General features: G+C 43.2%; 1 protein-coding gene across 3 annotated transcripts; it reads right to left on the bottom strand.

The window, feature by feature from the left end:
* Positions 1-746: 746 nt before the first annotated feature.
* Positions 747-72320, bottom strand: TET2 (tet methylcytosine dioxygenase 2). Of its 3 annotated transcripts, none has more exons than XM_038134366.1 (10): positions 71716-72320; positions 21349-24730; positions 19063-19153; positions 15496-15589; positions 14287-14495; positions 13310-13460; positions 11045-11134; positions 8453-8590; positions 6739-7099; positions 747-4647 (listed from the first exon to the last, which is right to left on the bottom strand). In XM_038134366.1, exons 1-10 carry the CDS (start codon positions 71743-71745, stop codon positions 4088-4090), a joined length of 5106 nt encoding a protein of 1701 aa, XP_037990294.1. In that variant the 5' UTR covers positions 71746-72320; the 3' UTR covers positions 747-4087. The 3 variants fall into 3 exon arrangements, with proteins under 3 accessions (XP_037990294.1, XP_037990293.1, XP_037990292.1); XM_038134365.1 differs by having other exon boundaries at positions 747-5484; XM_038134364.1 differs by having other exon boundaries at positions 747-5502.
* Positions 72321-144179: the final 71859 nt, after the last annotated feature.

Consider the following 144179-nt stretch of genomic DNA (forward strand, 5'->3'; position numbering starts at 1 on the left):
CTTGGTCACAGAATAATTTAGGTTGGAAAAGTTGCTTAAGGTCTTTAAGTCCAACTGTAAACCTACACTGCCAAGTCCACCACTAAACCATGACCCCAGGTGACACATGTACAGGTCTTTTGAGTAGCTCCAGGGATGGTGAGTCAACCACTTTCCTGGACAGCCTTTTCCAATCTTACAACTCTTTTGGCGACAAAATTTTTCCTAACATCCAATCTAGCCCTCCCCTGGCGCAATACTATTTGTTGGAGCCTCCCACCATTTGGGAGTGATTTGAAATAAAGTAGAAAAATGCTTAACCAGGTACAGCTGAATACCCCAAACAAACAAATGAATGCTTAGAGTCTCCCCCTTGTCCTGCCTCTTCTAGGTGTGCATTTGTGGCTGTTACTTGAGCAGTGAGGGCACTGGCACAGTGAATATGCTATATTCATTTGTGTACACAAACACCAATGGAAAAACAGCAATGACAGCAAAGCTCTACTGTCTCTTCCTGCCCATAACAATGTCTCCCTCCTTCCCTGTAAACACAGATTTTTTTTTTTTTGAGCAGTAGCCTGGCCTTAGCAGCCTGTGTCCCATCCTATTGGAGGTAAGAGTCAAAGCAGAGCTAGGAATAACTGTGCTGTGTAGGCTTTCTGTTTTGAAGTCCCTAGTGATGCACTTTGTTTGAGCATGGTGCCTGCTTTGTTGTCAGCTGGCAAAAATGACAAGGAAAGGCAAGTTTCTGCAAGACAGACTTAGAGTGCATTAAATAAATATAAATTTTATTAAAAACACCCACATCTCAGCGTTATCAGGAATGATATAATAATAAACAGCTTTCAAATAACCTGCATTACATTACAATACTTACAGTATTTATAACCATCCTTGGATTCTTTTTATAGACATACCAAACATCTCATGAAAATGAATGAAACTAAAGTAAAAAAAAAAAAAAGTAGAACATAAGCATAGAAAATGCACACAGAAGTTCATTACCTTAGTGTCAAACTGCTAAAGTTTCCTACACAAGTTAACCACTAGCTTTAGAAGTGAACTTTATACTGCTGTGCGTCAATCAAGATGAAAAATTCATTCAAGTAAAGTTGACAACTCTCAGAAGCATCTTCAAGTATGGCTATAATCAACCTGATAATCCTATACAAGCAACTCTGTCTGCTTTGTCATTCGTTCCAACTGAGGCAGGGTTCTGTACACCAAAAATTACAGCTCAGGTATTTACAATACAAAACTGATTCTCCAACTAAGCTTCCTGCTCCTGCTGCCAGCAGTTTGGCAAATGACGGTGCACGGCGTACTAACCAAACATCTACTATGGATTGCATGAATTAGGATTAAAAAAAATCACCAAAAGATGAAGATATATAATGATTTACTTAATCTGACATATAACCATCATTTTTTTTCCAAAAAGGCGAAACTTTTGTTTCAATTAGTGGATAAAGTCAAAGACTGAGAACCCAAAATTGCCGTAATAAATATTTGACCATTAAACCCAAAGGCCTCCTTTGATCTACTTGAGTTAGGTTGTGATTCTGTTGGATAGAATTTCTTTTGACCAAACATAATCTTACAGTATATTGCACAAGATATAGCTGGGACATGGAGGTTTGCATGTTTAGGGAAGCCCTTGTACTGACTGTACCTTTTTATATTTTATTTCATTCATTACAGTATCCAAGAAGCCTTGTTTAGAGAGTGACTTGAACAACTCTAGCAAACAGTCACTTGCCAAACCCCTGCCTTACATTTTTCCCTTTAATCAGCTCAGTGCATTCTACTTTCTTTTTGTTTAATCATTTGAAACAGTCAAAACATTCTAAATCTCTTAAACACTTCTGTTACAATAAAAAGAGCTAACAAATTTACAAAATTAGTTTTAGTTACACAATACATGTACAAGAAAAATAAGAGAAGGGATTCAAAAGAAAAACATTAAATCCCTGAAAAAAGAAACAAAACAAAAAACCCAAGAATAATATATTTAACCTACAACAGCTTTACATACACATAGGTGACACGTTGGCATAGGAGAACATGAGCTGAAATATCCCTGAATTTTTAGAACCAAAAAAAAAAAAAAAAGTTGAAGTTCAAGTTATACTTGCTAAAATGTCAAGTATTGAGAGTTTTTTGTTTAGGTTTTTTTTTGTTTGTTTTTTTTCAAAGGCTGTTGGGGGAAAAAGATGGTATACAATATATAAACTTTCACACTCAGTTCAATATCCTATTGCCAAACTAGTGTTGAGGTATATGACAAGTAGGAACATCACTCAAACCTTTTAATGTATTTTTAGCTCACATTATGATATATTTGTAGCAGGCTGAGTAGCACCATGATGTGAATTCAGCTCAAAACCCAAATATATATAGATTTAATATTTTTACAGTACTAAAATACTAAAGCATTGCGTTAAAAAAAGTTTTGTTTACAATTTAATTTACTATACAACTCTCCTGCTTTTTAAATTTTTTAATAGAAATTAATGATTTAAAACCACCACAGCAAGCCAGCTGCCTATTTTTTTTTCTATTAATCAACGGAATCGCACAGAACTAACCCTGTTTCATTCATCTTGTGTAGGCATCGGTCTGCTCAGTCTTTCTGGAAAAGAGGCCACTTGCACCGAGAAATGACTTGCACCACAATGTACATAATTATCAACACAAAAGCAGTTCTGCCATTCCATAGTGGGAGCACACAGATCTCTAGAAACAGCAGAAGCCCAAGCTAACTAGGTGTAGTCTGTTGCATGCTGCTAATTATTACCTGTGGTTAATATAAAATTGTTTCCTTAAAACTGTACATATTTGAGCAATGAACTTGTCATAATAATTGTAGAAAACAGTTTACAGTATAGCTGTGTGAGATGAGCACCAGAAAAAAATGTGTTTTGTGTACTAAATTATTCCCTTATATCCAGTAAGCCCCATTTTTACCATAACTGACTGTATTAAAAATGGATACGTAGCCCACTAGCTGATGCATGGCTAAACCAAAAGTATTTAAAAGCTTTTTTAGTTTAAAAAAATTATCTTTGCATTTTAAAATCAAAGTAAACTCTTCTTTTTTTTTTTTTTTTTTTTTTTAATGTCTTAGTACCTTAGCATTGTTCAAGTTGCCAAGCTTAGGTAGACAAAGTGCTTTTGAAACACTATTTAAAAAAAATATCTCTCTTTCTCTATTTTATTGTCCTTTTCTAGGACTTGACTGGATGAGCAAAATCCAGAGGTCTTTGTAATTCCCATATGTTAAAAAGTAAGCTTATTTTAACACCAGGTAACTTCAATACATACATGAATGAAAAGGTCCTCCCTGTTGCTGAAGAACGTTTGACTATATCATTGACATTTTGTTATAAAGGCATTAACTGTTTCACTGATAAAATAAAGACACCATTCTCTTGGATAGCACCATGGTTTTAGAATATTCAAACAAATTCAGTGTTTTGCTGTCTATTTGTCTTACCTACTTTGTTAAATAAAATCAAAATACTATTAAGATTACAGTAAAAACTGCATGTTAAAAAGCCATAATTCCAGTATTTCAGTACATCATAGATTCAGCACCAGATGTTATTTTAAGATTCCTGCAGTTGTAATACTACAGTATTATTTTTTAGGGTTGTTTTTGCTCCTGTTCCATGACTATGCAAACTTGATGACATTAGCAGTGGCCACAGATGAGAAAAAACTGTAAGAAAAAAAAAAATCCATTTGCAGATTATCTCTTTCAGTAATAGAGCCAGTGTTTTCCAATGTCAATTGTGAAACACTTTTTTTGTTGTGTTCTCTCCTTTTATCTTTCCTTTTATTTTCTTCTTCTGTTTTCGAAATTTTTTTTGCATAGGATGCTTTGGTCTGTTTCCTACATGCCATCTGTGACCACTTAAAAATCAGTGGAAAACAAGTGCTCTAGTGAGATTTACCTCTTTTTGCTGGTGTGCCGAGGCTTTTTCCACCGATGAGCTCCGTAAAAACACTGTTTTCTTCTCCACCCTTGCCTTCCACGAAACCTAAAGCACTACTACCCTAGTGACAAGGTGTTTTTTCAAATGAGGTAACCAACCAAGGTGTGAAGTCAGATATATCGGTTGTAAGGCCCTGTAACCCGTGTAAAGGCATATGGAGATGTGGTGACGGTGGAGTCCGTGGTGACCGACAGTGTCCTTTGTGCCAGGGACTTGATGAAGCGCAGGTACGTTGGCTCAGAGGGCTCGTGGGGCTCCGCAGGCTCCCGCTTGGCTTTTTTGCCGTAGGATTTCTGAGGCACGTAGTCTGGGCCATACTTCTCGCATTCCTCTTCTTTCTCTCTTGCCTTCTCAGCCATCTTTGCCTCCCACAGAGCCAGACCGTGTTTTGGCTCATTCATGCTCTTGTGCTGGTAAAATACAAGGGATATTCTGGTGGGATGGTTCCTGTTGGGATTTTTTAAGGGAGTCGTTGCGTGGAGCTCGCGTTTTGCGCACTCTATGAGAATTGACCCATGAGATGGAGCAACTGCCACTCCTCCAATTTCTGGATCCAGAAAGTTCTGCTCACTATCTGACCAGACTTCATCGGGATCCTCTGCTTTTTCTGGATTCAGCACGTCAGTTTTATCTAAACCACCCTGGGGAGTAGTCCTGTCATGGTTTTGACCTGGAAGCATGTTAGACAAACCATTAACTGCATGTGAAATAATTTCATTATCCTTATTTTGGAGATGCAATGAATTAGGGGGACCACTAAACACAGTTGGAGCAGAATGGTAGTCATGTGATAAATGTGGAGGGGGTTGCATGTGATGATGTTCACCTGTTTTACTCATGGAGGTGTAATCCATGCTTGGATTACTCAGATTAGATTTTAACCTTGAGGCAGCCTCCATAAAATGGCCATTGGCCTCATGGGTTGAGTAAGAGGAAAATGACCCTACGTGGTGTAAATTTGGTCTGATGGTGCAATTACTGAAAGACTCTACCTGCATATTTTGGTTTCCATAATTCAAGTACTTGGGACCAAAACTCTGGTTATTCCCAAACCTATGCTGGTATAATGTTTGAATGGGTGGTAGACTTAGTTTAGACATATGGTCTTGGCTCTGGCAACTATACAGGTCCATGTGCTGATGCTGGGTAGAGTAGGAGCCCAAGTAAGAGGGGCAGTTGTCCATAGCTATGTTTCCATTGCATTGGTAGGGGGGATATTGGTTATTTTGACTTAAAGATCCTGAATAAGGGTTCATGGGACTGGAAGAATTCAAATAAGACCCCGCAGACTGTGATGAGGTTGGATAGAGGCTCACAGGATTGGACCCTCCATATGGATCTGAAGTGTATGAAGAGTTTGGATAAGCATTGGCTGGATTAGGCAACCTTCCATAGAGATTTGCAGAACCTGAACCCGAGTAAGAGTTAATGGGATTTGATTGAGGGTTGTTAGGGAGAGAGCGCTGTGGATGCTGCTGCTGCTGCTGCTGTTGTTGTGTGGCTGGTCCTGAAAGACGTAAAAGATCTGTAGATGTAAAAAGGAAAAAACAAACAACCACACAACAAACAGGCTTTTTAAAAAAAGGCCCCAAACCAACCAACCACCCAATAAATTACATACTTTATATGAAATTTCTAAGAAAAGTAGATTCATTAACAGATACTCCCTTTCTCATATCTCAAACACCATCCTTTAAGAAGCTGAATAAATACTAAGGCTACTCTTCCTTTTTGGCATGTGTCCAATGAGATCAGATGCTAGTGGCAGTGGGGAAAAGAGGACAGTGCAGTCTGTTCAGAGTCACATGCACAAAATCCAAAGAGTTGAATCATCTTTTAAGTAGCCCATGAAATGGAGCATCAAAGTGCGCCCAAACAGCTGTGCACAAAGTGACTTTCTTTTCCCCAAGAATAAATAATTCTTCTCATCTACATGAAAAGAACTGACTCCAAGATATGTCCCTAGCAGTATGTTAAAACCAACATTCACTGGTAGACAGAGCAGTGCAGTAATAAGTGAGATTAACTAAAGGCATAAGAGCAAAAATAACATTCATTAAAGAGCAATGGCGTCATTTAATGGTCACAACCCTTGCCTGGGTCATGGGACAGCTGACTTCTATTCATAGGTATTTCAGTGACCTTCTGGGTGGCCCTGGATGTATCGCTTTTTTCCTCTCTAGGAAAACTGCTGCAACAATAAAACAGTTCTCAGTAACTCCTTTGCTCAGGACTCTCAAATCTGCTGCTGAGAAGTGCCATAAACTCTTACTCCACTATGGAAAACCTGCTCTGCTTTTGGCAGAGAGTATAAATAGTGGTGAAGAGGTTATGCTTGTATCTCCTGAAATTAGGAGGTCCTCTGTAACAGTGGCCGACATTGAGTGATGCGTAGGTCATTCTTTGGCAGTAGCACCACAACTTCTCTTCATGTCTTCTAGCACTACTAGTCCTTTAAAGATACTTTACAATACGCTGGATGGCAAGCAGAGTTTGTTTCTAGATTTCTACAAGTGTTACCTATCCAACAGTAAAGGATTTCTCATTGCAACCTTTCTTTATTTTTTCTTCTCTGGAGTTGTACCAAATTTGGCACTCTAGTATTTATATAATATTGATATTCGCTTTCAAGAAATCTCTTGCCTTTTTACTTCAGTACATTCTTGGGCTGAAAATAATGGTTTTCTTGAGGCTGATTATAACTGGCCCTGATTTGTAGGATGCTTACCACTGCTGACCCCGCTCAGATTCCTGTGTTTACCTGCCAGCTGCTTTGTGTGACCTGCTGCTTCAGAGGTGCCTTGCTTGTTGCGTGCTGCAGCAGACTTCTCTCTCTCAGCTTTGCTAGACCCATTCTCCAAGGAGGAAAGCTTTTCTGCAGCTGCTTTCTTTGCTTCCAGCTTCCTTTGCCGACAGGTCTTAACGGGCTCTGCTAACATCCGTACTTTTCGTCGAAAGGAGGTAAGGACCTGGATGCTGCCATTCCTTTTCTTCTCCTCCTGGCCCTCAGTGCTTCCAAACTCATCCACATCAGAGACTTTGTATAATGGGAGCACGTGGAGCTGCTCATCTTCTGGTGTTTGGCCAATTTCACGATTGTCTTCTCTAGTCAGTGTGCAAACCTGTTAGAAAAGTGTATTAGAGATCTGAAACTCTACCTCTGCATTATGCCCTGACACTGTCAGCACTGGCATCTGGCAAGCTCTTTGTAAACTGTAAGTTTCCATGCAATTTTTGCATATCACAACAAGCCTGCAAATGTAATTTCTTCCATTACTTTGTTGGACAATGTTAAAAGAAACAGAAGGTGCATAGATATCTATTTCTTTTACTTGTGCTGAAATTAACAGTATTGTTTGGGATTACTCTCATGTGAAATAAGCTCTGTGATGCATTGTATCTTGGCCAGAGAGCTGAAGCAGTGGAATCTGGGACTTTGTACTCACCTAAAGATTCTTTCACTACAGTACATGAGTACTATTATGAGTACTATATGAGTACCTATTAGAGAGAGTGTGCAATATAACACACTGGTGTTGTACTTCACACCCCCTTTACAGTGCAACTGTAGTGTTAATAACAAGATTTAGGGGAGTTACTGCAGCAAGCCTGTTTCATTAGTTCTAGCTACAACAGGTACTGGGAGGATCATTGTGGAAAAAAGGTGCTGATAGGGACATATTCTGCAGCAAAATCATTGTCCCAGCTTTGGGAAGAAAGCTCAGCTGGAAATATACGTTGTGTTGGTGGTGATTAACTTGTGAATTAAGTCAGACCCTGGAAACAGGAAAAATTCAGTTTGAATTAAAATGGCAGATACTCTCCTTGGTCATAGTAAGAGCTGCACTGTGAATCTTGGGAGCTGCTTCTAACTACAGCCTTAAGAGTATTTTTTCCTATGTTTGGCCCAACTGTTTTGTCACAGAAATAATCCAATACACATCCAAAACCAGCTTGCTTTTCTAGTATCTTCTACAGAACTGCTGCTGTACCTACCAGAAATCAGAACTGAGGAGTCAAGGATACATTACAGACTTTCTGCTCATCCAAAGCAGGAATAAATTCCAAATTTTCCAAAACTCTCTCAGAAAGAAATTACTTGTTTCTACTTTTATTTTATTAGAAGATATAATCCAAAGTTTTTAGAAAAAGGAGGGATTCAGGAAGATAAATATGAACTGTTTTGTGCCAGGAACACTGAAACAGGCATTTCAGTGCTGCTGGGACCTTCTTTCCATTGTCTCCACAGTTCCTCTTTTACCAGGTCTGTGTTAAACCTTTCTTTAATACACCATAAGTCTCATTCATTTGAAAGAAAAATGTGTAGGGGGTAGTAACTTAGCTCAGTTACTGCCTAATGGGTTTTTTTTACCGATCTGTGTTATGCAGTATAAATTTAAACCGAGAGGAGATAATGAATGAAATCCAGGGGCTGAGTGCTGGAGTGAGGAGGCTGTTACACATCCCAGACTTACCAGAGTGCTCCCGTTTTGCATATTGTGCAAGTCTCTGTGAGCATGAGCGCAGAAGTCGAGGCAGGCAGTGACCCCTGAGAATGGGCGACCTTCCTTCAGACCCAGGCGGCACTCGGGGGCTCTGTGTTCGTACTCGATCTGGAGAGACAGGACAGGTTGCACTGGGTGCTCCAGCAGCGCACAAGGAGCGCTTTGCTGTGACAAAGGGCAGGTCTCCCTCATGTCTTGGAGGTGACAACAAACACATCTTGAAAGCAAATATACTACAGCTTTGTTCCCTGCTACCTTCTGGCGTGATTGTGAAATTAGTCACTAATACTTTTCTTTGTGTATTATTCCTGATTTTCTGCCAGGGGTTGGTGTTTTTACATGACAAATGCAGTGCATGGTTTTCCGTGACTGGCACTCTGAGAGTGATATGTTTGTGTAGACTGGAAGTATACCAAGCTATTAAGGGAAAATGGCTTTAGAAAACTGACTTCAGAATGAGTTAATGAAAAATAATAATTTGCTTTTTGGTTTGTAATATTTTGGCATGCTAAACATGTATTTCATTAGCTTAAGTACAAATCTAAACCCTGACTAAAAAGAGAGAGAATTCAGTCAAGACAGTACTTTGTACCAGTGCAATCATTATTAAAGAGCTTTACAAAGAGCTCAAAATGCAACAACACACCTTATACAAAAAGAAAGGATTTTGTAATGGAAGATAAATCCTTAGAAAAATGATGGTTTCATATTTTATTTCAAAAATTAAAAACAAAACCACATTTATAAAATGCTTTGCTGAAATTCCTGAGCCATTCAAGTGAATGCACAGAATGTCTACACTTAATGGAACTTAGTGGATCCCTTTTTAAGTTAAGGTCAAATTAGATGCTTTGCCAAGTCTTCTTTCAAAATCACTAAAAATATGTCTAGTTTGCTCACAGACATTTATTTTTCAAATCTGGATTATTTACTTCTGTGGAATCTGAAAACAAGAGCAGAAAAAACCTTAAACTGTGTAAACTTCTGTGGAATTAAATGTGAGCAGTCTGAAATGTTAGCCAGACTATAATTGTCTGATCAAACTATACAGGTTTAGCTGCTCTCCAAAATGTTGTTTGGTCCAGCTGGGAAACAGTCCCTTTCCAGTTCTTTTTTTGTAATCCAGAAGTGGTCCAGATATGGATTAGAATAAATCTGGGAATTTGAAATGTGTTTTTAATGCTTTTTTGCATTTAGAACCTTTTACAATATCATACAAATTAGAACTCAGTCATCTCCCTTTAAAGCCACTGGCAGCAGCTCAAGTACAGTTTCCCCACAAATACAAAGTCTACATGAAACTCCTGAAATAAGCCAAGCTATTCCCATGCCTTATTACATAAGGTAAAAATTGAAACTTGTAAAAGCATGTATTTTCAACAAATGTTGGGCAGCACCACAGCTTACTTGGAGAAAAGTTCTTAAGTGAATTTTTGTGGGAAAAGAAAAGCAGCCCAAGCAAAGAATCAATTTATTGTTCACCAGCTCATTTTTCTTTTCTTTCTCTTCCTATTTTCTCTTGCAGAATGTCTCTCAGATATTTGGACAGATAACCACAGCTAGTGGGCACACAGCCACAGTTTTCTCCATAATGAGTCTCCAAGCATTACCAGATCAGGTAAGTGAAACTGGGTAAGTCTGCCCTGAGTCTGCTTACCCTGTCTAGCTGCTACTAAATACACAGTAAAGGAGTGAATTTTGCAGCAGATAATAATGGACAGTTTTGTGTTAATTTACTGTGTTCTGTTAAAGCTGAGAATCTGTCTTGTGCTGGTTGTACAGTGCTGTCAATAGGAAAGCAGGGTGATACCACTGTTTGAAGTAGATGCTGAAAGTTTGGGAACTGTAAGTTCTGTGAATGTTCCTAACAGTAGTGAACCTGAGCAATGAAAATAAGGTAAACAGTTACATGTTTGCAAGTGGTGTGCCGTCAAATTTTGATGTAACTATCTGAAAGACATTTTGTAATGAAATATAGACCAGGCACAGCCACAGTGGGAAGCTCGTCAGAGCTCTGAACATGTCTGAGAGCAGATCCCCTCATGCAAGGAGACTGGTGCAGGCACGTGTGTGCATACACAGGGCTGAGCGTATTCAAATATAGAACTTCACTTTAAAAGCATGTTTATAAAGGCTGTTTTGGTAAAAACTAAATTCATCTGCTGCTTGAGACAGCAGAACTGAAATTGTGGCTTCACAACTTGAGTGTAAACTGTTGCCAATTTCATGCCATATACATGGCAGCTTTGTTGGTTTGGATGGTAATTCATGCTAAATCAAGAAATTTGTATTTTGGAGCTGAAGAGTGAAATAATTTTCGTGTTGTCGTGTTGATGTAACCAAAAAGATTAATTCTATTTAGTGGACCAAATCCTGCTAGTTTTACTTGTGACAGTATTTTAAGTGAAATTGTTCATTTCTATTTGTCTTCATGCTGATATCAAAGAAATGTTAGCACAAAATGTATATGATGGTTTGATGCAAGGCTGAAGCATTGGGAAGTATGTTAAAAATCAGGTTATTTCCATGACTGCTCATATTCCTTTTTTCCCCCCATCATACCTGGTTGTTATATGCATCAGGTGCAAGCTTCTTGTAGGTAGGTGCCATCAGGGTTGACAGATTCTGCAAATGGGATTCTAGTTTTTCCTCCTGTTAGAGATGAAACAGGGTTCAATGACATTTCCATACTGTACATCTGGGATCCAACAAGTTGGAGTCTTTACACAATTGTGTTTACACTGACAGTTCTGTAAAGGCATAAACCAATATCACTGGTGTTTAGACAGTGACTGTTGTGAATCTCCTTTTAATTTCTTTGCTCTAAGGCCTTTAAAGGAATGGAACAGTTATAGCAGTGTAGTGGAAAACCTGCAATACAAATCATATACTGTACCCTTAATTTGTTTTATATTAAGAAAAATCACATTCTTCAGCATAGATATGTTTTAGATCTAAGTGTGATAATCCTCATTATTTTCCTTTTTTGGAGTTGTGGGAAAATAATACTCTTCAGAAAGCTTGAGAGAAATAACATCAGAATGATCCAAGAAAATATGGCTAATTTAAGGGTTTTGCACATTGCAGTGACCACACTTTGACATACTGAAATATTTTTATATGCAGAATTTTAAAAATATTTAAATATTGCAGCCTTCAAAAAGTTTCCAATCCTTAAGCAATGAATGGATGTTTCTAGTAATTGTGATATGGAGGTGGGAATGACCACACTTCCTTTTTTCTCTAAATTGCACACTGTCAAAATAAAGCATTTAAAAAAAAAAATCTAATAACATACTCCAGAGTTGTTCCCCATCATCTAAGGATGAGAATCCCAAATTCAAAACCTCACCTGTGAGAGGTTTATTAGATCTTCAATTTTAAGTGCATACAGAATGGTGGCATACTGGAGTGGCATATTTGTTTTTAGGAGTTTTTGCATTTAAGGAAGATGTGAAGAGCTGGGAGAAAACAGGTTTCAGAGAGGAATGCATTTGGTGTGTTGAAAGTTGGCATTATAATATCCTCATTTGGTTTGACATGAAATTGTCAAAAAATATCTTGCTGTGACCTCGTGCCTGCTGCCAGAATGTGGAGCTTTTGTATGGCCTGTAGGTTAGCATTTGTTAGTCTACCTTCTAGTTTTTATTGGTGAGGATTCTGTTTGTGCTGCCTATAAACTGTGTCTGTGCTATGGAACCAAGCCCCTGGTCTGGATGCATGCTTTGGCTGCCCCTAACTTTGGGACCAGGACTGGAGGGTAAAGGCCTCTTTCCTGCATAAATCTGGCTTCCATAGGAAGTAAATCCAAGAATGCAAGTCAGAAGAGCGCCTTGGTGTGCTCTGGCCAGGTATCCATCTTAGCAATGTAGGTAGTTTAGGTTTGCAGGCTGTGATAAAGAAGGCTTTGTGCCACATGCATGTGTGTATGTGCCATGTACAGCATGTATGGAGGAGAGCTATTCTGTAGTTCTTGGTGCTGTAGAAGAGCAGTGGGCAGGAAAACCTGTGTGTTAGTTATGATGATATTCTGAACAGTGCACTCTTTTCAGCACAGGCTGTAGGATGTGCAGTTACCTGTCTCTCTGATTATGAGAGAGTAATGCTTGGATTTGTGTGAGACATCAGAACACAGTGAAACTAACATGCCAGTACACAGGCAAGGGACTAAATCTGCACATCCTTGCCAGAAAGCAGACTGGGCCACTGGAGCTTCACATGACTTGCTGGAGGTGTCCAGGAGTCACTGCAGTCATAACTTCAGGGTATCTTGTGTCCAGGCTAAGGTCAATGTTTATTACTCTGGCTCGTTTTAAACTTTTGCCAGTTTGTTGTAACACAGAGCTCAGTCTGGAAACATTCAGTGGGGCAGGACTGTATGTAGAATGAGTCTTCCTATCCTCTTCTTCCTATTGTCATCTCAGAGTTTTATCATGTTTGTCTCCAATGAACCAGTCTGCTCTGGTTCCCAGTTGCAGTGTTATGTGCCATTAGCTGGTAAACCTTCCATTGTGCCACTGGGGAATGCTCAATTGCAGGCCTAATACAGCCAGAATTATTCAGGCCATGCCTTCTCCTCTAATTGTGAAAGCCTGCAAACATGGTTTCAAGTCTCAGGGCTTTTACCAGCTGTCAGAATTTGGACAGTCAATTCAGCTGGCTCAGTGACTGGAATCAATTGGTTTTGACTGGCAGTTATTTAATTACCCTACATGTACAGCACTTAGGGAGGCCTCAGGTCCTGCTCTCTTGTACTGTATCTCTATTTACAGAGCGACAGAAAACATTTCTTTGCAAATGAAGCTCATTTCAGAAATGGACACCAACCTCTTTTGGGTCATCCCCCATCAGCTTAAACTTTCTTGGAATCTTGCTTCTGGCAAACTTACAACCATTGTAGTACATGCTCCAGGAGCAACCGAAAGAAAATGAAGCACCACAAGTTTCAGGGTCCAGCCCTTGGCATGCACAAGTCCGTCTAAAAGATAAGAGAACACAGCTGTTAGCAGCAGGCAGGTCCCCCTGTGGTGCTCTGGCAGTGGCCACCAGCGTTCTGCCAGTGCTCCAGGGAATCAGCGGTGTGGATAATCTTCCACCAGTAAATAATGTAGAAATGCAAGAGGGAGACATACACATCATAACAGAATAATTTATCAGAGTGAATAATTTCGTGGTTACAAAGCAGGATCTTTGGGGGTGTTCTACACTTGTGTGAGAAACATGGCTTTGCTTGGGTGAGGGTATGTTTCTGTGGTGCCTTGTTAGGTACTGATATTCATAGTTTCTCAGGGGCTTGTGCTGACAGCCCTGCAGGAATGTGGGAGCCCTCTGACAGGGGCTAAGCAATAATTCCTGAAATATGACTCTACCCATGAAGTCAAAGTAACATACAGTGATAGCTGTGGTAATTTTGGTCTAAATGTTCTTGTCTCTCAGAAAAGCATGGGAAAGAGATACGGTGCAATTTCTTTAGACTGAGGCTAGTTTGTGTCAGCTTACACACGTATGATTTAGTGCATCCAGCTTTTATTTCAGTGTTGAGGTATCAGGTATCCTGGCCCCTGCTGAGATCTCTTGTTTTAAATATCTTGAGATGCTTCACAACTCTGAGAAAATGTTTTTTTCCTATTTACAAGAGTGTTTACTTTGGGTTTCCTACAAAGCTTGTGGGTTTTCAAACCACATGAAACAGCTGGGAAGGTCGTAGATGTTATTTAGATGTTTCAGGGTAACAGCATGAGTAGAGGTGCTGGGTCTGAAGATGGAGCTGCAGGTTTGGTGAGCACAGCCTTTGCTCCACTTACTCTTCGTTCAGGGCGCAGCGCCGGTTGGTGAGCGTGCCGTACTTCCTCAGGGTGTCGGTGAGCTCCGAGTACAGCCTGTCGGCCAGGCTGGTTGGGATTCCCTCCCAGACCAGGATGAGAATGACGATGACGGCTGTCTCACACGTGTGTCCCGCTCGCTCGCGCACCAAGCAGAGCAGCTTCTCCTCCTGACTGCTTCTGCGGACTACCTGCATGCACAGCAACACACACCCCAGAGCCCCAACACAAACGATGCCATTCTTAATGTGAAGAGCAAGAGAGTAGGAAACCTCAGCATTACTGTGCATGTGGGGAGCTTACTTCTACTTGTATTCTCCTCTTTGCTTCTGGCAGTTCAGTCTGTTTTCCTCACTGTGATATGGCAGGGCTACCCTTTGCGTTTAATGAAGCGGACTCTAAGAGGTTGACTAATGGCCTGGAAAGCTGTGGTGGTGGAAACCAGGTTTGTAAAAGTATCTTCCATGCTCTGATTCAGTAGGATTCGTCTCCTGAATCTGTGTTAGGAGTGTGGCCCAGATTGATTGGTGAGCAAGAGGAAGTGAGCAGTGAGGTGTCTCTCCACTCAGAGCTGGGTAGTGGACACCTGTCTTAGGGCAGGAAGCATGCAGGCAAAGGCAGGCAGTAAGGAAGGGACTAAATAACTGGACACGGGAGCTCTCTCCCCTTGCCTTCCAAACTTAAGCAGCCCTACTCATAACCAGCCTCACAGTTTTGTAACCTCCTCTTATTACATACAAACATTAATCTGGCATGCATAAAAACTATAATGCATTAGTTTTTCCTCATGCTGTCTTTCCCCATCTCAGTACGACAGTGTTTGCTAAGAGGGTGTCCTACCAGCTCTCTCAAACTGGGAGGGTATTTTAAAGGCATAACAGTGGTACACTTACTGGAGTTATTTGTAGTCTAAAATTAAACAGCAATGAAAATGTCAGGTGGTGCGAAACTTAGAGCAAACACGCTCTTCTTCTTAGGTTTTCATACCTTTGAACTAAATTTTATTCTTGCTATTCTCCATGCAACAAGTCAATGGAATGAGAGAGGGATGGGAGCAGGCTACAGGCACCCCATATTACTGCTGCTGTTGAGCTATTTGAAGTTTCCTAGTGTCAGTTAACAGGACATGTCGCTGTTGTCAGCCACACGAACCATCATACCGAACTAGATTAATTTGTTTACATCACTTACCCATTTAGCAATTGGACATCCTTGAGAACTTTTGCCTTCTTTCCCAGTGTAGACAACCCTCTCAATCCTTATAGCTTTACCCTTCTGTCCAAATCTTAAACAAAACAAAAATATGTGCAGTAAGCAGATTTGTGTGGTTCTGTGTGAACACTGAAAAGATGGAGCACATTTGCCAGTCTTATCTTAGAAAAATAAATACCATGAATTACAGGGAAAGATGTGCAATGTGGTTTGTCTTCATGATTTTATTACTCTGGTGGAATGATATATTAGGAGAGGCACATGTCTTTAATACATCCCAGATGGGTTAAAATTATCAGTATCACATTAATATTACCTAATATTTTAGCCATTTCTTTAGAGCATTTGTTAAACATGACATTTTGAAAAGTGATTTTTTTTTTTAAGAAGTCTCCTTATTTTGGTGAAGCATCTTATATTTTTATTTTAATTTCTGGGTTGAAGTTGTTTCTGTGCAATGTACGTAATTAAGTTGTCATGGAACAGCTGGCATGTAACAGTCACTTTATTAATTTTCTGCACTTGTTGCTGGCTTAGTGTGAATCAGTTAAGTCAGGATTAATTTGCTTCATATCTGTTTTTTTTTAACTTTATAATCCTCTCATTAATTGTTACTTATTTACTTCTACTCGAATTCTGTACTCCAGAGAGGATCACCAGGTGCCCTCAAATAACACCATTCGTGTGCCTTTTTGCAGCCAAGGTGGGCAAGCTCAGCTCAGGTTGAAGCGTTTAAACAAGGGGATCACGCTCTCAAGGCAGGCTCTAGCTCCATATGCAAGCAGCGCTGTTGCCAGAGCAAAGAGGATCCACTTTCTAGGTGGAGATATGTGGCAAATGCCACGGGAAGGATATCTTGACTCAATAAAAAGTGCTGCATGTGTTGAGCCAGTTCCAGGCATTTCTCTGGGATTGCCCACCTGCTGAGCCCAGGAGCACACCAGGGCTCAGGGGAGGCCGGGGCAGAGCCTGCAGTGGCCACAGTGCTACAGACTGAGCTACCCTGGCCACTTGGCTGCTCCTTGGGCACTGGGCAAACTGCCCTTCCATCACCATTTCTGGAATTCTGCCACTCTCACTGCTGTTAACTTTTAATAGCCAAGTGTGGGGACTAACTAAATCAGTCTCCTTATTCTTTGCCTTTACTGACAGACTAATCAAGGTATATTCCTGTTATGCAGCCATTTAGTGATGCCTTAAGGACTTTTGACCCTTTTTCCTCTTATTTTTGCACTAAAATCTTGGTGACATATTTAAGGGCCACTATCTGTATTTAAACTTTTGTCCTGTAAAGGAAACGAAAAATGCTTATTTTTAGATGTGATCTCATTGTGAAGTTTCAGTGTCACAGGAAATTATACAAACAAAATCAAGTTGTACTACACATGTTATGCAGGCAACTGTTAGGCCACTTTTTCTTGCTTAGGCTTGGATATTAGTATTTATTTGTTTCTTTAATTAACCACATTCAAAAAACCATTTTTAAATCTTTACATGTTCTATCAGTTTTCTAATCTGGATTGCAGGACAATTGTGTGGATGCCTCTATAGAAGTATGTTGTATATTACACACTGGAAATTAAATGGACTTCGTCCCAAATTTTTTCAGCTGTCAGAAAGGAATTAGTGCCTGATGTTTGTCATGCTTGCTTTCAGGCCAAAGATGATTGGCTGTAAAACTAGAGCAAATCTCACTAAGCATGAAGTAGGACTTGGGAGAAGGAAGAGGTAAAATGTCTGTATCTGCTGTGGATTCTGCAAGAAATTAGTTCTGGTTTAGCTAAAATATGAATTGTAAGTCTAAATCCAAATCCTGGCTTCTTTAGCAGCGCTGATACCTTAACAGTCAAACCATATGCATGGGAAACCAATTTAAAAGTGGTTGAGTTGTGATTAATGTCACCAACTGAACATGTGTGCTTGAGAGTATCTTTATAGTGAAGGGTTTGGGTTTTTTTACTTGGGGATACAAAATTAACTAATGAGTTCTGGAGTTCTTCAGTCAGAGACTTTCATAGTTCACACCATACAGTTGAACACTAGTCATTGCTCAAGTGGCTGCTGCTATACTCTGCTGAACCTGGCTGATTAGTTGCACAATACCTATGATATCTCCTAATTTCCTTCTGCCAACATGAAATTAAATTAAATTAAAAAAAAAAAAGTCAGGTCAATATTAAGAATGAAAAATTACTTTCCAACGTAAAAAAAAAAACCGTAAAAAATTCATCTTTATAATTGACATTACAACATGAATGACTTTCCTCTTTTATTTATAATTTGTAAATACTAAAGAACCAGTTGATTAGAGCTCTGGAGATAACAGATGGTAAAGAATTTCTTCAGAGAATCAGTGTTCACTCTCCCTTCCCAGAAGGAAGCTGATTTATGTAGTTTACATGCACTCGAGCTGCTCCCAAAGCTGAAAATTCCTGGGGCAAGCTATGCACAAGAGTCTCAGGGAAAGAGGTGCTAAGAAAGAGAAAGCACTTTAGGATTTAATCTGGAGGGTTTAATAGGCTACAAGTGCCCCATGGTTATGCAGTGATGGACACAAGCTAACAGACCTTGCTAAGAAATGGTGCTCCTTAGCTCAGACCCAGCACTGCAATAATGCCTACTTGCTTTTGGTCCTGCAACTAGCTGGAGCTTCACTGCTGTTCTGGAGTCCAGATTTTTAAGGTACTAACAAACCAAATTCCCATCTGTCTCTGACTTAACTGAATAGTTTTGCTTCTTTGTTCAGGGGGGAACTGAATTCCCAGATACCTCTAAAAATCTGGTCATTATTGGCTACAAGTAATGCAGAAGTCACTTTTGTGACAGCTTTTAATTTGTGTATCATAGGTAGGCTGGTGGGGTCTGTGCTTTCTCATCTTTTTAAACAGTGCCTATCATAAATCTTTTCTGTGCCTTTAAAAATTCCTGGTTTGGTTAGCATTGATGTAATAAATACACCACAGGATGCAACATGATGAGAGGGGATTGTCCATAATCAAGATAAGACTGGGTTTGTGCAATACTCCAAGGCAGGGGAATGTTTTCTCACAACACATCTTATCAATTCTTGGGCTGAAATCCCATCCAGCAAATTTGTGGCACTCCTCTGGACACGAATGAATGAGATTTAGACATTTAGCAATTTTGTGAGGGGAAACTAATGCTGCAATTTGGTATTCTGCTCTTCATCCTCCTTCTCCGCTGGCATTCTCCTAGCCAGAGGGAACACCAGCTCCATGCCTGCCTTTGCAGCCACTGCCAGCCGCCTTGCTTGGCAGGCTGGTGAGAACTTGTTCCGGCTTGGGTTTGCTGGCATCTGTCTGCCAGGGCACAGCCCGTGCCAGCCAGCAGGCTATTAGCCCTGTCAAATATTGTGACTCTCTGGTGAATAGCAGGGTGCGTAATGTTGGCAACACTGGAGTAGCTAAGCCTACAAGTAATTACTTGATTTGCAGTTGTTTATTTCTTTATGTGCAAAAGCTGGAAAAATTCTGACGTCCACAAAAGGATAAAAGTTAATCTGCTCTGTGCCTTTGCACTAATTACCTTTCTTCCATGATTTCTCTAATAGCTGCCACATTAGGACCGGCTCCTAGATGTGTATAGAAGGGACCTTCATCTTTTTCAATAATTTGCTCTGTTTAAAACAAAATAAAGATTATTACTTTGAAGCTTAATTCTTTCATGTAAAATGTCACATTGCAAAGCTTACCTCTATCTTGTTAGAAGCCTGCTGTATGGGCTGGGGTCAGTTTTCAAGCACTTATGTCTAAGGTATCTGCCCACACAGTTTGTACTAAACATGCAAAGCGATGGCCAATCCTGCAAACAGCTGTGATGGGGACTAGGTGCCTTTCCCTAGTACAAACACTTATTCCACATCTCAGGCTCCACACTGACATTCAAATTGGCATTTTCCTGTTATCAGCGAACAATTGTTTCTCCTTCTCCTGCTTCCTCCTCTCCCAGTATATAGAAAGGAGGATAAATGGGATAACAGTAGTAAATATTGATGTTAGGGAGCTGTATTGTACTTGTTTTTTTACAGTGCAGGAACTTACAACTTGAAAAACTGGCCACTGAGGTTACACAGAGAATTCCTGCCACCCACGGAAAGACTGTGAAATGAAAAAAAACCCCAAGTTTCCTGAAAAAAATTAAGCTCAAGGCCTGGTAAAAACCCTTGTATGCCAAGAATGTGGCCTCAGTTTTCTATGTGTAGGTAGGACCATATCAGCAGTCACAACACACGCTGTATGTTTTGTTTGATACCAGGAAGCAGGCTCCAGCTGTGTGAAAGAAATGGCCAGGCCCTGCTTGGGCTCAGGAGAAGGTGGAGCTGTGCTGGCTGATGTCTGAATGCTGACTCGATGCTTTCTGGCAAGCTAACTCCACAGGCTGGATGGGTGATGCTGCTCTTGACAGCCAGCCTCTGGAAGCACGATGAAGGCATGGTATAAATATGAACATGTCAGTGGGGAATGGCTTAATTTAGTCTTCTCAAGGACAATATTGATAAGAAAGAGCAATAAACCTATAGATTATGCTGTGGCACTGGGTTCTTCAGAGAGAGTTTCATACTCTTGTACTTCCTAGTGTCTAGGATTGAAGAATTAAAATGTTAATGGAAGATATGTTCTTAAGTTTGCTTAGTGGTTTCAGTATGAAAAAAAAAAAAAGTGAGGATAAGGAAATAAGTACCAGAAAAACTTGTGCTAACTATATGGAAGAAACAATATAAAAAAAACCCCCAAAATGACAACTGTGTTTTCAAACAAACCTATATTTTGAAGGTTGTTTCTTATCAAACAAGGAAGAGCAAGGAACTGGCTTCTAGAGTTCTTTCTGGGAGCTCTAGAAATACACTATTTCCTGTTTTTGTTCCCACATGTCATCTCTGAGACACAGCCCCAACAGTCAAAAAGGCAAAAAGGTCCATTTTGCATTTTGCATGAGCATTAATTCAACTTTCCTTTTTCATAGTCGATACAAAAGCCTAGTAACTGAAACTGTAACAAGGATTTTTATTTTCTCCTTCTCATTTTTGGTGCTGAACCTTTTGTCTCAACCTGAATAGTTTACAGTAGAGTCTGAAAGTGCCAGTTACACTTGGCTATGTGCAGTGTCAGTACTGTATGAAAACTTGGGCTAGGGGACCATGCCTGTCACTCTGCTTCCCTCTGCTCTCTTTTTCCAGCTCTTGGAGACAGAGTTTGCCATCAAGCAACAACAAGGGTCTCCCCACTGCTTTTTTTGGTGCTGCTTGTGTAGTTTCTCTATGAAACTGTGGATTCCTTTAACCTCACAAGAGACAAATGCCTGAAAAGGGGGATAAAATCTTGCAACAAGTGAGGAATAATCTGACATCTGTTTTTTCTTAGGCTATACTAAGGGAAATTTCAACAATTGCACTGTTACAGCAAAAAATGGCCATAAGGCTCTAAAGTTTTGGACCAGGATAGTTTTTCTAAAAGCTGTATCTAACCTTGACAAATAAATTAGGTCATAAAGTTATGACCTATTTTTTATCAGTATGTTGTCACATGTCTGCTGCTCAAGGAGAATGGATCTGAAGCCACAAGCATTCTGACTGAGAAATCAAACAGGTAACTGCTTTATGAAATAATGAGAAGGGGGCCATGTGTAGGGTTGGTAAGTGGAGTAGGCATAAGTGTGTAAAATCCCCGTTTTATAAGTCTTCACTAATTACTGTTCTTTAAAAACCTCAAAAAAATCTTCCAACAAAAACATCCAACTAACCCTGTGATCTCAACTTGAAGGCTCATTTCCTTCCTGTGAACTATTATGTTTTTAGTATGTCTCAGCACTTACCAACACAGCTGCAAGATGGGAAATCATACTGGGTTTTGGCAGGTGTGTCCAATAAATTTTTTACAGGCGTATCCAATAGCTTGGAAGGTGAGTCTAAAAAATTATTGAGAACAGTTCCAGCTGTTCTTTTGGTCGGGGTTTTCTCAGCAGACAAGTTTGCTTGCTGATCTGAGATTGGGGTTTGAGTGTCAAAATCTGCAGCACTGGTATTTCGTGATAGGATGGTAATAGGGCCTGCTGTTTCAACCTTCACATGTTTGGGTGATTTGAGAGTAAAAGTCTTATGATCAAACAGTGATTTGACCTGTATCTGTTTTAGCTGCTGCTCCATTGTCTCAATGATGCTCTTTTGTTGCATGTTCTCGCAGCCAAAGTGCTGATTCTCTTGTTTAATTGTTTTTTTCCACATTTTGTTTTCCAGCTGTCCAGCTGATGGGCGCATGCAGGCATTAGACTTTGTGCCAGCTTCAATTTTTATAGGCTTGCGTGCTGCACTGGGACCAATCTCAGTTTTCGGTTGCTGGTATGCTTGTTGCTCCTGTTTTTGCAAAAGATGCCACCGCAGAGCAGCATGCTTTTGAAAATCCTTAGGAGTCTGGGACTGCAAATGACAGCCTCTCTGGTCTTGGGCATGGGGGGCAGATTGGCCGTGTGGTAAGTACTGCTGAGGGATCTGTGGAGCTTGTTTGCTCGGGAGGTCTTGGTTCAGACTAGCACCATAGCCCTGTGAGGGCTGGAGGGGTGGCAACTGCAGAACTGAGGCTTGTTGTGTCTGTTGCTCTTGTTCTTGAAAACAATGATTCACATCTTGCTTCGCGGTCAAGTTATTTGAAAAATACTGCACATGCTGCAAGTCCTGCATTTTGTTGGCTCCGAAGCGTTCCATATTTGCGGCGTTCCCTTTCTTCTCGGAAATCAGGTGTCTGTTGTTTGTGCAAGGGTGCTGGAGACTGGTATTTGCCTTCTGAGTGTAAAGGGGAGCTTTGTTGTTCATGGTCTGTACCTGCTCTAGTCCTAGCTGAGGGTTAGGCAGTGGGAATGCAGCTGATTTAGCGTACTTACTCCCAGTTTGGAAACATTCATCTGCTTTAAGTTGATTGAAGGACGTCCTGTCTAGAGGCTGCTCAGCATTGCTTTGGGGGTGGGATACAGCTTGGGGCAGGTCTTTAGTTTTCATTTGTGGAGCCTGCTGCTGGTTTGGGGTTAGCTGTGGACTGCATGGCAGTTGCACTGGATGTGCCTGTTTTCGCAGCATCTGTTGCAAGATGTGTGAATGCAGGAATTGCCCGTTTTCCGCTGGCTGGGGATTCAAGTGCTGCTGTTTCAAGGGGGCCCCTAAAGGCTGTTCAGCTTGTTCTGATCTTGGCTGGAAGTGGAGCTGCTGTGGAGGCTGTTGCTGCACTTGGGACTTGAGAAGGGAATCCACCTTTGTGAGCTGTGGCTGTGGTGAGTTTTTCTGGAACGGCAGCTGCTGGTCAGCTGGGGGATGCGGCTGCAGCTGGGAGCTCTCGCTTTTGTACAGCGAAGGAAATTGTTCCTGTTGCATTATTTTCTGGCTCTGGGCCTGTCCTGAAGGCCCGTTTAATGAATCAGGACTTCCAGCATACTGTTTTGTATAAACTGTTTGGGCTGTGCTTGCCTGGTACTGAAGAATTGACCGCAATAATGCTTCGCTGGGCTTCTGGGGAGGCTCTCCCTGGCGGAACTGGGTGGAAACCAGTTCTATCCAGGCTGGTTTTGAATAATGTTGAGCCTGTTGTACAGGCTCTTTCACTTGGTCCTTTTCTTTGTCAGGAGGAGTCTCAGGTTCTCTCTGTCCTGGGAAATGCTGATAGTGTTGTTGCAACTCACCCTCACTTCTGTGTGCGTGCAGGTTTTGGAGGGGAGATTCTGACGCCAGCGTCTCTCCTTCGGGGCGCTGAGGAATCGAGGCGGCCACAGCAGCTTGTGGGTTGCTTTCACTGACATCTTGTGACATTTGTGCCTGTTGCAGAAGGCTCTGCTGAGGTTGAAGTTGTTGTTGGCTGAGGCTGGGACTTTCTGACATTGGTCCCTCCTGTTGCCCTTCATTTTTTATCTCCTCAGGAAGAGTTTCATCACATCTCTTGTCATAGGAGTGGTGTCCTTCTCGCACCGCGGCAGACAGTGCATTATTCTTTTCTGGAGCAGGAGCAGTAGAGGAATCTTTGTGAAACATTGAGTTCTGTGTAAAGAAAGCACCATTATTTTCTGCTTGCTCAGAGTACCTTTCCAGAGCAGTGCTCTGAGCTTGCAGGTTACTGCTGGAACTTAGAGAGAGGTCTTGATTGGGAATCTGCCCTATGCTTCCATGAATATTACTGTTTCCTACAGGTAACTGGTGAGGATCATAGCCTGGAATCTGTTGTTCTAGCTGTAGATCTGGTTTCTGAAGTGAACAGCTACCTGGCAATACAGGTGGTTTACTGGATTCTTTTGTGTTGTATACCTCAGTAACCACTACAGCTGGCACTTGAGGCAGCTCAGAGTTTGAGGTCTGTGGGGAAGTGATCTGCCCTGAGGTATGGGATGAATGCGTTGTCTCATAGGACAACTCATTAGTAGCCTGACTGGTAATGGCATTGATATGAGATGTGTTCTTCTGCATTGCTATGGAAACATGTTCTGGATAATATTGAGACAGTGTTTTCTCCAGGAGTTCACCATGCATGCTTTCCATGGAAGAGGCAGAAACTGTAGCACCATTAGGCATTGGCACTGCCTTGTTCTTAAGTAGTAAGACAATGTCCCTGTTATGGCAATTAATATCTTCCCGCTCCTGCTCATCCTGAATCAGAAGGTCATGAGGGTTTTCTGAACCAACGCTGTTGTATCTTGTAGACGGTATCAAATCTGAAGCTTCGTTTTCTTGTCTTTTAAAACTCTCAGATTTCTTCTCACTGTAACAGTTGGAGACACTTGGTTTTTCACTATTGTCCTCTGGCTCAGCTTTTTCTCCATTTATCTCTTTATCTTGTTTCACTTTCTTGCTTTCATGAAGTCCATACAGAGAGGGCTCACTAAAAGTGCGTTTGATCCCACCATTTTGCATATATTTGGAATATACTTTCTTTTCTTGTAAAAGGTCTGGGCTCACACAATTGTTTGGACTTCCCTTCGGATGGGGCACTCCAAAGTTGCTTTTATTGGATAGTGGCTTGTGGTCTCCATTTACTTCCACTTCAGACCTCTCTGTTGCTGGACTCCCATTCTGTAGCTTCACTGCAGAAGGCTCTGTCTGGCAAACGTGAGAAGACTGTGGTATTAGAAATGGACTCAGTCTATTGCCGTCAACATGGTTGGTTCTGTCCTGTTCCATCTGGCCTGCTCTGAGGCCATCCACAAGGCTACCCTCTGAACGTATCTGAAAGAGAAAAGAAACAGGAGAGAATCTAAGTCAGTTTTAGTTTCCATTGAAGGACAGCCAGTTACTGACAATTCCTGCAGCGCTCAAACCCTGACCAGCTCCCACACACAGCGTGAGCCTGCAAGCGCACCCGAGGCGTGTTTCTCTATCCCAGTGCATCTTGCACCCCCAGGTGTCCCTTTTTTTAAAGGTTTGCTCTTCAAGACAAAAAGAGAGTAAAAATACAGAGTGACAACCTTACCCCCATTTAACACACAAGATTTTTTTACCAGAAGAAATCTCTCGTAGTGGTGCAAAAAGTATTCTCTGCTTTTGAATGATTTGCATAGACTCCTCTATCATCCCATTTTGCCCTTGGTAAGGCAGAAAGTCATGTTGAAGCCGTGGTTCCCAGACTTGGTGCTAATCCTGTAATTTGATCAAGTGTGCCAAAGCTCTTTTGTCTGACTTGAAGGAGTATTGCCACCAAGTTTCCAATTAGAGGGGAAAACTTTTTTTTTCTGTCCTCAGCTGTCTGACGGGGTTTTTTAAAACTGGCATTCCTGAAGACCACGCAAGTGGCACAGTACACAAGACAAAGCCATACTTGACTGCTGTCCACAGGAACTCTTACAGTTTCATCAGCAGATCAGTAAAGTTGACAGAAGTAGAGTGATTTTTGAAAGGTTTGATGGAAATGCTTTTTTTCAGGTATCAATATCCTTTCAAATTTACATATAGACATCAAGCATGGCTTAAACTGTGCTTTGGGTTTTGAATTGAGCTCTGAAGCTGTGGAGTTAGGATTCTTTTCTTTGTTGGAATGGGAAATCCCATTTTCTCATATACTCTTGACTTACAAAGTGAAGTTTTTGGCTGGATAAAAGTACTGACAATGTGCAGTGAGCAAATTCCATACAATGACAAGCTAATCCTGCTCACATGCATCTTCCCAGAATTCACAGACCCAGTTAACATAGATAAAGCCCTTGTTTGACTCTGCTTGTAATTTATTCTTTGTTGGTTTATAGTTCTCAACCAGTCACAAATGACAGAAGGCAGACTGACAGTGGGTCTTACAGATTTGAAGTTGCACAGAGAAAATTTGGATATATGTATGTCTGTTCTGAAGCTTTTATTTTTGGTTTGCATAAGGGAGAATCTGAAGGGTTCTCCATTTCCAGGTCAGCTCTGCTTGGACTGCAGAGTCAGGAGAAGCATTACATGTGGCTGGTATTGCCACTACGTAGGAAGACCTATTATACTGAAAAAATTCTCCCATCATAGTTGCTCTGCTTATGTATTTATCCTACATTAATTTTTTAATGTAATTTAAATGTAATTTTAAATGTTATTTAAATGTAATTTATATAGTTTTCAGTGCAGTATTGCCTTACTCAGTTCAGTAATATGATTCTAAAATGCTTTTATAAGTAATATTAATTCATTAAATACATTGCATCCAGCAGAATTCTCTCTGCTTGCTGCTCTGATTTCAGTAGCAGGACAATTCAAATGCACACTTTCACCAGCAAGCACCTATATGATAACTTGTATTCACTTCCTCCTCAAACTTGTTTTTAGATTTACTTTGACCTCCTGAAGTTTGGTTTTTTTCTTTCTTTACTCAATTTATGGGTTTTTTAATGACAGAAGTAGAGAAGTTCTCGCTGCAAGTAATGATACTTTAAAAAAGAATTTTTGCAGGGAAAGCCAAGAACAGGGGGATGGAAAAATTTGTTTATCAGTCTTGCCTGGGTTTTTTAACATGGTAGTGTAGGCTTATTCCCTTCCAGAGGTATTTCCCACCCTAGCTTTATAGTACCACAAGACATGAGCCTTTGCAGCTTTCCAGGGAGACGATGTTCCATGCTTAGCAGAAAGCTGTGTGAAAAGGATGCCTCTGATGTGTCATTCTAGGCCAGGCAGCAGAACGATGCTCCCAGAGTGTCTCAAAAATAAAATGCCAGACTAATTTGGAAGTCATTCTTTGCCTTCACACCTTTCATTCCTAAAAACTGCAGGTGGATCACAGGCATGAGTATAGGCTGCTGCATTTTGCAAGTATGAAATGAAATAAAGGGCACCATAGTGATTAACACCATGCTGTCAAGATGCTTCTAAAAGATTTATTTCTTTAAAAAAAAGTTTTAGTCTGTGCAACTAAGCTGTAAGAAACTTTGTCTGGCCCTCAAAATCTGCCTTGTGGCTTTTTTTCTGGTGTACCTTGTGGGTTGCAATCAAATTCCTTCTGGGAATTCCCTGGCAATCTTTCTTCTCAACTCCTTACTATCTATCAGATAAACCCACCATGTTCTTTAGAAGTGGGGGCTCCCTGATTTCTTTAAACTTAGCTTACAAACCCCTCAAAGGAGCACATCTGTGGTCAGAAAAGAGTCTTAGGTTCATGCTGTTCTCAAAACCCACAAGGTTATCTTGTGAGATGAATTATTGTTCATGGCATTCTCAAAGATCTCGTGGTATATTCCCCCAACTTCTGACCACTTCCAGTGTAAAAGGCACTGGTGTTAGACATTGCAAAAAACATGGAAATCATTTGGTTCTTCAAAACACAAAGTTAATTCATGCATTAAAAGCGCCAGATTTGCATTCTTTGAAATGCATCTAGGAGGGGGGTAACTTTGCCATTATACTTCTTTCTCTCACTGTCTACACTCAAGTTATTCACTATCCTCAAGTCACACCTAAGTAAAAATCTTCATCAAGCAACTACAAATCACAACAAATGTAAAGTAATGTAATTGGTAATGTCGAACTGGCAAAAAATAAATGGCCATGATATCTTTATTACTGGTTTTAACTGGGACACTATGAAGTAGTACTCCTACTTGCTTGCATCTTAAAAAGTCTTTGTGGTTGTCCTTACAATCATTGTGGGGAGAACTCTCTACCTCTCAAAGTAAATCTACCTTCCCCCAAGTGCAGCAGTTAGTCATTTTAGTCTTTTCCCATAGCTGTATTTTATCCAGACCATTCAGAAGCTCCACATATTTTTCTTCAGCTATAATTCATTAAAAATTCAAGTCACATCATCAGCATCTGTGAAACAATTACTGCATCTAGGACTGACTCTGCAGTCTAATCCATCATAATTATGACTGGCCTCTTTGAAGATGCCACGATGCATGACTTAAATATAGCACATTACTGTGCAAATGGATCAGCATCTCATCCCACCAATATGCATTCAAGTTAGAATTCAGACTACCACTGTTTGACTTTTTCAGATGCAATCGATGCAAGTACCTTTATTTCTCACCGCACAAATTGGAAACTAGGCACTGAATGAGAGCTGAGATTTTTTGGTTGTTTGTTTTATGGACAAATTTGGCATATTCCTGCCACCTCTTATCAGTGTACTGTGGAAGGTGTTGTTACAAGCAGAACAGACATTTCTGCAGCAACAGAAATTCTGTCACTTTCTTTCAGAGAAAATCTTTCTTTAGTTTTAGCCAGTTCTGGAGGTTCATAGCTTATTTTCTTTAGCACCTCTGTCTGGGGAGTTTGTGAATGCAAAGCAGCTCAGATGAATGAATGAATAAATACACCCACTGCAGGGGAGTACAATCTTTGGCAAAACTGGGCAAGATTCCCAGGAGAAAAAGTAGGTGGGGGAATAGCTGTGGCAGAGCACTCACGGACCTAAAAGGACCAAAAGGTGGGATGTCAGATGGGTTGTTTCCCCTTCTGGGGTTAGCTGAGATAGACCTTTATCTCCTCAGAGGCTTTTTTCCCCCAGCAGAAGTACGCATCCTCAGATCAAAGCCTCAGCTGACTTGTGCTCAACTGATTATCAGTATGAGACTCGGGAAAGCAGAAGTCAGATGCTTGTTGATGGCTCACTGGGTTGTTCCTGGGGTGTTGCCACAGCCTCCATCCTGCTGGCACCCTTCTGCCACTGCCAGATGACACAGAGGTCTAAATTGCTCCCAGACAAGAAACCCCTCTAGCACTTTCTGGACAGGAGGTGAATTTGCCCATATGCCTTGCCAAACTCCAGTTTGGTAAGTTAAACTTTCTGCTTACACTCTCCTGCTCCCGTTGTCTGTGTATGGTAGCTGGCTTCACTTGTGGCTGCATATCCTTATGTGCTGTTGTGCAGTTGCATCTCTCCTCTGAAGCTCATGCATCTGGCAAAGAGTTCTAAATACTGAACTTCCAACATGTGAAAAAGCTCCTGAAGTTAGGGGTTTGGTTTTTTTCCTATTTCACTAACTCAAATGAAAATTTGAGAAGAGACGTGAGTGGTTATTACTTAGGTAAGGGCACTCATGCATGACATTGTCAGAAAGTTCAATTTCTGTTCTAAAACCTGAAATCTTCTGGACTTGCATATGTGCAAAATTGTTTCTGATTAACCCTATGACAAAGCTATCTCTTCTTTAACGTTGGAACAAGATGTGTAAGCAGTTACAATGATGCTTAACACCAGGATTTGATATTATGGGATGTGATTCCCTGGCCTAGCTAAAGACCAGTTGCTGCAGCTGTGCCCTCGGTTAACACCTGTAGGCAACTGCCAGTGTCTCTAGAGGAGGAAAGACGTGCAGTGAACTCAGATGGCTAAGGGATGATGTAACACATCAAAGCTCCTTATTAGTGAGACATTTCCATTATTGCTGGGATAGAAAGTTGAACACATGGTATAGTTTAAGGATTTCTTATATGTTTTGCACTTAGGGTACTGTAGTTTTTACACAGAGAAACAACATGAGCTTCCACATGGAAACTTAGAGGAGAGGCAAGACCAGGACAGATTTGAGAGAGATTGCATTCATACCCAAGGTGAACTGAGGCTCAAAACCCCACAACATCCCCTAAGGATTTGCTCTGCTCCTTACCAGCAGCCCTGCTGTACTGCCCCACTGCGTATGTGATGGCTGAGGAAAACACAGTGAAACTTCAAGGCAGATGTAAAGGAGGCCCCAGAAGGGCAAGGACACTCTGTTGTTAGCTGAGCTCTATGGCTTACAACAGGATCCTTTTGCACTACATTCAACTGTCTTTTCCTTTGGATAGTCGATTTATTTAGGGCATTAGCAATGCTTTGGAAAAAAACTTGAGTAAGGATGCCCTTGAAGTTTTTTAGTTTAGGATTTTTTCCTAGAATATGCATATTGCTTTTTTTTGTAGCTTTAAAGAGCAGTTAAGGGGTTAATCTAGAAACTCCTCAATGACACTGTGACTGTATTCTGCAGAAGGTCATATTACATGAATATAATTGTCTTCTCTGACATTTGGATCTATGATAATCTGTGTCAAACAAAAGAAAATGTGGGATGGATAAAATTTGTTACCTAATTTATAGCTAATTTATCCTTAATTTACAGGGAAAATTGTGACTAGTAAATATACATACAAGCAGACATACAGGAATGAAGAGCATGGGATTTGTAACATATGAAGATTAATAATTCATTAAATCTTCTCCAAGCCAGACGCTTCAAAATTCATGCATTTTTAAAATCAACTAGTGCTAAACCCCCCTCAATTTACTGACACCAGCTCCTGCATTTCAGTGATACAATGATCTAATTTCAAAAGCACTTGAATCAGTTTGATTTTTCACCTTAATACAGAGCGCATGATAGTAAAGCTAAATGGTGATTTCCCCTTGCTACATTATATAACCATCAACAAGACTGGATACTATGTAATTTCTACCCAGATGTGAAAAATTGTACTATTCTAACAATTACATAAAATCAAGGGAAGTAAAAATTAAATGCCTCTACAATATGGGTGGAAAAAACCAATTATGCAAAGGAAATGAATTCAAGATTATAAAATATGAGTAAACAGAAATTATAATGTTGCATCACACAGCTCTCCAGTTCCCATTTTTTTGTGATTTGTGTTCCATACAAACTTTGTGCCTAATTGTACTATATAGCACTTCTAGCAAAACACCACAGCTCCTAAACTAGTTGCTTTAAATGCCACTATGGTATGATGAGATAAGAAATGTTTCCCTAAAGGTCAAACTTCAGAACCAGGTTGAATTTAAGAAACAAATATCCCGTTACAATAACCAGATCATTCAAAGTGAGGTTGGCATCTATGTCAGTTCTTGCCAGTTATGAGTTCTTTTCCATAGTTTAGGTTTGGAGTATGGTGGATCCAGGTGGTTTGTATGGACAGGCCATTCCACAGAGCTGCAATGCTCCCCAGGTTAGCTTGTTTCGTACTACCTTGGGTGCTGGGATGCCAACATACTCTAAGACCACTATTGCTCAATTTCTTGAGCACCACCCTGACTATTAGATGTCTTTAACAAATACAGGGAAGCTGAACTTAAGCACGCTTTCATCTTTGCTGGTTTTTTGAGAATCTTTGTATCCGACAGACAGTTATAGCCTTAAATCTCAGGGGTGTTCAAATAAGTGTGTATAGAGTGAGATGCTTTTGCATAATGAGAAAATTTTCTGTGAAGTCTGGGCCAGCAAAATTATTTCCAATTGTGACTCATGCAACAATTAAACACAACACAGGACATAATTCAGTAATTCTGCAGTGCCTGTGAATTAAACACTGGCAAAGATGTTTGGGTTGGAAAACAGAACAATCTCTTTTTCTTCATCTCAGTCCATTATGCTAGGCTAGATGTGTTGAGCAGTGTTAATCAGGTGCACAACCAGTGCTTTGACCCATCTTCAGTGTCTGGAGAAAGGATGTTGCCTGAGGGATGATTTTCCTCTCAGAACTTCAGCTACTCCATGTGTCAAATGGCAATGGTGATATAGGCTGCTGATTAAAATCAGCTCCCTGAGAGCAACAGCTGACTTCTCTTGCTGCTCTGGCCAAGCTCTGCAGTGCAGCCTCTTGTGAGCATGCCAGGATAAGCAAGCGTTGGTGGCTGAACCGTTCCTCAAGGCACACTTGATGTTATCAACCTGCTGTTTAGGGAGGGTTACCAAGAGGTCACTGTCATCATTATCTTCCAGTTTCTATGATCTTTGTCCATTTGGCTTCAGACCTGGATATAGCACGGATTTCTTGGGTTGATGACTTCCTAGCACCAGTCAAAGGTCAGTTATCCATGCTGATTTCATCACATCTTTTGGCAGAGTGAAAAACCACTGGATGGAAAAAAGAAACACTGGCAAGCTAAAAATTTCAAGGTTTCATCATGTTGGGTCAGTAACATTAGAAAACAGATGTATGAGTGGAAGAACTGATAGAAGACAATAAAACCTTGTGGGCTGCAGTATCCTCAGAAAACCTATTTACACAGCTCTGGCTTCCATTATCCTTTGAACTTCAAGCAGGAAATCCTATTGGTCTCACAGTTCTGTTGAAAACAGAATATTTTACAAAATGCAGTTTTCTCTAAATTTCTTTTTAGAAGTTGAAGGTCATACTGAGAGGAGAGTGGGGAGAGTACAAAGAGAATGTTGATGACTCCAAGGTGTACTCTGACTGCTATTCCTGCATGTCCAGATGGTAAAGCAGAGCTTTCAGCCCCTTCACTGGCCTCACTATGGTAGCCTTTACACCCCTCTACACGTTCTTCCTCTGTTTTTCTCATGACTCTGCCACACCTAGGCTGGGATGCTGTAGTGAACTCAACTTTTGGCTGCTGTGTTTTGAGAGATGAGAGGCAGCCAAAGAGGCAGCTCCCAGACTACACAGCGTGCCGTGTGTGTGCTGATATAGCCAAGGGGCAGGTTCTGGGGATCCCTGCCAGGGCCAGTGAGCCATGAGATGCCCTGTGTCCCTGTCAGAGATGCTGCCTGCCCCTGCATGTCCTGCTGGGGCTTCACTTCCACACAGTGGAGCTGGAGGAGTTGAGCCAAAACAAGGGTACTTACACTGTTTTAATTGTTGCATGATTTAATTTCAAAATGTGTTTTCATTCCCACCAGTGATTTAGTTTTACTCCTCCCAATTTGTGCCTTTTGCGACTTACAAACCAGACCAATTGCTCATAAACACATGGGAAAAATAGGTTTGTCAGTGCCCTGTTCCTTGGCTTCAGGGCAACACTAGCCAGACCTGTACCAGTCCACTCCAACCTGTTTTCAACCTGTCTCTGATGATGAGGGTTGCATAATAACACACAGCTACACACAGTAATTATTCTAACTTATTAGAAAGCTTCTACCATTTAAAACAAAACCTTAGATCAGCTCATCCCATCTGCCACAGACATGCAGAGCAGGTTTTTTTTCCTTCTGTGCTATGGCTTCTTTCTCCCCATGTAACTGAGGACTGTCATTAATGCTCCCCCTTTCGACAGAATTAACAACCCAGTTCATGACATCCAATCTCTTCCCTGGGTTAATCTATATCCATATCATTTGTTCCCTGACCAAGTGAATGGAGGTCACATTGCCAATCCACAGTCTGTTCTCTGGAGACATTATGCACATGCTACACTCTGCAAGATTTTCTACAAATTCAGATGCTTGATATACAAGCAGCTAAAGTATTTATCTGTATAACCTTCCAAAAACCTGTATGAATTACCTTGACTTGCCGCTCAGTAACTAAGCAGTTTTATTCCCTCACTGTATAAATCACACTCAAATCATCAGAGTAGGCTTGTTACTCCTAGCAGAGCTTTATAGAAAAAGTTGTTTCCTTAAAACCTTTCAGTGTACTCAAGTCTTCGAGCTACTCACACAAACATCTCTTCTGACTTCTGCTGTTGCTGAGGCACCACAGAAGATATGAATCTAATGCATTTTTAGAGGTCTATGAGAAGATGCTCCCTGGAGCTATGGTTGCCATTCAGCTTTTCTGCATTTGTGTGTGGTCTTCAGGAGAAGTTTTCATGTGGGTTATTGCAATCTACACAGAACAATGGCATGGATTATTGGGCTGAAATCCAGATCTGAGAAAACAGTTATAGTTACCTCTCCAGATGTACCAGAGAGGGAAGACAAGGTGGTTTTGATGACCAGAGCCAGCTGACAACCTAGGAACAGTTGAGGTCTAATCCTGATAAAAGCAAAACTCTGGGAGAGAAACAAAACGTGAGCTGGTGCTGCCGTACCACAGTTCCAAGCACACAAGAGAGCTCGGCATGAGTACTGTTACCATCCCCTTCAGCTTTAGGTTTGAGATGAAGATGTGGGACTGTGTTTTCATTTTGAATACTCATTATACAAGCTTGGGGAGAACTTGGTCATTGATCTTCTTAGATGAAAAGGCTCAGGACCCAAACAAATTGTCAGTCAAAAGACCCCAGCTACACATCATGGCAGCATTTATTGAGGAGTTGCAGCCTAGCTTCTTAAGCCTGGCTTGAAAAACATATTTTCTGTAGTTACCATCTCAGCTACAGTATTTTTCTTCCCTTTCCAATTTTAGTTTTATATCCCTTTCCAAGAGAGTTTTTAGGTTTTTCTTTAGAAGGTTGCTGTTACCTTGTTCTGAGGATAAAGTGATAGGCTCCAGTTTGTGCTTCCACACAACTGAGGCCATTTCTCAGTTACTTCTTATCTTGTTCTATCCCCACTTACAGAGGATGTGGGTTTTATGTATAGCCATTTAAAACTTCTTAGTATTTAAGCATAAATGGGCAGTATATGAGGAGTTTTACATATTTTGTGACAAGAAACATTTATGAAAACTGCTAGAGAAAAAAGATTATTACAAGGATACAGGCTTTTTCTTTTCTGTGGAATATCATTTAGGTGTTCCAGGGAAACTGGAAACCAGTCTAAATTTTGTGAATGGGATGATTGCTTAATAACACAGCTCTGGCATGAAAGGTTCTCCCTTTAACTAAATTAAAAGACTCGGAATTGCTGTGCTGAGAAACAGTTAGGGCCCGAGAACGAGCTGGCATTCCTGCTTTTCTTTAATTTCCAGTAATTCAAAGGAACATTGTTTCTCCTGTTTAAATTTTTCCCTTTGTGGCGGGATGCAACATGAAGAGGCAGAAAATTCACTGCTGCCAAGCTAAAAGGAGCCAGGGGAACTGGCAGATTGTGATTTAACTCTCACTGAGACTTTCAGACTCCCACAGCTGACACTTGGAAGAGCGGCATTTGAGCAGTCCTGAAGGGAAGTGCAACACTTCTCTCTCTGTCCTTCCTTTTCAAATATTTTCAAAGCTTTGAAAACAGTCGGTTGTTCTTCGTTCTGGCAACTCGCCACTTGCTGCCGTCTCACATCAGTTCATGGTCTTCTGAGGTATCTAGTGGCCTGCATGGATTTGAGAGAGTCTGAAACTCTAATGAAAGACCTTTGATATTTTGGGATATTTAAGAGACATACAGAAACGGGTGAGTTAAAAGAGCTGTTGTCAGCCTCTGCAAAGGCCACTTCATATTCTCAGTCACGAGATACCGTTTCACTAATTGATTATTGTCTGTCCCAACACAGCCATGCTCTTATTGCACAAAGAAGCAGTGTGGCTAAAAGGCTCACCATTGTAAAGTACACACTCAACTGGATTTAGAAGGCTGGGAATTACAGACAAATCTAAGATATGAGACTACTTTGAATGAAACTCATAAATCATAGCTGAGACTTTTTTCAGCTTAAGTAAACATCTTTCCTACAGACGATGAAAGTTAATGGAAGCCTTTTAAATGCCTCTCTTTAGTCTTCCTAAGAGAACCTAAGCGGGAGAACTCTCCTCAAAAGGGTCAGGTGACTTCTCATTCTTTAAATCCACACCTCCAGCAATGAAGACTTGATCCCACAAGCCCTGCAGAGCTGCTCCTACCTGGCAAAGTTATGCGGAGTGTTTGCCAGGCTAGTCCTTCAGCCAGCAGCCTCATAGCTGTGGTGGTCTTGAGCTCAGGAATGCAGGTGTAGGAGAGAACGCCCTGCATTGTGTGCTTGAGTTCCCGTAAGCATGTGCGTGTTCTCATGCGCCAAGTGGATTCCACAGCACGGTCCCTGCTTTTCTTGCCAACACAAACCTATGGTTTGTGTCACCCTTGTGCCCCCAAAACACAGCAGGAAGAGAACAGTTTCAGGGGCAAAGCAAGGATGATAGGCAAGGATTAAGATTGATTTATGCAAGTGGTTTTACTCAGAAGAAATACAGCGCAGACTGTGATTGGTAGTGTTACTTCTGTACAGCCTCTGGGTGCAATGAACAGCTGCTTCTTCTTAAAAAAAATGCAGGGGGAGTTGGGAGAAGAGAGGAGACATCCATCAGGATACTCAAAGTCTAATGCAGTCAGTTAAGCTAATATGAATGCCACTGTCAAATGCGTATAAGGGTACTTTATCTTTGGTTGTTAACCTTTGAGGGTCAGCCAGGTTGATTATGAGAAAATGAGCTAATAATTTTACTGTGGGAAGGGTGGGGGCCAAGGATGAATGGCAAAATTTATCTGCTTATTACACTCCCCAGCAAACAAACCTTCCTAACAGCCTCATCTAGCTCACAAAAGCTTTCTGCGGAAACAGTGTTTAATAAATGAGCCTCAGTTTCCCAAACCAAAATTGTCTTTAAAGTCTTTGATAGGTATTGGTGATTAAGCAAATGTTCTGAAAAGTTAGTTGCACCTAAAATTAGAACTGAAAACAAAACGGGGAAAAAAATATCCTGGAGTATCTGCAGTTAACCTTTAAAAAAGCATGTGGAGGACTAAAGCAAATCAGGTGAATGCCAGAGATGGAACATGTCCCCATACTGCTGTGCATCAAATGTGCAGCATGACAGAGAGAAATTATGTCATGAAGCTATTTGGACTCTATGTTCAGGGTGCTGATGGCTCCAAGCCCATCCTATTTCCTACTTTTTCCCACTAGCACTTTTAAAGTCCTGTCACTGTTAGGTCCCAACAAAACCATGCTCCTCTCTTCAAGCAGAGGGGCCAGCTGAGCATGCAGTGTATACAGGGCATGTGTCAGCATCACCCAGCAGAGCCCCAGTCCCATCCTGGAAATTACTGGGGATCCCAGCAGCTCCCAACCTCCCCCTGCCTGAGCTCCCTGCCCCAGCCCTTGGAGCTGTGGAGGCAGAGATGTCTTCAGAGTTGTTAGATGTCTTCTCATACACTGCAATATAACCAGGCAGCACAAAAGTCTGTGCTTTGGTTTTTCTGTCTTCATTGAAAAAATTCAATGTCTTGAAAACAGCTGGTACTACTTAATGATCTTTTGGTAACTAAGGCTGATTCCTTTTGTTATGCTCTCTGAAGATTAAATTTTGCTCTGGATTCTATTGCCTGAAGGAGGCTATTGTAAAACAAGATACTCGGAAATCAGCAAAAAGATGTTCGAGCTAAAACAGAACACCAAAACATTTTAACTCTAGTGGTGCTGCTGCCAATGAGTTAGAGAAAAGATCCTGAGATTATGCTAAAACCAGTCTGGTATTGTGGGCTAATGGCTGAGGAACTACTTTGTAAAAATGTGCACAGCCTTGTAAATGAATCAAACCTCCATGATATAGAAGATGCTTCTTTGAAGTTCGGTTTTAAATCCTGACTTGGTCAAACAGGCTATCATGGAAATAACTAGATGCTGGTGTACACTGCTGTTGCTTTAAATTAAAGGAGGGAAATATAAAGCTCAAGGATTTGCAGTTCCCATTACAAGAGACATATTGGGAACAGCCTGTGTCTACCGAATACTGAAAAGCTCAATCAGGATTCCAAAGGAAATTGCTATGAAAGATTAAATATGTGGTCAGCAGTAATAACTCTCCTTCTGTTTGTTGTGTCAGATTGTATTTGTGTTGGAGGAAAGATTGGTGTACTTCAGATAGCAACAAGGAAGAGAGAGAGAGAGATTTTGAGAGAGATTTTCCATTACAAGGTTAACAAGAGGAAGTGGATGGGGATGAGGGAATGTGCTCCACAGAACTGCAGGAAGCTGAAGCTGGAGGAAGGCATTGCAGCAGCTTGAGACCGTGGCTAAAAGTTTTAATGACTAAAAACACTGACAGTAGTTTTTAGAGATGAAATTACCAAGGACTGCCAACCAACAGTCTTCAAGATTCCATTGTTGAGATGCCCCTGCAGCACCTGTGGGGGTTGGCCTGCGAATCCTGGAATTGGCAGGGAGTGACTTTTGTTCGGTGTTAATTACAGAGGCTTCCCCCTGAATCTGGCTCGCTAGGAACCTACTGCAGAATTTGCACTGACTTATTTGAAGGTTTAAGCTTGTGGTTTGCAACTATGGCCCTCATTTCCAAGTAACTACAATAACTTTGATTCAAATCAGTCTTTATAGGAACTGGCCCATGAGACCTTCTGACCTCTCCCAGTGCAGAGCAGCTCCAATAGGCCTTCCCAGTTCTGCCAACTTGCACTAGAGTACTCTCCTCCCATCTAGCCTGACACCAGCACACACACTGAGATCCCACCTGTGGGATTTGTGAAGCCACTTCTTTGAGGCTGTCTCTGGAGAGCCCTCCTACTCCCCACAGAAAGTTACTGAATGACGCTGGGGCTTGCACGTGACACCACTTCCTTTACGCTCCAGCTGGAGCAGGGCAGCAGCCTTTGCCAGTTTTTTTTCTCATATAGGTCACAACCACAGATACAGACTGAGAGGCAACTGCAGTAGCCAATACATAACAATGCACAAAATGCAGGAAAAACATTTTGTAAGCCCTTTGAGCATCATTGTTGCCTCTTTCTGTTAAAGCTACAGATATAATTTTTAATACACAGAACCAGGTTAATTAAGGCAAGTACTGCTAACATTATCTTTCAGGAGTAGATTTGCACTTCACACATGAAGACATGAACAGTAACTAGTGCAGGTTATGCTGAACATAACTGAGTAACGTTCCCTGAAGGATTCAGGGTGGCTAGATACTGTAAAAGGGTGGCCACAGGCCATGAACTGTGTACTGCGTGGCATGGCAAAACGTTGAGCACATAGGACAGGATATAGGGTGTTTTTTTCCGACCAGAAGCTCAGGGATGAACTATTCATAGGCATTGTAAAACAAACAGCTAAGCTTTTAAGTTTAAATGAACTTGTTTGAGTCGAGACTCACTGGGTTTTCGATAAGCTGCCTGAAAAGAGGAGCAGCTGTAACAATCTGTTATTGACTTTTTTCCTCTATTGTGGCCTTACAATCATTTAGATTTAGCTTTAGGTACAACAACTTGCATAACTGCAAAAATATTTGTTACTTTATTAATACTTTCATTTTTGTGGACTGTACATGGAAAAGAGGACCATAAACTTTTGCATCCACTGCAATGGATGGAAAAACTGCTGTTGACTAGGCCAGATATCAGATTTTTACATAGAAACGTTACAGATTCTAGTAACTTAAAGGCGCTACCGTCGATAACAGGAAAAGTAGTGGTGGTATTTTGTATATTGGTCATGCCCCAATAACTCCCACAGTGCTCTTCTGTTGTAACACTGAGTGTTTCATGGCTTGACAATGTTTATTTGCATTCTTTGTATTTTTTGCTTGAAGGGAAGCTCTTCTGTAAGCCTTTTAAAAAAATAACAAAAAAAACCCCTTTCTTTTTCAACTCTAGTTTCTTTATTTCTCATCTTCTCATCTCATTCTAATCTTGTCTTTTCTTAAAGGGGAAAAAATAGATTTATAGTATCTGAATGAAGAAGACAGATGATATTAAGTACCTGACACCTCAAAAGAGCAAAGATCATCAGCTTTCTCTTTCAATGTTATAGTTAGTGCATTTGACAAAGTTAGGCTGTCAAATAGATCATCTGCTGGGAAGATTTACACAGTTCTCTCACTTGTTATCTCTACTCATGACAGAAAGCTTAGTTAAAGTCAAGTCACCCAGATGAAAAATGAGAAACTGTGCTTCTTCACCTAAATTTTTTGGTGATTTTAAATGCACAAAGTAGATGCATTAGTCTCCTGCCCTACATGATGTTGATCCTGAATGCATATTTAGCATCTGAGCATTTGAGGCAGAGCCCTGAAAAGTCAAAATGACAGCACAAGGTCTTAGACAAGAGGGATATTCCTGAAAGATTCCCCAACCCCAGGAAGGTATGTAAATTAATGCCTCATCTGACTTTGGTCCATGTTCAGTGTCTGTCTTACAAGCAGAACTGAAAAATGCTTTGCAGAGGAAAACTGAATCACTGTTGGATGGGCAGAAATCTTTCTTTCCTCAGTTCTACAGTCCTCACAGCTGGTTGCTTTTATTGTCTTCATTTCAACTTTAGCTGTATTTGAGAGCTGCTGAGGAAGAAAGAAAATCTAGGAAAATCTTGCACTTATACTTCTTTTCTCACAGGAAAAGTTCTATAATCCTTTTTCTTTTATTTCTTCCAATTGTAAAACAGAGCTAAAAATTTTCTTGGCTATCTTTAGGGATGAAGGAAAGGGATTCTTTCCTAGCTTTAAATGGCATTTTAGCAATTCAGAAAAACAAGCTTTTTTTTGAATAATGAAGAACAGTATCATCACCTTGTAGCAGGTGACAAGTGGTATAGCAAGATTTTTGGTGTTTCAAGGGTAAACCCTAGTTCTATAGTTCAGACATAAAATAGGAATCTTTGTAGATAGGAGAAGGAGTTTCAGAAATGCATAATCCTTGTCACAGTTGACTTTTTCTCTCCTTGAGATTATGGGTGTTTTCTCAAGAAGTAGAAATTCTTGTTCTTGTTCTTGCTGTGCATGGAGGAGATAAGGACAGTATCACAGAGGGAGGCAGTTATGTTTTTTTAAAAGGTAAATTACTACTTAAAGAGGGAGGGAAAGAACAGACAGAAACTGTTTGGGGGGGATATTTTGCCCAGGGGAAGAAGAAAATATGTAGTATCACAGCTGAGACTAATTACACTGAAAAGACTAAGAAAAAGAAACCACAACAGTGAAGAGGGGAATCCAAAGCTTGTAGAAGTAAAATGCACCCACCAAGGGTAGAATGGCAGAGATTAGCATTCAGATTTGAAACTGAATTGATTTAGTGACTTTCTAGAGAAAGAAAGGGGTGGGGATGGGTTTTTTGGATTTGTTCTTGTTCAATTATTTTAAGTCATCATCTGATTAAATGCTTAGTTAATAGCCAAGAAAAGAAAAATCCAAATACAAGAAATCTTCCTGTGCCTTGGTAAAGAAAACTCTCAGAGTCACTAACACAATGATTAAATCCTGTTTTAGGCAGGTAATGACTTGAAACTCCCTGCTGAAAACAATGATGCCTGACAGATGCAGAGGCAATGTGACTGTGAGATGGCACAGTTATTCAGGTTTCAGGGGCGACAGGAGTTTATCTAAGGATAAAAGAGGGAGGGATTCCCTGTGCAAGGTCAGTGTAGGGGAGAGATCCAGGGGGAGACCAGCTGTCTGTGCTTACTAACCTCTAATCCAGGAGGATGGCTTTGTTGTGCGCCTCCAATACAGAACAGGTTAGACTGAGTGCCGATGAGGTACCAGCCATCTAGGAAATCATGTTCTGTTTCGCTGATTTTGGTTCTCGTTGTTTTGTTTTCCCTTCCCTTTGTATGTAAAACAAGCGTTGAAGGGGTTCCTGAACAGAGGTCGCTCTGCTCCTCTCGAAGAGCGGCCTGGCGAGCAATGAGGCTCTGCTGGCCCAAGGGCTCGCTAGCACTTCACAAAGGGCCCTGATAGTACATAAATTCAGATTTTCACCAGATAGATAATTTTATGTGGTCTGCAGAAGAATAGGCCTTTGTCAGAAGGAGATGATAGCTGACTTTGTTTGGGAGGGGGAGGGGAGGGACGAGTTTTCTCATTTCTGTGTATTTCTATTCAGCTGCTGCAGAAACATCCCCATCTGCTTTGAATCTACATTTTAATTCCAAACCCTAGTGAGAAATACAGCAAGCTGGCTTGTTCTGCCTGGCAAAGTAAATACACAGCAAGTTGCTGAGCTGAAAGCTGTTCCAAAATCTAGGAATATAAGAAACTTAAAAGCCAAGTTACCTGGCCTTGTGTTCTGTTTAACCATACGATGATGATAATCAAAAATATTTTTTGATTTGTCTGTCCTTTATATGTTGATACTTACTCAAGAGTCCATGCTTTCTTTCCTATATGCTTAGTCAGAAAAATTTGGTTTAAGGATATGAAATGGGTTTGGGTTTTCATTTCTCCGGTGAAAGCATGCAATGGAGCTTTGCCTGCTTTTCCTGCATGAAGAAAGGGTAATGAAACAGGAAGTGCAAATCAAATTGTTGATTCCCGTCATTTATAACACCTATATCTGAATTCATGTAGTATGACATGACTTTTGCTAGTAGCAGTGAAATCTTGCATAGTGTATATACATATATATATGTGTGTGTGTGTGTGTGTGTGTGTGTGTGTATGTATTTATATGAAAGCTCAAGGACTCATGTTAGCTTTAGGATCTCCACAGAGTTTCTGCTTGTCTGTCCTACTGCATAAAATTTTATCCCTAACTGTCAACAGGTGTCAGAAACAGAAGCAGCTGGAGCCAGAGTTGAACAACATTTCTGTTCTGATCCGATACACTTGCAAATAAGCCATGTGTAACTCCTGTTATGGACACCCCAGCAAAAGCTAATCATGATGCAGACCCTAAGGTTATTTCTGTGCCTGTTTCACAAACTACAACAGGATAGTGAGTGATATACAGACTAACTCACAGGCTGATAAGCAGAACTGCCTCTAAATTGTTCCTGGCTGAAAGGAATCATAGAAATGCAAGTTATTTGTGTGGCACTCTAGAGAGACTACAATTTAAAGGATTTTTTTTTTTGTGGTGGAAAGAAAATGGACAAGCAAAACTGTTCAAGCAAACTTAAGCTGTTGTGAGAAAAGACAAAAAAGGAGAAGAGGGTTTACTGTGAGCTGAAAGGGAAAAAGAATTGAAAGATGCCCATTCAAATGCTTCATCTGCCTGCTAATTTTAATTAAGACTCCTCCTTTGTAACTATGCCACAGAGCCTGAGTCTTTAAACAAAAAAAAAAAAAAAATTGTCACTAGGCAGATTTCTGAGAGTCTCCTGATTGAATCATCATTTTAATCTCTTCACTGCCTCCCCCCTCTCCTGAGCAGAAGCTACCCGCTGCACTATGTGACAATTAACATGCTAAGAAATGCTACTGCACTCCTCAGGGAGTTTCAGTGATGCAAAACACCATTCTGCTGTGTGACAAAAACACCAAAACCTTTAAAATACCTCTCTGGTGAAATATCATGGCTTTTTTAAGCCTGGATGCACACCTTGTTTTCAGTAGGGAAAAATACTCTTCATTAACTTTTTCTCAACAAAAAAGTATTCCTTTCCTTCAATTCCAGCCCTCCCCAAAATCCTCTCCAAGTCTGGAGAACTTGATAAATACTTTGCAAAGAATTACCAACCAGTGACAAAATCTGCTCTCTGGGTTTGTGCGTCTTTGCTCGGTGTACTTTTACTTTCTCAAATCCTTCCTCATGCTTGCCTTTCTGCTTCATGTTTCATCTCTCTTCCCTAATAAAGCACTAGAAACAGCTTCTTGCTCTGTGCCTGGTGTGGTCCCAGCCTGCTCTTCTGCACTCTCACTCCAATCCTACAGGAGCCAAGCCAGGTTTATTGAACTGGGTCGCTGCTCCCAGTTGGACACCACCCACTGTACCAGTCTCCTCTCCTAGCAACAAAAAAGAGGGGGGTAATAAAAAAGCAAATTAATCCTTTCTGCATTTTCTCTCTGCCACCTTTGTAAGTCACAGATCAATCCAAGCAAGGTCTGCCCACAGGGACATGCTAATTGAGATGCTGTTTGGCAGCAGACTCTGTCCTTGCACAAATGTTCACAAAACGACTAATTAAAAACAAGCCTCTTGCCCTGCTTCCTTCCCTTGACAGGCTAACATAGGCATGTTTTTCCTTTCATTATTTTATGGACAACAATAATGAACACACCAAAGAAAGAACACTTCAGGAACAATTTTGTCTGAAGAAAATACCAAGGGTAGTTGTCCCTTTCTTCTCTCACACCCTGATGGCTGCCAGGATTGCTGGGAGGGTACAGTGCAGGAGGAAGTCGTCAAGAGGGGGTGTATGGGGAAAGGTGAGTCACTCCAGGCAATTCCTAATTATAGTGAAAAAGGAGGAAATATGCTTAAGCTGAAGAATTCTGTTTCTGTTATTCCAAAATATTTGGGTATTTGTGAGGAGAATAAACAGATTTTCCCTTAAGCCAGGAAGGTTAGGTCTCAGTGAGAAACCCTTCTGCTGCTCAGCTGAACGTCTGTCCTCCCATGGCCTTGCTTGGAAACCAGAAGGCACCAAGTAGGAGTGCAGAGTGCTGCATTACTCCAGAAAGCATACACCATGCCAAATGGCAGAGCTCTTAATTACATCATAGATAATCATAGAGTAATCATGGAAACATGCAAGGAATGGGAGTAACTTTAATTCAGGAAAAATAGCTAAGTAGGTTGTGTAATGGGGAAAACCAGCAAATGCAGGAGGAGAACACAGTGGTGAGGTGACTGCTGCAAAGCAGGCAACAGAATGATTCCCACAGTGATCAGAGATCATGAAGCAACAGGCTGGATTTTTATCTGGCTGCTGTGCGTGACTAACATCAGCTCTGTGTGTGCATGAAACACTGAGAACTGCTTTCACTGCTGCTCCACTGCATGTGTGTTCATTGTTGTCTAAACTTAGGAATAATTGCTGTGAAACTTTCAAGCACGTAAGAGTTTTCCTGTAGGCAGAATGGACAAACTCCTAAGGGAGAAACAAGCTGGCACTCTCTGAGGACCTTGATCTCAAGACTTGGAGAGGAACAGCTTTGCCGTGCTGGAAAAAGCTGCATGTGCATCCACGTGCTTTGGAGGCAGTCTCCTTGCTGGGTGTGAGCCAGCTGCTGAGGAAGCAGCTCTCCATGCACAGCCAGACTGCTGGGGGAGTGCCCGCAGTGCTCAGGGACACGGAGGGGAAGCCTGGTTATTCCTGCTGAGCCTACGAAGAGACAGCGGCGTGACACTCAGCAAAACTTGAGTGAGAGACTGAAGAAATGAGTGAAAGATGGACCAAAATGTGCAGTGGTGTTTAAGCACATAGACATGCAGATGGAAAAGTCCTGGGGATTTACAAACATAAACAGAAACTACGGAATTACAGAAATACCAGTCTGACTCTCCAAACATCTGAACGCTGCTGGAGAGATGGTCCTTAGGGCCTGTTTGACCGGAAGTCAGGTATGCAGGTTTGGTGACCACAGAATGCACAGGTCCAATCCTTGTGAATGCAGCTGTCCTGCAGGATACCTGAGCTCTGCTGTGGACTGCTGGTGGTTTGGTAGCCCACTCTCCATAACACCAGCCTGTGCCATTCAGTTAGCAGTCCCATATGTAGTTTGTAGAACTGCTGCTGACCTCCACAAGATGCTGACAATATGTGGACAGTTGTCAGAATCAGTCTTATGAAGCTGAGGTCAAAGTGTTATGGGAAAAAAAAAAAAGTGCAGTAGCAATTTCACCTTGATACTGGACCTCCCTAGCTAAGCAGGTATATAAACTTAGTTTCAAGGAAAAGCCAAATGCTACAGGAAGTAGGATTCATATTTCCATGTGTAAATCCACCTTCCCTTTATGTGGGCTCCAAACCCTCAACACAGAAAGATGAAGTAGCCTGATTTGCAGGCACAAACTTTGGTCTTCCTCTGAAATAGTTAACTACATTTTTGTTCAGAGTAAGGAAAGGGCAGGAACTGAAAAGAGTGATCTTTACAGATCAGGTTTTTATTTATGTAAACTATCCAGAACACCTTGACAATCTGGGGGATACACAGAGCTATATATAGAAGTATGAATAACTGTATAAGAGAGCATGACACTGTGTGCAAGCCAGAATACTCCTGAGTGTTTTCAGCCATATGTTTTCTTTCTTCTCAATAGCCTTGCACAGGTTATTCTAAATCCCTTTAGAACTATGTAAAAGAATTTTTTCTTGCCTTTTATGGTAGTTATTTCAGTATTAATACTATGTAGTCTGAGACTTCCTCAAAACCTTCTGATTTGCCTTGAAGTTTCCCCTGAATAAACACTTCTATTAGGATCCTGTAAAGCTGTACCTCTATCCCATTGAAGTAGATCGTTCTGCAGTGAGCAGGTTATACAGAAACCTCATTGCTGAAGAAGTAGAAATGTTATAACATGAGGATTAGTAGATCAATAACCCAAACAGGCTGAATCCAACTCCAGAGTCAGTACATACCTGTCATTATCCTGAGTTACTTACAGAGCTTTTTAGAACCGAATGCAAACCTATAAGGTAAGGTCTTTTCCAGGGATTTCGGTACCGTTACTGTTACTTGTATTCTGAGCATGAAAAACACATGCTGTAAACTAGTATTTAGCATTTCTGAGTTGAAATGCAAATGCTAAATTATTCTGGCTGGAGTGGGAGCTATTTGTGATTTGGGACCCATGGCATGCTTTCCAAGCAGGTAGTTTCAGGAGCACCAAGCCTCAGGAAGATTAAGATTACCCTGGGTTTGCTTTTCTTGGGTGACTGAGAGTTTCAGCAGTGAAACTCTCCTGCTTCACAGGAAGCATTTCTCAGGAAGCTTTTTACAGGAAGACACTCCCTGTTTGTGATCACAGAGAGAGATGAGAAGGTAAGAAGTAAAACTGATCAGGTCTTTTTGAAGCAACAGACTTACTGTAATTTGACTGGCTAGAGGACATACTTTGGATTTCCAGCTTTCTTGTCTCTTACGGAGAGAAGCTTGATAAGTAATGTTTTGGGGAAGGTAAGTCAGAACTAAAGCCCAGAGCAATGCTTGAGAAGGGGGTAGGGCAGACAGGTGGTAGAGTTTAGAAAAATTCTGTGCTGTTTTAATGCATGCTTAGTCATGGAACTGCAGGGTAGGAAATTTGTTCCAGTGAACAAGTTTTCCCAGAGAACATTTCACACACAGTAAAGTGACACACATGTGAAAGGCTGGAGAGCTTCAGAACTAAAAGAGACAGAAAGCTAAGAATGTGCTAGAAGAAGTCCCTTCCTAATTTTTACTTTGAGAAGGGAACTGTTTTGGAAACAGTTGAACATAGCTGCAAAGTTTGGTCACAGGAACTGAAGGGAGAAGTTTGAAGGATGTGAAGGGAAGCAGGGTAGTCACACAGGCAGAAAATGTGTAGGTGCTTTGGGAGCATGCAGCTGCCAAGAATTGAGTAAGGAAAGTGCTGTATATATCCAGATAGAGATGCAGACCTTGCTTAGATTATTCAGATGTCTGGCCTTCTTTGGAAAAACAGCAGTGAGATCAAAGGAAGTATCCTAAAGGAGGGCAAGAAGGGATAGTGAGAATGTGAAATGGAGAAGGCTAGAGATAAAAAAAAAAAAAAGGTTCTGGACCATGGAAGAAAAAGCTTACAACAGCATGTTTTGAAATAAAGCTGTAATTTTTTTCAACTTGCAGAAAGTGAACAGAGCAAGTGAGAGGTGAAAAAGAGTTTATAGAGGTGAGAAATGAGATAAGAAAGAGGATTTTCAGTTTTCTTTTAAAATTAATCTAACAAAATTGTGAACTTCAGCTCTCTGTGAATGACAGTTGTTGTTCTTTCCTTCTAAGAGCTAGTGTGGTGTGACCAAGTGGTAACAGTGATGGACATGATGAGAAAAAGGTCTTTGGTGTGGCAAAAATACAGGAGGATGAATTTACCCATCTAGTTAGTTCACAAGACGTGCTGTGAACGCCCCATTCAAAATGATCAAATGGTTTATATGATATCTTTTTCTGCGGCGCGCGGAACCAAATCTGTGTCCTGGAGTAAGGTCACTACACTGTCAGCTGGGTGACAAACCCAGTGTGAGCATTGACTCATGATTGCAGGCCACGGGCCTCAGGCCAAGAGAAGTCGAGCGTGCCCCAGAGGTGACGCGCGCACTCCCGGCGGGCGGAAGGCTTCCAGTCCATCGGCACGCCGCCATGCCATCCCCGCGCCAACTCGTGGGAAGGCAGCCGGGCTGCCTCCAAAGGGAGTGTGACTTGTCTGCCTGTCCAGATGGATGTGGCGTTGTGCTGGCAGCAGTGAAAACCTGGCAGAGAGGAGGAAGGGAGTCTGTTGGGTAGCCACTCACTGTTTGTGACAAGCTTTTTACGGAGACTTGAACGCTTGCTGAGGATGCCCTGTTAACTTTGCCCAAAAATATCTGATATTTTGCAAGAAATAGCAGAGACGAGGGCAGGTGTTGCACTGCTGTGGGTCAGGGTAGCTCTCCTGATTTCAGCAGAGTTGTACTGGTTGAGTTTTGGCTCAAGGTCTGAGCAATGGCATTACATAGTGAGGCTGTTACTGCACTCCTGTAAAATGGTACCGTTCCAGATCTTCCTGGTATAACACAGATGTCAGCCTGCCCCTCAAGTGTTCCTGTTAAGATATGTTGCTACTGAGAATTTATTTGGGGCTTCTGCATCCGTTTGAAAGGTAGCAACCTCCTTGCTGCAGCTGAATGCTTCAGACAATGCCATGACAACTGTACCACACGGTGCCTGCCAGGTTCAGGCAAGGACATGGTGGAGCACACGTCAGCAGTGAAGCTGCAAATGAGGTAATGTGTTATCAGCAGACAGGTCAAGGCTCTGTGTATCAACTCCTGGAGCACAGAGTGACTAAAAATAGCTTTCTATTGCAAGTAACCATTTCCCAAAGAAGGAAATGCCTTGATTAACACCTTCCACCCCAAACAAACCAGGAATTACTTAATGTAGTTCCTGTACCCCTTTACATCCTGATGGTCTAGTTGGATGCCTGGCTCAAGTGCTCTGCTTTCACCTCCAGAAGGTGACCATAAGTCAAGAGTCATATAAAGACCTGAGCAATCCCAGCCACAACCCCATCACCTGACTGTCACCAAGGATTGTATTACAGTTATGCACCAGCCTCTCTCTGCCAGGAATGTGAGTGTCTGGAGCAAGTGTGGAGATGAACTACTCCTCATGGCTTTTGAGGTACACATCATCAGGTCAGGATCTAGACTACTAAATTACCTCACACGTCAACTTCCTAGTCGGGTCTGAACTGTGAACAGAGAAGCCTTTGGCTTCTGTTATGAAACCAGACTTTATAGCCATACACAGGCACCAGAAAGATCCCAAGGAAATATTGCTGTTATTGAAAAAGAAAATAGTATTCACGTGTAGCTTCTTGAGTGCCCTGAGAAGTTTATTTTATCCATTAAACTGTAGTGGATATTTTGGTCCTTGCAATGTATGAAGTCTATAGCACAACACTTCAGTGTGAAGGGTGTGAGTCTGTTCTCCCTAACTGTGTGGAGCAGCATGGACTTGAGGCAAGGGTAGAAGTAAGTGAGGTCCAGTTTATTATTGGAGGACAAAAAAAAATCAAGCTTAGGTACTGTAATTGTGGTTTTGCATCTTCATAAAAAAAGTTTATTTGATTTCAATAGGTTGCTTCTAAGTAGGTTTGTTACTCACTACCTTGTCCATCAGCTCTGATGCTTTAACTCTGGCCAAGCAATATCTATTCCTTCTGCCCTCCTAATTATACTTATCCATATATTTACATTAGTAAGTCATGGAGTATGCTGATCCTGTCTAAGGAGAGTGACAGGCTTACAACTGTGCCACTACAGGCCAACGCAGTGTTCTTCTGAAGACACTACTGCTTTGAGAACATGCAATAGAGGGCAAAAATGAAAAAGCAAAAGCATTTTGAAAAGGCACTTACTAGATACACCAGAAACAAGCATGGTGAATAATTCATGGCACATCTTTTAGTGACCACAGGTGTTTTAGTAACATACATACACAAGGAGCTTAAGCAGGTCCATTGGATCAGGCAGGCCAAACTCCTCTGCATTTCCATTATCTGACTCACGACTGGGCTTTCTTTTTTTCCTTCCTGACTACACACAGTGCAGTGAGTATAAAAAGGACAATTAAGCACCACTGCTGAGCATGTCTCTTCTTCCCATGCTGCACACCCTGGCAACAAATCAATTTTGTCCTTTGCTGCAACACTTTCTCTCTGCTGCCTCAAAATTACTCTCCCAGAATCCTCTAGAGCAACTTTTTTTTCCCCCTTCACAGTTCATTCTGCCAGTTGCCGCTTCAATAGAAAGCATATAGCAAGCAATAACTTTGTGTTTTCCATTCCCTCTAAAGGTTAACTATAGGTGAATGTTTTATTCTTTATAACAAGTAATTGACATGCATGAGCCAACTTTCTGTTCAGAACATAATTTGTATTCTTGAGAGATCTGTGCGTGTTCTTGTTCATATTGCTTCTTCCCTGCAGGGATCTGGGAGGGGGAGGAGAAGGAGAAGCTTTTAAAGTTTGGCTCACAAAAGTTGCAGAGAAAGATCTAGGCTTTCAGCTCCATCAGATAAATGCTAATGTAACTGCACCGTGTACAGTACAGTGGCAGGTACTGATAGGAAAAGAACAGAGTAAATAAGGGGGAGGGAGAAGGCAAGAAGTCAGCAGGCAAAACCCCCAGAATACTGGAGTGTTCAGGCAAGCTTGCTGCTAAAATATAAATCATCAGGAACTTTGATCCCAAAGGTTGGTGAGCTCATTAGAAATACAATTCAATTTGATAGGAATTTAATGAAAGCTTTCCAATGAAAAGTTGATGTAGTTCTTCAAAGCCTTACATCGGGGCATTTGGTCAGCATTTGTTTAATTAAACTTAAAGATACGATCCCAAGATCACTGAAACTAGATTTGCTTCACTCACTTCAGTGAGTTTAGAATGAAGTTCAAAAAAGCATCATTTTAATGGGGGTGTGGCAGGGACTTTTACACAGCATACTTTTTCTTTTTTTTTTTAATAAATCAAGAGTCTTCTCATGTGGTTACATCTTCTTGTGAGAAGGTCTTTTTAGAATTTTGGTTTAAAAAGAGTGTCAGCACATATGCAACCCCTGTAATTCAGAACATAGTTTGCGGGTTGTGGTCTCCTCAGTCAGGCTGATAGGTGTGGTGGGTACAGCTGTGTAATCCTTATGATGCTGTCAGCTGCTGCTTTAATTTTACCACACAATAGTGATTTTTTATTTTGTAGTAAGGATCTTCAGCCCCTTTATATATGATTTTTTTTCAAAATTAAACAGACCTAAGATCCCCTTTAACAAACACAGAATATTTTGAAAAGCTAATGTAAAATCACATATAGAGACTTGATATTCACATTTTAACCTATGAGGGTAGCTCCTGCTGACCAGCAGTAACCCCCTCCCTTAGCTTGTAACATTCAGATTTGTGGTTTTGAAAGAATGAACAATGCAGTTTTACTGAAGAAAATATAATTTACAGGCAGAACTGGGACAGGTTTATATATTAGTTGCACATGATCGTGGCCATTTATGAGACTTAGCTAGTGGAGTCTTCACACTACTTATGTTACAGTATCCTCTTGTAGCCTGCTCCTTGCAGTTTCCTGTTGCACTCACCAACAAGAATTCTCCACACACAGATCCTAGCTGTCTACTAAAAAATACTCCAAATTCTAAGGAACTAAGGCAACTCAGGCAGACAAAGCCACCTATCTTGTACAACAAAAGCCCGAAAGAGCACCATGAGGTTATTCTTTCCACTCACACTTTATTTCAAACAGGTGTGCAAAGGGAACATATCAGAGAGATTTAAATAGGTTGAGAAGACTGTGAATTTCCATCTACGCTTGGTCTAATTAAAGCTATGAACATTCGTGAGACTGAGAATTTTGTTTAGAGTAATCCCCTTTTCAAAACTGTCATATGCCAGGAAATGTTAGAAGCAGAGTTGCTTATTCCCCGTGTTCTTGAGCTACTGTGTTTGCCATTTAAATATCAACATTTCTCAAGAGCTTTCATTTTAACCCACAGAGGTTTTCCCACAGTAACTTCTGGCTGATTTGTGAGCCCCTTACTCATACCGGTGATTAGTTAATTCCACAAATGCAATTGGATCACATTTAATTATGACTGCATCAATGTAAAAGGTTTCCAGCCTTTTAGGACTAACCCAGATAGTGCTATGAGATAATCTCCCAGAAGCTGTGATCACCAGACTTTTTTCTGCTTCTGCTTGTGTGAAAGATAAGCCACTGCCACCACAGACAAGTGACAGAATGTTTCTATTGCAAGCCATACCAAGCATGGGTTTGTTTTTTGATTTTCCCAAATTTACACCATCTCACTCAATGTACTTCCAAGCTTTGCACCTCTACCCAGTATTTGCACTTAAAAATAATTAACAAATTATACAGAAAAATATTTATGTGCTATTTATGTACCACAGGCATGTCTTCATGCATCTGCTGAGCTAGGGGGCCTCCTCTTAGCTACTGGAAGGATATAAAATGTCCTTTTGACTTCCCTCACTGTTACATGGTTCTTCCTAAAGGGCTATAGAGTGAGTTCTTCCATGGATGCATGTAAGTTTTCATATGTGATCTCACTGCAGTCAGTGACATTATTTGTGAGATTAAATAATCACCACTGTGGAAAAGCACTCATGTTCGTGTTCTTTTTAATGAAAGGGGGAAAAAGCTTTTCAGTACAGGGACTACAATCCTACATGGAGCAGCAGTCAAAGGCCAGAACTGGAAACAGGTGCTCGTGGATCACACAAGTCCTCCTGAGGCACCAAATGGGTCCAGGGCTAAATCTACATACAGAGCACAGGGCTAGCCATCCCCCTAGGGCTCCTCTTGTTGGTGTCTGAGGGACAGATTTCCCTCAGCTTTTGCCTGCAAGTTACAAAGCTTTCTTTTTTTTAAGAACTGCTATGTAATAACCTAAAGTAGCCTGCCCCATCTATCCTGAGTGCAGCCAGGCAGAGTTCCTTCATAGTATCTGTCATGCCTAAAAATATTCCTGTTATGAAAATAAAGACAGAGATCTCTGGTTTTGTGTGCTGTGCCTGGGTGCTTAATGTACCTGTAAGTGCACGTGGAGATAGTCTGAGGGTGAGCTTCTTCATCCTCAGAGAGTGAATGCTGTACTGAAGGATTATTTAAACAGTGAGCATCGTGATAAGGGCTTGATACCTGTTTCTGAGTATCTGTCCATAGCTCTACTGCTGCACTGTAAATGCATCAAAACCAAAGCAGACAGTATGTAAAATAGAGCAGGGAATACCTCTGACTTCTATACTTGCTAAACTTGCAAAGCTGTGGGCAGTGCTGCTCACAGTAATACTTTACAGGCATGAGAGAAATACGGAGCATTAAGAGCAAAATAACAGAAATAAAGAGCAATAAGGCAGGCTAAGCCTCATAAGTGAGATGAGGTGTACAACGGGGATGTTTGGAAGGAAAGAGACTAAAGAACAGAGCAAAGTAGGTAAGATGTACCTTTACTGGTGTGTAGAGGATGACAATGGCAAGGGTCACAGTGACAAGGCAGAAAAGTGAGAGGCGTTTTAGATCACATGTGGTTTTCCTTCTCTGAAAGTTTTAAGTCATAGAAAAAGCCCATAAAGGAATCAGATATGACCATACAGAAACAGGAACTGATGAAAGAATTTAAGTCTCAGGGTAGAGGAAAACCCTATTAGTTGAATGTTTCTCACAGGTTTTATTTTTTCCCTTCTTGCTTTTAAAATGATGTTCAGTTCCCTAACAGAGGCAAACCCTGCAACTGAACCTGCCCAGTTTAGGTGTTTTAAGGTACAGAGGGAAGCAGAAAACATGCAAGCACAAATACATGCTGAGTTTAGGAGAAGAAAAAGAAACAAAAGAAAGGATAAAACAAAGAAAAGGCCTTCAGTTCCCTCCGAACCTTCTCCAGGTCAGCACTGTTGCTGACTATAGTGCAAGACAGGATTTTCTTCAGGATGCCCAGATTGTATGAAAGGATGTTTATTTCTCACAAATGCTATCTTTACATCCAGTGTTGCTTTGAAACCTTCTTTGCTTCATAATCTCTACAGTTCTCCAACCAATATCTCCATGTACTCCCCCTCTGAGACTGCTGAAAACTACTTCTAAATTCCCTGGAGGGAAGGACACAGTCAGATGAGGTAGCACTTTCCTGCTCAGTTCTGAACATAGAACCCATAACCCTTCCAAAAGGACTGCCATTTACCCCCTTGAATGTCCTGATTTAGTTCAAATCATATTCATATATATATAATTAACATTTTAAAAGGGTTTCTAAAGTCTGTGTCATAGCCTGTAAAATGCTTTGGCACATGCAGAGGAATTTAGGTACTTTCAGGTTAAAACAGTGTTGGCAAAAGAAAGAAAACCAGAGGCCGTAATAAAAAGCCCAAATCCTTGAAAGCACATGATGTGTCCTTCCCTATGCATTAGGCTGCAAGAAGTGTGTTGATAGGCAACATTAGATATACAAGGATGAGGTAAACAAAAAGCCCAAGGATTATCAAGTAAATATTTGGGTGTATTAGCTAACTGTTTGGGGGTGTTTTGCATTTTAAAATTTGTTTGTGTTAATGTTTGAGTCCAACATGCCTTCTAAAAAAAGATAACTGAAACGATCTGTCTCCTGCCCACAGTCATCTCCTCCATCAATATTTTTGCTTATCTCTCCTCGCATGTTTCATGTTGTTTCAAGCAGCTCTTTAGCAAGCCACAAAAATGTTAGCTATCCAGCTAAGTTTAAGTGGACCCCAGCTGAAGTAAATACTCCAGGCATATTATCTCTGTTTTTCATTTCTTGGTTAGTATTCTTTGGGCATGCTACATGTAGATCAGGAGTCTTTAAAATGTTTAGTGAGGGAACCATGCATTACAGTAACTCTTGCTTTCACAGTGCTGTGTTTCTATAGTAACCACCTTATTAAAGCACTGCAGCCATCTGCTTTAAATACTAACTTCACAAGACCATCAGGACTAGCTTAAAACGGTATCACATGTTCATTAAATACTAAAACTAGAAACAAAAGAAAAGAACTAAAGGAAAGAGCTTTTTCCTGTTCCTTCAATCTAATCTTGGAAAAAAACCCAACACTTGTTTGCTCTTTTTAGATAATTTAACAGTTTGTGCCACTGCTTTACTAAGAACTGTGGAAGTGGCCACACTTGCTGTTGGTGACATAAACTACAACTTTCTGGGATGTTGCAAAAACGAACAAATGAAGAAAATAGCTTCTTGGGGTAGGCGGACAGTCTGTACATGTTCCTGATAAGAGATTTTCTGGACCCTGTTTTTGCAGCAGTACTCTCAGGCATACTGTGGTGAAGTCTTTAGAGGAAGGAGCATACAGGGAAACATCCAGCAGCAGCTGAGAAGTGCCACACTGAAGCAAACAACTGTCTGCTTTTATCATGGTCTGCTAAAGGGCAAATGCCTCAGAGAAGTGTATAATCACTCAGTAATACATTCAGCCAACCTCTATCTGATAGCCAAAACACTAAGACTTAAACCCCCTACAGACTGTATCCTTAAGGAGCAGAAGCCTTGACATGGCCCTAATTCACAGAAATGTCTGCTACTTACGAAGGAACCTGCTTAAGTGACAGGCTGTGATGGCAAGGTCTTTAGATTAAGCACATCCACTGTCTTTGTTTCCTTTCAGCAATTTGAAATAAGTTGGCTGCTACCTTCTTTAAATACTGTCTTTCTTCAAATTGTGCAATAAAGCCAAAGGTAGCTCCTCAGAGCCCTGCTCTGTCTTCAGTGTATGTTATCTAGCTCACACTCCAGGGTTACTTTCACTGTGCTTTACTTCCTGCTCCCTCATTCCGTGCTGCCTGTTTTGAGGCCCTGACCCAGCACAAGATATTGTATTTAGAGCCAGAATACATAGGAACACTCACAATTTGCAAATTTCATCTGAAAATCCCACTGGAACAAGAAAGAGGAGAAGTCAGTTCTTCCCATGGTCAAACCATACAGCTCTGGCACTATAGCTCAAGAGAAATATTTTCTAGTGTTTTGCATTCTCTGAAACATGTTTCTGTCTTCATTCACTACAGCTTAACAAAGCCATACATACTGCTAAGATTAAGTACTGTGTTAATCTGTTTTTCCCACTTCTCTTTACTGCCACATTGAGCAAGTGCCTACACTTAAGCTGTTCATTGTATTGTCCACATCTCCTTCTATGGCAGACAACTCTTTGCATCCTGCACAGAAAAGCAACAGCGTGCCCAGATAACACAGGCAGGTGGTCCTTGGCCAAGAAATGCACATTCTGATGGATCACCAGACCCTCACAAAAATGTGTAATTACTTGAGATCAAGATCCCCCCACTATGCAGTTCCTCCTCCCTGATGACACCAACTTCTCTGTTTCACACACTAGCTTTTTTTCTGAAGCTCTTAGGGTGTTTCTTGTTGTGGTAGCCTGAGGGCAATGTCTCAAGGCAGGAACAATCATGAGCAAAAACACTGAATGAGGAACAGGAGTTCCTGGAGTTAGAGTGAACATCAAGCTGAGCAGTTATGTCAACATTTTTGAGAAAAAAGACAATTTTTGCCCAGGCCCTTTTTTTGTGGCTTTGTCAGACAATAAGTTACTTTTCTTCTTAAGCCTTGGCAGGGCTTCAACTGGAATGCTTTATCTGTCCAAAAGGCAAAAATGTTCATCAAAATGAGAAGACCTGGAAGAGTACAGAATCTCTATTAGCAAAGGTCTTCTAGAGCAGATTATCCACCTATTTATCAAATGTGCCATTTTTATGATTTGGCTGACTTGGGAGAAGAAGATGGAACAAATGGTCCTTCCATGACTATTTCATACAACTTTTAGAAGCAGTTTGTCCATCTTTCTTACTGCTGTGCACTGGTACATGGAAAGCCTATTTAGTATATCCTGAGAATTTTCCTGGATAAAGGTACAAGCAAGTTTGAATAGGCCAAAAAGGAGCTCACAAAGGAAAGATACTGGCCACTCTTTCTCTCAAAATTAAACTAACCCAAATTGTCCACATCAAAACTTCACACTGAAGCATGACATTCTTTTGCATGGAGTTTCATGGAAATTGCCATTCTTGAGACAACCATACTTCACATTTGTGGACCTGCAGCAAGGATAAAAAAATAAGGGGAAAAAAAAAAGGCTGTCAGGATAATGGATCATGAGTAGAAGAGAAGGTCTGATTTTCCTGCTGCTGATGTATCTCTGTTGAATTAATGAATCAGGGTTTCTGCAGCTTGGCTGTTAAATATATGCAGCTGCTTTCTTTCATTGATATATAACTTGACTACTAGAAATAGGGATTTTTTCATATTTTGAAGCTTTGGAGGTTGGCCATGGCCAAAGCCAGGCTAGCGGGCAAAGCACAGTAGTGTTTCTTGTAGGACTGAAAGACATGGGAAGAAACCTCACAACCTCACTGGTTTAATCCTGTGTATATGAAGAAGAGCCATTGCTGGTATGACTCAGCCATCTTTTGTTTTTTTAAACTCACTCTGTAAGGGGGGATTTTCTTGCTTTCCTAAGAACATTTCTGGGCACTTTTCCCCAGTACTGTAAAAAATCTGAAATGCTCCTTGTTCCTTTCATTGGTTTTGTTCTCTTATTCACATATTATAATTCTTGTGAATCTTGAATTTACAGGACTTGTTATGTTTTTAAGTAGGGTGATAGGAAACATTTTCTGCCAGTGGTTTATGCTGAACATGTATTTAGGAGGCCTGTTGCATGTTCCCACCTTGCCTTTGAGTGCTTCATGCAGTTGTTAGTGTAACTTAATGTACTGTCCAGCAGGTATTCTGTATATTTTATTCTCTGTGCACAAAACCAATAAGCAGTTGGTCTGTTAAGGAACCATCTTCTGCTAAGAAAACAGTGAGTAAGAGAGACAGAGGAACAATTTGACCCATCTGTCTACCTCCTAGGTCAGGAAGTCCTCTCACTGCCTCATTCGTGCTTCAACTTTGGTAGCACAATTGAGGTGCAATTCAGATCCTATCCAAGATTCCCAACTCCAAGAGACATTAATACAGAACCCTCAGGTAAATACCAGAAGTGTTGTTTCATCTCTTCTCCATCTTCCCCTGCTTTTTTTGGTAGATTGGATTTTCAAAGTGGTGAGGAAAGAGGAGTATTGACTGAACAGTATAAACTGGCGAATAATCTCTTGCTCTTTCCCACACACCTAGGTGGCAGAGAGAGCTGTGGCTGGGAATAGTTGTTTATTATGCCAAAGGATTTTCTTCCCCAAACTGTGCACTGTCATGACTGTAGATCAATCCATCTAAGTATAAGAAAAATCAAAATCCTAAGTCTGTTCTGTGGGAGTTGAGTAAAACTCTTTAGTAAGACTTGTACCTGTGTATCTGAAGACATAATTAAACTTTAGGTGTGCCTTTTGCTGAACTTGTTAAACAAGATTTCCACTGCTTTTTTACCTAGAGGACAAACCCATGACAGAGTCTGTATTTATTTTGCGATACTCATCTAAACTGACACAATGGCAGTATTCACCCTGTAGCGTACAATGGTAATCTTACACTGTTCCCTTACCTCCTGCCCCCAGCTAAAAGCATTGAATAAAATAAATTTTATCATAAGCAGCACTTCTTCCCTTATATTCTCTTCATTGGGTGACTAAAAGAAACTCTTCATATAGTGTAAGAAAATAATATAAACAATAAGAACATTCTCTGAGTAAGATATTTACCAGACAGAATTTGTGTATCTGTATTGTCATTACACTGGTTAAGTTAAATGTACTGGTAAAGCCCACAGACATCATAAATACTAATAATCCAGTCCTTGTAAACCTCAGTACTCTCTGATTCAGAACAATTTAAAAAGTGCTTTAGGGTTTCTGAAGAAAGTCTCCAGAGGATGTACAATGATGTACCCAAGAGGAAAGCTATATACATTAAGGGATAACTTTACGCTAAGGCTCTAATTCTCCATTCTCCCACTCTGCCCATACTTGCACAGTTTCACAGTAAGGTGGATCTGCTTTCCTCAGGCAGGAGAAATGCTACAAAGAGCTCTTAAAATAGGAACACAACAGTGACCTATTTTCAGTACTTCCATTCTTATTTCTAAGTCTATTATATACAGTGCAATGAACATTGTAATGAACATTCAGCAGTGAAAAGACAACAATAACTGACCAAGTACATTTGCTCACCTTCTAAGTAAAAGATTAAAAGTAGTTAGGAGACTGGACAAAACTGGCAATAGCTGACCTGCAGAGCAGTTCCCCAGCTCAGGTTAGAGCTAACAGAGACCACATGAAGTGAGCTAGTGATCAAGCCAGAGTGAACACATATCACACTCTCTTGTTTCATTTTGCTTACGTAGCAAAGAAACTTTGCAGGAATTTTGACAACTCTAATGTAGAGCTGCCATGGGTATGGTTGGAAAAAATGACATGTATACCTAGAAAAATTTTATTCAGTAGTGGGATTGAACTGTATTGCAGAAGAGGCACGGAGAAGCTCATAGTGTGTCTTTCCTACAGGCTTTATCATTATGATATTTACAAATACTGCGATGTATTACAATAGAACTACCATCTTTTTACCATCTCATCTACTTTTGAAAAGTCAACTTTCTATTTGGGAGAAGGAAAATAATTTTTCATCATTTAGGAGGCTTTTGCAAAGCTGAGATTAAATTCTTCAATTCCAAAAGTGAAAACTGGAAGTGATTTTCAACAAGGATGGGTTATTTTCGCTCATTTCGCAGATTTTTCAAGAAAACTCTGATTATCTTAAGCAATCACTCACAGTTATAGTACCTGTCTTCCTCCACATATGTGTATTTCTGAGACAACTTCAAGAATGCTAGAATCTGTCAAAAACGAATTGTTGGATCATGTACTCCACTCTACTATAAACTGCCAACTTCTAGAAAGCAAGCTGCTTTGGAGTACTTTGGCATACAATACAAACTTCTTGTAAGAGCTTCAACGATGAGGAAGGAATGCTTTATTTTTTTCAGTTGCTGTGTACTGTAAAAAATATACATATGAAGATAGAACATGGACATTTGACAGTTGAACACTCAGTGCTTAGTTTGCTTAAGCAGCATTTCTTCTATGGTTTTTTTTTCTTAAGGCCCATGTCAAAAAACCAAATCAGCCATATAGTGGTATTCATGTTTTGTAGATGGAAGTGTTTAATTTGAAATTACTAAGGCATCTTTTTCCTAAATGGATGGTCACAGCCTGACTACAAAGCATTCATTAGTGCCTGAGTGCAAGTGTTAATAAAGGAATAAAAAAGGAACTGTCAATCAGGAACTACACGATCGTGCAGTGTTCTTTTCTTTTAGCCAAAAGTAATCCAGCTTTGCATTTCCTTCCCGTTGTGAGAGTTTTATGTGCTGAGTTAGTTCAATGCAGAAACAGACTTAGCGTGCCGAAGAATACAGTCACTTCTTTCCCTGAGTTGCTGAATCACTTACCCGCCGCTCCTGCTAGTTAATAGTAGCTATTTTTAGTTTATGGTGGAAAATGCTCTCATGGTGGCAATGATACTTCAAAACAGTTTGGGAGCAAAATCATCTGCTTTGAACATCTCTCAGAGCCTGTGTGGGTACAAGCGCCTCACTATTCGTTCCCAGCACTGGCGATCTAGGTCAGCCTGGCGCGCGGGATGTGGCATTCGCTGCCTTCTTTCATAACTGCCTGTAAGAGTTCTGGGGTCATGTTTGTAAACACTGCTGCCATGTGCGCGTAAGCACGTGGCGAGACACCAGCATGACCTGGAGTGCCAAAGCCAAGAGGTAAAGCTTGGCGCCAGTGTGATGTCGCTAAGCCAACCAACGCCAGCGCCCCGGCTGGCGCACACCCCGCACAGCCCTGGGAGACACCACGGCGGGGTGTTCGAAGGGCAAGTGGGAACCTTTTTCCTGTGTGTGGCACACGTGGACGTGTGCTAATGTTAATGGTGGCCCCGCAGGTTCGTCTGTCAGTGTAAGCAAATTGCAGTGCTGAATTGTTCTTAAGAAAAATGGGACTCCTTTCTGAACTAAGTCACTTAAATTGGAGCCCACATGGTCCCAGAACACAATGCAAAACTGTGACTCTTAGGGAAAAGAACTGTATAAGGGCACATTGCCAAAGTTTCCAAAATTACTTCAAAGACACATAACAGAGACTTCGTGTCTGTAATAGCTTTTTGCTGGCTTTGCACTGATGAAATTAAGACCATGTTTCAGGCATTTGAGGAAGTAGCTCCTAAATTATTTCTGTTTATCAGTAGAAGTTGCGTGATATGGCCGGTACAAACAAAAGTCACAAGCCTTTAATTTCCTCTTAATGAGAAATAAGCAGATTCAGCCACCCAAACCTATGCAAAGTTTCATCTCACACTGGCCGCACACTTTATGTGCTTCATAGAAAAAAAAAAACAAAAACATGTGACAGGGGGAACAGTCTGTGGTCAGTGTCTCTCTCGATTGTAGGGGCTCTGTTTCAAGCGCAGCTGTAAGTCTCATTTGCTTTGACCTTTCCTGGGAGAGCTGAGAATAGGACAAAGAGTTAAAGTGTTACCAGTCTCTGCTGAGTCTGCACTTCTCAGCCAGGCAAGCCAGTGAGGCGGCTGGAAGAGGGTGTGCTCGCAGCAGAGGGTGAGCAGGAGGGGGTGCGGGGAGGGAGAATAAAACAAAAGGAGAAAAATAAACTGTGCACACCCCGAAACAAAACAGGGGAACAAGTACAGAAAAAGTGCTCGTCTTTGAAGAATGGGAACTTTTCTGTTTGTTTCCCTCCATGTAGTTATATCTTGTTATCTGAACTCAAGGTACGGTAGATATATGAGTCCTTGAACTCTGAACTGGTGAGGAGAGTAGCAAAAGTAACTGAATACAATTTTAGCTGAGCAGCTGGAAAGAAACAGGCTTTGTCTTTTTGTGCCTCAGCTATAGGAGGCCATTTAACGCTGCAACACACAGCTGTTCAAACCTCTTTCTTACTGTATGCCAGTGACCTGCTAAAACAAAGCAGAACTAAGGCAGTCTTCTCTGAGTGACAATGCAACTCTGGTTTTAAATGCTAGCTGCTCTGAATTGTTTGTGTTTTGTTGAGCCCCATCTCTTAAAACTGGACAAGAATTGGTCCCTGGTTTGTTAGTGGGAAATGAAAAAAAATAAAAGTGTCCATTCATTTCCACAGGCTTTTTGAAATCCTGCCCTACTGTAAACGTTACCCAATTCCTTAGGAGTGTTTCTGGAAAGCAGAAAAATACCTTCCTCACTGTTGTGTGTACATCTAGCGAGTGCTCTCCAGTGCTACTACGCTATCGAGCAATGAAGTTTCTATTTTTGACTCACTGTGGACAACCTTGCTCTAAACCCCTGGCCTGAATATTGCTTAAATGTAAAATGAGTAAACCTGAACAAGCTAGCAGGCTCCACAGCCCATTATAGCCCTGCCTTCAGCCATGACTGCTACAAGCGGCCAAGACCGTGGGTGAAAAACAGGAGCTGTCACAAGCTGCAGTGTGGTACCCAGTGGTGCCCGGGGACACCTAGGAGGGCATTTGTAAACAGCATGGCCACGTGCACATGAGCCACATGGGGCTGGGCTGGCTGAACCTCCAAACTGCTGTGGGGAGAGGAGCAACTGTGGGAGGCAAGTCCAAATGCTCCGCTCCATTTTTTCCCAACATATTTGCAGTGGTTGTATCTCTAAACATGGCAGGGAAAAATCCATCTGTCCTTCACGGTCAGCTGCGTCTGCCAGCATCCAGAGATGCTGCATGAGCTAAATTACCTATTGGATTTTATTTCCAAATGCAGTTCATCATGGATTGTATCACAAGTCCATGGATGTGCTGCAGTTAAATAGGGTGGTTAAATGCACTATGTAACCAGGCTGGCTGAGCTATGACTATGATTACAGCGAAGGAATTCTCAAAGGCCAGAGACATTAAAGATTACCATCTCCAATTCAGGTCGAGGAGATGAAGGCAGAGTCTTGAACAGAAAGCTATGAATGCTACTGTGCTTAATGTCAGGTCAATGCAGGTTTGTGCAACCCATCTCCAGCAGAGAGATTTCTGACAACAAATTAAAATTGGTTTTATTTTGGTATTTTTGCCTCCTTTGAGCTCTGCTACCAAGTATGATGGCAACATGAAGGTTCGTGGACCCTGACAAACCTTTAATTGATAAAACAGATCAAATGGGAATTGTGTGGTAGATTGGAGCTGATGTACATGAATGGCTTGCAGACTGTGGGAAATCTTGCCTGAATGAATAGGAGGATCAAGGGTATTAAAGGGAGTTAACTGGAGTACCTACTTATAGAACTGTCATAACTGTTTCACACACTGTGATTAACTGACACAACCTACTACTTTTAATTATTTTTATTTTAATTATTTGTTTGGAGGTACATGGAGACACCTACAGTACCAGTAAAATGGAGATAACATTCTTCCCTGCATTCTTTCTCAGTTGGACTGGAGGGTTTGAACAGTGCCACAAAGCAAAAAGCAAAAAGTCATCCTTTTCCCTGAAGAGATTTATTTAATTTGCTGAGTTGTTTTGGATAAGCACTGCTGATTTGGAGGTCTGAAAGTTTGTGCAGCAAAACCAGAACATATTGTCAATCAACAGAAAATGCTACTGAAAACCAAATTCTAAAAGAAAGTGAAAAGTGTCTAGTTTCTGTTTCTTAAAATTGATACTTCTGTTATCTTAGTAAGCAGAGAAAACGATCAGTAAACTTCTGAATGAGCAGGAAGGAGGGTATCATGGGTAAAGCACTGGGGTTTAGGAGATACGGGTTCAGTTCCCAGCTATACCACAGCTTTCCTGTAGATCTTCTAGGGCTGAGAAAAAAGGCACAGAAATGAATGACTCCAGCAGGGTTTGTACCACATTGCATGATCTCTGTGTGCTTTGGCTCTCAGTTGTTGCTTAATAATTTTATACCCTTTCTCTCCTTCTTTGCGTGTTTTGCCTGCTCATTAACATCAGCACCCTGGGGAAAAGGCTGCAGCAGTTCTGCTTAGGAACTCCTCTGACACACACACACACACACACACACACACACACAGAGAGAGAGAGAGAGAGAGAGAGCAGGCACTAATAGTAGCTTCACTTTATTTACTGCAAATATTTAGTTTTTTGAAAGGGAGCTGCCTGCCTCTGCTATAAACAAGAGTTACTAACACTCTGGCCCCTTGTGTGCTGCCAGACCCCTTTTCTCTGCCTCTTTTACTGAGTTAAATAGTAAGACAGAAAAAAATGGCTTATGTTTGTACAGCCCCAAGCACAGTGGGATTCTGTTTCGTGGCTGGGATATGAGGTGCCTCCTAATGTGCAATAATTAATTTCACTCTATCCGCTCTCCTTATATTTAGAAGCATCAGAGTTGCCATCCTGAATTAGATTCATGCTCTAGCTTGTCCAACAAAGTATCTCTAACCACCTCACTGCTTCAAGAAAAAGCAGCTATTCTGTTAGTAGCTAGACCCACTCTTCCAGAAGAAAAATTTCTTATTCATCAGCTAGATTCTACATTTTATAGGAAAATACACGTTAACTTGCAACTGCTTTGAAAAGTTGGGGTTTCTAAGTAAAAAAATGGTTTTTTAGCTTCTATACCTGTAAGTCTTTCCATCCATTTCTTCTCCCTGTTCCCACAAAAAACAAACAAACAAACAAAAAAACCAACAAAAAAGCTATGTTTCTTTTTCTTTTTTTCAGTACTACAAAGTATATGACTGACTAGGTGCCTCATTGCTCCAAGTGTCTCTGGTATAGCTTGGCGAGCCCAAGAAAAATGAATAGGGCTTTGTTAAAATGGCAGTTTGCAGGATCACAAGTCAGCTGACATTGGGGGGAAAAAGCCACCTATACTTAATGTATTGTCAACTGTACAACACAGACACAGTGGAAAAATAGATAGAAATCTGTATTTTCCTGCCTGATTTCTCACTTCTCATGTAGTACACAGATTAATAGAAATAAAACAGATCAGGACAGTTCTTGGTTTTCTTACTGCTTTCTCACACTTACAGAAGTTTCTCTGCATTAAGGATTACAGGGAAGCAGAAAAGTACAGGTCTGAGGTTATTTAGGAAAAACAAATGTTCCATGTAAAGTATGGAAAGCACCATAGAAACAACAGAGGACTGAAAGGCTGCTGTATTTTACTGCTTTGTGTGGTTTTCATCTTTATGAATATCAGGAGTGTTTTTCCCTATTTGGCCTGTATTTTCACTTGCTCCTAGGTATGTGATGTGTACATTTGCAACTACCTGTGCATGGAATGGGAAACACACTACCATACATTTTCTTTCCCACAAAATGTCTACTAGATATACAAAATGAAAGAAGTGTTAAATCTGACCCTTTCCAGTTGTTCAGCTTTCATGTTTTTGATTTTTAGTGTTGCCATTTAAGTAATACTGCAGAGCTCTTTTGGGCAGATAAACTTGAAATTAAATAGAAAAGCATGCAAAGGAGTGCAGAGGGAACAGAAATTTGGTAATCAGAAAGTATGTTAAAATCTGTAATATGTGTGCACACATACCACCACTAGTCCATATCCCAGGAAGAGGTGAGTCACATGTATTTGCCAGCTTTCATATGTTCTCTTTTAGGGATAAATTGCATTTGTTTTATTAAGCTGTACATGCACTTGGAGCTTCATGGAAATACCTCACTTCAGTGGTCATTAACTTTGGGAAAGCAGTAGAAACTCTTGTTTTGCTGCAACAATTCCTTTTCCTCATTTTACTGTGAACAGGAGAATCCAATGCTACTTGCACACAAGAGAAAATATGCAATCATTCTTTTCTCCTTTTTGCTTACATAAGAGCTGAAAGAGTTTTGTGTCCTTTGGCAAGTATAAAAATTTTATAACTTCAAAGAATGTGACTTCAAACACAAGTGAAGTAGCACTGAAAGAACAAACATTAAACAAAGATGAGAAAAAGCATCGGGGGCATGAAATGGGGGTGAGTGTTGCATGAACAGTTGTCTTTTATTTGAAGGGACAAATCTGGAAAGATGCTAAAGGACACAGAAGATGAGGGCAAAACCCTCCCTCCAGAATCAGGCCCAGGGTTAATGTTTACCCTTTGATCTCTCTAACAGTGCTAGAAGTGGCAAGAGAAGGAACAAATAGCCAGCACAAACTGAGGAATGCCTTTGTCACGTATTCTCTCACATGCTTTCCTCTTGCTTGCTACCTTCTGCTGCCCAGACAGTGCAAGAGTAATGGGAACAGTAGGTCAAAAAAAAAGACCAGAAAAGAAAATGAAAGGTGGCAAAGAGCTTACTGAAACAGAAGCAGATTCTGGATACGACACAAATTATTTTATCCTGCAAATGAGAAGACACCACTGTAGTGTAATTACAAAATTAGAGTGTTGTAATAGACATCAAAAGAAAATGGGAGCAACCAATGTGAACATACAACTGCTAGCAGAAGCCATGTGTATAACAAGATCTGTGATCAGCCTTCCTACTCTGTTGCATTACAGCGAATACCATGACTCATCCAGACAAATTCAGAACATGGAAGAGGCATTTGTACCAACTGCTTCTCGCTATGAGGAGAAAACAGATCCTAGGATTCATTTTGTAAAGCAAGTAATGTGCTTTGCACAATGTTCTGAGTGCTTCCTGCAAAACTGCCTAAGAAAGTCTGAAAAATGTGCATGGGACTGGATAAGGAACATTAGAACATCTGATAATAAGGTCCTGCAGCACATGCAGGGCATAGGCTTCAAGTGTCTTTGAAGACCAGAACTGGCCTGACAGGTTTGGTTTAGGTCCACAGGCAAGAGCATGAAACACGTTGTCAGCTGGGTCCTTCTGACCAGCTACAGTGCATTTTCACAGAACCACAAAATTTTTGTCTCTGCAAGGAATCCCCAATAATTAACACCACTTCTCCCCTCCTTTTTTTTTCTTTTTTCTTTTTTTTTTTTTTTTGAGCAACAGATTGGTGGCATTATTCATTTGGTTGGGTAAATGCAGAATTTCCACCAAGCTTCTTACATCTAATGGAGATCCAAAACTTGCCTTGCAGTGGTATAAGCTTTCGTAATGGCAACGCCTCTTTGTGTCAACATGTCTCATTAAGTAATAAGGACTTTCAGCTATTTGATTTTACTCATAAAGTTAGTGGGATTCACCATTTCTTTCTTGTTCTTTAAAAAGGGAATTGTTCTAGTATCCTAACAGGCAATGAATCATGCTTAATTAAGGAAAAAATATATAACCATTTACAGTGGGATTCTTATATTGTAAAGAGCTGGTTTGCCATAAAAGCTTTTGGGACTTGAATTAATTATACATTTTTAAAAGGGGAGGAGGGGCACAAAAATAATTTGAAACCTTTGCAACAATTCCCTTAACCCCCATCTCATTCTTCGGGTCAGTCTGTTCCAGACAAACCCGTCAACACAGCCCAGACTGCGCTCAAGTGCAGAGTGAAAAAACAACAGCATTCGACAAAGGATCCAGCGGTCTAGAATGCAACACAGATGCAGAAAGCTCAGCCAAAACCCAAACTATGATATGAGTTCTTAAAACTCTGCATTTTTTTATTTCTGTCCCCCTCCTCCGCAGTCCGTGAGGACCAGGGACATTCCTAGAACTCTGTCCTCACTGGCTGCGTCAAGGCAGCTGCCGAGGATGCTGGGACACTGTTTGTAAACACTCAAACCACGTGCACGCAACCACATGGAGAGTCACCGTCCTGACCTAAACCTACCCACTTGGTAAGCCGGGGTTTCGCTGCAATGGAGCCAAATCCTTTCCCAACACGTTGTGACTTAGAGCAGCTCACGCCAGGACACTGGAACACAAACTTGGACTGCTGATGCATTATTGGAAAGGAGATTAGGCAGCAGAGTTGTTTAAACTTTAGTCATTGAAATGTGAGTTTAAGGACAGGGTAGCTCATGTCGAGTGCTGAAGATGTTCTTTATACAGCTGCAAAAATTGAACTTAAACCTGGAAACTTCCCCTCCCCCATGCATACACCTGGTAAAACCAATATTCCTATGCTGGGAAAACATGTGGAATGTATTTGAGGTAGAAGTAATGCTGTAGAACATGTGAAGATTATTTCATGTTGTCTAAATTGCATCATAGTATTTAATCAGAGGGTAGATGGTACTGTCCTGTACCTGGAGAAGACACTTCCAAGGGGTATTTGGTTATTGAGCTATTCCTGGTTATCTTAGCTATCTAAACACTCACCTGCTCACTTCTTTGAAACTGTCTGTTGTGGTTTAACAAAACTTTGTACTTGATTAGGCTTAGAATGCAGAATTTTCCTTTCTTGCTGAACTTGAGCATAGAACAAGCCTATTCCTTTCCACACTGCAACAGAAATGCCTCCTGTATTTAACGTTTTATTTTTGTTTTAGTAAGAGGAAAAACACACACACAAGGAATTAGGTCAAATACTGCAAGCCTTTATTTGTCTGTAAGAATAATCCTTCTGGGATTTCTTGCCATATGTATACTACAAGGCAACAACACTCCAACTTGGAATCCCCACCTCCACAGAAAACTTTGCTTTTTAAAGACAGCCTCAATTTTGTTCAGGTTACTAAGATGATTCAGCATTCTGGAAGGTGTTTTACAGAGATGAACAAGCCTGCTTGAAAAGACAGACAGGAATCTAAATCTTTATGCCTTTTATTTGTTAAAGTGTTTTTCAAAGCATGGCAATTGTCTTTAAAGTGACCTCAGATTTAAAATTCTTTACGGTGAAAAACTAGTAGAAAACTCTTTCTGATCCACCTATAAGTTAGGACATTTTTTTTTCTTCATTTCGAGAACAGTGTGAGATACATGAGTAAAATTAGTTAGCTATTCTTTCTATTTCTCAGACCTTGTTTTTCTCTACCTTCTTCCTCCCTGCTACGTAATGCAATGCGAGGCACATTCCCAGTATTTTAATCCAGACAACCTTTTTGGGTCAGTCATCAGCTGTCCTTGGGATTAGTCCAGCTGATGCCGGAGGGTCAGAATTTTATTCCTTAACCCCATCATCTCTGCATCCACCCACTGAGCAGTTTCTTGGCAAAATGGGTGATTTTCCATATATATACATATATATATGTATATATACACACACATATAGATTTTTTTAATGCAAACTTATCTACCCTGAGGTAAGGCAGAAGTGATTTCTTTTCAATGGGTGACCAAGAGGATGATTACTCATGGTACTTTCCATTTGTAAGGCTTTATTATCTAGGATTATTGGGACAAGGTATGCAAATTGAACATGTAAGCAGTGATGATAAAGTAGCAACCAGAACTATGGCAACTTGTTAGTAGTTACTTGTTCAGTGTTCAAAAGCATATTTCTGCTGCAGAATGTCACTAAATGAGTAAGATGGTACTCACTGCCTTATGAAGTAAGGGATGGGAATAATGCTGCAAGTGAGATTGATTCATACAATTCTCTTTTTGGCTTTCAGCCATGATGCAGTCATATGCTTTATCTCTGTCAGACTACAGCTTTTTTTTTATTTTTTTTAAATAATGAATCATAGTACACCCCACTCCATTTCAGAACCAGTACATTGCCTTTCAAAATGATGTCACAACACTTAATGCTGCTGGCTGACAGCCTTAACAGCAATCAGAGAGTTGGACTAAATAAATACTGTATATTATTTGCCAAAATAATTTGTGGTTGTGTTCTCCAGCGCAGTTTCCAAGATAACCACTGACTCTACTTGAAACTTGGCAACTTTGTTCTACCACTTTCAAGCTCCAGTTGTGAAGCTAGCTTACAGATGCTGCTACCATGCCTAGAGCTACTGTGCAGCAGCCCAGTGAGAGAGGTAGAGGGGTCACTCCCTGTGACCAGCCAAATTTGACAGCTCTTCGGAATTCCACCTTGACAAATTGTCAGCTTTTTAAAAAGGACCTTACTTGGCTCCTGGTGAAACATGAAATACATCTTCCACTTGGAACTAAATGGAACAAGGGATTTAAAGTCACTGCTTAGGCACACTCTGATAAAAACACTACTGTCCATGCAAGTAACTTAGGAGTGAGGCACTCCCTGTAAACCTGGCCAGGCTCAGTAACATTAATCCAACCTGACCTTCATGTTTTTTCAAGCAGCAGATTTGTTCCAAAATATGATGAGCATCTTTTTTCCCCCCTTTTCTTTAGGGCTGTCTGGCTGTTGTTAATATTTAAGGGAACACTGTGGAGGACACAGGCCAGCAGCATCTGAAGTGCTTGGGCAAGAAGGAATAGTCCCATCCAGCTTTGGCAGCTGAAATGTCCGTTTCAGCAGCTACAGGTTCTCCTAATTCCGCATGCAAAAGCCAAAACATTTACAACCTTGTATTTCTGCTACCCAGTGCAGCACTGGTACCAACAAGAGACCTTAGAAATCTGTCCATCATAATAACTGAATAACTCCGCAACAAGAGCACGGTTCTTGTTCTTTACACAATGCTGACATGCCAAAGTCTAAGACCATGTGCACTGTATAAAAACAATACCAGTTTTTCTGGCTAAAAGCCACCACAATCAATCACCACAATGCCAAAGTTGTCGTTAAAAATCTTACTACCAACAGCGATAGTTCTGTAGATTCAGGTGCCTCAGTGTCTACTGTTCAGCCTTGTCTTCTTTCGAATGGACAATACAAAACCACTTTCTGAGGTTCCCTGGGTGCATTCACAAATGGTTTTTTTATACCACTTCCCAAAATATAACAACTCTTTCCACTGGAAAATGACTTTTGAGTTCTTCATCTCACATTAACAGCAGTTTAGTACCACCCCCAAAACACTGTTGTCTTCCACAGCTTTGCATTCCCTTTTTTCCCTCCTCCCCTCACCCTGGCTTCTAGATTTAAATGTTTTCTTACTTCACTGGCAGGGGTCATTCTAAGCTTTCCAAGAGAGAGACAAAATACTGCCCAACAGAGATTTTTTTTTCATTGGTTCCAAAAGGTGTTTTTCTGTGGGATAAAATCCAAGATGGGTACATTGTTTCAGAGAGTTAACAGCAACAGCAACTCCAATTTAGACATGACTATTGATCATTGACATCTCCCTGTTGAGTATCTTCGGCAACCACGTCCTGTTTTGCACTTTACAGCCTCCAAAGTGCAACAGTGGAATACACATGCAGATACACAAGTGAATGTGTGACTGCGCTCACCCCCTGCTGCAGTAAGTCAACCTGCCATTAACGCGCGAATGGAACGGCCTCATTAGCCGACAAACAACACCCACTGACCTGCTTTCACTAGGGACAGTGTTATCGGCTCATCTCTGAAACTCGTAAACTTCACGTTGAAAGGGAGAAGAGGAAAAGAAAATTATGCTGAACATACATTCAGAGCTGCCGATCACTGCTCAAAGCCTGCACATTGGCATGCCGCTCATCATGGAAAGCAAATCTTATGATGAGATCTTAAGCTGCAGCGTTTCGATGAAAGCACGCTAGACCACATCACTTTTCCCTTCGCCTCACTCCGAAAAGGAAAATTACTTAGCAGAAAAGAGTCTGCTGAATTTCCAACACTCAGACCGCGAGCCGAAAAGCCCCCTTTTAACTCTGGGCAAGAGAATCAGTGCTGGTGTCTCAGGGGGTGATTTAACGCCGATAAACGCCGCGATGCGAGCGAGCGAGCGCGCACTGCCGCGCGTCCGACTCAGGCGCGGGGAGGTTGTTGCTCTTGCCTGTCATCTGGCGGGGAACGAGCCTGACCTCGCCGAAAGCGTTCTTTTGGGGGAACACGCTCGGGAAAGTGATTCTCCTTTTCATCCCGTGGCCGCATTGTGCCCCGACGGCGGGGTTGAGCGACGCGGGCGAAACGCGCGTGTGGATCGTTGCACGGAAAACGGGAGGCCTCGCTCCGAGCCCCCGCCTCGCCCGCACGCACTTCTCCCTCCCGAGCCCCCCGGCACCGCGGTCCGCTCGCCACCCCCTCGCCCTCCCCAGGCCCCGCAAGCCCCCCGCCTCTCTCCCCTCTCCCCGGGCTGCGCCCGCCTTTGTGTCCGCCCGGGGCCGGGGAGCGGCACAAAGCCGGGGCGCCTCCGGCCGCCGTCCCCCGTCCGCAGACAAAGGCGCGGGGAGGGGCGGCGAGGCGAAGCCTGGGTCCGGCCCCGTGGGGAGGGGGCGGCGGCGCCCCCCGCCGCCCCTGTCAATCAGCCATGTTGGGGGACCCGCGGCGGCGCCCCCTCCTCGCCGACCCCCGGCGGCGCGGCGCGGCGCTGCCCCGCGACACCTCCCGGCGGTGCCGGGCGGGGAAGGCGGCCGGCGCGGGGATCCCGCTCTGACCTCTGCCGCGTCCCTCAGCCTCGCCGACATCCAGCACGCACAGCCCGGGCGCCGCGCTCCCCGCTCCTACAGCGCCGCCATCTTGCTTCCTTCTGCTCCTTGGCGAGCGCGGCCGGGCCCCCGCATCAATATGCGCGCGGCGCCCTGACGTCGGCGCCCGCCCCGCGCACCGCCCCGCGCGCGCGGCGCGGCTCCCCCCCGGTCCCCCCCCAGCGCGCGGCGCGGGGGCGCCCCCAGCACCGTCACCGGCGCCGTCCCCGTTCCCGACCGCGCGGGGCTTTTTTCCCGGCTGCTGACGCTCTTTCGGCCTTTTGGGGATTCCCACCCCCGCCCTCTTGCACCCCTCCGCCTTTTCTGCTTTACGCCGGTGGGTTCGCGGGACGCGGCGGGGCGGAGGGTACCGCCCTCCATGCGCCAGCCCCCGCCACCCCCCGTGGGACACCCCCCGTGCCGCATCCCTCCCGTCCCCGGGGGCCGGCGGCACTTTCCCACGGCCCCGGGAGCCCGTCTGCTGTGCGGCGGGCTGCTCTCCCCCCGGCTGCGGCGGGAGGCTTGGGGGCATAGCTCGGTAGTGCGCGGTGGCCGGCTGACAGAGTAAAAGAAAAGCCAAGAAAGAAAAGTGGGGGAGTTGGGGGGGGGGGGGGGGGTCGACAAAATCTCCTCAGGCTTCTCCAAAATGAAGTCCTGTGCCCGCAGACACCGGGCTGTCAGCGGGGATTGCTCAGCGCGAGGTGAGCTGGACACTCGTTCCCGGGAGCGCCGGCAGCCCCGCGGCTCGGTGCGTGACGAGCGGGACTAGCGGCACCATTCCCAAACTATGGGCTCGTGGCTCGCCGCAGGAGAAATGGTGTCGTGCCCGCGACAGCTGGAGCCGCAGAAGGAGGTCTGGCTGCCGGTCCCAGCCCCGCAGCCCCGGGAGCGGAGCTTGGCGCTCCCCGAGCCTGCCAGCCCCCGCCGGCGGGGACAGCTCCCCGCTGCCATCCCCTCCGTGCGCCGCTCGCCGCCTTTCACCGGCGGAGCTGGAGCCCTTCCAGCTGGGCAGCTGCGGGGAGCAGAAGTAAAAGTATGCAAAATCGCCTCTCTGGGAAGCGGCGCTGGGCTTTCACACCGCCGAAACACCGCCCGGAGTCCCGAGCGCCTGACGGACCCCCGGGCCGCCCCTCGAGCGGGTCCCTCCACTTACCACTGCGCCAAGTAGAGCAGCCTACAGGCTGCTTTCCTTCGGCTTGTCCGGGACGCGTGCGGGGCCCGGGAGGATTTTAGGAGAGCATTAGCTTTCCGGCCAGGCCCTCTCCCCCTCGCCGGCCTGTCTTTCACCCCAGGGGGTGCCAGAAGAAGGTCCGCAAGCGCTGCGTTCATCGGTGGTGCCCAAGAGATGCTGAATCCCCGTCTGTCCCCTGCCTGGCAAAGGCAGGCTGGTGAAACAGGGCTTCTGCAAGATGACAAATCCGGTGCATTTGATGCAGATCAGAGTGATTTCTAGGAAGTTCAGGTCATCACTGAGTAATTTGTTTTTCATATCACAGGTTGTACACTGAGTTTTGGTTTTACTTTAATTTCTGTGAAACATTTCAGAAGTACACTGGAGATAAAAGTTTGCCCTTACAACTTGCTAAAATACTGGTGGCAGAGTGTCACTTTGGTACCTTTGCGAGGTGACTCGTCCTCCCAACCCTTTGGAAAGGTGCTGGGCCGGTTAGCCCTATCCTGTAGGAAAGTGCCTGGGGTTTCTGACAAAGACCTCTGTGTTTACTTCTGCAGAGCTGACTTCAGCAGCATTTCGTGCAGACTAAATCTATGCAAATAGACGCAGGTCTCTCTCCTCTTGCAAAAGTAAATGATGCAAAAAATGGTTGAGGTATGCCACAATTGTGCCATTTTTTTTGTGCTTTCACAGCACTTGCTTGATTTCCACAGGCTTTAATCAACATTTAAAACTCTTTTAGGTTTGCCTGTTTTATGAAAGCCTGGGGTTGCTTTATCCCCTAGTGTGGCACATCCAGCTGACACGACAAGGAACGAACATGCTCAGCCTCTCAGTGGGTTCCAAGCGCTGTCCCGTCCCTAAGCTGCTCTAACAGCGCTGCGGACACCTCCATCCTCTGCACCATTTTGCTCTGCCCAGCCAGAGCTCGGCGTTGACAGGGTTTGGCGGGGCCTCCCTCTGTGCTTTTCTCCAGAAATTTGCATTGCGCTGGGAGAGGTGACCCTCCTTTGCATGGCTCAGATCCCTCCCGTGCCCGTGAGCCCTTTGTGGCTGGAAAAGGCAGGTGGCTGGTTTTGACAGGACGCTGCTGCATCGGAGCAAAGACCTATCTTCCCTTTGCATGAGCAAGCAGCTGCAAACCTGGGTAACTGATGGGGTGGGTAAAATGGAAAAAAAAGAAAGAAAACCCCTCTAACAACCACCAAACCCAAAAGCCACAAGCAGGAGTTTGAAACTGAGCTGGGATTCTTTTGTTTTCTGACTGTGCTCCTGTGCTGGAGATAAGGGACCACTCATGCATGTTTTACCTGCACATATGAATGTGAGAATCGCGTGCATTTTTTAAATGCTTCCTGACATAGGTGTGGTTCCCTTCCCTATTCTTTGCTCTCTCTCACTCTCTCTCTCTTTCAACTTTACTGCCCTAATGACAGCCTGTTGTAATCACGAGGCCCAATAAACTCCGGAGCAGTCCTGCTGAACCAGCAGTACTGTCTTGCCTCCCGGAGCGCAAGGCACATTTACCGAGCCTCCCCTGCACCGCCAGCTTGTGCTCAGCTATCTCGACTTACAAACCTCCTAAGAGACCCGGTGCCATCCTGCTACGTCTTGCCAAACCAGGAACTTTTGGCTTCCAAGACAATGGCTTTCTGTTGTGCATACCCCTGTCAAATGTAGCGTGCTCTACAATGCATGTTACTTGGTAACTATTAGCAGCCCGATGGGAGGGACATGAACCTAAATTCTCCCTTGGAGTAGTTCTGTTTGCTTCAATGTATTTATTGAATGAGACATTTTGACCCGTTTTTTCTTTGCCGTATCTATCAAACGGGGAGAAAAATGACTGAACATTATCACAGTGAGATGTTGCATAAACCCCCCCGCCCTCCAACTTTTTCACCCTTAAAGAGTTAGGGCAATAGGTCTTTTACCTCACAAACATGCCATTCCCTGACTTAAGCTGTATGCATTCCTCAAAGTAAGTATCTGCTGTAAAAAACAGACATGCAGCTCCTTTCGAAATGTGCTGAAATGCACTTAGCTCACACAATGTTCTGGAGCTGTTTCCAGAACTATCCCAGCCACACAATTTTTTTCATGGGCAAAACTACAGGTGAAAAGCATCCTGCAATGAGAGCATTTGAGTGTACAGCGTGTAATTACACACAATAAATCCAGCGGTTTCAAAGAGCGTGGGCCTTGCCCTTCTGCTAGAGGAAAACTTCCTCACTGTCAAGGATGTTGGGGTGGCTAGGATGAGAGTTACAGCCAGATTCCTGCTGCGGTGAGCAAACCTGACAGACTTACTGAGGGAATGTAATGTACGTGGCCTCCTCAAAGCCCCAAATGAAACATCCAGAGAGATGTACAGTGCAGATAATATTTCATCTTGTACCCTGCATTGCAGAATAAGTGGGTTTGTATTAGCTACCCACTTCACATGGCTTGCAGGGACAAATTGAACTCTGACTTTGAATTTCTGTGCAATAACCAGTTCAGAGCCGTAATTCAATTGTTTCTACTGAGACTTCAACTTTTTGTGTTGTTTTTATTCATGTTGTCTTGCCCCCATAATAAAATGTGAACAGTTTTGTGAGGTGAGAGGAAAGAAATTTGCTAGATACCCCATTTCACCTCCTTGAGCAAACCTCTGGAGCCCAGAGAACTGTCTGCTGTGATGTGATGGGCCTGCAGAAAATCTCTTGTGTCCTTTCTCCACACAGACATTTGTCTCTGTCGAGGGATGCTGATTTCTCATGGGCCCATGTTTGGATCACAGCAGCATCCACCAGAAGCCCTAGAGGGACAAGGTGAGGGAAAGGCAGCAGGATCAGTTCAGTGAGCCGTTGTTCTGCTTTGGTTTATACTTTCAGCAGGGCTTTTTCAGGTGCTGAGACATCTGCTCACCCATGAGCTTGAGAGTCCAGCCTCAGAGCTGAGGGATCACACTGGTGCTGGGGCTGCAGCCCTGCCAGCAGGCAGCAGGAGGTGGCTCTGCCAGACTCATGTTGATGACAGGATGCCACCTCACGTTTTTCCCCCGAATTCATCAAAGATCATTATTTATCATGTGTTTGCATTACTACCCTGGACTGTAAGGGACTTCTCCAGCACTGCAGAGATGAGTTGTTGCAGAGGGAACACATCTGTTTGGGAGCGAGGTGTCCAGTGGCTGGGATGCTGTGATGAGTTGTCTGCCCAGTGCTGTCAATCTGTTGGTGGGAGATGTGTGTTTCCTAAGAGCTGTAGATGGCTCAGCTTTTAAACCCTTGGCTTTTGCCAGTAGGTGTAGATGTCTTTGTGCTGCTGTTCATTGTTTATGGCTCTAAGGTGACTGTAGTCTTGTGATTGCTAAGGCATTTATGACTGGAAATCCTGAATTTTGGCACCCTAGACATCTGCTAGGGGCAATTCCTGCCCCCAGGATCATGGTTGGGATGAATTCCCAAGGGGAAGGAAGCCTCTGACAGAGAAGAAGGGGTAAGGGAGGCTTAAACAGAGGTGAAGCAGAAGGACCCTTTCGGAAGGTACAGCTTGTCCTTTTGGGATCCCAAGCTTGCTTTCTTACCGTTGTAGGAGTAAAATCTTGAATCCTCTACGCAAGAGAAGCAGAAGCTCTACTCATGGGATGTAGGGGAAAGTCTGGGCTGAGAGATGGGTAACCAGGTCTGCGGTTACTCCTGAGGAGAGGCACTTTGTTGACTTCTGGTAATAACCTTCCAAGAAAGGGCCAGAAGCTGACCTGCAAAGAAAAAGCACTCAGCAATGTGATACAGATCCTAGATGCAGCTGAGTTGGTGACATTCAGGATCAAAATAAATTCTTCTTGCTCTGCTCACCCCCCTCCCTGGCCTGCCAGCATTGCTCATTTGTGTTCACTCCTGGACTGCAGCACCTTTGGGAAAGGCAGCAAAGCTGGGAAAACAAGTGCATCAACCCAGTACCACAGACCAACACACGCAGGGGGACAGGAGCAGAGTGCATGGTTGCGCTTCCCCAAAACACCTCCCTGTGAGCAAAGACGGCAGCCGGTCTCACTCCGTCAGTCAGGCTTGCTGTGGAATGTTCTCCCACAGGCAAATGTCTGTCACAGCAAAGCGTGGTGAGCTGTGCTGTTTCTGTCGAGTGCATTACGCAGCCATCAGGTGGCTTGAAGCTACGCCATCAGTCAATCCAGCTCTGGGGAGGAAAACTGTGCTTTTAACCCTCCTCAGAATCATTGAGCAGTGACGTGCAACCAGGACTGCTGCACTGGTGTCAGGTTCTGTGTGTGACAATGTGCATCTCTCACTGAATTTCTGGGCTAAAGCAGCATTTGGTAGCTGTATCCATCCATTCCCTGATTGTTGGAAGAATTAAAATCCTTAGACAACCCCTGAACTGTGAGCATTTTGCAGCTGCATGAATAACTTAGGGCTCAAGTGGACTGGGCAGGAAAGGCATGCTACGGCTGCCGAATCCTTTACTGATTTTTTCCTCCTGCCTTCTCCACTGGTGTTTGGTTTTCTCCTTATCTTCAAAGCCTTCCGCAGCCTTGTGGGTGGCATCCTGGCGTGGATCCTTACGCGCTGCCCATGGGATTTGCTGCACTGCTCAGCATCACCTCGCTTGCTGGCAGCTCTTGCCCTGTGGCTCTGCAGCAGCATTGAGGGAGCAGGCAGGTGGAGGAGACCCTGGAGTCTCCTGTGTACTCCTCCAGGTCTCTGCTGATGACAGTGATGGAGGGGGATCCCTTGCATATGATGAGCCCTGAGTAGCAGTGTGAGCAGAGCCTGTGTGAAGCAGGGTGCAGGAGGCTTTTGCAGGAGTTTGGTGCTTCTGTTGCTGGAAATCAGCAGTGTTCACTCTGCTTTCCCAGTGTTACCAAAAAGTGTCCCACTTTGAACAGTGGCTTGTTTTCAAGGGCTTCTCTCTCATCTCTCCCTGTAGATGACTTTTGCTCAACTACAAATTGAACAGGATGGATGGAAGGCTAAATTCCTACAGCTGCTGGGCCCTGAGAGGGGCTCAGTGTCTTTTCTCTCTGGAAACTGACTTCATATTCCTCAGAACATCATGGTAGAAAATGAAGGAGTGACTGAGCAGTGATCTCCTGAAACCACATTTTCAAATTAGGTGTCTGAAAACAGGCTTCCTGTGTCTGTAGCACTGAGGAAAGATATCTCTGTTCCAGGTGAGCTTGATGTCCCCTGGTGACACTAGTGACAGTGCAGTAATCAGTACTGGTCCCTTTCAGTTAGATATTTTCCAATGTATATATTTTAACATACAGCTTTAGGTATCAGGAATTTGGTCATTTTCTACAGTTCATCTCTCAATTATGAAGGAAGAGGTTTTGCTGTTAACTGAGACAAGTCATGGATATGTGCCACTTCTTGCAGTGCAGCCTCTGATTTCCTGGCATATAATGAAAGCTGGCTCCTAAGAAACTCTTGCAAAGGGAAAAGTGCCAAGGGAAAACTAGAAGGGACTGATGAGACAGTTAAACAGGCTGATACACAGACACTTGGGATATGATACAGCAAATGCCAGTCTTTGGAAGGAGCCTTCGTTGTGTGCCTGGGCAGGAGCTGGGAAAGGCAGGGGCTTCAAAGTTCTATGACTCAAAGAGCTTTACTTTTTCATTTTTAATCATTAGTCATTTTAACAAGCTCAGTAAGAGTTTACTTGTTGATTTCCGTTCTCCCAGTGCATCCAGATGAAAAGCCCAAACCTTTTAACGGGGTTGCCATTGCCCTGTGACTCAAAAATTCTCAGCCCTTGAGCAGAAGTGTCATGTTTGTTTATATCCTTAGTGCAGGCACAATTATATTGAGTTAAATTCTGCTTAAATCAATTTTACCCTGTAAATGAAAGCTAGATACAGAGCTAACTGCTTTGCAGCATGCATTTAAGCAGCTAAATAGTGTTCAAAAGCAATGTAAATGCATGCGTGCCAGTGATCTCTTCAGTGTGGATTTTCTAATCTAGAAGCAATGTATAAAGAAGATAAACGTTGTAGCTGTCTTTGTCTCTTTTGATTTCCTTCTCTGGCAGAGCAGTTTGTCTGTGGTCCTAGCTGAGCTGTCAGCTTGCTTTGATTTTTTCTTACATGCCTGCTACTGATTTAGGCAGGGAGTCAGCACCATATCTCCTCAGGGGCAAGACACCCAAGGAACACACATTTGGACATGAACTGGCAGTAGCCTAGGGTTTTGCAGCTCGAGGAAGGAGCTGTGCATTCAATCCTTTTTCTTCGGGTGAAAGTGGGGATGTTATATACAGTTGCCCTTCTGCCCTTCTTCAAAAACCTGTTGAGAAGCTCTGCTGAAAGATGCAAACATACATCAGAGTCACAGTCACTGCATTGTGTTAAAAGGCACATTTTTATCTTAGGATTTGAAGAGCAAGAAGAGTAGACTGTCAGAGCTCAGCAGCTGTGAGGCACCAGCAGAGGCCCTTGCCACCCTGAGCAGCTTAAAAACCCCACAAATTCTCTCTTCTTTCAGGAAAAGGCAGCTGCCTTCCTGGCTCATTGGGGCAGCATTCACTATCACAAGGTCTCTTCTGCCATCCAAATGTGACAATGTATGCCCCTTTCTGGCTGACAGCGGGGTGATGCAGGTGGGATTTGCTTTTGGTCACTGGCATCAGCAGGTACTTTGGGCAGGCCTGAGGGCTGGACTCCAAAGCATGTTCAGTGGTCAGCCTTAAACTGGCAACATTCACCTTAGCATGCAGCCACTGCCTCCAATGTAGTGTGGCACTGTCAAAATGAAAAATAGCTGTACTGCTTCTTGGGGGTGGCAACCTTCTCTGTCTTCTGCTTCCCTCAATAAGGTGTTGAGAGACAAGGAAAAGAATGATTATATGAACCTGGTGAAAAGTTTAAAAAAAATATAGCTGTTGGGATGATGTCTGCCTTGCTAATTCCATCTCTAAAAAATTAGGAGACATATTAAGAAGTAATTGCTCTGATAGAAGAAGGTTATCTGTGACCAAGGACTCTGACTGGCACATAGTCTGCAATGTACTTATCTTATTTCCTTCCACAAAAAACTGTGGATGAGCTCTCCACCTCTTTGGCAGGATCCTCAATTTTCTTCAGAACCAAGGGAGTGGGGATGCCACTGATTTGAGGTCCCTAAGCTGAAGCACCTTAAGGGGCACAATTTTTAGAAGATATTTTATTTGTCATTTTTAGAAAATTCAACTGCTGGATGTTTTCAGGACATCTCAAATTAGAGACTCACTTTATGAGATTTTTGCTTCCAGTCCTACTTTGCTTTACTCTTCCATTTGTAAATAAGAACACTAATACCCTTATCAGCAGAGGGATTTAGCAAAGATAAACAGATTTGGTTTTAATTCTTTCAGAAATCATGCCAGAAGTACAGAAAATAAACAGGAAGTATTTGGATATTTAGCACAGAAGCAAGCCAGGATTTAGCAGGCACCACAGAGACTCTGGGGGACAGATTACAGCTTGGAAAGACAGATATGGAAGGGCACAGCTGATTTAGGAAAACTACACAGAGAAAACGGGGGTTAAATTTTGCAACAAATACCAGGAAAGGCTGTTCTTCATCTGACATTTGTGAGGAAGCAAGAGGAAGATTTATTGAATGACTTTGGAGACAGATAAGAGGAAAGAGAGGAGGGTGTCAAGAGGAGGGTTGTACAGCCCTCTTGGTGGGAAGGGAGTTGTTTAGGAGGGTGCTGCACAAGCAGCTGCTGAGCAGTCACCCCCTGGCAGTGATGGGCACCTGCCCCCTGCCCACAGGTGCCCAGGAGGGGCACGGGCTCAGCATCAGCAGAACAGCTGCTCTGGAGCCAGCAGCCCAATGGTGCTGTGCAAGGGCAAAGTGTGTCCCACAGGGAGGTATCCTCTGGTGTTCACAGCTTGGTGAAGCTTTGGATGGAGAAATGCAGCCAGCTGGAGAGCTTCCAGTAATGAGGGAGTTCAGAGGTCATCTGCAGGAATGACAGCTTATACAGCACAGCTCTCCCCCATGCAGAAGGGTTTGGAGTTGCTGAATTGGGATTTTGGCAGCTGTGAGGACATGGTAAGTCATCTGCTCCATGTTATATTCTGTTAAAATGCTGAGCATCAATTGCCCTTCACATCCTCTGGAAATAAAGCAAGGAAAACTGGGGCTAATTGGCAGCAATGTGCATCTATTGCCAGGATAATAATTTCTGACTGTAAAGATTGTTCTGCACTTAAAGAAGTTGCCTGAAGAAGGTAGTACACCAGAGGCTCAGCAGGGTAAGGCCTGTCAGGAAACATCCACACAGGCCAAGGATGGACCAGAAACCACCTACAGTCCTTCAGAGACCCGTGTTTGCGTCATGTCAAGAAAATGACGGACTTTGTTTAAGAGTCTCAAGAAGAACAATAATGTCGTGGTTGGAGACCATGCAGAAAATAAAATCTGGGTGCTTGGAGTGAGGCAAACAGCAGAGAGGTGCCATTGCTAGGCTGTCCACACTTAGGGAGTTACAGAACACATTGTCACAAGTGAAGGAGGGGGCACACCTTGCATTGCTCTTTGCTAGGATGCCAGGGGTGGACTGAACTCGGAATCAGATGAAGATAAAAGAAAACACAATAGATGAGGGCTAAATTCAGCCTGAAAGGTTCTCATTGTTAAGAGCAAGTGGCATTTTTTTTATTAAATTGTGGAATAATTTAGCAGGGGAAGAGCCTTGCAATCAAGGGTTTGTCTAAAACATGTCATGGTGCTTTAGCTGGTTACCTAAAGGCTGTGCTGTGTGGGAAGTCAGAAAAGATGATTCTGTGGTCCAGTTTAGTCAATGGATCACACTTTTAAGCCATTTGTGCTGTTACTGTGACTAAAGCATGACACAAACCTGAAGATGTCTGCCCTGTTGCTGGAGGTCTATGCAGAGAGCAGATGCCTGGCATTCCAAAGTGAACAGATAAAATCAAGATGTCCCATGCAAAAGAGTTGTAATGGTATTAATTTCACAGTCCTTCCAGGGCTTTTGAAACCAGGGATTGACAGAGGAGTCAAGAGAGGTGGCTGCTAGCCCACTAGGGAGCTCGTGAAGCTCCCACATGTGTCCAGATTATCAAAGAAACTTTGTGGTCTGTTGCTGTAGGGCTCCTGTGGCTTTGACTGTTTCAGCTGGCTGTGCTTCCCTGCCAGAGCTTTTCTTAATTCTCAAGCAGCAAAAAAAAAAAAAAAAAAAAAAAGGTACTCCATCTGAGGGAGGTCAAGAGAGCAGCAGGTTTATGGAAAGGGCAGGACTCAAATTAATAAATGTGGGTGGGATGGAGATGGCGAGGTGCAGTTGTCTTTCACATCTAGTCACCCATGTTAATCTGTCTTAATTGCATTAGGGAGAACGAGCAGGCAGCAGAGCTGATGTTTGCTGAGGCTGATGTTTGTAACAGCTCTCGGCATCTGCTGGGAGATTTCACCAGGTCAGCTGCGCTGAGGGCAAAGAGGCCAATCTCAAGTGAAGGTAGACGCTGCCTGTACGTGTGCACATGTGTCTGTACTCGATTAGTGACAGGGATGTAAACATATGTGCGCATAAATGCTCTCAGGAAAGGTAGCTTAAAAGTTTGATGAATGTAATGCCCCTTCACTCCAAACTTAGGTGAGACCCACACTTTGCATGTTGAAAAAGCAGCTCTGAATTTCTCATTTGCTCCTCTTGCACTTTGAACGTGATGTTTTCTCAGCAGATAATATTTATCTTGTTCCCCCACAATGTGCTGGCTCTTTCAGACTCTTTTTCTCTGGCCAAGCTTTTGAGCAATGAATTGTGTCATTGAGGCTTCAGTGCAGGTCAGAGTCTGAGTCTCACTAAGAACAAACTTTCCTGAGGCAAAGAGGGCAAGTTCTGGTCTGGAGGCTGAATGTCACCTAGAATTGAGGTTTTTGGCATTTCAGTCCATTTAAACTCATTGATGTATTTCTGCCAACTCCATGGTTTTGCTACATGCAAATCAGCAGCAGTGGGGAGGTAAAAATCCCCAAGCCTGCTCATGGCATCACTGTACCTGACGTGTGTCACCTGTGTATGGAGGTGACAGCCTGATTTAAAGATGCCTCCAAGCCCTTTTGGCCCGTGCACACCTATGGTGGTATCTGTGGGTGGAGAAGAGTAGAGAATAGCAGCATGAGAGTGCAGAGACCTTGTGAGCATATTCATATTCAGTTGATCCAGCAGCTGCAAGGAATTTGCATTTTTAAACAATGCCTTTATTACCTGCCCCCTGTCTTGCTTTCCTGGTTTGTTTTCTGTCTTTAGGTATGGCAGTGGTGAAGGCAGGGAGCTGCCCCTCAGCAGAGCACTGAGCTGGGTATGAAATGGGACATGTAATGAAAGCTGCCAGGTAAAGGGCTTGTCCTGGGCTCATCTTTTTCTCATTCCTTTTCCCAGTCACCTTTCCAGTCCACCCTGTGGTCCCACAGGAAAGCAGCAGCCTTTTCTTTCTGCAGGGAGCTGGTTGGCATCCCCATCATTCTGTGGATGTGCATGTTGTAGCAGCATCCACAGAATGCAGCTGTGGAAAGCTTCTTTTTAAGGTACATCCTCCCTCTCCCCAGGGCAGTTGAGAAAGCAGGGGGCCTGCATTCATCTCCTTTTCCTCATGCTGCAAAACCAGCCCTGTTTTAAGGTATCACAAATTTTGGCTGGCCTGAGTGTGGGGAAAGCAGGATGCAGGATGCTGTCAGCACTACTACCCAATGAAATGAGAAGCAAACCTTGGTTTGTTCTGGGTGGGATGTTGCAGGCTGCTGACAGTCTGGGGCTATTCCTCCAAACAGATTAATTGGTTGTTGTGTGGCTTTCAAGGTTATTCAGGTTGAAAAAAAAAAATTCCCCTCACTTTTCCCCACTTAACGGTTGGACATTCCTTCTGCCAGTGGGTTTAGAAAAACACTCACAGTGTGCCAGGCCTCATCCCATGGGAAGCGCTAAATGAGATTTAACAATTAACATCTATTTCCGAGCCACCCAAAAGGTGTTGACACTCTCCCTGCTGTTAGATGCTAAGCAATGAGCTGCCTGCACATGCTGATTAGTCTCACACGTGTGGCCGGGAGTCTCGTATGTGGTGGCACTCCCCAGTGCCTGCTCTGTTTGGTGCCCCTTCCCCAGAGGTGAGGGCTTGGGACCTCTTTCCAAAGTACCTCTGTGCTGGTACAGGATGAACCTCAAGGGCAGAGCATCCTGAGGAGGGATGGGCACCAACTGGTGCAGCTCAGTGAGCAGCCAAACTCACTGCCAAAGCATGGAGAAATGCTTTTAATTTAAATGCACAGGCACTTTAAAGTCAGGGGAGCAATCTTAGTGACAGTGTGACCCAGCCTGCCTGGGCTTTAACACATCAAATTGAAGAGAGCAGCACAGCTCCCACTTGAAACAGGGGCAATTTAGAGATGGATTTCCCTAAAGAAAAGGGAAATTCCCCTAGGCAGCAGAAACCTCTTGTCTTCTTTTGGTGCTTTTTGAAGGATTTCAATGGCATTAAATCTCTCTGAGTCCTGCAGGTCTGTTTTTTCTCCTGAGGTAATGGTGTTGGTTGGAAAATTGCCTATAAAATGTCCATCCTTTGAGATTACAACCTGGGGAGTTGACTTTTGTTTGTTAATTTTGTCAACGTATTTATTTCACATTAAGGTGTGGAAAAAATATATTTACAAGAAAGCAGCCACCAAGATAGTCAGACCATCAAGCTTTGATGGTCTCTTTCAGCTTTGAACAGAAAGTGTTGTTCTCTGCACTTCGAAGCCAGCCCAAATCAGCACAAACAATCGTTAAGCATTAGCAAAGGCTGTGAGTGCCAATAGTCCTAATATTAAGCCTTGTGGTGCTCTCCCTGGAGCTGTCTGACTCGATTGCATCCTGTTACACTTGCAATCTGCTTTCTGCTATCAGCTGATAGACTGGCAGACATTTAAATTGTCATTTGGAAAAATCTGAGAGCGCTTGGTGTGGGACATTTTGGGTTTTTCTCTGGCTTTTTTTTTTCATGTTCTGACAAAATGTTATGGTTACCAGAGGGCAGCCTGGGGAAGGGCTTGATCTTCCTTGGTGCTGAACAGCAGCAGCTTGCTTTTGGGCTGGTATAGTCCACAGCAGGGACAGCTGAGAGGAAGGGTGAGCCTTGTTAGGTGTGAGAGATGTCAGTGTGCTGTTCCCACCTCCGTCCTCATCCTCTATCCCTGTCCCTTATTTGATTTGTTTTCCGAGGAGACATGGGAGAAGGAGATGCCAGCCTTCTGCAGCCCAGCGAGACACAAAACTTTTTGCGGGGTTTTGTTGTGCAAGGAGACAGCATGAGGGACGGGGGGAGCTAAGTGTCATGGAGCTGGGGTTTGGGCTCGGCTCAAGGATAAACTTACATCTTCCTCGGGAGACTGAGGGGAAGAGAAGTTGTTGTTCTAACGTGAACAAGGAGGTTCTTCCTCCTCAAACTATTGTGCCCCTCATCCCCCTGGCACAAAACACGGGGGAACAGGGAAAGCCCCCTCTTGCCATCAGACCCTCCTGCAATCCTGGCCCTCGGGGCCGCATCCCAGTGCTGCGGGAGTCACTGCCTGGGTGAACAGGGCTCCTCCCGAGCTCCCACCCTCCTCCCCATCACCTCCGCCTTGCCCGGATGAAAGGCTCTTTGCTGGACACACCTGGCAGCCCTGGCGCCTGCAGTCGCCTTTCAGTCTCATGGAAGATTTCCCTGCGCAAACTCTCCCGGCTGCCCGAGGTGAGAAGCTGCTGCTGCCAGCGGCGCTGCTCGATGCCTGCCATTTCGGCACCCGCAGGCGTGAGACACCACCGGGGATGCCAGCTGCTGGCACAGCCTGCGGTGGCATTAAACACTAATTCATTTACTCCATTTAGCTACGGGCGAGGCATTTCCAGAGGATTTAAAATGTGCAGGGACATGAATTTCCCCCTCCTGAATGCTTATGTGTAAGGCTCTCATTTGCACAGGAGGTTTCCTGTAGGATTTGGCTGGGATGCCGACCCTGAGGGCAGCTTTTGCATCCTTAGATCTGCTGTGTGGGAAGGATCTTTAGATGTGGAAAACCTTCTTACAAATGCTATCTGCCCGGCTGCTGGATTTGGGACACTTTGTCGTGAGAGAGTATTTTTTAATTTTTGGTTGTAGCTCTATGAGATAATGAACTGCAGCATGTCCTGGAATATCTACCTGTATACAAATCATTAACCTAGTGTGAGAAAAATCATTTGCCCGGCAAAGTTTAGCTCCTTGGTGCTGCTTTATGCAAATAAATTCTAAAAGCAAACAAAACCTGACAACCTCATTTTTGTCTGTAATGGACCACAGCTGTCCTGTTGCCTTCCTCCTGAGAGAGGGCTGCACACATCCCCAGTCAAGGAGCGCCATCACATGTGCCTAAGCTGTGCTCAAGGACTCAAGGAATGCTCCTTTGGTGAGCATATTTCTTCCATGGAAGACACTTGTTTTGGAGGGGATTGGGAAGCCACAAGATGCAGGTACATCCCAGCTGATGGCACATCCTTTGACCTGCTTTACACCGACATGTGAAAACCATCCTTCTTCATTCCTTCAGTTCTGTGCATGGGACTAGGATTGGCCTAGGGGCTGGACCCCATGTGCATGGTGGAAAGGAGAGCTGCCGGGTGGTTTGGGACAGTTTGGTTTAATCTCATCTGCCAAAAACAGTCTCACGGGAGTCTGAGGAGAGAAATGAGTGCCAGGCTTGCCTAATGGCTGCACTGCAGGGGAAAAACCTGCTAAAAATCCTCAGGCAAATGTAGGAAGCCTAGGAGAACCAAAGGGCACTTTGGTAGATGCTCTGAAGTGCTCCGGGAGCAAAGTTAGGACCACCAGTTAAACAGCAGGCTCATGACTCCAAAATACAGTCTCAACATGCTCTTTTCAGGCTCTCTTGCTTCCTCAAGGAAGGGCTCTGCAAGAGACCAGACCAAAACACAGGAAAAGTGGGTGCTGTGCATCTCTCCCACCTCCCTTCCCATGTCCTCTTGGCTTTGTTGGGAAGGAAAGGTGCTGGTGGTGCTCTCCCTGCCACAGCTGAGCCTCCAGCTGCATAGGCAGGTGCGGGTTGTGCACATCTGCCACTGTACCTAGAGGCCAAGTTTGTTCCTTGCAGCATCTGTTGGGGAGAAAATATCTCCTGCCACAGAAAGGGGCTTCATAAGGGACAGGCAAAGTGCCATTATGTCACTGCCTTCTCCCCTCCAAGGAACCAGAGATCTCAGAAGCACCACCAAACACTTCCAGGGAACTTAATCCCCTACTCAGAGACCGCACAGGGGACGGTGACTGGACCAAACCCTGCAGGGAAGGCTAGGACAAGAAGCTGCTTACATGCCCTGAGGAGAAGCTCCTTTCCCTTTTCCAGGTGACAGGTTTATGACATGTGGCTGAAGGATGCTTAGTTTCTCAGAAGTGCCAATAGTTGCCAAATTAGGTGTCCTGTCATGGGACAAATGACTGCATAGGCAGTCACGCATGTATGCGTGCATATATATGCAGATTTATATGCATGCATATTTGCATGCGTACGGCACGTGCACCCAAAGGTTTTATCAGGGAACAGGTCTGACTCTGTGGCACAGAGATATCACATCATGGCACATGTTCCCCACCATCCCTGGCTCCCTCCTTCTCTCCTGGGGGCTTTAGGGGCATCCTCTCCAGTGTGGGGCTCAGCAGCACAGCCTTTGGCACCGGCTGCTTCCCATGGTGCTGCTCTGAGTCAGCACAGGTGGCACATGATTCATCTCTTGCATCAGTATGATGCTCATCTGCACAGTCTCAGGTTTGATGTGTTTTTCCTCTATTTTTCTTTTTTTTTTTTTTTTAATGGCAAGATGATTAATCTCCTTGTGCTGGTACTTCAAAAGCTTCAGTCCTGGGGGCACTGTCTTAGGTGGTTGGTCTTCTAAAGAAAACTGGGCTACCACTTCTCTTTCTCTGTGCTAAGCTGCACTGTCTGGCTTTTTGCACTTTGCTCCTTCCTTTCATGTTAACTTATGGTTGGCTTTTTGTAGCATCCAGACAGCATTAGCTCTCCAGGAGTGATAATTTTCCCTTCCACCTCATCCCTAATAATTTAGGAGGACAGTGATTACCACAACATCCTCGAATCTCACTGTTGCAGGACTTGGTCTAAAGATAGTGAAATGGTTTGGCTGAAAATGTCTTACACTACCAGAAAAGTCTCCCTAGCTGCCTCTCCCTGGACTGAGTGGGCATGTCCCTCCTGAAGGAAACCAGAATGCTCACCATTGTGGAAAAACACATATTCAGCTTTCAGCAGCACAGAGGTGAAACCCTTTAATTTGTCAGCAATGTTAGAGATTGGTCCTCAGTTGTAATTGCTGGCTCCTGAAGCGGAGAGAAAGAGCTGCTGGAGGTAATGAGAGTGGGAGGCACAAGGGCTTTAAATTGGGTGTTTGCAGGTGCCAGCTGGAGATGGACAAGGGGACATCAAAGAACCATGAGATTGTTCCAGACACCGAGATAACTTTCAAAGTACAAATATATCTATCAAGAGGAAGGAAATACCCTTTCTTCCAGGAAGAAAATATCCCCATGGATGTGGAAAAGAGGAACAGTGAAGGAGAAGGGGAAAGGTCCAGTCCCTGGCATGGATGCAGCAGAGACCACGTGGGTTTCTGGCTTTGATTTTGATTTTAGTGTTTCTTGAAAAATAGTAATAGTTTCTCAGAATATTTTGGCAGGTGTGAAATGTGTCCTCACCACGGATATGTTTTCACTGCTGTGGTGCTCCCTCTGAAGTGGGCTGTAAAAAGCCTGCCTTTCTAATTGAATTTGTGTGTAGATGAAGAAGGTATAATCTAGGATAATTAATGCTAATTAATTATTGCATGGTCAAATGAGCAGGAAATGCATATAGAAGCTTGAAAAAAATTAATTATATGAAAATAGGATAATTGCTTGTGTGTTCAGATGCACATTTATCTGAGCAAGCATATACTCAGCATTTTAAAAAGGGTTACTGTAGGACAAAAAAAAAAGCTGTGAAGAGAATACATTTCCTAAAAGACTCCCTATTGCATATTAAGAAAACCCCAAAGCTAGCAAAAAAAATAGATAAAGTTAAGAAGAGGCTAGTTTCAGTATCACTTGCTTTTGAAAGGGAAAACATTGACATCACACAGCCTCCTGCACTCTCACCATACAAATACACCTGGCCTCTGAATGTAGCCATTGTTTAAAAAAAAACCCAGAAAAGGCTAAATTTTGGTACTTTGTCTCAGAATGTGCAGCGTTTTGTTTTGTGAGGAACTGCAGTGAAGCTGGAGAAAGCAAGGTGAGAAGGCTGAGGGGTGAATGGCTGAGACCCATGGGATGGGAGGGTGCAGAGGCAAACTGATGGTTTTTACATCTGCCACAACTTGGCCCAAATACCCATTGCAGCTGCTGCAGACAGGAGCTGGTTTCCTTACAAATACAAAAATACTTGCTTAGAAAGTCTCCAGAGCTATCAGGATCCAGGTTTTCTTCCCATATGTTTTTTCCCCTGTCAGCTCCCTGATTGTGTTGCATGATGAAATGCTCCTCCTTAGCGGCCGAGGCTGGGCTCAGAGCTGGTGGAGGCAGGAGGGGATGGTGGCTGCAGCCTGGGAAACTGGGGTTACTTAAAGGGACCTGTGGGGTTCACCTCCCCCTCTCCACAGGCTCTTGTGCTTAGGTGTTACAGCGCTGCATTGCTAAGCAGGTGCATCACCTCCAGGGTTACTGGAGGGATGTATGGGACAGTTTGTGATGGAAAATCTGCCCAGGGAGCATGAGATGGACTCCTGGGGGAGAGAGATTTAAACCACAAACCTTTGTAGCCAAAATTTCTCACTTTCTTCCTCCTCCTTGTCCAAGGATCCTGATTTTAGATGGTTTATTGAAAAAGCAAGCTTGCCAAAGGTTTGCAAAAAGTTGCTTGGTGGGAACCCTAATTTTTTCCTGTAAGTGTGTTTGATTCAGAAATTCATCCTAACCCTTGTCTGAAGACTTGCAGTGCCCAGACACATGTTTATCTGCTTACACCTTTCCTCTGAGAAGAAAGTGGTAGGAAGATGAGCAGAGCTTGGACCTTTCTCCATAGAAGAGCACCACAGTTTGCTGTTGTACTTAGTACTTAGTACACCTTAGTACTGACTTTCTATCATCTTTGGAGAAAAAAAAAAGAGAGATGGAGGAGCTGTCCTTGGAAATGGATAATGGGCTCAGCATTTTCTGGGACCTGCCTTGTCTGGAGGGCTGGAGGAGGAGCTCAGTGCTGCACCTTAAGGCAGAAGTCCTCAAAAATATCTAACAGCTAAATTCAGGTCTCTAAAAGGCTGCTGCGACCCTGGTTCAGGATTCATTGAATATTTTATACAGGCATCAGGTTAGCTTTCAGGAAGTGGGTGGATGAAAGTGTGAGGGGGAGTGTGTGATTTGTATTAAATTAGAAATAATCAGTTAAGCCAATAGTGGTTCCAGGGAGCCCCAGCAGACCATTTCCTGTAATTGATTTTTTTGGGAGCCCCGTGGATAGAGCTTTTCTTTTTCATAATGGATCTGTCCCCTGATGATTAACTAAGTAATTCCTCTAGCAATTACCTCCTCTCTGAAATGACAGTTTCATTTGGCTTAGAAGTTACTGGGAGCTGCTCTGATCACGAAGCCTGTGCAGTTTACACCACGGGGAAGTCCCACCTCATCCCTCCAACAAAAACATCCCTCTCAGCTTCGTCTGGCCCCACAGCTTGAGCTCCATGCTCTGTCCTCTGTACTGCCCACTTGCACATGAGAACCTCCTGGCAACACTGTCAATGTGACATAGAGATGGCAAACAGCTCCCACCTTGGCCCTGGCACAAGGGCTGTGCCTGGTCTCTCATTGGGCACTGAAGCCTGCTGGGCTGGAAGGGAGATGTTGGGATATGCAGGGGTGCAGGAATGCACAGGCATCTCATTTCTCACCTGGAACCTTGGCATTTGGTGACACTGGGGATGCAGTGGTGCTGGGCAGTAGCTCAGGCAGGAGTGACTTGTCCTCCCTCAGCAGCCACAGGGTGGTGAGCGTTTGCAGTTGGAGGTGTGACCGCTCACGGAGGACAGGTCTCCATCTGCATGCGGGGCCAAACGTGACACAGATCGTCTGGATGTCGATGTTGTCCACTGAGATGCATTTTGGGCATACCTAGGACATAACAGACACATTTCTGATATTCCATTGTCTTGTGTTTAAAATTGCCTCCTGAACTCTAGTAGTTAGTAGGGCATGATTAACCACTTTCACCCTTGAGAGGGAGCTGCACAGGCACACCTTTTCCCAGAAGAAAGCTGTAAACTTGAGGGTGTGTGATGGAGACAAGTCCCTATGGCTACTGGCCAACAGCGAGTGATTACAAACCAGCAGGGCACTCACTTCCTTCAGCTTTGTATAAACTGGATAATTATCCTTTGGCTTGGGTATCATCCGTGCAGTGTTGGCTTGTCTAGTTGGCAGGAGCCTGTTCAGTCTAAGCAACAGGAAGTTTCCTCTGTGAATACTTAAAACTTTAATAATTATTTATTGAATAAGTAGGATGAGAGCCAGGACACAGAAGAAATGTGAGGAGTTTCCCAGGTGACTTTCCAAAGTCTTTGAGATACTAGCAGGTCCAGCTCTAAAGTTATTAAAAGGAAAGAAAATCCTCTCTAAAGAGCTTTTGGCTATTCTTCTTGCTCTCTTTCCCTCCCTCATTTATCTGGCCAAATCTCTTCAATCTGCCTTTATTTAGTGAGGTTGAGGAAACTTTTTTTTTTATAAACTGAGTCCTTCCTGTGTGATCTTGGTGGAAGAGATAGAAGAAGAGAATACAAATCACAGTACCATATTTATTCCTGACAATGGGAGCTGTTGCTGCTAGTCCCGAGACAAACAGATAAGTCCAGTAATTATAGATAAGTGTTTTTGTTTGATCTGTATAACAGTTTCTGCATTTTCAGGTAATTTCCCTTAGGTGTTCACAGGCAGGTGGGAAGCTCTTCTTATACAGTCTATATTTTAATCTATTTTCAATTGACTTGTTTGTGAGCAGAAAAACAACTTTCTTCCATTTTTAGGACTAAGCCTTTTTCTGAGACTGTATATGAGCTGAAGTTATGACAGGATTTAATATTATACTTTCTGACTTCTGCCCTTTTCTCCAAGTAAGTCAGCAAATAAAATCAAATAAAATACCCAGTTGCCTCACTCTTGATTTTTCCCAGTAGTGAGAACTTCAAAATGCCCTGGCATGTTGCAAGGCCACCTTACAATACAGAACCCAAAAGCCCAGGTGAAGATTTGTCCTAAGCCTGCTAGAAGTTATGAAAACTTCTCCAGAGAAGTGAGAGCGGTGTGTGAATAACTCAAAGCATTCATTTTCCTAGCCTTGAGATTCCTCTGAAAGCCCACTGGGATGTTTTCCAGAGGTATGAACAGACTCAGAGGCGCTTTGCTAAATCCCATTTGCAAGCTCACACGCTGTCAGAACTTCAGGGCTGCTTGCAGACACACTGCCCTGGCCAGGAGGTTTGAAAGAGGACATGAGCTGAAGCCAGCTCCATAAGGGAGTGATGAAGCCAAGAAATTGCTATCCCACCTTCAGCTCCCTGAAACAAAGCCAAAGTGATGGGGCAGGCTGGGCTGTTAGCAGGATGGCTCATGCAGGTGTTTAGAAAGCACTTGCCTGTCTGAAACTCCCCACTCTGTTGGTGCTTTAGGTGATTGTGAGAAGTTTCTGCTAAGCAAGGGTGTATTTTTTGATGTCTGAAGTGAATGCAATATTAGGTCGCTTGTCAGTTTGACTGGCAATTGTTCTTTTAGTGGTGAAAGAGCAGCAATTTGAGAAGATCTAAAGCAAACTAGGTATGTTGAGCTCTGAATCTTGCTCTTCCTCCTCTTCTCCACTCTTTGTGGTCCCAAGAGCAGTAGCATTGCTCCAGTACAACAGCATTCTCCGCTCCTACATCGAGGCTCAGTTTGACCCTAACAGCAACCCCAAAAGGAGTGGCCACTGGGTCTGGCTGAAGAAGAGAGTAAGTAGGTGGCTTCCTTTTCTTCCCATGGCAGAGAGCGTGGCCCAAGAATCATAGAATGGTTTGGGTTGGAAGTGAATGTGAGGATCCCACAGTTCCAACCCTGCTCTCTGCCATGGGAAGAGAGACCTTCCAGGTTGCTCAACACCCTGTCCAACATGAATTTGAACACTTCCAGGAATGGGGAAGAAATTTGCTTGCTCTGAGCAGTACCTTGTGGCCTTGTGGCGGCTGCCTCCTGATGAAGGACAGTCATCCTTTGGCAGTGCAAGACCTCTTGTGGTCAAAGGAAACATCTCCCTTGGCAGTGCTGTGACCAAAAGCCACGTCTAAATGGATTCCAGCTCAGCTTCTTGCAATGAAGCTTCAAGGATGTTCCAATGAAGTTTCTAGAGCCTGATGAACCCTTGAGTTTCTTAAGCATTTTGTCTCGATCTGAGTTACTGCCACCACCTTAATGAGAAGGCTGATGTTGAACCAGATAAAGAAATGTCAGTATAAGGCACATGGAGAATGAGGCTCCCATTTTGGACCAAGGAATATCTAATGGGCTCATTGGGTAGCGTGATTGTGCCTGGCAGTGAGGGAACATGGGTGTTTAATTGTGGGCTATGTTAGTGTCAGCTAGGTGTAGAGGGAATGAGTGTCTAATAAGTATTTGACAGAGTTCTCTATCAGTCATGGTAGATTAAATAACAAGACACACATTAACTCATTTAACAATTAGCTACTATCATATCAACTTGATAAAAGAGTACTATTAGGTTAGTTTGACATTGTGTTATTACAGTCTTTAATTTTTAACACAGAAGATTAGGATAAAGTGACTGTCAAGGATTGCATTGCAACACCTTTTCCAGCTATGTTGGGGTAAATATCTCTTTGACAGCATTTGACATGTTAACCCCCATGTCTGGTATTTTTCTGAAACTTTGTATTTGTGTTAATTGTTCTCTTGCCTCCCTTTCCTTTGGGAAAGAGCAAACTTGGAATGGGCCCCTACCACAACAGAGCCAGTTTCAGGGGAGGAAAGGTGAGGATGCGGTGCGGAGCGGTGACCGTCCCATGCCAGGCACCACACAGAAGAAGAATGAATGAAAGACCTGGCTCAGGTTTGTCATGGGATTCTCCACTCTACTCAAGGTCTCATTCACCTCTCTTTGCATTACTTTATCTGTGTAAAAATAGTAACATTGATATTTTTTTCCCACGTCACGTTGTTTGGTGTGTCACTGCTAGCTTTGCCGTTCTTCGTGTGGGGTTAACCACATTTCCTGGGGTGGTTTGGGAGGTAGTGAGAGCACGAGAGCTGCTGTCCTGTGTGTGCATTTCTGCTGACCACATGGAAAGTCTGGGTTTATGCTAATGTGGGAACAAAAGTGATATGTGGTTTGCGAGTGACTTAAACTGGTTACACCTAGCAGATACCTTCCTCATAGTGAAATCGAGTAGGAGGTCTGATGAGAAGCAATTATTTGGGTTATGATCACATCCTATAAATTTGCTGTGTGTATATTTTGTCTTTTATTTTGCTTCCATTGGTGCTGGGATGTTTTTTGCTAGCAGTGCATTTCTGAGCCCTTCAGGTAGCATCTTCTGATGGGATTTTTGATCCCTTGCCTTTACTTCTGGATTTAAAAGCCATGCAGGGGAAGACTGCTGGTGGGAGTCACACCCAGCAATAGGTGGGGTATAGCAGCCTCTGGCTGTGCTTTGTCCTCTGGCCAAAGCCCTGGTGGGCAACCAGGGGAAAGCCCAGTATGGTGAGGTTTTCCAGCAAAACTTCCCTAGCAAAGGTGCTCCAAAATGGTGCTGAAGGGATTTCTTTCATAGGAGCTCATCTAAGCCTCTTTCAAATCTATGTAAGCTTTCGGGATTTTCAAAGGATGTGCTGCCAGGATTGGCCAACCAGTGTGCAGATGAGTTTCTTTCCCATCTCCAACACACTGCCTGTTAGTTGTTTTCCATTCCTGCTTAGCTCCTGTGTTAAAATGAGTGTGATCAATCCATGTCTGTTGATGCATAACAGTTCATTGCCTTTGCTATGTCACTGGGCAAGCCACTGCATATTAATGTGAAGGTTTTGGGGGGTTAATTTCAGTTTCAATTCAGATTTTTTTTTCCCCTGGTGAAAAACTGATAGAAGATGAGTATTTGGTCTGCAAATAGATATTGACTAATTTAAATATTAATTTCTGTGGTTTTTGCTAACATGAAAGAGTAAGTGGCCACACCATAGAGGGGTTGGAGGGATTTTTATGAAAGGGACTTGAATACTGTTATACCCATGCATTCCTTGTTAAACACCACAGTAATGCCAGTGGCTGATACTAAAAAATAATGGCGGGCTCAGAAAACAACCAGAAGTCAGTTTAAAATCATAAGAAGGAAAGGAATGTACACTCACACACATCTGTGGAGAGGCCATTTTAGTTCTTATTTACCCTTTGGTTTTTCAGCTGCTGTTTATGTTGGTAAGCTCTTTTCCTACGCTCATATGCTGTATCAATACTTTTTTATTACATTGAAAATGAGGTGCACATGATATTACTCAGCTGGAGGGCCAAGGCTTTAAGAAAAGTAAATATGACAAGATTCTTGATAAAATCATGGGAGAAGCCAAGCTACTGTAGCTGCTTACAGTGTCTTTAGTGGTGAAACATGTTGAATAGTCAGTTGGGAGTGGGTACAGGTAATGATTCTGAAAAATTACACTAACAGTGCTCATTCAGGGAAATGAGCTCTTGATGGGAGGTGCTAATTGTTATTAATTAAACAACTTACAGATGATATGATTAGTATTGACCCACAATATTAAAACAGTAAATTACTTACAGTGTGGGCAAGACTACAATATGGGAAATTGAATAAGTTAATAAATCAAAATTAATGGGTGTCTGGAACAATTATAGCCATTAGAGGAACTACAGTCACTTTAAATATGTAAAGAGAAGTTCATAAAAGCCAATACTGTTGCCGTGAAAAGGGGCTTCTTGGACCAAAACAGAGATACAGACTACCCCAGATCCCATGTAATAGGAGCATCAAATGAGGGGTCATCTGTGGTCAGGAGAGGCTTTTCTTCCCTGTAGCTTTCTTAAAGTGGCTCAGAGAAACAGTTTAAGCTGTATGCATTATACACCTCCCCAGTGAAACCAATGAAAATTAATGACTGAAAATATCTCTCAAGACCAGGCTTTGATGTGAAGTCCTCCCAGAGATTTACAAAAAATAAATTGCACTTAATTTAATAAGCCCAAATCCTGCTCTACACTTATAAGGGCTTTTTAAAGTGCTCTGAAACGTGGAGAATCTCTAAGGGTTTAGAAGAAAAACTACTGCTTGTTGGCTGCTGCTGGGACACTGGGCTGCCTGGGACACTGTGATTCATGTTGCTTTTGCTTTCTCACCAGGCTGTGTTGGTACAGTAGCTTTGTTCCACTTTGGAGCTGGGGCCTCAGTCCCTAAACCTCCCACCCTGCTGAGTGTCATGACGTGCTTGGTCTCAGACTATGGAATCTCACGTATCCCTGTGAGTTTTCTGTCTGTGGAAGGGAGAGGGGCCTGTGGATGAACTATTTCTGCCACTGAGAGCAGAGGATCTTGTGTTCAAAGATGATCTTCCAGCCCTTCAACATGAAGCTGTGGGTCCTGGTCCCCTCTGGAATCAACCTCCACTGGCTTCTGGCCTGTGAGGACACGTAGGGCTACTTTTCAAGAGAGGGACGGGAGCACACTTTGAGCACATGTCAGGACAAAGGAGGTAGCATGCTATGGACCTGCTCTCCCTCGTATGTGTTAACTTACGTAGAAACGCAGTGGAGCCTTAACGCTCAATCACCAGGAAACTGAATATCTCCAGCCAAAGCTGTACTCTGTTACTGAGGCAGATTTAATCAACAGGAACCAGTGCTGGAGGGCAGTGACAGATAAGCAGAGAAATTAGTCCCAGAGTCATTGTAATTAAAAACATCTGGGTGATGTCAGCCTGCCTAAAAGACCATTTTCATGAAGAGTTTGTGAGTACTCCTAAACCCCTCATACTAATTGGCAGGAGCAAGCCTGTGCATTACCTGCCACTCTTTTTTCCCCCTGTGTGCGTGTGTGCATGTCTGTGCAATATTTATTGGTTTGGATATTCCCACAAATAAAATTTGCCATTTTTCAATGTTGGAAAACCAATGCCATTTAAGAATGTAGAAGGACAAATTGATGGCCAGACTTCTCAGCAGATGGAAATGTTTAACAAATTTCTACATCCACTGGAAAGACTTCCACAGATGTATCTTACCTGGAGACTTCAGCCAAGTGTTTATTTGTACATGGGGAAATGTTCATTTTTTTATATGAAAATTTTCTTTTCAATGACACCAAGTAGAAACACAAAAGCAGTACCTCTCACCCCAACCTCCAAGGCAACAGAGTCAGCTCCAGTGGATGCAATTCAGATGGAAAATGGGGAGAGTTCAGCTCTCCTTCCCAGAACGTATGGCAAGGCTTTCAACATCAGTGCCCTTCAATCAGGGAATATGTCCTTTGCCCTGTTATTAAACAGGGAGAAGACAAATGGGTTACTTCAGGCCAACACTGGAGTAGGAGTTTTCCACTGGGACACTGGGAGAGTTGAGCTGAGTGCTGGGCATGGGTAGGGATGTTGAGCTGGTGCTGCTCCTGTTTTCTCCAGCATGGGAAAACAAGGGCACAGAGAAGGAGTGGATGGGCAGGGGACATTCTCATCAAGGCGCCGCAGTGCACAGGAAGCAGAGTTGACTGCAGACAGGCACCTGTGCTGCCTTTCTGGGGATGGGCAGCTTAGGGACATGCAGAGGATTTCTCTGCCAGGGAAATCAGCCAGGGCAGGGACAGCCACAGGATGTTTTCCCTTTCCCAAGATCAGTAAGACTTTTTGAAGAGGCAGGACTAATATGCTCAATGTCTGAAAGGGATTTTTTCCCCTTGGTTTAATTGACAGCTGGCTGGGATTTTTATTGGTTGTAGGACATGCTTTGCCCCTGCTAAACCTCACATCTTATTGGTTTAGATTACAGTCTGAGTGAGAGTCATCCTCAATAATGTTAGCATGAGACTGTCAAGTAAAACAGAGGTCTTTTTCAGATGCTCTCCTTGTTATTTTGTGGAACCCAAAGCAGGGGAATAGATGCTTCAATGCAAACTTGCTGCTGCTGCTGCTGCAGACTGGTGTGAGAAGGGGCGGTGGGGATCACCAAGATCTGTTGCAAGACTTGCCATGCAGTGAAGTGTCACTAACATCTCAAATAATGAGCTGCTGCAGGAAATTGTAATTGCACTAGAATTAACCTGGGGTATTATTTCAGCATTTTAACAGACTGATCTAATCTGCTTTTGCAGGTGTTTATATCATAACCATAGTTGGGGTATTTTGACATGCTACAAAACTCTCTTAAACTCTGTGAACATGTTACTTTAGAGATTGAGTTTTCTCTGTGTAAGCATCTCCCTGGAGTGGAGAGAGCTTGCCTTGCTTCCTGTACAGTGGAGGAAAAGTGGAGAGTTTTTTTGATGAGGTCACTATAATACATTCCAAGCTCATTGTGAGTTTATGGTCTCTGCAACAGAGAACCTTATCCCTTAGTCCCACACTTTCAGGAGCAGCCTCTAACACAGTGCTGTGTGCATCAGGCCAGTTATTCTGGCACTGGCTGACAGAGATGTGCAGGCCCTGGCGGGATCCTCTGCAGCTCTGGAACACGCTCGTGGGCTGAGCACACCACAACCAATGGGTGAGAAAAACAGCAGCTGCTTTTGTAGGTGTTTCAAACAAAAGGGAGGGGAAAGAGCCACATTCTCTGACTCTTTGCTGCAATGTGCTCACCATATTATTTCTCCTGGCCCACAGGAGGTCGTGTTTTCTGAATTGCACAGATAGCTGTCCCAGTAGCCAGGGCTATTTTGAAGACACCTTTCTGTTATTTTTTTCTCTGCCATGTAGTCTCTTGAAAATACTTTAACTTTCTGCTAAAAAGAAAGGAAGTTTTCTTAAAGAGGTTTGTGCTGTAGAGGTATGCACAGAATGAAACCCTGCCATGCATTAAGAATACCTAAGTCAATTTGTATTAAAGTGTGTCATCAACCCATGAGATGAGTGGGCTACATCTGGGCAAGGTCAGACATGCTGTCTTTTAACCAAGCTTCAAGACAAGTCATGTGCTGGCAAAGTCCACCCAAGCAAAGAAACAGCCAGTCAGAGGGAGGCTTGTTGGCAGCCCTGCTGCTTCGTCCTGCTCTTTCTTCCCTCGCAGCTCCCAAAAGCTTCCTCTGTGGAGGGGGTGAGAGTGTCCTGCCAGAAATGCTGCATGGCTGGGATGGAGTGGAGCTGTCATCTGCCCTGCCCTCCCAGAGCTAATTCCCACCATGTGTCCCCAGGCTGACCATAGTGCATTCTAAAACAAACTTAAGGACACCAAAGGATGCCCATAGGATGGGCTGGGGGAGCTTGTCCAGCTGCATTTGTTGCTGCTCTACCTCCTGAGATGATGAGAGGTGCAGGTCCTAACTTTGGTCCAGCTCTAAAGTCTTGTAAAACATAATAGAGCAGATCAAAGGCCTCTGCAGCTTAATAGCCACTTCCCTCCTTCCCTCCTAGCTTTTTGTTAAGGCAGTGCCAGGAGTACAAACCTGAACCAACAGGTTGAGACCAAAAACACCTGTTTTCACAAGGAATGATGTCTGTGCTTCAACAACCAGGAGTAAAAAGCCTGAGACCAACAATTTGCTGAGTGCCACAGTCTGCTAGTTACTAGGCATGTACAAACCTGAGGGAATGGCTGCTCCCACAGCCTTGTGCTCAGCTGGAAGTAGGCAGGGGAGGTGGTGATGCTTTTCCTGCCCTTTGCATCAACCTCATCCCTCAACTCTCTTTGCTCCAGCAGTGAGTGAAAACTGGTGGTACCTGCTCCATTGGGATCCAGGATCTGCCATTCCTAACAGTAAAGCACCACGGGCGCTGATGGTGCTGCTCTGAAGGAAAAGAGATGAAACTGCCTCTTGCTGTCACTTGGATTAACTAGAAGAGTCTGTGCTGGTGCAAGGGAGGCAGTGCATCCCTAACAGGAGTATTTTTGAGTGAAGTGCTGTCTTTACCCCATGGTGTGGCTCCTGGGAGTGAAATCCATTTCGTACCTTAATGTTTTCCCTCCTCCCTTGCCCCAAAATGGTGTTTCTGAACAACTCAGCCTGTTTACTGGGAAAGCTGATCATACCAGCTGGTGCAGATGGTATTGGAAATTAGAAGTTTTAAAATTTGGAATGTCACCAGTATTTCCAGTTTTCTTGTCAGGCTGGGCTGCACTGAAAACAGTAAGTGAAACTTCTAATAATTACCTGATTCGTCCTGAAAACAAAGGCACAGGGCAACTTAGTCCTTGTTACCTGCAATGCAAGGTGACAGATCATCATCACAGGAATGAGATCAGGATTTATGGAATGGTTTGCTCCATAGCAAGTGGGTAAATGTAGCATGTTGCTTCCCATGGATATTCATTCTCATTTTAAAAGTGACTTTCCATCAGCCATTCTGGGTAGTTGGTGTCTCTGGAGATGATTATCCACTTAGGGGTATTGGCTAATTTGTTTGCCTTGAATTTTTTAAAAGCAAAGGTCCCTTGCAGTGTGTTTTCCAAGTGAGATGTTGTTTTTCACAGAGATGGGAATAGTGAACACTTCCCCGTGGGGTCCTCTCCCCCAGCCTGCCTCAAGAACAAATCTTTCACATGCTGGAGGTGTGGGGAAGGCTTTTTACCATGGCAGTGAAGGGAACTGAGGGTGAGCCAAATTACAGCTGTTACTGTCTTCCTGAATTTGGAAGGAAATTATCTTGATATCAGATATTTTATAGCATGCCTCAAACTCCCTCTGAATTTTTTTTCAAATTTCATGCAACAAAGTTTTCTTCCAAACACGGACATTAGAGTGGTAACAGTGCTGGGTCGTGTCCAAATATTGTCTGAAGCTGAGTAATACCACTTTGCTAGGCAGCAGTTTTGCTCTTGCTATCCAGGAGCGTGGCAGAAATGGGAACACACAACACAGGTGGAACGTCTGTCTCTGGAGGGGGCTGGTTGCCAGTCTGCAGGGTTGCAGGTTGCAGCATGCAGGCTGACCAAGCCCAGCCTGCACAGGTTAGAGGAAAAGCAGCTCCATCACTCCAGAAAAGCTGGAAATCTTTCAAAGCTAGAGGTGCTGACCATCCTGGGGAGCCCCCCCGGCTCCTTTCCCTGCCCCCTACAGCTGCCTGGCAGGCAGTGACAGCTCTGCCAGCCTCTGGGAATACATTTGCTCTAAACATTTCCAAGCTGCTGTTTAGATCTTTAAGAGCCTGTTTGCATTAGGAGAGGGGAAAAGGGGCCATGCAGTGAACAAAAAAGCTCCTGCAAATCTTCCAGTGTTCTCCAGCTTCAGGAGAACTGGTTAGAGAAAACCCTTGTGTGACTAAAAGCACGGGGCAGTCGCTGCTCTGGTGCCTGGGACATGAAAGGGGTCTGTGGGAGTTGCCAGCCCTGCCAGCATCTCTCCTTGAACTGGTCCTGCTCCTGGCTACTGTGAGGCCAAGTGTGGGACCCAGAGGGAAGGATGCATGGAGAGGCAGCCCAGCAACCCCCACCAGTGCATTTTTCTTGGGGTATCAGCATAGGTTGGTTATTTGGGTTACAAATTTTTTTTCTGTAAAACATTTACTGCATTAATAAAGAATGTTTCACAGGGCTCTGCTTTTAAAAGAAAAGCCAAAGTAACTTTGCAGGGTGTTGCCAGCCCTACCCACTCAACTACTTTTAGCTTTGAAAGACCTTATCAAGTTGAACACAACTGACAGGTCATATTTCGAGGAAGCGAGCCAAAACGTTTTCACTATTTATTTGGGTAAATTCAAGTGCTGAGCAGTTTAACCCTAATGCACCCTCCTCATCTGCTCCCTACATGCATTTTAAAATTGGTTTTGTAAAGGAAAAATGCAGCTTGACTATTTATGCCCTGGAACATAAGTGTGTGTTTTCTGCAGTGTTATAAATATGTGGATGATCATTTACTAAAAGGTAACCGGGGGGGAAGGGGAAGAAAACCCCCAAAGGTGATTTCCATCAGTGCTTCCAGGCTTCACTTCCACTGTTATGCAATTAAATCCAATTCAGTTGATGCATTAGTTACCCAAAATGGAAAGACAGAAGGTTTCTATCTCTTTCCATTATTATGAGTATGATGAAAGTACCACAGGACCCCATCCCTGATAGGGACCGCTATTGTCTGAGACACAAAGCTGAGTAATAAACACAGTCCCCAGGGGAGATTCTCAGCTGGTGTAAATTATCACAGCAATTAATGTGCTATTTTGAAGTATGACAATTTACAACAGATGATAATCTTCCTCCTGGCCAGGAAGAATTACTGATTTTAGCGCACGATTCTATAAAGCCAGCTACAACTGCAAACTGCCCTGATTTACATGCTTGGCTAAAAACCACCTTCTCTGTCACGTTCCTCTGAATTAAGAGGATTAAGTGCAACATTTAGGTTCTCCCTCATCTTTACAACAGACACCTGTTGAGCACCCCACCTTCCAGACGCAGCCAGTAGTTTTTAGGCATTGCTCTTCTGGTGGAGAGTTGTCTCAGCCTTGTGAAGGCAGCCTAGACTTGTGCTGTTAACCTCTCCCTGCCTGTGCTGTCTTCCTGCCTGGTGTTATTGAGGCTTGTTGCTCTAAAGGTGTGGGGTTTTATAGTTGCTGCCTTAAGGAGTCTCTGAAATGGTCTTTGGAAATGATATAGGAATGCAGGCTTTGAAAAGCAGAACAGCAGGCTAAGGTGGTGTATTTCTGCAGCTGTGTTGTGGCCTGAAGGATAAGCAATGGTGAGGTTAGTGAGAAGACATTGCAGAGCCCCTTCCTTGCCACAGTAGCTACCAGCACTGGCTTCTCTTTGCTTTACAGGCTATACTCACCCAGCACCTTGGGGCACGAGAGTGTTTATCTGCTGTTACTTTTGTTACCCCGTTTGGACTTTGGTGTATGTAGGACACCAACATCACGGAATGAGCTGAAGTGACCCACAGGGATCATTGATTCCAGCCCCTGGCTCTCCACAGCAACATCCCCAAGAGGCACACCATGAGCCTGAGTGTGTTGTCCAAATGCTCCTTAAGCAGGCTCCATGCTGTGTGACCACACTGGGGAGCCTGTTCTGATGCCCAGCCACCCTCTGGGTGAAGAACCTTTTTCTGATATCTAGCCATGATCTCTGCCATGGCTGAAATACTTCTGTCTCTGCAGAAGACCCTTGAGGAGCACTGCTTTTTTTAAAGAGATGCATACAGACTTCCACAACACCTAAAGCAGAAATTTTAGAGTCTGGCTGTGTGTTTAGGCACCTAAATTATCTAAACCCATCTCAAGCAAGGTTATTTTTTAAATTTCCTTTTGCTTTGTGGAGGTTGGATTGCTATTGTTTCTTCTGTACACATTTATTTCTAAACCTATGAATTACACTGAAAACTCACAAGAGTGAGGACCCCTCAGATGTACTTTACACCTAGCACAAATACACACTAGATGGAATCCTGGCTTGATTTGCTTTTTTTAGCCTGGAGATGCTCCAGATGCCAGTGCTGTTACATGTGCATAATGAAAACAGAATTTCTTTATCTGGTTAAGCACTTTTGGATCCTGCAGGATGTAGACATTGCTATTGTAATAATGGTTGTGGTAATTTCCAAGGTAGGTGATAAATCTATCACTTAATCCATCTCTTCTAATTAGACAGCAAGTATAGCATCACTGTCTGGGATAGAAGGAGTCTCAAGTGAGATCAGTGTTTAAAATCTAAAATTCAAATTATCCTTTCCTTTCTGAAGATGGAGTGGGGGGCACTGTTTAAAAATAACAGACTCCAGTGATTTATATGGTATCCTCTTGTCTTATAAAAAAACCTGCAGATTCAAATTGAAAAGGCTTTAGTGGTCCTAATGGAGAAAAGTCTTGAGTTTAATCCTACCAGGCATTTTAAAACCATGAGATGATACAGAGCACAGATTTTAAGAGGAAAAATGAAATACTTAATCTTCATCAGTTTAAAAAAGCCACTTCAGTAACACAGAAGATTATGTAACTTTGAGGAGAGGGATTTAAGTGGTTACTACAGCCTAAGTAAACTGGGATTGTGGGAGCTGGGAATAGGAGATGTGGGTGGGGGTTTGGGTTTGACTCACTGCTGGGGGGGGTCAGTGCATATGCATTCTAGACCTGTCTGTGTAAGTTGAGATCCTGCCTCACCCAGGGCCCCCCCTTATGCAGGGAAAGTCCAAAATGCTTGAACAACTCAAAGGAGCGCGACCAGCTGTGCATGTCCCTGTGATGCTGAAGCAAGGGCCAGAGTGGTGGCTTGGCTGCTACAGCTAATGTGGGAATGGATTGCTGGTCACAGGCTGTATTGCATTTTGCTGCCCTCATTTTAATCTGCTAAAAATAGTTCTTTTGGAAAGGTTTTGCAGGCAATTTTACTGGTTCAAGAAGCCTTTCAGGTGATCTCCTGCCAGTGAACTGGAGCTCTTGTAAAGAGCTCTGTGCTTCTGCCTATGGCTTCTGGATTAGGGCTGTAATTATTACAGCGCAGTTGGCATCAAACCCACATGAGCTGCTTTCTCCAAAAAAAGTGAGAATAAATTCCAGCTTTTTCAGGAAAAAAAGAAAAAAAAAAGGTGAGTCCATCAGTTTTAATTTCACCCAGTGGGAGCTTGCAGGTGGTCTGCTAGTTCTATGTAACTTTTTATTCCATGAACTTTTAGTGGGATGCATTTGAAGCTGGGCTGTGGCTGCAGTTCATCCTTTTCCCTCTTATTTTTTACTTCTCTAAACTTTTTCTTTCATTAGAAAAAACAAGGTGCTTCCTACACACAAATCAGAATGTTCTGAATGCCTCTGATGTAACAGGTGGTTTTGAGAAGAAAAACGTTTCTATTTAGGGTATTTTTAGCTGATTTGAAGCATAACAAGCAGCTTATGTCTGTGTCCCTGAACATGAGTGGCAGGGACTTGTCACTCATAAAGCCTTATCTGATGCAGAAGTTTTCCTCCATCTGGAGCTTCTCTGTTCTGCCAACTTATATCCTACTGTGGAGAAGCTATAAGGATTGGATCATTAATTAATAGTGGTATCCTAAGGATATTGCCTTAATCCAATGCAGTAAGATAGAGCACTGATTTATTGTTTCTTTCCCTTGCCATAAAAGACTGAAAAAACTCCCCCCTCCCACAAAAACCTCACTCAAAAAACCAAACCCCAGAAGTGGTGTTTTTTATAGTGGCAAAATCTAGACATAGTGAAACTGCTGCATGGGCTGGAGGATGGGGGAAGAGGGAGGAAAACCTAATTTTGCTTCCCCTTCTGTCAGAAACACGGTGTGTATAAAACAGCTAAAGTAGCTTACAAAGAAAAGCTCTGCAAGCAAGGCTGAAAGCAGCATTCACCCCTGCTTTAACAACAGCCCCTGTGATGTCCTGTGTGACCTGGCTGGCTGGGATGGACATGTCCACTCAGGGTCAGCCTCTGCAGAAGCACTGCTTTTGGAGGAGATGTGCAGATTAATACCAGCCGTGGACCTTCCCCCACCAGCCATCATTTTTTTTTAAATTTTAATTTATATCGGCTTAACTCAGATCAAAATCGGGACCACTGTGCCAATAAACCCACAACCACTGTCCTGATGGGATATGAATTGGTGGCCTTTTACTTAGACCTGCTTTCATTGGTTTCATAAACCAACATAATCATCTGGCATTAGCATCCAGATGAGGGTCTTAAAACAGGAAAATTAACATGACGTATTGGAGGTGACATTCAAATACAAAGTCCCCATCATTTTCTTGACTAGAATTCTGCAATTATGAAAAAATGAGCCCATTACGTGCTGGAGGTCCTTTCAGACTGCAGGAGAGCCTTGCAGGCAGGGAGTGCAGCAATAACACAAACCAGACTTTGTGTTCCAACAGTATTTGACAGCATTAAATATAACGCAGGCTCATCTAACCTTCACATCTCCATTCAGATGCCTGACAATAGCAGCAGTGTTGTTTTATTATGGATTGAAGTGCATCTTGACTGGCTTTTCTTTGCCCTTCAGAGCATACTGGAGAGATCTAGATATCCTTTTTTTTGGTCTATTGAGGGAACTGAGGCGGTTCTCTTCACTCCCACATCTTTCCCATAGCATGGACAGCCAGTAGTGGAGGTCAGCACGTTTATAGCCCTGTCAGGGGCCAAGCCTCCTGCTCCCAGTTCAAGGGCAGCAATGAGTATTTGGTGAGTGGCAAGGGGCTGTGAGGAAGGAGCAACAGGTTGGCCACGCTGGTGCTGTTTGACTTTTCACACCATCAGCAGCAGCATGGAGGGGATGCAGGGGTCTGTGGCTGTGGGTTAATCTGTCCTGACAGCAGAGCTGTCAAGGTATCTTTCCGTAATGGGACCTAGAGATAATTAGATTTAGCACTCAGGGCCAAGCCATGAACTTCTGGAGTGAAGGGGCTGGTAATTGGGATTATTCCCCGTGGTGGGGTCAGGGTGTCTGCCTGGCCAGGAGGTGGCTGGGGTGAAATATTTGCTAAAACCCCTCTTGCTCTCTGCTGAGCTTGGGGTAACAAGCCAGAACCCACACTGCTTCCTCAGAGTGAAGCTTATTTTGTTCCTCCTCATCTCAGACGACTTTCCTGCCCCCCCCCTTCCACCCCCAATAGATAATCTCAAAGGAATATTTTGAGGAAAAAAATATTGATATAAAATATTTTTTTTTCTTTTTTTTAATTGTGGTCTCATACAGCATTTCAAACCATCCTTAGGAAATAATAAAAGTTACAGAAGTCAGAGTGAAAAGAAAGATGAAACGCAATTATGCCGAAACGTAATTTAAAATGCAAATTTGCCTGAGAAACGACAAACCCTTAATTGCGGTGCTCTCTCTTATCATGGCTTCAAAAGCTCTGTGTGCTCCCTTCCTCCCTCCGGGAAGGGCCTCAGCCGCGGCTGTGCTGCCACACTCTGACCTCTCCAGTGAAATACGGGTGACCCAAAAGAAAACCAAGAGGGGAAGGGGGTGGCTGGGGCACCAACTCACCACGGGATTCAGGGGTCTGCGGTGGGTGCCCCGCAGGGGGAGCAATGATTTACTGGGAATAGTCTGTGAGCATGTAGATCTGGAGAACCCCAACCTGCTGCCTGTGCCTTCCAGTCTGTAATGCCAAAAAAACCCCCCCATAACTGCACTTTAAAAGAAGCTTAGCTGAGAAATTTGAAAATACTGCAGCTATTGAGATGCCTTTTCACAGAGGCTGGTAAGTGAAAATAAAAAAATAAATAGTTGTTGAGCAAAATGTTTATAGCTCTTCAGAGTTGTCCTTGGTGGCTGAAATCCCTGGTTGGGATTGTAGCAGACAGCCTGATGTGCTTCACACACCACCATGGCCTCCAGGAGGGCACCTTTTGCCCCTGTTTGGGTGGCCAGAGGCAGAGGGGCCTCTCCAGTGTCCTCTCCCCTGCCTTTGTGGGCTGCCACTGCCCAGTGTTATGGTAAAGATCCCAGTGTTGCACATGGACCTCTGGCCATGCTCTGGTCATCAGAGATGTCCTCAAAGGCAACACCCCAGAAGTAATTACACCCCATGGTCTCAGGCAGGCTGGCCTCCTGTGAGTATCTCCAGTCACTTTCTGAAGCTGTTTGTGTTTTAACCTTTGCTTTAAGTAGCCCCCATAATTTTACCCCATGGTTTTACCCTGATTCCTTGTGTGTCATTGGAGGATCTTTGCCAGGCTCTGTGCTCAGCATCTCACAGTGAATTCAGAAGAAATTGGCATTTATAACTTGTTCAGCCTTCCTGTGGCTTTTTCTGCTTGTGGTCTGTCTCACTTTCTCTTTAGTTATGCTTTATGAGATGCTCTGAGACTGATTGCTGACAGGCAGTGGAGTCATTTTGGAAGCTGTGATCACTGTGGGAGGGGCTGATGCCCCCATCTCCCTTGCGCAGGCTGCCCAGGGTGGTGACAGACACTGGGGTGTCACCCTGCCAGCCACAGGACTGTGAGGTTTATTTAGCACAAGGGGAAACAGCAGTCAGATCTCCACTGAAAGGCACCAAACATTTGGGGCCTCACAAGTCACAGATGGGGTTTGCTGGCCATGTACTCACCATGGTTGCAGGACACGTTTCCCTTTCCAGCCCCCCTGTGCTCTAGAGCACTGTACTTTGCCTAAATTTTGGCAGAGCACTGAGCTGAAGCACTTACTTTGTCATTTCACCGGCAAGGTTTCTCAGAGGCTGGGGCACATCTGGAACACAGGTAGGATGTCTCTCTGGTGTTTGCCACAGCCTGAAACTGGTGGGTCTGAGGGTGCTGCAGTGGGAGGTTTTTCTTGTGCCTCTGACCCAGCAGGGTGCTGATGTGAGCAGTGGAAAATCCATTACCTTTTTAACAGTCCTAGATGGCATTTGGGAAGGAGTAGGTAAAAAAGAGGATGAAGGCAGATGTATGACACTCTTTCTACTTGCACAAGGGGCTCAGGAAATAGTCAAATGGGTTGTGCTGCTTCAAACAGAGTCCTGCTTCCTGTTTTCCCTTTTTCCCATTGCAGCATGAGGTAGGAGAGCTAAATCAGCCCATTTAGTGACTCTTGTTTTCATTTAAATCCACTTTCATTGGTAATATGGACTCAGATCCTTGCACTGAAGCGTCTGAGCTACATCGTGCTGGGCCAGCATCTTGGGTAGGAGCTGCAGGATGACAAGGACTTTTGGGCCCAGCTTCTGGGTAGCCACATGGAGGACCTGCTGCTGCAGTGGCTCCTCATTGCCTTTTGCAGACTCTGGCCTGCTTTTTAGGGTTGCACCCTGCACAGCTGCTCTTCAGCCATGGCGGGGGGACTGAGTTCCCTCTGTGATTCCCCATCAAAGGTGTATCTGAGCACGATGAGGATTTCACAGCCTCTGTGCTGGCTCTCATGGGATAGAATGGTCATGGCAAGGCATTTGGGATGCTCTAAAATAGTCAGGAAAGGGTTTCTTGGCACGGTTGCTGGCCTCTCCTCTGGGCTTGCACTGTGGGACACCTGTGGCACAGCCAGCCGCATGCTACTTTTGTCTGCCATGACAAGGGACAGGGCTTTGCAGGCAGGCTGGCATGTGTGCTGCTATCCACGCTGGTTTGGGTGAATGACTATTGCTTGGCACATCCAGGGCCATTTCACTGCCTGAGCAGCTTGCTGGCAGGTACAGCACCAGCTGGAAGCACACCTACACATGTAAGCACGAGGAAGAGGCATTCACATCATCTGAGAATCAAACCCTGACTCTTAAAGGCCAGTGTGTTGTTTTTCCTGAGCTGGGATCTTGAATTATTAATGCAGCTTTATGCTGGAAATATGTATTAGATGTGGACATTTTTGGCGTTACCATTTGTTGGTGACATTTCTGAGCTGGCTTTTGCCAATGTCTTTGACTTGATCAGTACTTTATTGATTAATGTCCTGCATTTTCTCTGGAAATACTTGTACAGGGCTACTTACCTTGTGGCCTAATGACATGGTTTAATTTGGCACATCATTAATGCTGCTACTGTTAGTGTGTCCTCAAAAGCACCACAGCAGTGTCTCAAGCCCTCAGCGTGCCACGACTGGGCAGGAGGGTGGCAGCAGCAGTAGCTGCCCTAAGGACCCTAAAGCAGCAAATTAAGTATCAAAATGAGCTTCCAAATGTTATTCCTGCCCCGAACCTGGGTTGGATGCTCTGCCCATTCAAACACAGGCATCACCCCACCCCTGAAAGCTCCTAATGGCTTTCATTCCAAGAATCTCAGAAATCTAACCACTAGTTGAAAAGAGGTTTCTACAGCCAAAATGTGGGCCACCCTTAGTTCGTGTAGATGGGTGAAGGCAACAGGCACTTGCTCTTGTGCTAACTGCAATGGGACTTTCAAATTTTGGATCGGGAGGTTGGCTGCTTCCACACAGTCCAGGGAGCTGCAGCCAATGGTTGTGGCTTGACAGCAGCAGAGCTGAGCAAAGATTATTTATTGCCACCTAGCAGAGTCATAATAAAAAATTTCTTGCCTCAGACAGGCATGGTGCTCACCTGGCTCCTTCTGTGCTGATGGATGAGAAAGCAAATGAGTTTTTACTTGCCTGTGGAAAAAATATTCTCAAAGAAAGCCAGCCTGAGCTCAGTTTGTTGGAAGAGGTGCCAGGGACTTCTAAAGCCATTCTGGGGGTAGGGCAGTAGTGAAGTAATTATTGTCTGAACGCATACACACCGTAAAATGGGTATGTTTTCTAAATGGTCTCTTAAAGCAAAACCGAGTAGTGAGTAGGAATGCTTCCCTGCAGGCTGGCAGAAGGACACAGTTGGTATCACACATTTTAGCAGCTGGCATGTTAATGAGGCCATTTTTATTGAAATGAGCTAAATACTATTAACATTTGTGGACTCCCAACTGATTTCTGAAGCATTTATTGAACTTCAAAAACTGCCTCAAGAATCAATTAAAAATAATTTTTTTTAGATTTCATAGAAAGAAGACGAAAGAAAATTGTGCCATCACAATGTTATGTTTATGTTTATCTGAACAGATCTTACCTTTCTGTTGCTGACTTTAAAGAGTTTCCTCTCTTTTTTCCTTTTTGGTGCTTAAAATACCACTGAAAAATATCTCTTTGGAGAAGGTGGTAAGGTAGTTTGGAGACAAGATTTTTGTTGGTGTGGGTTCTCTTCTGCACGGAAGATGGTTGGTGTGTGGTTGAAAATGAACATGAGGTTCTGTTATACAGTGATTGCACTTGGTCACTTTTACCAGTGAATGAAAAGTGTATTTAAGTTATTAATTAAAATAATAAACAGTTTTAGAAAGGAAGAAAGCAATGAAGAGCTGTCTGGTCTAGCATTGTGGGGGACTGGATGACAAGCAGTGCTTCCCATGTGTCCTTTCCCCAGGCAGATCTGGGGGAAACTCGAACTTTGATATGTTTTGGGAATCCTGAGCAGTCCAGTCTGGGAGCAGTGGTGAGGAGCTGCTTGTCCTCCCAGGGCGTCTGCTGGTCCAGCACACCCAAACCCACCATGGCGCAGGCAGGTGAGGCCTTGTTGTCTCCTTGGCTGCTTCCCTTGGCTTTGGGAGAGCTGCAGCCCAATATTTAAAGCATTGTGACAAGCTCTGGTATCTTCAAGGCAGAGTCAATTATTCGGTGCTAAGGTGAGGGGCTTGTTGGTAAAGACAAATGTTAAAAAGAAAAATCAAGTCACATTCTTGAAAGCAACATTAATCTAAGCAGTGTGTCAGCCTGCAGATGCTGCTGGAGTCATTACCCTGAGCTGAAACAACAACCTATGCAATTTTATTTCCCTTGTTTTGTATCTTTTGTCACAGCAGGGATTCATTGCCTGAAAATACGTGTGATGTTCATCAAAGACAGTCAAAGGTTTCTCCAAGCCCTGGCAGTGTGTTTGGGGTGGCAGGAGCCAGGCACAGTGTGGTGGCTGAGGGCACCCCTGAGCGATGGGCTTGGGGTGTCCTGTGCAGCTGCTTCAGGTGGGGGCAAATCCACAAGGAGGGACAACTGGCTGGTTTGTTGAAATAATCTGAGTAAGGGTGGCTGGACCAGCATTTGACCTCCCCCCAGAGACTGCAGGGCTGTAGGTCCTTCCTTGCTGTCAGATGTGCTTTATGGCTGGGGCAGAAAATCTGCTCATCAGCAAGGCTCCCAGAAAAGCAAGTTTGTGCATTGAATGCTGCTGGAGGGACTGACATAAAAAACTGGAGTGGGAATTTTAGTCTTTATCCCAAGTGCATCTTGCCCATTTACTAATGAGTCCAGTCTGTGGCAGAAAAATCCTCTTGGCTCCATTTAACAGCTCTGGAGAGGAAGGCAGAGCGTTAGAGTATGATCTACAGTTGCATACCAAAAATACAGGCTGTTAGGTCTGCGTGCGGTCTGTGAGACCACAGCCTGCCACAAATGTGCAACCATACAGCAGCTGAAATGAGCAGCACTTCTGTTTCTGTACACCCTCCAAAAAGTTGTGTCATTGCTTCTAATTTTACCTCATATCTAACCTGAAAATTACTAGCCACTAGGGTGATGATTTTTTCATTGGTTTCCTCTCAAAGACAAAAAAAAAAAAAAAAAAGACAAGAAAACAAACCCACAAAACAACCAAAAAGATCCCTGTATGAAAGCACAGCCTGTGCAAAAATAAACCAGTAGGGGGTAAAAAAAACCAACTACTTGTTTTATAAATATGCCTAAAAGTGGTTGGGATTTTTTTCTCATCCGACTTGAATCCTTTCCCAAACTTTAAGAATATCCTCATCTGAAGGAAGGATAATGAAACAAGAAGAAACACATTTCACCCCAGTGCCTTTAATAGTGCACCTGTGCTTCCCCAAGCTGCCAAGCTGTTCCCCAGTCCCCACTTAGGTGGTGGGAGCATGACACACAAGCAAAGGAGACCAGAGCTCACCCTGAGGTGAAGGAAGGAGCTTCTCCTAGCCTTAAGTGCTGGAGATGAGATGTAAGCCTGGCTGGCCAGGACAGTGTGGAGGAGAGCAGGTGAGCATCTGTGTTGCAGGCTGGAGCTGTGGCAGCAGCATGGGCAGCTGCAGGCTCACCACAGCAGCAGAGTAGCATCCCTTGCCTGCCTCCTTCACCCTTCCTTGCCAATGGCATCCCCTGTGTGCTCATGCTTCTGGGCTGTCAGGGGAACAAGCTTGAAACACTCTGCATGGAGGTTTCAGGGATCTGAAGCACACTACAGCTGGAGAAATTACTCGATGTACATTTCTTCACTCTTCTGAGTTCAGTTCTGTCATATGAAAAAGAAACATGGATGATGCTGTTGTCTAAGTTACTTGCTAAACGCTGATCTTTGTTATTTAGACCTGGTTTAGCTGCTTGTTGTCTCTGAGGCTGCACAGTCACTTCAAGCCTCATCCAGGAAGGACTTTGTCCTTTTGCCATTATGGAAATGGTGAACTGTTTCTCAGCACGTGAGACAGCCCCCTCAATGCACTGGGGGGACTTACCTTCTGTTGGGCACAAACACCTGTGAGCACCCAAGATGAGCTTCAACTTCTCACTCTGTCACTCTCTCTGTGAATGATTTCTGTACTTTCATATTGTGTTTATTTACAGTCCAGGGTTAGTGATCTGTCTGGCATAACCTCTTTTAAGACCACTTTCATTCTGCTGGTATAGTATACCTGTGGATCTTGCTTATTCTCTTGAAAATGTAGATTCAAAATACTCTTAAAATGCTTTCTGATCACTTTTGAGTGACTGGAAAGCATCTTTTGACTCTTTTATGCTGAAGTTCACATTACCCACTCAGTTTCCAGGAGAGGGGCAGTGTGCAGGTGATCCTGCTAAATAGAGGCCATGAGCATCGGTGTGGCAGAAATCCAAGATGAGCTTGTAGCTGTGCTGCAATTACAACACACAAGTAATTAACACATTTAAATAAAGCCCCCAGCCAAGGTGTTTGCTGATAAAGGCAAAACAAGCCTTAAAGTTCAAAAGCTCCATCAATTAATCCCTGGGAAGGGCTGGTGCTCCCCAAGCCTAAGGGCTGCAGTGGGGCTGGAGGCTGGGCAGGGGTAAGGGCTCCAGCCCTGGCATTGTGCAACCAGGCACAAATCCAGTGGGTTATTTTTGGTTGGTTTTAACATTGCTTAAACAATTTGTATAGATCTCTTTAGATGCTGAGCAGTTTTATGGTAGCTGCTGCCTGGAAAGCTTCATGTGCCAGGGCCCTAGTCCTGAGATAGTAATTTAGGTGCTAACACTTAATAAGATTAGTAGCTCTGTTTTACTGAGATGGGACCGTTCCCAGTAGTTAACCACGTGAGAGTTTGCTGGAAGATGAGCAGCTGAAGATCAGAAGTCAGAGAGAAGATGTGATGACTGATAGGTGTTGAAGGAAGCAGAAAGGATAACTAAGATGATGGCATTAGTGAGACAGAATTTCTGTGTAATTCTTCTTACTGTCATACAGCTTACCTTATTTACTTTATCCTTGGTCCTGTTGCTGTTTGGTTTTAAGGTTTTTGTTTGGGGTATTTTTTGGTTGATTGGTTGAGGGTCTCCATTTTCATCTGTTATTTTTCAGGGAAATCCACCTCATCCAGCCCCTGCTTGTCTCAGTGCCTTTGCTGCTGCAGGGATGTTCCTGCTCCTCTGCCCAATTTGGCCAATGAGGAGCACTGGCAATGTGCCTCCTTGGGAAGCTTTGCAGTTTGGATGCTGTTTCACATATTTTCATTAAAAAAATTAAAAATGTACCAGCAGCGGGAATGTTTCCCACAGGACTCCAGTATGCCAAAATGAGTGGAGCCAAATGGCACTGGTTGCAGCTCCCTGTTCACACTGTGCCACTGGATCCAAGCATCATTTGCTGAAGCTGGACAGGTTCTGGGTGAGATCGCTGGCTCTTACACGACACAATGAGAAGTGTTAAAAAGCAGGGCTGGCTCTTGCCTGTAGAGAAAGTAGGTGGCTGCTGAACAGCAGCAAGAAAATGCCCCAAAGCATAATGGCCGTTTGTTGCCTGAGAGGGCAAGTTGCTATTTTCCTTGCAAATGAGAGTTTAGAGGTGGCATGGGTAAAGTCAATCTTTCCCCCCTGCCTCCTGTGCATGAGTGTGCCTGAGTGAAAGTCTAGGAGGCAAGGGTTTGCTGAGCAGGGAGTGACCTGTGCAGGCACTTGTGATGGGAAATCCCAAAACAAACATCATGGCTAAACCTCTCTCCTCTGGGCTTGGCTTTGCTTCCCCATTTGGTGGGGAGGTGTCTGCCTTTCTGGGACGGGCATTCCTCACCCAGCATGTGTGACAAGCAAGAGCTGCAAAGAATTACCAAGATGAGTGAGTTCCCTGAGTGCCAGAACAAAAGATGAGATCAGATGGGAGCTGGCATCTCCTTTATTACTCAGTGAGTGACAGCATCAGCCTCAGCTGCTGTACACAACCCAGAGGCTTTAACTCGAGGTGACTCATTCAGGAAATAACATTTTCCCTCCCTCCCTATCCAGCCATTCCAACTCTTCCAAAACGGTGATGCCCTCTCTGTCTGCTCGGCTGCTCCCCATACCAGCACAAGGGGATACTGGCAGCCTGGAGCTCACCTTCCTGCCTGTGCCTGCTGGTGGCTTGCCCAGGGCAGCAGCAAGGAGCTGGAGGCTCCCCTGCAGACATGCAAGGTACACCACAGTCATTTGGCAGAGACTTGTCCAAAACCAAGCAGACTTCTCTGTATGATGCTGCTGGAATCAGCATCACCCCACACCTGGACATGTGCACGATGCTGAACTGAGCCTGATTTTCCAGCTGCACTTGGTTGTGTTCAGGAGGAATCTCTCTGCCTCCCTAAAAACAAACAAACAAAAATCCAACAGAAAAAAACCCCAATCTGACTTTCCCCTCTTCCCACCCCCAACCCTGGCTGTCTGAGATAGAGAAAGGGTGTTACAATGAAATGAGTCAGAAAAGTGTTTTTCTGAATTCTGTTCTCAATGTCACAATGTGGTCAAAGTGAAGAAATCAGAGGTGAGATGTTTTTAAGGCTTAAATAATTACTTTTTTTTTAGTGCAAACAAGGCATAAGGGCTGACATGGGACTGAGCTTAATGATTCCTGAGTAGCAGTAGGTGTGTAAAACCAGGGAAAATGGGGCTAATTGAGGAGCTGGTACAGTCTGTTGATGGTAAAGCTGGACACAAAACTGGCATTCAGGCCAAAATCAGTGCAATTAGTAAAAACAACTCTTCTCACAAGTTCAACATTTTTGCAAACACTCACTGTATCATTGCCACCCACTCATCATGACAAGTACAAGGGGCTGCCTTCTGAATTATCTATTTCATTTATATATAATCACCTTGAAATCATGTGATGGTGCTGTAGTCTTCTCCAGAAAAATGCTGCTTTAAACAGAAATCTCTCTGCCTGTACAACTATAAAAAATGTATGACTCTGTAAACACGAACTAAAAGGGCTGAATTTATCTTTCCTGTAACTTTGCTAAAGCTGATGCTATGATCTGTGTCTGTATGAATGAAATCAGCCTGAACAGCAAGGGAACTATCTTTATGCCAGATTATTGCAAATGTTTGCAGATATTCCACTTTGCTGCCAGAAGTGCATCACTGTCACACAGATTTTAAGTACAATGTATCACATAAAACCAGAAATAGGAAGCACTGTTTTGTTAAATGACTGAATATCAAATATTTATTTTAAACACTTCACTTTGTGAGACATTGGGAAACTGCTATCACTTATATTTTAAGAGCCCACTTGCAAACCAGCAGTCACTAGGAAAACCCAGAGTTTGAACCGTGTTTTTGTAGTGGGGTGGCTTTAATGGTTAGATTTGGTGAATTTTTGCTGTTCTGGATTGTGAGCAAAGTTATTGTTCTGCTGCTGTCTCTTCGAATCATGCTGGTTTTTTTCACTTCCCTGTGAATGGGAAAAACATAAAGCAAGCTGGCATCAAGGACTGTGCTTTATAAGAAAGGAATGAGGAAAGATAAAATGGCTACATATGGCAATATGGACAGTTTCCAGCTTAATGGAAATAAAAGAGTCCGATTTTTGCAGCATATAGTGAGAATTGAACTGTATTTTTATGCAAATGCTGCAGAAAATGCAGCTCAGCAAAGGCTGTTTTCCGACTGTTGTCTGGAAAGCATTTTGAGTGCCTAAAGACTTATATTTTCCACAAGAACTTGGTGAGAAAGAATATAAAGGGGTAATAGAGCATTTAAACACATTATACCTACCAGAGGTTTCTTTTTTAAAAAATCTAAGAATCAGCTAGGAGGAGGAAACACTACTGAGCCCTTAACAAGCCTAAATAGTGATTCTTCCTTACTATTTTGTTTGTTTGTTTGTTTGTTTGTTGTTTTAAAATGCAGTCAAACCCAAATTTGTTTATGGAGTAGAACACCAGGAAAAATGGTGTATGCTTGCACAGCACAATCCAGCCCTGAGGGCTGCCACAGGAGATGCTTTAGGTGCAATGTAACTTTGATCGGGTGAAGCTTTATGTGTCCTAGAGGAAAGTCAAAGCACAGCAGCACAGCTCTGCTCTGCAGTGTGGACCCAGCCTCATCCTGGCCCTTCTGTACTGAATGATGCTGAAAACCCATTGCGTGTCATGAATAAGATGGTATCACGATCAGAGGGAGCTCCACCATCTAGAAAAGTCTTTGGGAGAGGGTAGGTGGGACAGGCCTTGGATCAGCATGGCTCAGAATGAGGGTGCTCCTTAGAGTAAAAGCTGAAGGGCCTGAGCTCCCTTAGCTAGTATGGATGGGATGGGCTGATTCCCTGTGTATCCTGTTACTGTGAAAACAAACCATGTGGCTTTAAGCCTAGGAGGCCAGCAGAGAAAAATTTCTTGAGTGAGTGTGAAGGAAATTAATTTGTTTTTAAGGCGTCCGAGAAAGGGGAGAGAAGGAGTTTTAGGCTGTGTGGTTGTCACAGTAACTTCCCTGTGTACCTCTGTGCCCTTAGAGTTAACTGGGACTGAAGGAGACGGTCTCCTGCCCATAGGCAGAAAGTGACAATGTATTGTCTCAAACCAGAGCAAAGAGCAGCTCACTGGAGACACTTGCCAGGGAGGAGGAGCCAAGAGTTAAATTTTAGAGCCCTATGTGAGGCAGACATTTGTTTCCTAAGTGGCACAACAGGAAGGCTGGAGGAGCCATTTCTCAGTTGCTGTGGGTGAGACTGGTGCCCTTTGTGCAGGGGACGGAGGCTGCAGAGAGGCGGTGGGGTAGATCAGAGGAGCAGTGGGATGGATTGCAGAGGCTGGGTGTAATTTCACCTGCAGATTCCAGGGCAGCAGCTACACCAGCCATACATGCTCCCAAGACTGGGTAAGGATTTGTGGAAAATAAAGTCACCCATTTACGAATGGGTCAATACCCAATTCCTACACTGTAAGTTTCATCCTCAGCAGTTTTGAGAAGGGGGGGATTCACATCTTCCAGCTGGTCCTGGGTCTTCCCAAATGATTTGATGGTGAAGATAACCAAGGAGCCATTTACAAACATGTCAGTAACCCTCAGAGTGGCCAGTCTGTATGCCAGAGGATGAGGTGAGGGAGTTATCTGGGCTTTTTGGAAAGTGTTTTAATGAATGGGATGAGTTCAGAGGAGCAGTTCTAAAAGTTGGAGGGAGCACTAAAGAGTCTGCAAATATATGGCTGTACTATTAAGAGAAGTAGGCTCATTTCACTTCACCAGAGTTATTTGCACTCTATAAGAGCAGGAGTAATCTGCTTAGTAAAAGGGAAAACAAAAATAATTAAGAATGTACTGGTACCACAGAATACTGTTTCTGGTCACATTAAGCTGTTATAGTTGAAAAGTTTTATTGAAATATGATGATCAGTTTGATGTCTGGCTTATTTAAAAACAGAAAGAAAAGCTTTATTCAGAAGAGTGAAATTAGATATTTCAGTCACTCAAATAGCTTGATCCCTTTGATGCATTTTATTCTTTAGCTTTAACATTAGTACCTCTATTGGAAGGATTGGTTCCTGAAATTTCAAACATCTATTAAGAGATGAGTAAAAAACCCTGTATCGTTATCTTACTGGACATCTCAAAACTGGCCATCATTCATCTTAAATAATGCTGCTTTGCTGTGCTTCTTTCACTACAAAACCCTTTTGTCCATCATTTGCAGATAAATGCTAGAATGACTCATTGGGGTCAAAATAATGTCCTCATCACCAATCCAAAGCTACTGCTGGAAGCACTGAGGCTGAGAATATGCATTTTTCCACTGGTAGAGCTGAGTTTTTTTCTACTGGTAGGCATTGAGTTTTGCTGTGTAAGCATTTTACCAAAATACCTTTTAGAATAGGCCCTCAAAAATGTTGTCTTGTACTCATGGAGGAAAAAAAAAAAAAAAAAGGTGGTTCTGTGTAAATTTTCTATTCTACAGACCTTTCTTAGCAGCGCTAAAGAAATTGTTCTGGAAACAAGAAATAACCTCATTTTGGTTATAGTTGTACACTCTGGACTTCAGGGATGGCCACATTACATCACTGGCGGCCAGCTGAATCCAGAGTGCTTTTAGAAAATTGATGTTTTCCTTAGTTCTTTGCCAGGGGGAATACTAGGGACAATAAAAAAAGCTTACAAAGAGACACACTGGTATAATTACCTGAGTAGTATCAAGAGACTGTTAAATTGAAAAGGAGGAAAACCTCATTTTGTGTGCCTGCTGCTTTCCTGCAGAGCAGACCCAGGCAGCAGTTTGAGCCCTCACAGCAGATCATGGCCCTTGCAGAGGCTGGGAGTGCTGTTACCTGGGGATGTGTGCTGTGCTACCACGTGTTAATTTTGCAGGGGGGAGAAAACCTGCTGCTTTCACTGCTGGCTGGGGCACATTACTGGTGCCAGAACAGGATATGAGGGATGGGACTGTGTGCTGTAGAACAGCCCAGGCGCTTCATGAAACAAAATTTGCTGAAACCAGAGCCAGACAATCCCTGTGCTGCCCCCCATCCTGGGATGTGCACCCTGCCAACCAGACCAACCTGCTTCAGGAGTGAGAGGGACAGACCTGCTTTGGTGCACTGCTGCAGCTTCCCTTGGCTTGCACAGGTTGGCTGCACAGAAAGTGTCACCAGGTACCCCTGACATAAAGCATTCCCTGTGCTGACTCAAGCAGACTCGAAACACCTGGCAATGGAAAATTCTCTGTGCCCTCTTCCCCCTGTGTGATGCCGTAAGTGTCTGCTCAGAGCTAATGGTGCCAGTGTGCAATTGGATGGGACTGGGAAGTTTGGGAGAAGGCATGGTAAAACAGATTTTGTTGCCAGTGACTTACTAAGCAGAGTTAAAGGGGGTGTGATCAAGAGATGTGCTGATTAATTGAAGAGCTTGGAGCAGATGTAATATGCGGCTCCAGAAGTCAATAAAAGCGGCTTCAGTTTTACAGAGTTTTGTTGTTCCAGAAAATAATACCCAAGGAAAGGAAAGAATGGAAAGACAGGTGGGCTTGCAGAAGGAAAAGGCAAGAGAAAAATTAGATGCTTTTGTTCCCTCCCTGGTGCCCTGCACTGACCATTGAATTCAGAGTGCTTCCCCAGGCTTGTGATTTATTTTTTTGGGGGGTGTCATTGGGGTAATGTACGAAGGAGAAACTTGCTGTATTGACAAGCTGTGCTTTAAAGCTTATGGGGCTGCTGATTTCTTGTTCGCTGGGTAAAAAGCATCTAAGATTTTGTTCTGTTTCAATCATGATTATTGCACAGTGGAATTTGATAGACCTTCTGTGTCCAGTTCCTCTCAAGAGTTACTGATTTTTAACTTCTTCATGTATATCTGCCACCACTGGAAACAGCTTATAGAAATGAATATGAAAGATAACAGCAGCAATCTAAAAAAACTGTGGAAAAATTAATTGAAAAAGCAAATTGTAATAATCTCATTTAGATTTTTGCAGTGGGCAGCACAAATTACTTACAGCTGATAATGTTCCTCATCAGATGGACTGTACCTCACTCACTTGGAAGACAAACACCCACAAGCCTTTAAGAGTCAGGTCCCTCACAGACTGGGAGGACCCATCCTTCCCTGTGGTGTGACTGCTCACTTGGGCATGAGCCAAGATTTGGCCCTGGTAAAGGAGTACTACCCGTGTGATGGCCTGGAGGGAACTTTGTTGGTTTGTTGATCCCCAGCAAAAGCAGGAGAGGTGCTGTGTTAGGACCTCTGTGTGCCAGGTTTGGTGCATGAGCAGAAGGCTGAGGGTGGCCCTTCCCTGAAGGCAGAAGGGTGGCCTTGGACAGCCCTTTGCCTCTTTCTTTAAGGGCTAAGCCTTGCAAGATGTCTGTACTCCACCTGCCTGCTTTTACAGTCTGCCTCATTTTTCTGCAACATGATTTGAAAAGAAAAAAAAAAAAAAAAGAGCTAGATTGTACTTCTCAGCTTGCTCTTCTTAGAGCGATGAAAATTTGCTCCTATGAAGCCCATTAGTATTGCCAAAGGTTGCTTATTAAATGCTTACCTCTTATGGACTGTCCCTGTAAGTCTCAGAACTTTCTGGCTATACTTTTAGCACTGCCAAATCATAAACTGAAGGGGAAAGAACCTTCCTTGAATCTTAAGCTATGGGATTTGTGTGATTTAACTGGATTCTCATTTTCCATTGTAAAAACGTACGTTTCCAGCTGCTGTGATTGCAAAGAAAAGGTTGAAAGTCTAAGCCCAAAGTATGGAAAACAAGAGAAGCAAATAAAAAGAATATGAAGAGGTTTTTTCATTTAGCTCTATGTTTTGAACTACTCCTTTCTCCAGGAGGCTGATTCATTCTTTTGAATGGATTGCACTGGTTATACTGTATTTTTTTTGTTCCCATAAGGGATAACTTCAGAGCTTTTCTTCCAAAACTTCTCCTCCCAGTTTAGACATCTCTTAGAAAAACTAAATGAGAAGGAATTTGTAAGAAAAAATAATGGTCTACTATATAAATTTTTCACAACTTTGTACATGGATGGAGTAGGTTTGTAGAATTACAGAATTGCAGGGACTATTAATAGTTATAAAGTATCTGATTGTACTGTGTAGTTATAGATAGTCATAATAGTCTCATTGTCTTGTCTTCCCACTCCTTGCTGTGACATCAGCCCATCCCAGACCATCACATCCTGCTCATGGCTGTGTCTTTGTTGATAAATAGTGAGTCATTATATGCTCTGGTCTATGACTCTTACAGCTGTATTGCCCAATTTCCCTCTCTCCAGGATGAAATCCCTTTTTGCAAGGATTTAGTATGCCTTTAAAACAGCCAAGTTTGTCTTGTGACAAATGTGCACTTCAGCAGAAGTAGGAATGAATGAAATAAGGGGCTTTTTTTCTGTCTGATGCCTGAAGTAGGTTCACCTACTGTAAATGATATATTTTTATTAATGACAGAACTTCACCACCACTATGTACCGATGGCACAATCTACCACATGCTGAATGAATCACTTCCATGCCTTGTCCCTGCAGGACACATTTGACCTGTAGAGCCCTGCTGCCACATAGGCATTAAACTCTGCTCAGAATATTCAGATGCTTACATGTAAACAGATACATGGAAGTTGCACCTTTTTACCACAAATACCAAACTGATTTAGTAATTCTGAATTCAAAACTTCTTGCTCTCCAGCATGCTGCTACCTACATAACATACTCAGGAAGCTCTCCTTAAACTAAAAGGATAGCAAAACATAATTTTTTTAAGCACAAGAAATAATCTGGATGCTTTCCAAAAAGAAAAAAGTATGCACTAACACTGAGAACTTGCCATGATCTTTCTGACACTCTTAATAGCTGATTTGCATAGTTGGGAGATAGTTGTTTTCTTTCAATTTAAATTTAAAAGTATGATCAAGCATGTGGCACGGCAAACTTTGAGTTCTGCAGACCTACTGAATTAATAATGAACTTCTTCCCAAGAACCAATGAGCAGTTCAGTACAGATGAGTCGAGGGGAAAGATCCAAAGGTGTAACAGATCCTCAGCGAGGCAAGACACACCGTGTGTTTGTTTTAACTTTTTGCATTTTACTTGGTTATTTTGTAACTCACCCCTGCAAAGTCTGAGAGACCTGACGGCTCAGAGCCGTGTCGCCCTGAGCGACTGGCTTTATGGATAAAGGATAGTGGATGTCACTATGATATTTTTATGAAAATCCTTTGCTAGGATTTTTTTTCTTATTTTAGCTGAGAAGTCTCAGAAAGGAAATGTAAGCAATAACTATTTGATGGCTGTGGAATGTGGTTTGGAAGTTGTTTACTAACAGGTGTATTTTTGATTGGTTTATGTGAATTGTTTCTATTTAATGACCAATTATGGTTCAGCTGTGCCAACTCTCTGGTCAGTCACCAGCTTTTGTTATTTTTTAAAATTCTTTTTTAGTTTTTTGATTAATTCTTTTCTTTATTCTTTTAGTGTAGTTTTAGTATATTTTTAACAGAATATATATATCATAATATAATAAATCAACCCTCTGAAAATAGAATCAAGATTCTCATCTCCTCCCTCATTCTGGGACCCCTCAAACTCAGCCACATGTGGAAACCAGGCCAAAACACGTGGTCCCAGGGTGGACAGATGGATGGATGATGGATGGATGGATGGATGGATGGATGGATGGATGGATGGATGGATGGATGGATGGATGGATTGTCTTTAACTCCTACTCTCGTCACTGTTGCCTTGCCCTCCCTTTGCTTTCCCTATGCTGAGGATCCCAAGCCCCAGCCCATCAGTTGCCAAACAAGTTGCACAGTCAGTGGTCTGGTGTAGGCTACAGCATTGGCCAAAACCTTGGCTGTAAATCTTGCTCTGCTGGTGACCTCCTGTGGAGCTGCACCCGTGTGCCTCAACAACCTTCCACCGCCCTTCCACCTTCCCTGTGTGGAAGCACAGAGCTGGAATGCCTGTGCCAGGAGCAGGGTGAGGTGGTCAGGTGTTGGGTGGGTGTGCTGCCATGGAGCAACACCTGCACTTGGGGAATGTTGCAAGCGCGTGTTCAGAGGTTGCTCTATGGAAAACCATCACCTCTCTGGCACAGCCTGTGTGTTGCACTGAGCCTGCAGAGCCTCCTTAAGAGCATTTCTTTTCCACTAGACCCAATGTGATCCAGGAAAAGTCCTGTCCTGACTCTCTTCCAGAAGGATCCTGCGTGAAACTTTTTCACCCCTGCCCGCTCACCGTGAGCTGGCCTGGGGCAGGTGCGAGAATGCTGCTCTTACCTTGCCAACAACTCTCCTGCAGAAATGAAAATGTTTTCACTGCACAAAGCAGTGTATTTCATTCAGCAAAACAACTCTGCTGACTGCTTGCACATCTGTTCCTCTCTTTCCTATATCACAGTCTCCTCCTTTGGGTTTCTGAGTCCTGGGGGCACCATAAAGTACTGCTCGTGGTGCACCAGACCTGCACAAGGCATCCCTTGTTCCCTAGTCCCAATTAAAGAGCCATTCTTGTGCACAGGAGGCACTGACTTTGGATAAACAGAGTAGAGCCCCTGCAGCCCTGCATGGGAGATAATTCAACTGCCCATTTGCTGCCTCTTTCTTTCTCTGTTCCTTCTGATGTATTTTTGGGTGGAGGGATTGAAAATTTGATTTGTTAAATAGGTTTAAGAAAATGTAAATGATAATTATAAAATTCCCTGAGTCTTTTTTCTCATGATAGATTTTATGTAGCTGGCAGTTAAAATAAGTGATTACCTCATAAATATCATTTTAATAGCCTAGTCTACGGTGTAGCCTCTGCTGTTCTGAGATTTTTATCTCAGAAAAGGGAGGGAAAAAAATCCTTTCCCGTGGATTTATATTGCTGTAGTGGCTGCTGCTGCCGCTCATTACTTGCTGAGTAATTTGAGGGGAATGTATTCTTCTCATGCAGCAGACACAGAGTGAGTGAGCATGGATGCTGCTGGGGACTAGCTACCCTGTGCCCACATGGCCAGCTGTGCCCTGGCCAGTGGTGGCCCTGGCCAGTGTGCCGAGTGTTCCAGCTGAGGCTTTTGGGGTGAGAACCTCATGTTTTCCAAAGCCAGTCATCCCTGCACGTGAATACGATTATTTGTTGGACAAGGAATTGGCTGGATGGCTGCATCCCAGTAATTTTGCAGTCAGTGGCTCAATGTCCAAATGGAGATTGGTTACAAGGGATCTCAGGGGTCTGTATTGGGACTGGAACTGATCAATACCTTTTTTGTTGCTACAGACAGTGGTGGCCAGTGCTGCCTTGGCAGGTTTGTGGATGACAGCAAGCAGAGGGTGCAGTGGATTTGCCTGGGGAAAGGGAAGGACCTGGACAGGTGGGAGGGGTGGCCCTGTGTGAACCTCATGGAGTTCAACAAGGCCAAGGGACACTCTTTTCAATAAATATAAAGGAGTTATACTCCTTCAACTCTTTTCAATAAATATAAAGGAGTTTGTAAGAAGGATGGAGAAAGACTTATTACCAAGACCAGCAGTGGCAGGGCAAAGCGCAACAGTTTTAAACTGAAAGATTAGGTTTAGGGTAGACGTAAGTAAAAAATGCTTTACTCTGCGGGTGGTGAGTCCCTGGAACAGGTTGCCCAGAGAGGCTGTGGGTGCCCCATCCCCGAAAACATTCGAGGCCAGGCTGGATGCGGTTTTGACCAACTTGATGTAGTGAGAAGCGTCCTTTGCTCATAGCGGGGGGGTTGGAGCGCAGATGGTCGTTAAGCTGCCTTCCCACCCAAACTACTCCGTGAGGGGGGCCTGGGTGTGCTGAGATTCCAGTTTGAAATGGCCGAGCCCCGAGCCGAGCCGCCCGGCTCCCTGCGTCCCCGCCATCGTCCCCTCGGCAGCGGCGGGCGGCGGGGCGGCGGCAGGGGGCGCTGCGGCCCCGCCGTTGCGGCGGCGGCGCTGGGGCGGCGGGCGCGTTGATCCTAATTGGAGCCGACGCGCGGCTCCTCCATAATCCTCCGACATCCCCCCGCCGGCTCGTAATTCCTGGGCGGGCGCTGCCGCCGGCTCAGCGGGGGAGCCGCCGCCGCGGCCGGGCAGGTGTTGCCGCCGGGCGGGCCGCGCCGCGCCGCCCCTGCCCGCCTCCCGCCGCGGGGGGGCGCGGCGGCCATGTTGTCCCCCGGCGTGAGGGAGCGGGAGGGAGCGGGAGCGGCGCCCGCCGCCCCGGGTTAATAATGGAGCGGTAAAAGCTCCTTTGTGGCGGTAATTGGCGCACGTAGCCCTGGCGCTGCCGCGTGCGAGCGCTGGCGTCATTCCCGCAGAGGCGAGGGATGCCTCGGCTCGCCGCGGTTCTCCGGAGGGCAGGACGGGCATCCCTGGGATGCGGTGCCTCCGCCCGCAGCGGGCCGGCGGCCGGGCTCGGGGCAGCGCCGGAGCCTGCCCTAAGTAAACGCAAGGTCGGTCGTGTCTCGCCCGCCGCCTCGCAGGCCGCGTGTGTTCCTGTGCCGTGCTCAAGGCGGTGTTTTGCTGCAGATGCTGCTTGTGGCCGGGCGGTATTTGAGGGAGGAATTGGAGCAACTGGGTCTATCTCCAAGCCCCTGAACGTGTGGGTACCAGTGCTGCCAGTAACAATACCAGTGACTTTCTGGGTTGTATTGGCACTCTTGGCATGGCTCAGGAGAAGAGTTGAGGTGTTCAGCATGGCTGCTGGTCAGCAGGAGAAGCTGCTGTCTCTTCCCTCCTGTAGCATCCCCCCAGGTTCTGTCTGAGAGGTAGAGTTCCTTTGCCCTATGCCCTCTCTGAACAAAGGGTACGCATTGATTTTGCTCCTGGGCTGTGCAGGGCCCCTGGACCTCGAGCCCTCGAGTCATTGCAACGTGTGTATGTGTTTGGGACAACGGGACAGAGATATCAGGGTTTGCCTGCTGGCTCCAAGCCCTGCTCTCGGGCTGGCTTATCAGATGACCACGATCTGTCTCTGCGTTCACATAGGCACTCGTTTTTTTCTTTCCATGTGAGCCCACAAATTCATCCTGCTGGAGATGGTGTGCTTCTGCAGGTTTGCCAGAAGTAGAAAGATTAATTGTTCAACCTCAGCTTTAAAGGTTTGGACTCTATGGTTGTTTCCACATTCATTTTAAACAGACGTAAATCTAGAGTTAACTCTGCTGAAAGAAGAGTTGTGTGGCACAAAACCATTGTGCGTTTCTGTGAACAGATATAGCTGACTGTCAGAGAAATGAAAATAATGAAGTGGTGGTGAATAAGGCAGGCACCTTGCTTTCAGCTGTAATACGCAGAGTTTCTGAGGAGCAGATGTTCTTCCTCTTGCAACTGCTGCTCTCTAGCTGAGCATGGCTGAGGAAGAAGCAAGGTCCCCCGAGCCTGTGTGAGGTGTGAATGTACGTAAAGGTTTTAATGATATTTTAAAGGCAGAGTCCCCACAATCTGATCCTTAGATGTAAAATTACAATATTAGATGTACTGCCAGAGGTGCTATAGACATGGCCTGGCTGTACAGGGACCTGCCTTTGCATGTCTCTTGATGTGTGCAGTAAGCTATTGAAGCAAGATTAATGGACATTCTCTTTGGCAGTTCTGTGCTTTCAGAGCAGATTTATATCTCTAGGTGGGTCCTGTAGTCACTGGTGCCATACATTACACCTTCTGCTGATGGCTTGTGCCATAGTGTAATGTAAGGACTCTTTCAGTCCTTGACAGCAGGTAGTAGTGCCATTTCTGACAGGACTGGGCAGCTCTTCCACTGCCTGGGCTCTTATGTGTTGGCAGGATCGATGAAGGTTTCTCCCATCCATTCACTTTAACGTGCTCTCTGATCCCAGCAAATAGCTGTGTACTGAACTGGGACAAGGAATCTTTGACCTTTACATGAGCCTGGAACAGACATGAGGAGAAACTACACTAGTTTGCTCCTCTGTTTCTGCATTTGGACTTGAGGTAAATTTGTCATCCAAGAGTATTCCATTCTCAAATACTTCTGTTTTTCTTCTAGTGGCCACCTAGAGAGGATTGTTTATTGTACACCTTAAGGAGGTTTGCTTTACAGAATTTTCTGACTATTTTCTGTATTTAAATAGCTTTTCTCTTTCTTTGCATTGACCCTGCTATAGTCAACAGCTGCTTACTTAAGTACACGGGACTGGACTGTGTTGGGATTGACTTAGACACTTCTGAATCTTTCCCACTTCTGTCATTCTGAGCAAATTTTGCTTCAATTTTTGTGTTTATCGACTTACATATCTGTTTCCTCTAGTGACTGTTATTGCTTGTTTTTACTGGTGGCAGTTCTAGTACATATGTGCTGAATGCAGAAGCTTGAGGAACTTTTTTCCCTTTTCTCCTTCTGAGCAAATTTAATTCTAATTTTGGTGTATGTATTAGAGGGTATCTCTTGGTATTTAGTAACTAAAGGCAGTTTGGCTGCAAAAGCTCTTGAATCCAATTTAGCTGATTCTGTGGAAGGGAAAGAGCCAGCTCCCAACCCCACCAGTCCTCATAGAGCAGTAGGATAACTGAGACACACGGGGGTTTCCAAGCGTGCTTTCTGCCAGACACACATGCAACAATCTACTGAAACTTGTGGGAATGTGCCTGTGGTATCTCATGGACTTTACTGCCACCAGTGGAATCCAATCCTTTCATTTCCCACAGGTACTGCAGCAGGAGCTTACAGGAGAACTAAACAAAGGGGTCACTAATGGCAAGTGAGGCTGTTTGTCTGTCCTTCAAAGGATGGTATTTGGTCCTCTTTGTGGGGAAAAAAATTCCATCAATCTCATTTTTGATTCATACTGATGGAACTGGTGAGTTTTCCTACTTGAAAACTTGATTCTTCTTATACAAAACTGTGGTCACTAGATTTCTGTAGTTCAGCCTCTACAGTTCTTCCTGTAGCTAGAGCTCAGCAAAGTGTTCTAAGTAGTAGGTTTTCTCTCAGGGAGGGCAGATCTACTTTGGTATGATGTGGACTTTGGTGATGTTTCTTACAAAAAAAATCTCCCCCAAATCAAAGAAAAGGATAAAAGAAAATATTTTTAAAAATTAATTTTGTGGGCATTTTTTTTTCTTTTCAGATAGAAAATAAGGAGCAGAGTGAATAATGGGGAGCAGTAAAAATTTGCTATTTTCAAGGCAAACTTTTCCTCTTCTGTTGTATTTTTTTGTTTGGTGTGCTTTTTCTTTCCCTTAGCCAAACCACCCTCTCAGCTTTTATTTCGGGTAGATTCAACTGAAAATTTTTCTGCCCATGATTATTTTTTGTTTGGCCATTGAACCAGATAATCCAATATTTGCACAGCACTCCCTGGAGCTGCATGAAGAGCTAATGTTGTCATTATGACAGGTAGACCTCAGGAGATTTCGTGAAAGCACGAAGTCTCCTAGCAGAAGCCCCTTGGCCTTTAAATGTTCACTCTCAGATCCTTAGGATTTCCCTGCAGATCTCTGGACTGCCTTATATTAGAGGGGGTTGAAGTATAGAGGGGGTCTGTGGTTTCCTGAAGGAAGAGCAATAATGGTATTCAGCAACAGGGCATGGAGTTTCCGGACTATTCATGAGTATTTTTCTCTTAAGGGAAAGATAAGGCTTCTAGTGCTAAATGATGAGATTTACTCCTATATATATTTAAAATTTATTTTCTTTTTAGTGTGTGGCTTTTTATAGTTCTGAAAATATGGTGATAAATATCTATACCTATATATCTATATCTATATCTATATCTATATCTATATCTATATCTATATCTATATCTATATCTATATCTTTTCTGCTATGGGTTCTTGCTTAGGTCAGTGTACCTTGTTCTGTTTGCACAAAAATATTTGTTCCTAATTAAACTCACCTTCTTCTGTTTGTACCAAAACATCCTGGGCTTATGAAAACTGCCTTACCTGTGAAGCTGTCTCCTTGGACAAGGATTTTGCAGATCACTCTACACACTGAAATCCAAAATTTTTCCTGCCTGGCTTAGATGGTTAGTAGTATAAATTTTTAAAGAAAATGCCTAGTGTTACAAGCAGCTGCAGGTTTTGTGCTTGTGAAATCTATTTGCACAAATATTAAAAGCCACCAAAGTCTCCACCCAAATCTGCCACAATTGCTCAGATCTCCGAACAATTACAATCTAATTAGAGGCGGCATTCAAAGTTGCCTCCAGCATTTGAAACAAAAGTAATTTAGCAGTAATAAAAGTGGAGATTGGCAGCTCTGGAGGCTGAACTCTGCCTACCCGCAAAACGTACCCGGGGTGGGAAAGAGCTACAAGAATCACCACAATGACTGAAGGGCCTGACCCCCTGCCTTGAGATGACAACCCCCAAGGGATGAACAAATGGGCAATTTTCTACAGGTCTCTTTACTGCCACTGCCAAGAGTGCTGCTAATTACTGACAATAATTAGTATGTTGTCTATGGCATGAATACTTTTCTGCTAAGAAAAACACCTGATTCGTTGTATGATAACAATCAAATGCCCATCATGTAGTGAGGGTGTTTATGAAGTTAAGGATTATGCTGAATTTGAACCACGGCCTTTGAGGTGAAAGGCTTTGTCCTGTTACCAGTCTGCCGTGTGTGAGGCACAGGGCTGTGATTACCAATTCATTTCATAAAGGCCAACCGTTTAAAATTCTCTCAAACTAGCAGCTGCTGGAGGAATGAAAAAGCAACTGGGTCTGGACAAATATATATATATTTTTTTTTCCTCTATGTTAATTTAAAAAGAAACCCTGCAGTTCTTCCCCCTGATGAATGAGACTTTCAATCAGTGTTGAGCTATCACTGCTGAATGATAGCTTGTCTGTGCTTGCTTGACATAAGGAATTCTTCCAGTTCCAGAGGTGGAAGTCATGTTTGGGCTGAAGAGTACCTGAGAAAATAAGCTGCTTCATGATACCAGTCAGTAGGAGGAGTCATTTGGATTTGATGTGGAGGTGGGTTCTAGATGAACCTGCTTTAGCAGGGGTGTTGCACTTGATGATCTTCAGAGGTGCTTTCCAACCACAACCATTCTGTGAAAAGAACCCACTTGCCTCAGTTTCTTGTGGTGCTACTGGATTCTTTTATTGCTGTCAGTTGTAACCAAAGGCAGACAAAAGAACCTTCCCTTCCCTTCCCTTCCCTTCCCTTCCCTTCCCTTCCCTTCCCTTCCCTTCCCTTCCCTTCCCTTCCCTTCCCTTCCCTTCCCTTCCCTTCCCTTCCCTTCCCTTCCCTTCCCTTCCCTTCCCTTCCCTTCCCTTCCCTTCCCTTCCCTTCCCTTCCCTTCCCTTCCCTTCCCTTCCCCTGGTTTTTATACTCTAAAATACTGAATTATAACATAGAAAGGATCACCAGTGACTTCTGAAAAGTGACAAGTCTTAGCTTTCCTCCAGCCATGGTAGCATATGCCTTACTGCAGCAGGCAAACCTTAATTCAGTTGGCAGTAGCATTACACTGGTTTATTTACCCTCAAGAACACTCATTTTCCATTTATAATTATCTTCTCTGCTGAGTCAGGAGGAAAATCAAAATTATCCTCTATTTTACATTGTGTTTTCCTTGGACTGATGGGAAAATTCTGGGTGACATTGTCAAAAGCATCCAATTTATGTAGGATCAAAAGACTGTGGCTTTCAAGATCATCTGCTCCTCAGATGTATAAGAGACATTAGAAAACAGTTCCCTTGGTTTCTAATGTTGAAGATGGAGACATAGATAGAAGGTTGCTGCTTCTATTGCTGTTAGTATGGGATAAGATCATAATTTATGTTTTCAGATGAGGCTTTGAATATGACGATCTTACATGTTTTAACTAGAAGCCAAGTTGCCCCTTGGGCAGGTTTCAAAAGTGAATGAATATGCACTAATAGTTCCACTATAATTTTTTTCTTTGTCCCTCTGCAATATGTATTTCTGGCAGCCACAATCCACTCCAGAGGATGAAGAAGAAGGTAGGAGGCTTTGTGGATGCATGTGAGAAAAAGTATTTTTTCTGGTGGAAGTTGTGGTTAGGGTTTCTGGTTTGATTTTTTTTTCCTGTAACCTTCTTCTCATCTGCAAATTACTACTTCCTGTTTGAAAACTGTGTGCAAGCAAGATGCTTTTATGCCTCCTTCATCATTGTGTTCCACTTCCCCTACAAGCAGATTCAGACAAAGGATGCCCCTCATTCCAAGGAGTTTATATGCCACCAATATCCATGCCTCAGTGACCTAGAAATATTATGCCAAAGCTGTTTAGGGCAGTTGTACCTACAGACATGGAGTACAGGTCCTTTTCTTTTCCAGCTCTGTTCCCTCAATCTTATTTAAGAAAAGCAGAATTCTGTGAACAACTATGACAGCCAGCAACCTGTCTCCTCATCTGACTGCATGGAGCTATATCAGCAATTTGGCCCAGCATCTAACCCAGCACCTCGTGAATCTCACCAAAATACAAGATAACAATACAGATGGAGTAACATAACAATACAGATGGAAGCATTTAAATTAGTATATGTATGTAGGCATTTAAGTTAGTATATGTATGTAGAGTAATTTGAGTTGATAAGTGCTGCAGAAGTTTGAAGCACTATTTAGTCTCATGCTCACATAAACATACATTCCTTGGCTTTGCGTTTTGTTGTGTGGATTAAGCTATAACAGATCTGTCTGGAACACCTGTTGAGGATAAACAGTGGTGCTTCCTTGTTTAATATCAGCTGTTTTATTATGGGAATTCAAATAAGGCAGGCCTTCACACTATTTTTAGAATGTTATGCCATATCCTATGTCCATGTTTCACAGGCCAGTGTGTAATTAATGATGTGTGTCCTTCCTTCTCTCATTAATTGATGCACAAGCTTTTGGGAGGTTTAAAATCATGCAGAAATGTGAAAAGTGGAAAAGGGAAGAAAAGAAGAAAAAATCTGCATGCCTTGATACCACAGTTGAAGTGGGAGCGGGGGTGGGTTGCTCTAGGCAAGTTCAAAACTGCGCTGCCTCACAGCATTGCTGGGATCCAGGAGCTTTGAACGTTGTCTGGCTCCAATGCCTCCATGATCCTGTTCAGAGAAGTTGCTTCAAATGTGTCTTTTCCTTCTGTTGCCCCTTGCCCTGGCATCTGGCAAGAGGGCAGAGGAGCCTCTCCTTCAATTTTCTCCTGAGTGATCTCCATCTCACCATTCGCTTTCAGGTTGGAGGCAGGTGTGCAGGAGACCATAGGCTCCTTTAATCCCTATTAAGAACAGCAGATCACAGTTGCCCCTCTGGCCTTGTTCCCTATGACTATGAAACTAGCTTTAGCAGCAGAGAGATTTAATCTTTCTAGTGGAAATGTAGTGCTGGTCAAAGGTCTGCACTGCATCTTTTAGGACAGTTTCTTAGCTGTGTGAAGTTAATTGTGAGGCAGTGTCCATTCCAAGGCACAGATTTTGGCAGAAGGCTTGTGCTACACTCTTGCCTTTCTGCAGCTCTGCTCCCTTCCCTGGGAGGGATCTCAAAGAGGAAAGCCTCAAACTATGCCAGACATGTAAAGAGGCCTCCAGCCCCTCTTAGAGGCTCATTTATTTGCCTGCCTCCTCTTCCCATTACCTATCTGGTGACCAGAGGGAGGGAACAAGTAGTTCTGGGATGCGCTTTAAGCTGCGTGGGGATGATAAGCAGCTCTGTTTTTCTTTGTTATCTCTAAAACCTACCTGGTGCAGTCTGTCAGCTGCTTCAGGTGTTCTCCGAGAGCACGGACGAGGATGAGCCAAGGTGTCTATGCTACACAGTACTCTGGCTGTACCCTTGTTAGTGCCTGCAGCAGATAGGACAGGCTGATACGAAACAGCCAGTCACTCCTTCAGCACTCGCTGCCCAGTTTTGTTCCGCCATCTCCAGTTAATTTAGATCATACCTTAAGTGCGTCCACAACTACGTTTAAGCAAAAGCTGTTACCATAGTAACACTGGAGATTTTCTAAATGCAGTCTATGATGTAAACAACTAAAATGACTGTCACCCCAAATAGTTTATTTCTTCTGTGTAGTTTACTGAGTATTTAAATATGTTTTGGCACACACAGATTTACCACTTCTAAGTATAACTTGGAGGAGTAACGCATCTTTTCTTACTGCTTCCATTTCAGCAGATCTGTTTCCATGTCAACAGCTCACATTGATAAAGAATTGACATTCTGACTGCATTTGGCAGTGTAGGATAGAAGGTGACAATTAAAATAAAGCAATGTTTCTAATGATGCTGATGTTAAAACCATGCCAAAATACTGGGATTCCCATGCACAGTAGACAGAGATTGCTTCTTTTAATCTGAAGAGTGAGGCAGGAATTCTCATGGGAACAGACTTTCTTTGCAAGGTTTTAAGCCTTCCTGCTTACAGATGCAGAAAGACTGGAAAAGCAAACTCTCTCTCTCTCTCACAGAAAAATGCACCTAGCACTCTGTGTGTATGTGCACATGTGTTTGCTTTGGCTCATCCACTTCTAATCTAGGTGAGGTCAAGGAATGCATAAAGCATGTAATAAAAAATAGAATGCAATTCTTGGATTAGAAACCGGTTTTAAGCCAAGTTTCTTGCAAAAACTGTGGAGCAGGTGCCCCTTCTTTCTACTCCTGATTTCCTTCTAGTGAATATAAGTGTTGAGATTACTGAGGGACAAGAAGAATGGAGGCCCAGAGGGGCATTTTTTAAGCTTGCAAGCCTGTTCAACAGACTGGCACTTCAAATTGTTTATTTTGGGGAGGCTTTTCTTTGTCTCTGTGAGCAGCATGTAGATACACAGTAGTTTCTGTTGAGGTGTCCTCACTGTGCTTGTTCTCCCTTAGTTCATAAGGGCTGGGATTAGTGTCCCAATGCATTAAGCACCCCAATTATACATGATATGAGACACAGAAACAGGACCCCCATTTTACAGGGGCAGAGAGGGATTGAAAGAAGTTTGTCAAAGCTGCAGGTTGAATTGGATGCTTCCAGGTGGTGCAAGCTCCCAACCTGTGGTTGGGATGCCAGAGAGTCCTTTGGTATTGGCTTGGGGTTACACTGAAGCCTTGTGGCAGACATGGAAATTCAGCTTAGCTCTCCTGATTTGTAATGTACTCACCTTCAAGGCTGAGCAAAATTCGGGAAAATATTTCCATGGAGGCACTCAACTTGTCTGAAGGTACTCTGTCTAGTTTGAAGTAGGTTTAAGTCTATAATTTCTGTTGCATCTCAGGACTATAAATGCCTTCTAATGTTAGGCATGTAGGTGATGTGCCTAGTGATCGTAGTTGCTGTGGATTCTCCTGCAATCCAATGAAAAGAAACAGTTGTGTCCAAGCAACAATATCACCTTCAGCATGTGTCTAGCAGCGCCTGATACTGCTTTGTGAATTCACTTGTTACATCTTTCATATTATGGAATTATATAATTTTTGTGGGTTTGACAAGTGCACAAATTTACTTTCCCTAGTGAGGCTTCTATTTTTGAATGAAATTCTTAGTGTTGTTTTAGAGAAAAGAATGTAAAGCAGAAATACGGGTAGGAGTAATGTGGTTCCTGGTACCACTAAGGTATACCAAAATCTGGTGAGATTTGCTCTCATACGCAGAATCAGTCATTTGTGTAATGGAGAGTGGAGATTAATATAATAATTCTCTCACATGTACTAATGGCAATTTTATTTTCAAATTGCATTCTTTGGAGGATCTCTGGGTACTTCAGAAGAATTAGTGGATTATGTCTCACAGCAGCCCAAAAGATGGTGTTATTACTGTATTTTGTAAATGTGAAAGAATTGTGTTTTATTAATAGAGAACTTGCAAAATTAGTCAAGTCCATGGCAAATAACTTTTCCCTATAGAAAAATCGCACTCTTTCAAATACAAGACGTGCAATGTTTATATTTCAGCAAACGAGCCATTGCTGAATGACTTTAATTTGATTGTGCAGGAGTGAGACACTTTTAGGACATATCCAGTGAATGTCACTGAAGTGCTATAGCATAAAAAATATATTGCAACCAAGACAGGATGTGTAATCTCTGTTCTTTGGTCTTGACTATTGGCTGTGGCTGACAGCAGAATAGCAGCTGGTTAGATGGGGCTGCACAATAATTAGAGCTAAGAAGATCCAGCACTTTCTGTTGAACTGCTGTTGGCCTTCCTTACTCTATGACCTCATCTCCTGGCTGCAGAGATTGGCAATCCTTCAAGGAGGCGTGCACAATATTGTTTTCCCCCCACCTTGAGTTAGAGGTATAAAAGTAGCACAGGCTGTATGTGCTGCTTCTCAGAGATTGGGCTGAGTGAGGGGTCCTGGGAGGGGGTAACCTCCAGCACCTGTGGGATTTGGTTTTGAAGGGCACCAGGGTTAGGCAGGTGTCCCCCTGGTGCCACAGCTTTCAGTACCTGGCTCTGCCTGAGTTCTGGTGTCTCTAGACACTGGAAGATTTTTACCACACACTTGTGGCTGTTCATTCTCAAGCTAAGTTTCAGTACCTATAGCCATTGTTCCATGGAGACATGACTAGCCATATGGTAGTGCTGCTCCTACCCATTTTATTACCAAAATTTAATTAGCAGGCAATTATAATATCTAGACAGACAAATATAATAACATACTGTCATGCTTCATTGTAAATAATGTCTGTAGTAGCCAAAGCAATGTTATTTGACTTAATCTGAATGTGCTTGACATATGCCATCTAGAGTGAGATGAACATGATGTCTAAAACAAACTCTGTAATAACATGTGGTCCCTATTGTTCAAAAGCTCTGCAAACCCATCCATAATCAATAACAGTAAAGTTCTAAAAAATGAAAGGGTGGTCATAATCATTTATATATGAGTTAATGCAAACCAGAAGAAATGCATAACCAAACACAGACTGGAATTGAAGCATAGCTATAACTTAGTCCAAGAAATTCTGTACTAAAGACCCTGACTTTAACAAGATTGTAATGCCTAAGACACAGCTGAGAAACCTTTGTGCAAAACAGAAGGAATATATGAATTAAGGATGTTAAATGGTGCTTGCCTATAATTTGATACAGCACAAATGCCCTGAAAATGTTAACCTAATTCTGTCCAAATCTGAAAATAAAGTTTTTTCTTTTCACTCAAAATTTCTTCTAATTTGCAGAGGTGCACTTGTGGACCACTAATAAAAAAAACCCCTATAATTCTAATAGCTGAGCAAACCCTGTTCCACTCCAACACTAGAAAGTGGAGGAGGAAGGAAATTAGTTACAACCCCTCATGTAAATAAAAAAAAAGGTGGGAAATAATAAAGAAAATTCGTTTTCCTAATAAATCAAATATATTACACTTTCGGCTTCTGCCCTTCTAAAATAAAAGAAAGCAAGAGGTTGTCAGTGGCAAAATACTACAGTGCTGGATTTTAATAGAATTGTAAAACCCATTCCTCAGCCTTTGTGAGGATGTCGTGGAAATGCAAGATGCTACTCGCAGTTCTGCTTGGTTTCATTCAGTGTCAGAGTTGCCTTTTGTTGTCAGTGGGGTGCAGTTCCTATGGAGTGAAACAGCGCATACAGCATGGACTAAAGTGCCTCAAAACAGCTGTGTGCTGCCTTAGGCAGTACCTCAGTGGTTAACAGGGATAATGAATGTGCACACTAACAACAGTGAACACAGCCAGTTTAAGGATCAAGACCAAAGGTTATTATTGGCTAAGAGAGAGAAGAAGGTGAAAATACAGAGGTGTGCAGGAATATAGTGTTGTAAGCAGATTTAGGGCCTTGGCAAAAAACAAAGACTTCTTCCTCTGCTGTTTCTTTGCAACAAAGGTTTTAACCTGAAACACAGGTAGCTAAAATATTGCTTCAAGCTGCCTTAAACTTCACAGAGGCTCTCGTCTGGTGAGGGCTGGGCAGAGCAAAGGGAAGGGTAGTAACTAGGGCTTACTGAGACCTAGCAGGGCTTTCTGGTGAGGGCTGGGCAGAGCAAAGGGAAGGGTAGTAACTAGGGCTTACTGAGACCTAGCAGGGCTTTCTGGTGAGGGCTGGGCAGAGCAAAGGGAAGGGTAGTAACTAGGGCTTACTGAGACCTAGCGGGGCTTTCTGCTGGGGCATGCTTTCCTGAGCAGTCACTTTGCTACCTTTTGAAAGCATAGGGATGCTCCTTCTAGACTCCTCATGCTGGTGCAGGTAGCTGTGCAGGCACAGAAACTTCATACCAGAGACAATGCTGCAGTTTCAGTAGTAATAGGGTTTTGGCCAAAAAGAGAGTGAAAGAGGATGCAGTGACACATGCAACACTCCTGTCTTCTTCTGCTGTCCTGCCAGGTCTTTCTGCTCCTTTTCTAGTCCACAGCAGAGGAGCAATACAGCAAATTGCCTGCTTGCTCCATTCTCTCTCTAGCTGTAAGATGACGAGCTGTTGCTACCCCTGGAAGAGTGGCACTGGGTCTCTGGTGACAAAGTAAGCTGGTACCAGTGACTGGCAAGTGCACGCTGCAGCAGAAGGGAGATTCCAGGGTGTCAGAAATGTCTCACCTTGGTTCTGTGTTTGGATGTTTAAACACTGAGTCAGCATCCCAATGCACCGTGTTATTCTGGAAGAAAGTTACTGCATTTACTCCTCAGGTTCCTAATTGCTGGGGTCAGAGAATGGCCTATAATTGCATCTGTCAGCTCACTGTTAAATAGAGAGATGTAAAATACCTCCTTGCACATCATTTATTAACATTTAAAACCCATCAGGGGACATATAAAACATTCCTTTTTTTGTAACATTTATAAACTACTGAGGAGCGCAGAAATATTCCCCTATATTAATTACGGTAATTTAGGCAATGTCCATGGAGGGCTGGTGAGCACAGCAGCTATGATTCTCCCCCACAGTTCTTTTATTTCCAGGCACTGAGGTTCCCCTGAGCCCCTTCCAGCTGCAAATTCTCCTGGCATGAAGCAGGGTAATGCTGGAGAGTGAATGTATTTTCAGACCATGTATACATGAGGGAGTTGCACAAAGATTACTGGTAAGCCTGCTTAGTTAAACCAATGGAAAATGTGGCATGGACAGTCTTATTTCATCTGGTCACTTCTTTTAGATTTGGATTAGGTTTGAAATCAAGTAAACTCCCATTTAACATCTTTAAATAAAGATGTATGAAGGCATTCACATCAGTTTAACTTGAATTGTTTCAGTCAGATTTAAATGAAAGCGGTGAAGCTTTCTTGTACTGAGGTGACCTCAGTAAATACAAATTTCTGTCTCTATTCTACAGACCAAAGGAGCTGCAGCCCTTCTGGATTTTCTCAAGGCACAATTTTAGTCACCTATGCCAGTAACCAGTGGGAATTATAAGCTTTGCTGGATGAGGGTAAATCAAGTGAGGGACATTTAGTGGTCAGGAAAGGAACATGAAGGAAGGCAGCTTTGCTTGTCACTTGATGAAAATGAGCACAACAGCTTATTTGAACTTCTCCAGGCCTAGTGCTGTGAATGCTTTGGCCTGCCCTAGGCCCCCTGTGTCCTGTTATTGTCAGAGTATCTGGTGGGGCTAGCACAAGCACACATGGCATAAGTCCAAGTGATGTATCTGACTGGGGCAGGATCAGCCTGGAGTATGTGTAGATGACAAATTCCCTTTAGAGCATTCAATCCTCTGCTGGGACAACACAGAGCTCTTGGTACCTGTGTGTGAGAGGAAGAGAATGGGTAGGTACCTATTCCTATTGGGTTATTTCAGCCAGCTGATGCAAAGTAAGAAATGCAGCTACTTTCAGCTCATGAAACCTTGGTGGCGGGCATGTTCTCCTGCAGGAGAGTGACATTTGGAGAATAGAGTATGTTATGCTGAATGTTATCTTGAGTTTCCCCTATGAAATAATTTGAAGAAATGTTCCTCAGCTGCACATGCTGAGCTGTGAGAGTTGTTGCTGAAAGCACATAATGGGGTGTATTCTTAATTTTAAATGACTCCATCACGGAGGAGCATTAGAGAATTGCTGGTTTTGAAGGGTACAGATATGTGGTTTTCTTCATCACAGGTGAAGCCATATAAACACTGCTTGTCACTTTCTTGTTATGCACTTGCTGTGTTACCTGTGTTTCAGTGATGGAAAAGCACTGGATCTAAAATAGTAGCGTTCTTGAGCCAGAGGGAAGCTGATTAGATCTGGTATGTGGAGGAGAATTCTTCTGCAGAGGTATTCTTCTCATTACTGTGCTGCTAGGCCATATATCATTGGAGGGCTGAAATTTGTTTTTATCAATTCAGGAACAAGATCCTACATCTGTTCCTAATTACAGGTAGGGGTCTCAGAGGAGGTCTGAGTTACCGTGTATGGGGATATCAAAATGCCTAGCTCTCATTACTTGAATAGGTAAATAATTTTATTCATCATCTGTGCAGGGACATTGGAAGCATAGCCCAGGAGATGTTAACAATTAACAGCAATCTCATCTGCATTACTGGCTATCAATATCTTCAGCTCTTCTGCTCAGTAGTTTAATATTGACTGTGTAAACCCTCTGAAAAGGGATAATTTTCTTTTTTTCATGTGAATTGGACATTTACGAATATATTTCTGGCTTTGTTCAGATTGAATTTACATTGTATTTTTCTACAGAGGATATGATTTATGGTTTTTCCTTTCTGTGGGGGAATGAGGGACCAAGTGTCTTCTGTAAAATGTGTGCTACCACAGCTTGTGACAGGCTTCCATTCAGGTCAAAGTGCTGTTGTGCAGGACTGCTTCCTGTGCCTGAAGTGGATAATTTCTCTGGACCCAAAATTTTACTTTTGACAGAGCTTGTATTGTTGCTTTTCATTTTGAAGGCATCTCTCCTGTTTCATACAGTGTACAGTTTTACTTTCCAGTAAATGCAAGGATTTGTTGTAAGTTTTTAGAAGACTTTGCCCTTACTGTACAGTTACTCTAAAAAAGTTTTAAAAAAGTTACATGTAAGAAATGCACCAGCCTGTATTGATACAATTTACTGCTATAAATTGAAAGAGGCATGAGAGAAAAATAACAAAGAAGTGTAGCTAGTTGCAAGTAAATACAATACTGTTCATATTTTTAACTTGAGCTGGCTTACCTGAAGCACACTGGTGCCTTTTACTGAAGTCATCTGCATAGAGAGCATGGGCAAGAAATAGAGCTAGTACCACATACCAGATGCTGATGTGACTCCTCTGTATAGTTTTACCATGACAGTAGAAAGTGGCTCTCCTCCTGTAGAAACTACCACTCAAGAGTTGTTAACTGAACCCCCTGTTAAACTGTTACTGCTGGGAAACTTTTTTTTCCTGTTAGAAATTCAACTGTATTCCAGGCCGTAGAAAATACTGCTGACAGATTTATTCTGCCCACTGCTAATTGTGATAGCAAAAATGCTTTGATGGTTTCTATGTATGAGGCTGGGAAATCCCTCTGAGAAGCTTAACACATGCAGTAATGTAAAATACACTGATGCTGTTACTTGAATTTTTCAGTTTGTTGAGATGAACAGCAGTTACCTGCCAATGGGAACAGGAGACAATCTGGTGATTTCAAATCAGTGCATTTAATTTGAATTCAGTACCAAGCACATTGCTGGAGTTATTAGTAAAGCAATCAGTTTGGAAGCAACTACAGCAATGTGGGTGGTAAATAGATGGCAGCATGGATTTATTAAAAGTAAGTCATACAAACGAATTTCTTTCTCTGATATGGTAAAAAGCTTAATGAATAAGGTAAATCCATCAGAATTATATATCTCCGTTTCATGGACATTTTTCTTCAGTTCCATACGGCAATTTCATAAGAAAATTAGAAGCGTGGATAAGATATAATATTTTATAAAATATGATGGATTGTGAGTCATTTTGAGTGACAGTAAATATATATGTCAAGATATATCTGAAGTGCTTGTCACATTGGTACTTATATATGTATTAATAACTCAGTTTTGAGAGAGAAGAGTGCTATCTTCTAGGAATAAATTCTGACTCAAATACTAAGTTAATGTGCTCTATTTTCATTAATTGCTTTGATGGTAGGATTAAGACTTCATTGTTTCTATGTGTGAATGATATTAGTCTTCTTGGGACTGCAAATACCATGCAGAGAGTAGCCATTAAAATATCCCCTTCTCTGTATGTGTTCCTGGCATACAAACTAGAATCTTGGACAGGGAATATGTGCATAGTTGCCAATTTAGAATTTTGTCTATAAGGAAAAACTCCTTCTGTCCTACAGAAGGGATCAAGAAATTGACTTCTATCTGCAATTACTCTAAAAAAACCCAACCCCCCAAAAAACCTCACATTGAAAACTTACATTAAAAGAACATTGAGGTTGTAAAGTCAACCACTGAGTGATTCGGAAATAATAGAATTCAAGTGGCCTGTATAATTTTATTTCAGCTTCCTAATGCATATTTATTATGAAGCAGTCTTTAATTCCAGGAATTCACACTATTTTTGACTTAGGATCCTCCTTTGGCAGCTGTCTGCAAAGCTGAGGAATTTAATCTAGACAGCTTTTGGCTTCATACAATTTCATGAAAAATTCCTCAGAACTTCATTGCAGGCCAGTTTGCAGCCCACCACTCGTAATTATATTCTTGCAAAATGGAGATGTGCAGGCAGAGACATGGAAGCACTTGAGAAAAATGTTTCAGAAGCACTACAAAGAAACATGTAGTTCTGAAGTGCAACAATGATTTAGCAAATTGGCAAAATCTGAATTAAAGAAAAAAAAGCAAACTTTAAAAATCCCTCCAAATTCAAGTTTCAGTGCAGATATTTTGTAAGGTCTGTAATTAAAGTCATAATATGATCTCTATGTACACTGAATCTTTGTGTCTGAAGGTTTGCACTGTTGCCTTAGATGCATGACAAGTAGGCATTTTCTGTTGGATGCTCTGGATAATACCATTAGATGCACAATAATTAGGTGTTTTCATCTCATTAATATTCATTTTCATACATTTAAATGCCTCTCTTATAGCATTTGTTAATTAACATACATTTACAATGGTATATTCCTCTTCCCCATTCACCCATTCTGACTAATTTAATGAGCTGACATATCAGATGACTTCTCATACAGGATTCTGCTGTTGTATCTTTGGTGGGAACAAAGGAGTGGTTATTGTGCTGTTTGCAAGCGGTATTAGCACAGCTATTTTTTTCTCATAAGGAATCTGGGCCATGGAGAGTTTGTTCTCAGTGATGCTATTGCAAAATAGAGAGCTCCTTACTGTCTATTTCCTTTTATTCATATTGTTAAAACCTGCATTGCAGAAGCAAAGTTTGTGCCGTAATGTATTATTCAAATTGAAAGCAAATACAGTTTGTACCCTTAAAAGTTCGTTTTGTGCATCTCAGAGAGCAGAGTGCAGCCTGTGAGACTGTAGTGAGGGACACATCAACATTAACAGAAAAAAAAACCCTTTAAACATTCTTGTAAGTAGGGCTAATTTAAAAGGTAAACTGAAACATTCAGGGAGTTGAAGGAAATCCCCATTTCCTGATAATGTCTGCAAGGAGGTGAAATAGTAACTGAAATGCTGCTGTATAATTACACCTGCTGGGGATATTCATTATGATTCTTTGGTTTCTCTGGAGTCTGACTATTAGTAGTAAGTTAGACAGCTTGCCTGTGCTGTTAAAATACAAATATTTTAACAGACCATGCATAGCACCTCCCACAATAAAGTCTGTGGTTTCAGTTCCTGTGTTGCTGCTGAAGGACAATAATGATAATAATAGCAGCAAAACACATACAGAAAATAAACATAGTTCCTTCTGTAGGTTTAGCAGATAAAGTTTTTGTGCCACTACAGTTTTTCAAGTCTCGTTTCACCAAAAATTAAGGTGAAAAACTCCTGTAAAATTCTTCATACTGATACATCAAAAAGCAATCTCAGCAGTTAACAGATTATTCAAATTCAAAGGGAGAAAACACACCTGGAGGGGAATTTTCAAAAAGGCTCAATGTCAACTTAATTCTGTTCCCACTGAAGTCAATGGGAGTTAAGCCAGTACAGAGCGTTTTTCAAAATCTTAACCCTGGGATCTGCATACCCATCTAAGTTCAATGAGGTTTACTCTTTAGGAGATTCCAAGTTATTAAGAGAGAGATTTTCAGTAGCACCTGAGGGATTTAGAAGCACAGTTCAATTAGTCTTTCAGTGCAATTTGGGCTTCTAAATACCTGAGACAGGTTTGAAAATCTCACGCTAAAACCCTGTCTCAGCTGTTGGTTAAAGCCTCAGTGCACATGTCTATTCTGATAAAAATAGGATTGCAGTGTGAGGCACGTGCGGAATTTTGCGTGTGGCTGGATGGTACGCCAGGAGAATAGGCTGTCACATCCTCGTTAACTATAAATGAAGGGCACTGTCAAGTGAGGAGCGTTTGAACAACACTGCAAACACTGCCGCTGCCGTCCTGTGCCGGGCTCTGCTAATGCTGAGGAGTCACGTTCCGTGACCTGTGTTAAACTGAGAGGCACAGAACTCCCTGAAGATGCAAGGAGGGTAAGTTAGTATTCATTTTGAGCACGGTGGAAGGATCTGGTGCCCCACTTTTTTGGATTGGCATATCACTTAGGAGTGATGGATGCGGTTATACGTCAGTGAACATGATTTACATGGGTTTAAATGGCTCCTTTTGACGTGATTTTTATACTGCAGCCACCCAACAAAACCTTGCCCTGCTAGTGCACTTGAAGATGATCAGATTTAGGTGTCTTGACAGCCCTTGCTTTTTCTGCTG

The sequence above is a fragment of the Motacilla alba genome, chromosome 4 (genome assembly GCF_015832195.1).
Source record: "Motacilla alba alba isolate MOTALB_02 chromosome 4, Motacilla_alba_V1.0_pri, whole genome shotgun sequence".
NCBI classification, from domain to species: domain Eukaryota; kingdom Metazoa; phylum Chordata; class Aves; order Passeriformes; family Motacillidae; genus Motacilla; species Motacilla alba.

Bases quoted from the DNA above. Each gene is read 5' to 3' on its own strand.
- TET2 (XM_038134364.1), bottom strand. From the start codon at position 71,745: ATGTCGGCGAGGCTGAGGGACGCGGCAGAG. The intron at 19,154-21,348 runs GTAAGTGCTGAG...TGTTTTAAACAG, and splicing joins CCCATCTTGCAGCTGTGTTG to AGCAAATTATTGAAAAAGAT. The intron at 14,496-15,495 runs GTAAGTGATGTA...CTGTGCATGCAG, and splicing joins GATGTCCAATTGCTAAATGG to GTAGTCCGCAGAAGCAGTCA.